This window comes from Ovis aries, chromosome 22 (assembly GCF_016772045.2).
Source record: "Ovis aries strain OAR_USU_Benz2616 breed Rambouillet chromosome 22, ARS-UI_Ramb_v3.0, whole genome shotgun sequence".
In the NCBI taxonomy this organism is placed as follows: Eukaryota; Metazoa; Chordata; class Mammalia; order Artiodactyla; family Bovidae; genus Ovis; species Ovis aries.
The window spans coordinates 12,815,247-12,959,425 of NC_056075.1; the positions used below are offsets into that span (position 1 = coordinate 12,815,247).

General features: G+C 42.0%; 1 protein-coding gene across 2 annotated transcripts; it reads left to right on the forward strand.

The window, feature by feature from the left end:
• Nucleotides 1-13,858: 13,858 nt before the first annotated feature.
• HECTD2 (HECT domain E3 ubiquitin protein ligase 2) lies at nucleotides 13,859-86,746 on the forward strand. 2 transcript variants are annotated; one of them, XM_027960547.2, is made up of 21 exons: nucleotides 13,859-14,091; nucleotides 32,554-32,683; nucleotides 53,562-53,700; nucleotides 55,933-56,035; nucleotides 56,583-56,672; nucleotides 57,319-57,383; nucleotides 59,350-59,395; nucleotides 61,112-61,221; nucleotides 62,762-62,910; nucleotides 63,451-63,574; nucleotides 66,253-66,349; nucleotides 69,388-69,495; nucleotides 70,321-70,453; nucleotides 71,326-71,414; nucleotides 75,522-75,680; nucleotides 78,898-78,972; nucleotides 79,867-79,954; nucleotides 80,042-80,148; nucleotides 81,902-82,017; nucleotides 82,583-82,726; nucleotides 84,243-86,746. In XM_027960547.2, exons 1-21 carry the CDS (start codon nucleotides 13,954-13,956, stop codon nucleotides 84,361-84,363), a joined length of 2,331 nt encoding a protein of 776 aa, XP_027816348.1. In that variant the 5' UTR covers nucleotides 13,859-13,953; the 3' UTR covers nucleotides 84,364-86,746. The 2 variants fall into 2 exon arrangements, with proteins under 2 accessions (XP_027816348.1, XP_060260595.1); XM_060404612.1 differs by lacking the exon at nucleotides 13,859-14,091 and adding an exon at nucleotides 42,321-42,456 and having other exon boundaries at nucleotides 15,722-32,683.
• The last annotated feature ends 57,433 nt before the right edge of the window (nucleotides 86,747-144,179 follow it).

Consider the following 144,179-nt stretch of genomic DNA (forward strand, 5'->3'; position numbering starts at 1 on the left):
TGGGATCCTCTGTAACTGTCCTCAAAAACAACTAGAGGCAAGAGAAATTGTTAGCCAACGATGCTGAACCTGGATTGCCATCTTAATAAAGGATGATTAACTCAGTATCTGCAGTAGGAAATGGCCTGTTAGGATGTCAAGCAAGAGGGAGGTGGTAGGTAAGCCCTCGGTAGCCATCCTTTATCATGGCTAAACCTATGCATTTACAAAATCCTAGTGTGTGTGTGCGGAGAAGGCAATGGCACCCCACTCCAGTACTCTTGCCTGGAAAATCCCATGGACGGAGGAGCCTGGTAGGCTGCAGTCCATGGGGTCGCTGAGGGTTGGACACAACTAAGCGACTTCACTTTCACTTTTCACTTTCATGCATTGGAGAAGGAAATGGCAACCCACTCCAGTGTTCTTGCCTGGAAAATCCCAGGGACGGGGGAGCCTGGTGGGCTGCTGTCTATGGGGTCGCACAGAGTCGGACACGACTGAAGTGACTTAGCAGCTGCAGCAGTGTGTGTGTGTGTGTTAGTCGCTGAATCATGTCTGACTTCTTTGCAACCCCATGGACTGTAGCCTGCCAGGCTTCTCTGTCCATAAGTGGTACATAGTAACAGGACATCAAAGGGAATAAAATGCACCTCTGTCCCTGCCAGAAATATTTTTTGAGCAACTATTCTTTGTGCTTTGTGGAGAATAAAGAGATGAATCTGCACAGTTTACTGGGTGACTCCTTCATTTCCCCAGGTATAAAGTGGGGACAAGCTGCTATTCTGTGGCAATATTAAAAGTGGGTTCCTAAGAAGAATATATGAACCAGTCCTTGGAAAGTGTTTAGCAGATTCTTTGGTATCCAGTGAGAGCTCATTAATTGGATTTGTTAAAATGCTTCATAATTCAAAAGGCACTTTTGTACGTTTCCTCATTTTGCTTCACAACACCAAGGCAAGGACCAGGAAACAAATTAAAGGACAGAGAGATTTTGCCATGACCACAGAATAGGTAAAAATAGGAAAAACCAGAACTAAGCGCCAACTTTCACAAGTCCTAACTCTTTCCAGTATTTTGAGATGAAATATAGAGGCATCTTTTCTAATTCCAAACAATAAAGTCCATGCATTTGTAAGGGTTACTACAATTTCCAAAAATCTAAGAATTAAGACAAGATATTTTACTTGATTAGGATTGTGTCTTCATAACTGAAACAGCATGTTTAACCAGCAGGGATTCAACCAATTAACTAGTTTGAGGATCAACTAAGAAAAAAATTGTGGGTTCATATCTGTGCAAGCTGAATATACAAGAAATGTGTTTAGCTAAAATGAGAGAAAAACCACATATAGATAATTCAAGCTGGTGTATCAGCTCCTCAGTTTCAGAAACATTCCAGATTCCTTCTGTCTGTCCGTTACACTCCCCAGAGTCCTTTAACATTCATCCTCATGATTGCAGACTCATGGTCATAAGATTATAGCACCACATCCTCACATCGTACCCTCATTTCAAGCAGGACGAAGGTAGCAAAAACTTCCCCTAAACCATCCAGCTGACACCTCATTGGTCAGAATTATGTCAGTTGCCCACCTTTAGTTGCAAGGAGGTCCAAAAAAGAAACCCCTCTTAACTGTGCAGATTCCCAACCACGTTAAACCCAGGTTCTGCCAGCAAGATAAAAGGAAAGAAGGAACAGCAGTGTCTGCCATTCTGACTTGTTTTCATGCCTTCAACAACCAAAGGACATACAGAGTTTCTGTTAACTTAGATCCATGAAAATTTCAAATAGGTGAATCACCCATGGAATGCTTTTACTGTGCCATTGATTGTTTTATTGGGATTTGTTTTTTTGTCTCCTGTGGGTGGAAAACAAATATAAAATTGGGATTAAGATTTAAAAGGGGTATAAATACAGGTACCTAGGTGTCGTTATGTCTTTGGAAACATCTAAGGAGGGCATCCAAAACCAATTTGAAAACATACATGGATTTCAGCTTTTACTCCATTAACATTTTTTCCTCCACAGCAACAGACTAAGGCCATTTCCACACAGCACTGGGCTAAAAAGATGCAGTCAAATGTAGTTTGTCTCATCTACTTCTGCGAAAATGCAAATTTCTGTGAAAATAGTAAAGAAAAGAACCCAACAACCACCTCCGAAAGAAGCTATGTAGTCTTTTAGGTTTAGCCTTTCAGAGCTCATTTAAATCTGCCCATTAGTTTGGAGATGTTTGCTTGCATATATTCTGAAGAAGGAAATGAATGGTGGTGGGGGTTTAGTCGTTAATTCATGTCTGACACTTGCAACCCCATGGACTGTAGCCCGCCAGGCTCCTCTGTCCATGGGATTTCCCAGGCAAAAATACTGGAGTGCGTTGCCATTTCCTCCTTCAGGGGATCTTCCTAACCCAGGGATGGAACCCAGGTCTTATGCATTGCAGATTCTTCACCCCTGAGCCACCAGGAAAACCCTAAGATATAATACAGTTAATTAATAAAGGTGCCACGAATTTGAGAGCTGGCTATTCTTTTAAAGTTCATATATGACTCTAGAGCTGTGCTGTCCAATATGGTGGCCACTAGTCCCATTTGGTTACTCAAATATAAGTTAACTAAATGACCACAATTTAAAATTCAGTTCCTCGGTCACAATAATCCCATTTCAAGTACTCAGTAGCCACATGCGGCCAATGGCTACATACAGAACAGTACAGACAGAGAACATTTCCACCACAGCAGGAAGTTCTATTGGACTGTGCTAGAAAATCTAGACATTTAAGAAGCAATACCAGACAAAACCATTTAAATGAGTTCAGCTCAATAAAGAAGATGTGAATGTTCTTTTCAGTTCAGTTCAGTTCAGTCGCTCAGTCGTGTCTGATTCTTTGCGACCCCATGAACTGCAGCACGCCAGGCCTCCCTGTCCATCACCAACTCCTGGAGTCCACCCAAACCCATGTCCATCGAGTCGATGATGCCATCCAGCCATCTCATCCTCTGTCATCCCCTTCTCCTCCTGCCCTCAATCTTTCCCAGCATCAGAGTCTTTTCCAAGAATGGAATTTTACTCAACCATACAAAAAGAATGAAATAAACCTGGAGAAGGAAATGGCAACCCACTCCAGTATTCTTGCCTGGAAAAGTCCATGGACAGAGTAGCGTGGCAGACAGTAGTCCATGGGGTTACATGACTGATCACACGTGCATGAGGGCAGAGGGAGATGGACTGGTAGCAATAAACTGGTAGGACTAAAAAAAAAAAAAGAAATAAGGCCATCTGCAGCAACAATGATCAACCTAGAGATTATCATATTAAGTGAAGTAAGTCAGAAAGACAAATATATGATACCACTTATATGTGGAATATTAAAAAGTTATTCAAATAAACTTATTTACAAAACAAAAATAGACCCATAGACATAGGAAACAAACTTTGTTGTTCATTCGCTCAGTTACATCCAACTCTTTGCGACCCCATGGACTGCAGCACGCCAGGCCTCCGGGTCCATCACCAACTCCCAGAGCTTGCTCAAACTTGTGTCCATGAAGTAGGTGATGCCATCCAACCATCTCATCCTCTGCTGTCCCCTTCTCCTCCCACCTTCAATCTTTCCCAGCATCAGGGTCTTTTCTAATGAGTCATCTCTTCGCATTTTCTGAGGTTGTTGATATTTCTCCTTGCAATCTTGATTCCAGCTTGTGTTTCATCCAGCCCAGCATTTCTCATGAGGTACTCGGAATATAAGTTAAATAAGCAGATGGACAATATACAGCCTTGATGTACTCCTTTCTCAATTTGGAACCATCTGTTGTTCCATGTCTGGTTCTAACTGCTGCTTCTTGACCTGCATACAGATTCCTCAGGAGGCAGGTAAGGTGGTCTGGTATTCCCATCTCTTAAAAAATTCTCCACAGTTTGTTGTGATCCACACAGTCAAAGTCTTTGATGTAGTCAATAAAGCAGATGTTTTTCTGAAATTCTCTTCCTTTTTCTATGAGCCAAGGGATGTTGGCAATTCAATCTTTGGTTCCTCTGCCTTTTCTAAATCCACCTTGAACATCTAGGAAGTTCTCAATTCACGTACTGTTGAAGCCTCACTTGGAGAATTTTGAGCATTACTTTGCTAGCATGTGAAATAAGTGCAACTGTGAAGTAGTTTGAACATTCTTTGGCATTGCCTTCCTTTGGGATTGGAATGAAAACTGTCCTTTTCCAGTCCTGTGGCCACTGCTGAGTTTTCCATATTTGCTGGCATAATGAGTGCAGCACTTTCACAGCATCATCTTTTAGGATTTGAAATAGCTCAGCTGGAATTCCATCAGCTCTGCTAGCTTTGTTCTCAGTGATGTTTCCTAAGGTCCACTTGATTTTGCACTCCAAGATGTCTGGCTATAGGTGAGGGATCACACCATCGTGGTTATCTAGGTCATCATGTTCTTTTTTTGTGTAGTTCTTCTGTGTATTCTTGCCACCTCTTCTTAATATCTTCTGCTTCTGTTAGGTCCATACTGTTTCTGTCCTTTATTGTGCCCATCTTTGTATGAAATATTCCCTTTGTATCTCTAATTTTCTTGAAGAGGTCTCTGGTCTTTTCCATTCTATTGTTTTCTCTATTTCTTTGCACTGTTCACTCAGGAAGGCTTTCTTGTCTCTCCCTATTTATCTTTGGAACTCTGCGTTCCAATAGGTACATCTTTCCTTTTCTCATTTGCTTTTCACTTCTCTTCTTTTTTCAGCTATTTGTTAGGCCTCCTCAGACAACCATTTTGCCTTTTTGCATTTCTTTTTTTTCCGGAATGATTATATTTGATTATAGCCTCCTGTACAGTGTCATGAACCTCTGTTGATAATTCTTCAGGAACTCTATTAGATCTAATCCCTTGAATCTATTTGTCACTTCCACTGTATAATTGTAGGGGATTTGATTTAGATCATACTTCAGTGGACTAGTGGTTTCCCCTAGTTTCTTCAATTTAAGTCTGAATTTGGCAATAAGAAGTTCATGATCTGAGCGACAGTCAGCTCCTGGTCTTGTTTTTGCTGACTCTATAGAGATTCTCCATCTTCGACTGCAAAGAATATAATCAATCTGACTTCAGTATTGAGCATCTGATGACGTTCGTGTGTAGTCTCTTGTGTTGTTGGAAGACGGTGTTTGCTAGGAACAGTGCGTTCTCTTAGCAAAACTGTTAGCCTTTGCCCTGTTTCATTTTGTACTTCAAGGCCAAACCTCCCTGTTACTCCAGGTATCTCTTGACCTCCTACTTTTGCATTCCAGTCCCCATGATGAAAACGACATCTTTTTTTGGTGTTAGTTCCAGAAGGTCTTTTAGGTCTTCCTAGAACCATTCAACTTCAGCTTCTTCGGCATTAGTAGTTTGGGCATAGACTTGGATTACCTTGATACTGAATGGTTTGCCTTCGAAATGAACAGAGATCATTCTCTCCTTTTTGACCAAGCACTGCATTTCAGGCCCTTTTGTTTACGAGGGCTACTCTATTTCTTTTAAGGGATTCTTGCCCACAGAACTAGCTGTAATGGTCATCTGAATTAAATTCACCAAAAGGGAAAGAGGATGGGAAGGATAAATTAGGAATTCGTGATTAACGGATACAAACTACTATGTATAAAATATATAGTCAAGTGCTACTGTATAGTACAAAGAACTATATTCACTATTTGTAATAACTTAAAATAGAAAATAATCTGAAAACATCATTTTGCTGTACACCTGAAATATTGTAAATCAACTATCAGCTCAGTACAGTCACTCAGTCATGTCCGACTCTTGGTGACACCATGAATTGCAACACACCAGGCCACTCTGTCCATCACAAACTCCTGGAGTTCACCCAAACTCATGTGCATCGAGTTGGTGATGCCATCCAGCCATCTCATCCTCTGTCATCCCCTTCACCTCCTGCCCCCAATCCCTCCCAGCATCAGAGTCTTTTCCAATGAGTCAACTCTTCACATGAGATGGCCAAAGTATTGGAGTTTCAGCTTTAGCATCAGTCCTTCCAATGAACACCCAGGACTGGTCTCCTTTAGGATGGACTAGTTGGATTTCCTTGCAGTCCAAGGGACTCTCAAGAGTCTTCTCCAACACCACAGTTCAAAAGCATCAGTTCTTCAGTGCTCAGCTTTCTTCATAGTCCAACTCTCACATCCATACATGACCACTGGAAAAACAACAGCCTTGACTATATGGATCTTTGTTGGCAAAGTAATGTCTCTGCTTTTCAATATGCTCTCTAGCTTGGTCATAACTTTCCTCCCAAGGAGTAAGAGTCTTTTAATTTCATGGCTGCAATCACCATCTGCAGTGATTTTGGAGCCCCCAAAAATAAAGTCTGATGCTGTTTCTCCATATATTTGCCATGAAGTAATGGGACCAGATGCCATGATCTTAGTTTTTCGAATGTTGAGCTTTAAGCCAACTTTTTCACTCTCCACTTTCACTTTCATCAAGAGGCTTTTTAGTTCCTCTTCACTTTCTGCCATAAGGGTAGTGTCATCTGCATATCTGAGGTTATTGATATTTCTCCCAGCAATCTTGATTCCAGCTTGTGCTTCCTCCAGCCCAGCGTTTCTCATGATGTACTCTGCATAGAAGTTAAATAAGCAGGGAGACAATATACAGCCTTGACGTACTCCTTTTCCCATTTGGAACCAGTCTGTTGTTCCATGTCCAGTTCTAACTGTTGCTTCATGACCCACATATAGGTTTCTCAAGAGGCAGGTCAGGTGGTCTGGTATGCCCATCTCTTTCAGAATTTTCCACAGTTTATTGTGATCCACACAGTCAAAGTCTTTGACATAGTCAATAAAGAAGAAATAGATGTTTTTCTGGAACTCTCTTGCTTTTTCAATGATCCAGCAGATGTTGGCAATTTGATTTCTGGTTTTTCTGCCTTTTCTAAAACCAGCTTGAACATCTGGAAGTTCACAGTTCACGTACTGCTAAAGCCTGGCTTGGAGAATTTTGAGCATTACTTTACTAGTGTGTGAGATGAGTGCAACTGTGCAGTAGTTTGAGCATTCTTAGGCATTGCCTTTCTTTGGGATTGGAATGAAAACTGACCTTTTCCAGTCCTGTGGCCACTGCTGAGTTTTCCAAATTTGCTGGCATATTGAGTGCAGCACTTTCACCATCATCTTTCAGGATTTGAAATACCTCAACTGGAATGCCATCACCTCCACTAGCTTTGTTCGTAGTGATGCTTTCTAAGGCCCCCTTGACTTCACATTCCAGGATGCCTGGCTCTAGGTGAGTGATCACACCATTGTGATTATCTGGGTCGTGTAGCTCTTTTTTGTGTAGTTCTGTGTATTCTTGCCACCTCTTCTTAATATCTTCTGCTTCTGTTAGGTCCATACCATTTCTGTCCTTTATTGAGCCCATCTTTGCATGAAATGTTCCCTTGGATTCTCTAATTTTCTTGAAGAGATCTCTAGTCTTTCCCATTCTGTTGTTTTCCTCTATTTCTTTGCATTGATCACTAAGGAAGGCTTTCTTATGTCTCCTTGCTATCCTTTGGAACTGCATTCAAATGGGAATATCTGTCCTTTTCTGCTTTGCTTTTCACCTCTCTTCTTTTCACAGCTATCTGTAAGGCCTCCCTAGACAGCCATTTGGCTTTGTTGCATTTCTTTTCCATGGGGATGGGCTTGATCCCTGTCTCCTGTACAATGTCATGAACCTCTGTCCATAGTTCTTCAGACACTCTGTCTATCAGAGCTAGTCCCTTAAATCTATTTCTCACTTCCACTGTATAATCATAAGGGATTTGATTGAGGTGATACCTGAATGGTCTAGTGGTTTTCCCTACTTTCTTCAATTTAAGTCTGAATTTGGCAATAAGGAGTTCATGATCTGAGCCACAGTCAGCTCCTGGTTTTGTTTTTGCTGACTGTATGGAGCTTCTCTGTCTTTGGCTCCAAAAAATGTAATCAGTCTGATTTTGTTGTTGACCATCTGGTGATGTCCATATGTAGAGTCTTCTCTTGTGTTGTTGGTAGAGGGTGTTTGCTATGACCAGCACATTCTCTTGGCAAAACTCTATTAGCCTTTGCCCTGCTTCATTCCATACTCCAAGGCCAAATTTGCCTGTTACTCCAGGTGTTTCTTGACTTCCTACTTTTGCATTCCAGTCCCCTATTATGAAAAGGACATCTTTTTTGGGTGTTAGTTCTAAAAGGTCTTGTAGGTCTTCATAGAACTATTCAACTTCGGCTTCTTCAGTGTTACTGGTTGGGGCATATGCTTGGATCACTGTGATATTGAATGGTTTGCCTTGGAAACGAACAGAGATCATTCTGTCGTTTTTGAGATTGCATCCAAGTACTGCATTTCGGACTCTTTTGTTGACCATGATGGCTACTCCATTTCTTCTGAGGGATTCCTGCCCGCAGTAGTAGATACAATGGTCATCTGAGTTAAATTCACCCATTCCAGTCCATTTTAGTTCGCTGATTCCTAGAATGTAGACATTCACTCTTGCCATCTCTTGTTTGACCACTTCCAATTTGCCTTGATTCATGGACCTAACCTTCCAGGTTCCTATGCAATATTGCTCTTTACAGCATCAGACCTTGCTTCTATCACCAGTCACATGCACAACTGGGTATTGTTTTTGCTTTGGTTCCATCCCTTCATTCTTTCTGGAGTTATTTCTCCACTGATCTCCAGTAGCATATTGGGCACCTACTGACCTGGGGAGTTCCCCTTTCAGTATCCTATCATTCTTCCTTTTCATACTGTTCATGGGGTTCTCAAGGCAAGAATACTGAAGTGGCTTGCCATTCCCTTCTCCAGTGGACCACATTCTGTCAGACCTCTCCACCATGACCCGCCCTTGCGTGGCCCCACATGGCATGGCTTAGTTTCATTGAATTAGACAAGGCTGTGGTCTGTGTGATCAGACTGGCTAGTTTTCTGTGAGTATGGTTTCAGTGTGTCTGCCCTCTGATGCCCTCTCGCAACACTTACCGTCTTACTTGGGTTTCTTTTACCTTGGACGTGGGGTCCAAATCAACTCTACCTCAATTTAAAAAAGAAAAAGAAAAAATGAGTGTGTCTCTTCACTTGAAGCATTTTTGTTATTCCCCTTTGGAAACTGTTTTTATAACACCTTACAAGCCACATTAAGAAAAGCATCTTATTTCCCTTTATTCTGAGCTTATTGAATGCCTCAACAGCACATGCCACTTAGTGTGCTACATGTGGAGACTCAGGTTGCAATTAAACATGACCCTTCTCCTCTCTGGACTGGAACAACAGACTGGTTCCAAATCGAAAAAGGAGTACATCAAGGCCGTATATTATCACTGTGCTTATTTAACTTATTTGCAGAGTACATCATGAGAAACACTGGGCTGGATGAAGCACAAGCCAGAATCAAGATTGCTGGGAGAAATATCAATAACCTCAGATATGCAGATGACACCACCCTTATGGCAGAAAGTGAAGAAGAACTAAAGAGCCTCTTGATGAAAGTGAAAGAGGAGAGTGAAAAAGCTGGCTTAAAGCTCAACATTCAGAAAACGAAGATCATGGCATCCGCTCCCTTCACTTCATGGCAAATAGATGGAGAAACAGTGAGAACAGTGGCAGACTTTATTTTGGGGGGCTCCAAAATTACTGCAGATGGTGATTGCAGCCATGAAATTAAAAGACGCTTACTCCTTTGAAGGAAAGTTATGACCGACCTAGACAGCATATTAAAAAGCAGAGACATTACTTTGTCAACAAAGGTCCATCTAGTCAAGGTTGTGGTTTTTCCAGTGGTTATGTATGGATGTGAGAGTTGGACTATAAAGAAAGCTGAGTGCCGAAGAATTGATGCTTTTGAACTGTGGTGTTGGAGAAGACTCTTGAGAGTCCCTTGGGCTGCAAAGAGATCAAACCAGTCAATCCTAAAGGTAATCAACCCTGAATATTCATTGAAAGGACTGATGTTGAAGCTGAAACATCATTTGTTGTTGAAGCTGAAACATATTTTGGCCACCTGATGCAAAGAACTGACTCACTGGAAAAAACCCTGATTCTAGGAAAGACTGAATGCAGGAGGAGGGGGCGATAGACAATGAGATGGTTGGATTGCATCACTGAATCAATGGACATGAGTTTGAGCAAGCTCCGGGAGTGAGTGATGAACAGGGAACCCTGGTGTGCTGCAGTCCATGGGGTCGCAAAGAGTCGGACACGACTGTGTGACTGAACTGGACCAAACTTTCAGAACTTACTTTGCTACTGTTCACTCGATTAGTACCAGTGTATACAGTCACAGTAGAATGTTACCTATAATTTAGACCTTTTAATTACCTTGTAGTTTTGTCTTTGCTTTCACGGAAATAACCCGTTCTCTAAGTTCCCCACCCCACCCCCAAACTCTTATACCCCACAGGTATGATGAATCAGCTCACGTTTTCCATCTGGACTTAGGAAGGTGAAATGTTTCTCCTGCTTCACTCCCAAGTTTTCCTGGGCTAACGAGTTTGAACTTGGATGCCACCACTGTTGCACTTTTTGTTAACATTTGGCAGAGTTGAAAAGCATCTTTTCCACACTTCTGTACAGAGTAACTGGAACGCTGTGTCCTGTACCACAAATTCTCAGCCCTACCCGGGCCTTCAGAAGTGTCTTGGTGGCGGTTAGGGCTCTGTTCCCCCAGCCCACTGGAGTCATCACTCTGCAGCATTCCAGAAGCCCCTCTCCCACTCTCCATTCTGGAGCACATGTAGATGATGAAAGGATGGGGTGGTGTATTGAAAGCAATGTATTTAACAGGAAGTAAAAGAGAACATCAATGAATTATCTCTTTTTTTGCAGGGGCTGGGGGGACTGGGAGAATGTAACTTCCAGGTGAATTAATCAGCATACGTGTTTAGAAGTGGATAATCTATTCTGGCACAGTAGCAGAAATTAAAATTTCTGATTTGCCTTGTTTTGCCAATATTGAAGCATTTGTTCTATTGAATGTGAGTACATGTACAGACAAACTTCTATTTAGTCTCACACATGAAAAGAGAAAGCATAAGGCCTGTAATTCAACTGGTTTCTCTTCCAAGCATTTTAATCACAAATTACTAAATCTAGTTTTAAAGGATAGCAAAAGATACAGTTGTTCATTCTATCCAAGAGGGATTGTTTCCAGGTCCCCATGGATACCAAAGTCCAAGGATCCTCAAGTCCCTTGTAAAATGGCATAGTATTTGCATTTAACCTACACATATGGTCCTATGTACTTTAAATTGTCTCTAGATTACTTATAATACCTAATACAATGTAAATGCTATATAAACATTTGGTGGCAAATTCAAGTTTTGCTTTATGGAACGTCCTAAAAAATTTCTTTTGAGTATTTTTGATACACAGAGGCTGAGCTTGTAGATATGGAGGGAAGATTTTGTTATTTTCCCCTAGTATTTTTTCTATTAGCAGCCATGAAATTAAAAGACACTTGCTCCTTGGAAGGAAAGCTATGACAAACCTAGACAGTGTATTTAAAAGCAGAAACATCACTTTGCCAACTAAGGCCCATATAGTTAAAGCTATGGTTTTTCCAGTAGTCGTGTATAGATGTGAGAGTTGGATCATAAAGAAAGCTGAGTGCCCAAGAAGAACTGATGCTTTTGAATTGTGCTGGAGAAGACTCTTGAGAGTCCCTTGGACTGCAAGGAGATCAAACCAGTCGTGTCCTAAAGGAAATCAATCCCGAATATTCACTGGAAGGACTGATGCTGAAGCTGAAACGCCAATACTTTGGCCACCAGATGCGAAGAGCAGACTCACTGGCTAACCATCAAAAGATCCTGATGCTGGGAAAGATTGAGGGCAGAAGGGGACAACAGAGGATGAAATGGTTAGGTAGCATCACTGACTCAATGTACATGAATTAGAGCAAACTCTGGGAGATAGTGAAGGACAAGGAGTCTGGCCTGCCTCAGTCCATGAGGTTGCAAAGAGTCAGACTTAGCAACTGAACAACAATAATTTGTTCTATCAATATAGCTTGGCAGCATAGACTATCTTGAACTGCAGTTAAAGCCTTCCATTTATAATATTTCAGTTGCTGCTGTATCAAAAGATCAGAACAATGACCTGCTAAAACTAGGAAATAATTATATATTCCTCCTATAGGGTGAATATTTCATAGGTGTGAGAAGAAATGAAAATCCTAAAAAAAGAATTCAAGAAAAATAGGAGAATGTGGCAAAGTAATGTGTGTCCCAGTCATTTTCTAATTAGCACTGAAATACTTTTTGCCAACTATAGGGCACTCCAGAGCTTTTTGCTAATTAACATTTAAATAGGTGATGACAGCAACTATATTAAAACTAGAAAGCCCTTCTATAAACGAAAGTTGGAATTTATAATATAGAAGGCAATCCTGAATACTAATTATTATAGTCATTACATGATTTACTTCAGATCTGTTTGTTACAAATTCTGGGTTTGAAGGAAAAAACATGCAACCTCGTTTCATGGTGCACTATAACTAGTACTCAGTTATGCTAATAATTCTGAATTATGTAAAATAACAGATAACCCAAACATCCTCCCAAACAAGTTTCAGAGATATTTTTAGTTATTTGGATCTGGGTACCCATGATTTGAAAATTCACTCATCCTCAAGTGAAATAACAAAGCCGCTACCGAGAGCCGTGTATATGACCGTCAAGAATCCCCTGTTTTTAATAGGCGATGCAGCACATCCTTACTCTCTCCTTTCCCTTAGATCAGCAGGTGTCTCCGCAGCTCCAGTAGACTGAGAGAAGGAAAAGGAGGGGGCGGAAAGGAAAGGAAATGTCTGTGTGGCTTGGTCGTGGGGGTGGGGATGGGGGATGTTTTAATATCATGATTAAAAGCTTTCCTCCTCACTTTTAAAGTTCGCACCCATATTAACGATCTGACATTAAGGATTATGCGGCGGAGTTTGGGTCTGTCCATCTGCAACTTATAAAAGGAAACGAACAAGGAAGGGATAGGAGGCAGCAAAGAGATGCGGGGAGAGAGCGAGATGTAGGCGCGTGGGGACGGGAAGGGAGAGGCGGATTTGGCAGTCCAAGTAGGGACGGGAAGAACAGGAATGGAAAGTGTGGCCTGGCCGTCCCGCCCTGCGGTGGGGAAGGTGGAGCCCACGGCGTCTCATTTCCCCTCTCCCCACCTCAGCCTTTTCTTTTGTAGATGGGGGCTCTTGGGGCATCTACAAAGGGTCGGTCGACTATAAAAGCAAGGTTGCCTGCAGAGGACGCCCAGGCTCGAGACCTCGCTCTTGGGGCAAGCGGGCGGGCGGGCGGGGTGGCAGGGACGAGCAGCGGCCCGAAGGCGACGGTTTTGCAGGCGCTGGAGAGGAAAAATCCCCCGCGGGTCTAGGCGCCCCAAGTCAGGGCCGTCCGTGCAGAGGAGGCTGCCGCGCGCCCCGCCCCACGGCAGCCCTTCGGGAACGCTCTATCCCCGCGCGACCTTTGCTGGCTTCGCCGTGTCCCCCAGAGTACCGGCTCGCTAGTCCCGACCCCCTCCTCGCCGGTTCGGGCGACGGTCGGCAAACAACATGGCGGCCCGGCTGCGGCGCCTCCTCTCCGGGCCCCCGGGGCAGCGAGGGTGGCAGCGGCCAGCGTCCGGGCCCCGCTCCCCGCGAGCCGAGCCGGGGGCGAGGAGGGGGCGACAGAGGCGAGGAGCGGGCGACAGAGGCGAGGAGCGGGCGGGAGCCGCGGGCGGGCTGGCCCCGCGAGCGGGGGCGGGGGCGGGGGCGGGGGCGCGGCGGGCATCCGGGCGCGCGCGCGGCGCGAGCGCGGGGCCGCGGCGCGGGCGCGGGCGCGGGCGCGGGCGGGGGCGGAGCGGCGGCGGAGGCTGGACGCGGTGGCCCAGAGCCCTCTCGCGGCCGCGGCGGCAGCAGCGCCAACCCCAGCCGCAGCCTGGCCGCCGCTGCCGCCGCCTCGCGCTCCAGCCGCCCGGCCCGACATGAGTGAAGCGGATCGGGTGCCCTCGCCCGCCGCGCCGCCGGCGGTGGCGGCGACTGCGCCCGAGGAGAAGAAAGGGAAGGAACCCGAGCGTGAGAAGCTGCCGCCCATCGTGTCGGCGGGCGCCAGTGCCCCTGCGGTAGGTGCCGGGCGGGGGCCGCGGGGCGCCCCGACGGCCGGTCGCGAGGGGGGCGAGGGGAGCCCGGGGACCCCGCTTCTCCTCCAGGGAGCCCCGGACCCGCCCGGGGAGAAGCGCTCAGGCTGCCCTTCCTCGGGCTGAAATCGAGGAGTTGTGTCTCGGGGACAGCCGTGATCATTTCTCGAGCTGCACCTTCCACCCTCGGGGAATGCCGGGGTGGCCGAGTCAGCTGGCTGTTTTCGGTCATTTTCTGGTTTGGGGGCTTCCCTCTTTCTCTAAGGAAATAACCAGCTTTTTGGAGTCCATCGTCTCTTGGATGAGGATAAGGTGTCAGGCAGGCGGGAGTGGGTTTTCCGCTGAGCCGTCTGCCTGCCGTGGGAGAGCGAAGATTTCTCCCCTTTTCTTCGCTTTTTCTTTCCGTTCCTCCTTCAGATTGAACAGGCTCTGAGGCGAGTTTCCACTTAATTGTGACCTTTCGTTTGCTGTCAGGATAGTGGGAGGTAGATGTCTCGGTGATGGGTTTTCTTTTTCATATGGTACAGACATGTGACGTAAGGTGGGGAAGCTTTTTTAACCTTATATTTAAACTCAAGGGATGTAAGCTTCTCGGGGATGATTTCCCAGCTGGATTTTCTTAAGGATTATTTGCAGAGCGCTTTCAGGCTTCAAACTACAGATTGCCAGATGATGTAATGGGACAGCCCCTCTTCCCTACTTTTACTGGTGGTTATGACTGTTTACTTTGGAGCGCACACACACACAAAATTAACCTCTAATTTTTTAGATTTTTTCATTTGACCCCATATTTATATACTTCTTGAAACTTCAGTACATTTAAAGAGCATGACTTATTCAGCCTGTGTGACAAAATAGTAAAAGTTTTAGAGAACATGATACATTTTCCTTATTCCTGGTTGCAATTCATTTCCTAAAACCTCCCTCTTAAATGACTAAGAACTTACTAAAATAGCTAACTCTAATTTAAAATGTTATAGAAATAACGTTTGATTCAGTAGGTTTTTTGGAAAATGTCTAAGGATTGTGATAACTGAAAATTGCTAGAACGCGCACCATACCTTAAATCACAGCGAAGTGTAGACAGACACTTAAAAAAATTACTACAGTTGATTGGTAAATTGGAGTTGCAGGTAGAAATTACTTTGGGAAATGCTTTGAAGAAATTTGTCACTCAGCTGCTTATAGGCCCAGTTCTTGCTGTTGATTTCCTGGGCTTTTGGAGCTTATCTGGGATGTTCTTAACTGGCAAATAGTATTTCAGCAGTTTATTTCTAAGTCAGTTTAAAACAATGAATGCATGAGTGCTTATACGAACAGTTGTGTTAATCGGTTTAGGTCCTCAAGTAAGGACGCTCCCCAAAACTTACTTATTTCTGTGTAATTGAAAAATCGAAGGCTTGGAATAAAAACTTGGAGAAATTGATACAGTGTGGACATAGGTCTACAGACTGTTATCTTCAGGGGCTTTGAAATTGAGAGGTCTTTGGATTTTAGAAAGTTAATTTATATACATCATGTATACTATCCACAGTGGGGTCCTGGCCAGTTCCTCATAATTAAGCATACTAATAACTCTGCAGTGAAAAGTGTGGGTTGTTCACACTAAATGAGATAAGGTCTATCAGTAGCTTCCTATCAGTTCAGCTCAGGTTGGATTGTCAAAAAGTTCAGTTCAGGTACACGTTTAGTTACCAAATAAGCTCTTTCAGTATTAAGAGCTTAGAGGATTTCATAAGTGTGAACAAAGGAATATGGGCTTGTACTGCTGGACAGACAGAAGAACAGAGTTCAGAAAGTTTCTTAAGGTCTTGAATAAAACCTTGGAAAAACAGGTTAAATTAGAAGAGGATAAGAATGAAGACTTGAGATTTTTGAAGGCAATTTCTGGCGCCTTACAAGCAGAGTGGGTAACATTGTTTTTTTTTGTGTGTGCGTTTTAATGACAGGTTTTTGTTTTTTTAATGACATTCAGAATTTCAGACTCTCTGAAATGATAGAGTTTATCATTAGCACTGAGGTTTTGAGTCACGTCAGGCGAGAAAAGGAGTTCTCAGGTTTTGCAGCGAGAGTTAGGAGAGCAAGGGGGAGGATGAGAAACTTAGCCAGTAATGAAGATACTTGGTGTGTATTTGTTAAAGAGAGATTTCTAGAGCTGGAATTCTGAGTGATAGCAGTGAAAAGCCTTAGTCAAGAAAATGTGCACTTGAGCCTCCTGAGGGCGAGAAAGCCAGGCAGCCTGGATGACGTCCAAGCTCACCAGTATAGATGGGAAAGCCTTGGTGTGGGGGACAGGGAAAGACAGCTTGTGGCCTGCTTGGTTCTTTTTCAGCCTCCATGTGGATCAAATAGAGCTTCTGGAGGTTTGCTTAGGAAGCTGAGTACTATCAATAACTTATCTTTTTGAGCTATTTTAGTGATGCTTACTTTTTGCCCCAGGTTAACAGCTCTGTCTCTGTTACTTGAGTTTATGACTCAATTACTGTAACCTTACAGTACTGACATTTTCCAGAAATCACCATATTACATTTTTATGAGAGTTTGGAAATAATTTGGAGTGACAGCTCCCTAAAATAAGTAGAAGGCCAGGTTATGATGGCCCTGATTACACTTGAAGAGTTGAGACTGTATCCCAGAAATTTTTTTTAAAAGGTGCAGGAGTGGGATTGAGGGTGCTGGAAAAACAACCCTACCGTGATTGAGCCTACAACTTCCTAAGCATGCAGGAAGTCCATTCCAGCCAGGAGGTGCCTAACACACAAACCCGACTGACCACCAGGATCCCTTGGTAGCTTGGTGAAGTCCAGGTTCCTAGATCTCACTTTTGCTCACCAGTTCTCAACTTCTGCTGCATGGGGGAATGGGAGCTTTTGAAGCCATCATTGCTCAGGCCCAGATGCAGGCCAATTAGATCAATTCTGGGAGTAGGGCTCAGGCACCTATTTTTTTTTTTTTTTTTTTAATTCTCAGGGGTAGCTAAGATTGAAAATTGATGCTCTGTGTACTGAATAAAAAGTTCCTTGGACTCTGTGTTTTAACTACATTGCCCCAAGTCTGCTTAGTTTATGGAGCAGCATTTGAAATGGCATAGTCAAAGGTACAGGTTAAGTGAATGAGGCCCGACAGAAATCAGGTGTAGTGGGGAATTGAGAGGAATGGCAGTTAAGGTGGTTCCTAGTTAGAGTGGCTCAAGGGCCCAAGATAGAGCCCTCAGAAGCCTGTCAGTGTCTGGGGTTTGGCCTTGCTGCTGTGGAGAGGTGCTGCAGGCCCAGAGAGCTAGCGGCAGCAGGAAATGTGAAGGACTGATGCTGTGAGGACTTACTGAAGTTGACAGATTGGACTGGAGAAGAGTATTAGAAGTTAGTTGCTGGTGTAATATGGAAGTTAGAAAAAATTGGTGAATAGGGACGGAGAAAAGGGTCAAAAGAGGAGCAGATAATAGTGATAAGTGAAGATGAGTCTGTCTACTTCATCATTTAAATCACGTGAGAAGAGAAGGGGAGATTCTTCATGGCATAGGTTTATGGAAAATGAAGTGGGTTCAAGAAAGAGCTGCTGCTGCTTCTGCTGCTGCTGCTGCTGCTGCTGCTGCTGCTGCTGCTGCTGCTGCTGCTAAGTCACTTCAGTCATATCTGACTCTGTGCGACCCCATAGACAGCGGCCCACCAGGCTCCCCCGTCCCTGGGATTCTCCAGGCAAGAACACTGGAGTGGGGTGCCATTTCCTTCTCCAATGCGTGAAAGTGAAAGGGAAGTCGCTCAGTCATGTCTGACTCTTAGCAACCCCATGGACTGCAGCCTACCAGGCTCCTCCGCCCGTGGGATTTTCCAGGCAAGAGTACTGGAGTGGGGTGCCATTGCCTTCTCTGAAAGAAAGAACTAGACTTTACTTAGGTCAGGGCAGTGAAGGGGAATGGAGGAAATCAATTTAGGATGGAAAGGGAAAGTTTGCCCACAGTAAAGGTCAGGAGATTTGTCAAGTAGGGGGAAGGTGAGAGCAAGTCTTGAGGTATGTGGAGAGGATTTGGTAGGAAGTCCAGTAATAAAAATGAGAAGTTTGTACAGGTTCTATCAGGGGTGTGTCACCCGGCTTGATGGATCCGCTGGGCCACAATGTAACTACCAGTTATTGAACCTCTATTATGTTTAGCTTTGGGCTAGATGCTACAGAAAACGCAAAGTTTAAAAAAGAAAAATAGATTCCTGCCTCAGGGTAGGCAGAGCTAACACAGGAAAACCCAACAAAGCAAAGCAATGTGTAAAAGCCACCATGTGCCATAAAAACAATTTGCGCTCTAGGAGGTCAGAGAAAGGAAATCAGTGCGTGCAGAACTGTGAAGAAAGGCCTTCAAGCAGCGGTAATTATTTAAGCTGGCTGGCCATTGAAGGGTGATAGGGTTTGGATGGGCAAAAGCAAGTGGGAAACGAACGTGAACAAGGCTTAAAGGGAAGAATTAGGGAGTAATAAAGTCAGCCCAGTGGAAGCATGCTGGCAACTTGTGGGAGGTAAATGAGATTGCATGGGGGCTGGGCCAGATCAGCAGGCAGGGACGTTGGGACTTTTTTTTTTTTTTTTTTTTCTGTGCTTCACAGGAAACCATTGGAGTTTCTTAAATAAAGGAACAACAGAATGAAATTAGTGGAAGTGATTAGAGGTAGTTAGACTGGAGGAGGGAGGAGAAATAGGGCAAAGAAGGAGCTCTGCAGTTCATACAAGAGATGATGGAGCATCCACTAGGGTCATGGCCATGTGATAAGGTGTAAGGGATGGAAGAATCCCTACAAAGTGGAATCTGGTGGAATGAAAGAGAAGACTAATAAAGGAAAAGAATTCTAAAGTTTGCAGATGAATTCTCTCAGAGGAAAAGGCATAAAAAGGCAGCCCAGCCAACAGCATTCCAAATAAACATATGTATGTGTGAACTTTGGTAAAACTTGCCCATCTAGGTGTTTGGAAGAGTCTTATTTTTGGAAAATCTTGTACCTTTCTCAAGAGTTGAGATAGGGAAGAGTAGAGGTTGTTGTAGTGAAGATGTCTTAAGCAATTTAATAAACCACAGGTATATCATGTATCCATATGTGAAATACATATAAATAATACAAACGATTGCTGCTGCTGCTGCTGCTAAGTCGCTTCAGTCGTGTCCGACTCTCTGCGACCCTATAGACAGCAGCCCACCAGGCTCCCCCGTCCCTGGGATTCTCCAGGCAAAAACACTGGAGTGGGTTGCCATTTCCTTCTCCAATGCATGAAAGTGAAAAGTGAAAGGGAAGACGCTCAGTCCTATCCGACTCTTAGCAACCCCATGGACTGCAACCTACCAGGCTCCTCCGTCCATGGGATTTTCCAGGCAAGTGTACTGGGGTGGGTCACCATTGCCTTCTCCGATTGCTACTGTTTATTTAGTACCTTCTCTGTGCTAAGCATTGTCCACACGTCTCTCATCTAGTCAGTTAGTTCAACCAAAATTCATCACCAACCACCTGATCATTCTAATCATGAGGAAGATTCTGTTCCCAGTTCACACGGACAGGAATCTCAGAGTCAGGCTACATATAGTGTACCTTGCCAGAGGGTGAAATGGCTGGGAAGGGGGCAGAACTTGGTTTCAGCTGAGACTTTATGACTCAAAACAAACAAACAGAAACACCCATGCTCTTTCCCTTACTCCGTGTACTGTCTGTGGTCAGGGTCCGTGTGGTTCATAGAACCCCCACCTGTAGCAGTATGTCTTAGATTAGAAAAGAGGATGTGGTCCAGTGACAAATTTGTTCAAAGCCTTGTTACTAGAGATAGAACTATTTAGGAGAGAAATATGTATCTGGTAATATCCGTCTTCATTATGGTATTAATGCATCATTAAATTCCTTGTAAAATCAAGCAGTCTCATTAAAGAAGTGATCAGAGAGTCTTAAGACACAGAAAGGGAGGGCTGTAGCTATATAAATACTTAGCCAGAGTGTGTTTAATTTTGAGTGACTTTTAAAAAAAGTCGTTTGTCCACTTTTTTTTTTTTTTTAACTTTGAAGCCATATTATAGTTGCCTGCTTATCCCTTGCATAATTAGTTCAGGGTGTTAGGACACAAATAATTTGACTGTATTTAACAACTGAAGAAAAATGGTCGTTGTAAGTTATGAACCAGAGAACTTCCAAAGTGTCCAGTATGTTGTTATTTAGTTAGGGTGTGTCCAGCCCTTCTGCAAGGCTATGGGCTGTAGCCCTCCAGGCTCCCCTGTCCATGGGATTTCCCAGGTGAGAATATTGGAGTGGGTTGCCATTGCCTTCTCCAGGGGATCTTCCTGACCCAGGGATTGAACCTGAGTCTTTTGCATTGGCAGGCAAATTCTTTACCACTGAGCCCCAAGGGGAGCCGGTCCAATATGATACTGCCTTGCTATTTGTAGCTCCCTTTCTAATCTATCCGGTGGCTATGGTACTTCCCTTTACAACCTTTTCTGTAGATATCACCTGTATTACTCCGTAGATATTACTGATGCACCTCCCTCCTCTTCCTGCACTCCACACACATGCTCACATACATGCCCTCTGAATTAAAAGGTATCCTGCACTCTCTGAAGTCTTCAGGGCTAGGGAATTCCTGGGTTCAGAAGAATTTTTTTGAAAGGGAAAAGTAATGGCTTTAAGGGTACTGCTGGTGTCCCAGGGTAGCAGCTTATTTTGGCATATTGTTTGGAAATTAATTTGCTTATATTTACTTGAATTGAGGAAGAGAGAGTAGAAAAAGATCAACAGAAGATGAATAAGAAAGTGGGTGGAGCTGAGAAACCTCTGGAAATTTGGTGTTTTCTACATTTGTTATGAGGATACCTTCTTGCACTTTAAAAATGTTAGACTGCTGAACCTTATATGAATAACTAGTTGTTGCTAAGTTGATATTTATAACTTGCCAACAGTTTATTTAGTAAGCAGTCAAGAAACGTTTTGAGGGGAATAATTATAATAGATGAATGTGCCTTTTAAAAATAGAAATTATTGAAATTTTACTAATTCAGCTTAATTGAAAAATCAGTCTGAAGTTTGAACCTAGTCATTAAAGAAAACTTTGTTTCAAATTAACTTGGTTTCGATCCTTTCTTTTTTTAAAAGAACAGTAAATTGAGAATTGTGAGTTCATCAAATCACACAGTTTAAAAGTAGCATTTTGCTGTATAAGGGTAATCTGTTGGTATTGCTTTTTTCCCCTATGTTGTAAAATAATAAAACCTCCCAAGACACATTGCCATCCTGATAAGCAAACACTGAAATTTCTGAGCTTCAGGACTAACATTTCTTTATATCAAGTAGGGTTAATTTTCAGTTATCTATAAGATCAAATACATTGTAATTTTTTTGGTGTTAAACTTTTGTTTCAGAAACCCCGTCCTTCTTAGTCTCCCTTGAAAGTTGTGGTTTATATCACTTAAAGAAAACAGTTCAACTTGGGTTGGTGCCTTTTAGTTGGGGGAGGAAGGTTCACACCTTGAAAGGAGCCAACTTTTCACTTCTTAATGAAAGGAGGCAGAGCACTGATTTTCTAACCCAGCATCCTAATAGGGAACTGTGAAAAAAGACACAAAAAAGAAAAGCAACATCTTTTTACCCGGGAACAGGGCCTGAAATAGTCTCCTTTGTTAGACCCTAAATACAGCTGAAGCCTCTCATCTGGTATGGCCCTAACAGGTAGTTTAGGTCAGTTTATTTTAAAAGTTAGTAAAGCAAAGTATAGTCAATCTAAGGGCTTCCCTGCTGACGCTGTTTTAACTTAAAACATATAAATGTACTTTGTTCACCAGTCTTCTGATGCAGAAACCTTTGCTCAGTATCTCAGGAAGCCGTTCAGTCTTTTGTAGGTTTTTTCTGTGTATCATAGATATTCCGTGTACTCACAAGACTGAAGGATCCCTGCTTTATATTAGGAGCACTGAATGTATTGCCAGGCGTACCAGGTGGCGCTAATGGTAAAGAACCCCCCTGCCAGTGCAGGAGACATAAGAGACGAGGGTTCAATCCCTGGGTCAGAAAAGATCCCCTGGAGGAGGGTGTGGCAACCCACTCGAGTATTCTTGGCTAGAGAATCCCATGGAAAGAGGAGCTGGGCAGGCTATAGGCCATAGGGTCTCAGAGTCAGACACTACTGAACCGACTTGGCACACACAATATGTTGCCAAACTATTTACTTTGGGGTTTGAAAGATAAATTTCATTGAGGTGTGGCCAAAAGTGTACAAATTGCCATTGTCTCTGTATACATATCTGAAATGACCAAAGCAAGAAACTCAGATTTTATTCCTTCAGGTATCTTTGATTCTTCATCTACAGATTAGACCATGTTTACTTTTGCTACCTCAGATCTTTTTCTCCAGAATGATGCAGAGAAATGACGAATCAAAATAATAATTCTGTCCCGTTTCCTGAGATTGTATGTTGGATTGGATCTAGTTTAGGAAAATATGTTTTCATTTATATCAGCTCTGTCCAGTAGAAATAAAATGTGAACCACATATGTAATTTTAATTTTTCTAATAGCTCATTAAAGATAATAAGAGGTAAAATAAAATTTAATAGCATATTTTTTAATCCAGTATATCCAGAAACTTAACCATTTCAACATTTAATCAGTACGGACACTTAATGAGATATTTTACCTCTTTTTCATACTAAGTCTTTGAAAACTGTGTATTTTACACTTACTGGCACATTTCAAGTCCTCAACAGCCACATGGGGCAAATGCTTGTATTAGAGCAGATGTAAATGTTGCCTTCTTGTTCTGCCAAGATTTCTTAGATTCATTCTGCGTGCTGATTACTGTTTACTTCCACCATAGCAGTCCTCAACATGTGGTCCTCAGCGTCCCTGAAGATGTCCATGAGGTCAGCACTGCCTTTGTAATGATGGTGGGATGTTGTTTGTGTGGTCTTGTTCTCACTCCTCCTCTCTAGTGTACAGTGTAGTTTTCTGTGTGACAGATGATACTGCAACAAATTGAATGCAGAAACAAATAGAAAAATCATTTTGCAAAAGGTAAACCATGTCACTCTTCTCACTGATTTTTGTTTGTTGGGAAAATAGTTGTTGTCCGTAAGTGGATTTATTGGTGCTTGAACAGGAATGAGTACATACATATAATAATTTTTAAGAATGGAAAGAGGTCCTGAAACCAGAAAGTTTGAAAACCACTATGCTAAGGTATCTAGAATTTCCTTTGTGTTACTACCATTCATGCTTTTTGTTCTGTATTACCGATGACAGGTATTCCACGTAAGTGAATTTCCCAGCTAGCCAGGTGTTCTTGGACATTTTAGAATACCCGTTTATTTACTGCATGAAGCATTTTCTGAAAGATGTACATCCCTTCTCAAATAAAAGCTCCTGAACATGATTTACCATATGCTGGTGACTGGATCCTGCATGACAGCTTTGTATCACGAGCCTAACGAGATGGCTCTATGTAGAATCTATCTACCTGTGCATTTGTGTGTTATCTCTATAGTAAATAAAACTTCTGCCAATCTGACCTATATAATAGCTAGAATGCAGCATTAATTTTCACTTGATATGGTATAAAATGCTAACATTTCCAGCTGTTTGCGAAGCTGGTAGTTTAAAATATGTTTGCCTTTCAGTCGCTAAGTCATGTCCAACTCTTTGTGACCACATAGACTACGGCATGCCAGGCTCCTCTGTGCTCCACCATCTCCAAGAGTTTGCTCAAGTTCATGTCCATTGAGTCAGTGATACTATCTAACCGTCTCATCTTCTGTCCCCCTCTTCTCCTCCTGCCATCAATCTTTCCCAGCTTTGGGGTCTTTTCCAGTGAGTCAGCTCTTTACCTCAGGTGGCTGAAGAATTGGAGCTTCAGCATCAGCCCTTCCAATGAATATTCAGGGTTGATTTCCTTTAGGATTGACTGGTTTGATCTCCTTTCTGTCCAAGTGACTCTCAAGAGTTTCCTCCAGCACCACAATTCAAAAGGATCACTTCTTTAGCACTCAGCCTTCTTTATGGTCCAGCTCTCACATCCTTATATGACTACTGGAAAAACCTTAGCTTTGACTATATGGACCTTTGTCGGTAAAGGGATGTCCCTTTGAATATGCTGTCTAGGTTCATCATAGCTTTTCTTCCAAGGAGCAAGCATCTTTTAATTTCATAGCTGCAATCACTGTCTGCAGTGATTTTGGAACCCAAGAAAATAAAATCTGTAGCTACTTCTGCTTTTTCTCCATCTATTTGCTGTGAAGTGATGGCACTGGATGCCATGATCTTAGCTTTTTAATGTTGAGTTTCAAATCAGGTTTTTCACTGTCCTCTTTCACCCTCATCAAGAGGCTCTTTAGTTCCTCTTCACTTTCTGCCATTAGAGTGGTATCATCTGCATATGTGATGTTGCTGATATTTCTCCCGGCAATCTTGATTCCAGTTTGTGATTCATCCAACCTCACATTTCTCACGATGTACTCTGCATAGAAGTTAAATAAGCAGGGAGACAATATGCAGCCTTGGCGTACTCCTTTCCCAGTTTTGAGCCAGTTAGTTGTTCCATGTCTGGTTCTAACTGTTGCGTCTTGGCATGCATATATGTTTCTCAGGAGAAAGGTACGGTGGTCTCGTATTCCCATCTCTAAGAATTTTCCACCGTTGTGATCCACACAGTCAAAGGCTTTAGCATAAATGGTCAATGGATGTTAGGAATAATGAATTTTGTAAACAGTACAAAATAATTGTGTATACAATTTAAAATATTTCACCTCAAAGATATATAGTGAGAGATCTATATAGTGAGAAATATAGTGAGATATTTTGGTTTTAAAAAGTATTTCATGATGGAACAGCTGCTGCTGCTAAGTCGCTTCAGTCGTGTCCGACTCCCTGCAACCCCATAGACGGCAGCCCACCAGGCTCCGCCGTCCCTGGGATTCTCCAGGCAAGAACACTGGAGTGGGGCAGTGTTATTCTTTTAACTGCTGTTATTCCAGCAGTTATTCTTTTACCAAAGATTGGTTTAGGAAATGCCCTGTGGTTAGGGCTCAGCCACTCCCACTACAGGAGGCACTGGTTCAGTCCATCGTCAGGAAACTATGACCCCACACGCTGTGCAGTGTGACCAAAAAAAAAAGATTGGTTTAGAACGTGAATGAAAATGTTTTCTATTCTAAGGCAGCTTTTGGTGGAATAGTAGATGACCAAAGTAAATTTTATCAGAATTTTGAATATAAAAAGAACTTGGTATTCAGTGTAAAATATAAAAGCTATGATGGAAAACCATGAGTATCCTTCTTATTGACCTCTAATAGAAAAATACGATAAATCAGAAATTTAACTCAGATGTAGTCTGCTGCTGCTAAGTTGCGTCAGTCGTGTCCGACTCTGTGCAACCCCATAGACGGCAGCCCAACAGGCTCCCCTATCCCTGGGATTCTCCAGGCAAGAACACTGGAGTGGGTTGCCATTTCCTTCTCCAGTGCATGAAAGGGAAAAGTGAAAGTGAAGTGGCTCAGTCGTGTCCGACTCTTCGCGACCCCATGGACTGCAGCCCACCAGGCTCCTCCGTCCACGGGATTCTCCAGGCAAGAGTACTGGAGCGGGGTGCCATTGCCTTCTCCAAGCAGATGTAGTCTGTTCCTCAGTAAATGTTGGAAGTAGGAGCTCATGTATTAAAATTTAAAATAAGGTCAACAGGATTTAATTATAGATTAACAGGGAAAAACAGGTATTCCATTTAATTTCATTCTGTTTAATTTTTTGAAATTATGTTTAATTTCTTGAAACTATTATAATCTTACATATAATCTGTGTGATTTTATAGTCAAAAAGACCATTGAGGTCTATGTTAGCTGCTTGAAAGAAGTATGTTCTTTGATTAGTTTTGCAATTGCCACATAAAATTCAGCTGTTCGTTAAACTCATGGTCAGCCTCTACCTAGAGAGTCAAGTCTTATTTATTACACTGGGTGCATTTTGAGTTTTTCTCCTCAATGAATTCTCAGCGTCTCTTTCCCCCGTGTTCCCTATTTGTACTTCTTCTTCCTCTGTAACAGCTGGTTGGGTATCCTCCTCCTATCTATTCTTCAACACATGCAGCCCACTGTTTGTAGGCTGGCCACATTCCAGGATGTCATCTCTAGTGTGGTACTTACTTAGGACTCATAGACAACAGTTGCTCATAGACAAAACTCCTCGGGGAACCAGATGTAATAACGGTGGTAGGTCCAATTCTTAGAAGACTTGTAATGTTCCCTAACCTTAAATTTACTCATATCCTATTAGCACTCAATAGCATCTTGATTCTCTAGTTTTTAATCAGTTTACCATCAAACAACATGCGACCCTGCATTCTCATGGAAGTATTAGGCTATGGGAATGTTTCTCTTGTGCAAGCTAGTGTGGGGGCAACTGCTATTTTGAGAATTTGTTCTTATTTATCTGTAGTACACTGTCAACCTGTGAAATTGTCCATGATTTATTTCTTGTCATCTCAAGTGTGAAGTATCAAGGGTACAGTCATCTTAGAAGCAAGAGACTTATTAGACCAGGGATTTTTTTTTTTTTCTCATGTTAAGCTTTTTTGATCACAAGGAACAGAAAATCAGGCCATATATGCCTCCTTTTGGAAAAGGGGGATTTATGGAAATAACATACATAGATAGAACCAGAAAGCAGGCAGGAACAGAGACCAGCTGCTCTCTGTGCGCCTGCTATTCTCTCATTCTTGGCTGCTTGCTCTTTTCCATATTCCTCCATCTGAAATCTGGAAAGACCTTCTCTGATTGACATATTAGGAAGCATCAGTGTCCTGTATGCCAGGCCACCTAATGTGTGGCCACCCGATCGACAGATGGCTGCCTTTTGGTTGAGTGCCTGTCCCTGCTCCAATCTGTGGCCTTTGCTGCACAAAGAATAGCAGTAATGCTCTGGGGTCAATAGACGCGACCCCTGGATTTGGCAGCCTTGATAACACGCTCAGTGTATCTTCCCTCACATCTTTGTACCCTTCCATAAAGCTTCTGGACAGAGCAAATCCTACTCAGTGCTTTCACCTCCTGACTTCCCATGCGTTTGCCAAACTATTTCATACGGTTTCTGCCACGAGCAGTGGCAGTTTCTCCCGAAAACCTGTTGTCTCCTTTGTCCCCAAGATTTCACAGCTGCACATGCTCGTAGGCACACTTTAGACCTAGCCACTGTTCGTTATTCAGCACTGCTGACCACTTTTTTCTTGATGATCCTTCCTTCATTTTTAACATATGATCTTCTCTTAGATTTCTTATCTTTTTTGGTCATTCATTCTTCATGTTCTTTGTAAGCTCATGTCATATTTGCCAGTGTTTCCATGGTTTTGCCCTTATTCTAGTTTTGCAGAGCAGTTGCTACATGACAGTAGCATGATCATAACCCTGTCAGCTAGAAAAATTACATTATTTTGGCACGAGACACATATTTTTGCCTAGTGACCATTGGTTCCTTTTCTAGTCATTCCACAAATACATTTATATAACCTAGTCTAGAATTTTCTTCAGTTCTTCAGTTCAGTTGCTCAGTCGTGTCCGACTCTTTGCAACCCCATGGACTGCAGCACACCAGGCCTCCCTGTCCATCAACAACTCCCAGAGTTTACTCAAACTCATGTCCCTTGAGTCAGTGATGCCATCTAACCATCTCATCCTCTGTCATCCTCTTCTCCTCCCGCTTTCAATCTTTCCCAGCATCAGGGTCTTTGCCAGTGAGTCAGTTCTTCCCATCAGGTGGCCTAAGTATTGAAGTTTCAGCTTTAGCATCAGTCCTTCCAATGAATATTCAGGACTGATTTCCTTTAGGATGGACTGGTTGGATCTTGCAGTCCAAGGGACTCTCAAGAGTCTTCTCCAGCACCACAGTTCAAAAGCATCAATTCTTTGGTGCTCAGCTTTCTTTCTGGTCCAACTCTCACATCTATACATGACTACTGGAAAAACCATAGCTTTTACTAGATGGACCTTTGTGGTGAAGTAATGTCTCTGCTTTTTAATATGCTGTCTAGGTTGGTCATAACTTTTTTTCCAAGGAGTAAGCGTCTTTTAATTTCATGGCTGCAATCACCATCTGCAGTGATTTTGGAGCCCCCAAAATAAAGTCTGCCGCTGTTTCCATTGTTTCCACATCTACTTGCCATGAAGTGATGGGACCAGATGCCATGATCTTAGTTTTCTGAATGTTGAGTTTTAAGCCAAATTTTTCACTCTCCTCTTTAACTATCATCAAGAGGCTCTTTAGTTCTTCGCTTTCTGCCATAGGTGTGGTGTCATCTGCATAACTGAGGTTATTGATATTTCTCCCGGCAATCTTGATTCCAGTGTATGCTTCATCCAGCCTAGCGTTTCTCATGATGTACTCTGCATATAAGTTAAATAAGCAGGGTGACAATATATGGCCTTGACATACTCCATTCCCGATTTGGAGCCAGTCTGTTGTTCCATGTCCCATTCTAACAGTTGCTTCTTGACCTGCATACAGATTTCTCAGAGGCAGGTAAGGTGGTCTGGTATTGCCATCTCTTGAAGAATTTTCCACAGTTGTTGTGATCCACACAGTCAAAGGCTTTAGTATAGTCAGTAGTCTTTAATCATATGCCCTCTTCTTGATGGTGAGGTGGCAAAGTATTTTTCCTGAAATTTGAAATAAAGCAGTTTACATTGTTCATTTCATTTATTTTATGATTTATCGAAGGGTTCTCTGATTCTCATTATGACCTGAAATAACTCTTGCTATTTTGCCATACCTTTGGCTGTCATTCTTCATTTCCTTAACTCCTTTCTCAGTTTAGACTTATTTCTCCCAGTAAGTAGACGTGATGTATCTTTCTGGTATTGCTCCCCTACGGTCTATTCCCTACCTACTGACAGTGATTTTCCTAAGATACAGATATAATTATGTCACGCCCTTTTTACAAGTCCTCCACGACTGTTCCCTATCCCCTTCCAGGATTGGAAGGATTCATAGTATTGTCCCTGCCTATCTTTCCAATCTCACCTCACTGGACCATTCTCCCTTTCTGATTCTGTACTGCAACTAAACTGCTCTTTAAATCCTCTAAGATGCTCAATCTTAGGTAACATCAGTGACAGTTATCAATGAAAAAACCTTTGGTATATTAATTTATTGTAAACATTTACAGCTAAGTTAACAAAGTTCTGGGCTTCCCTCGTTGGTAAAGAACCCACCTGCCAATTCAGGAGATGTAAGTTCGATCCCTGAGTCGGGAAGATCCTCTGGAGAAGAAAATGGCAACATGCTCAGTATTCTTGCCTGAAAAATCCCATGGACAGAGGAGCCTGGTGGGCTGCAGTCCATGGGGTTGTGAAGAGTTGGACATGACTTAGTGACTAAACAACAACAACTTGGCAAAGTTCCAAGGGGCCATCATTGACCTCATTTTATAGGCTGGCTACTTTTATCAACTCTCATGCATAAATGAAATATATGTATATCAAATTTGACATTCATTCCCATTATTATTTAAGATGTTTGATAGGACAAAACATACAAATAAACAACCTTAGCCCCAGAAGTTAATACAGGTCTTACATAAGTATCATAATATTTATAGCAAGGAATGATGATACTTTTTCAAATGTATGGGTTATTTTATTTTTCTAATCAGTTCTGTGAACTTGAGCATAATGTTTTAATTTATCAAAGTTATGCAAAGTATGTAATTTACTAAGACTTTTATAGAAAATGATTGCATATGACTCTTTTATTAATCTTTTTCTCCAATTTTGTCTCTCCTCCTTGGGAATCTCTATTATAAATCTGTTAGAGGTTAGAACTGATAGTTGTTAAATGCTTTTGTTGATTCAGTCAGTTACTTGTGGGTTTTTAAATTATTATTTGAAGATTCCACAAGTGAGTCAAACAATGTTCTCTGGAATCTCTTATTATTAAGAAGCGGTAGAGGAAAGAGGAGGAAAATAAAATAAAATATTGAGCCTTTCCCAGATTGCTAGGATATCAGAGGGTTCCTTAAAGTACAGTTAGCTTTTCCACTTACGTTGATTTCCTCTGGTTAGGTGAGTTGCTCCCAAAGCTGTTAAATTTCATTCGGCACATATCTATAAAAGCAGAGAAGAGAATGTCAGCTGCAAGGGTTGTGAAGACAGGCTGATATATGGAACACACTTACTGTCTCATGCTCAGCTCTTAATAAGTGATAGCTACTGTAGTAAGCAAGGTCATTCAGACTAGTTTGAATTCCCACTTTCCAGCTCTGTGAACTTTGGTATGGTACTTCAGTTTCCTCCTTTGTAAAATGGGGTGTAAATATATACCTCATAGAAATGTTGTATTAAAGCACCTATTATAATTAGTAGTATGCATCTGCTGCTGCTGCTGAGTCGCATCCAACTCTGTGCGACCCCGCAGACGGCAGCCCACCAGGCTCCTCTGTCCCGGGGATTCTCCAGGCAAGAACACTGGAGTGGGTTGCCATTTCCTTCTACCAAGCAGTCAATACATGACTTGTTTTAAGTGTTGTTGTCACAAGAGTAATCATTTATGGAAAATCCAGTGTGGCATAGGCTCTGTACAAGACCCTTGTTGATACTGTCTGTGATTCTGAAACTTCAGGCATCTGTTAGAAGACGACTTTATTTCAGTTGTTTAACTTTTGTAGGCTGGATCATGTAGGCTAATCCTAACAGAAATACTGATTCAGACTTCATTGAGCCTAAATCTAGCCAAAAAGCAAACAAGCTAACAAACAACAACCAAAAAAAAAGAAAAAAACACGTATTCTGTGAGCAGCCAAAGATGGTGCATACACAGAGTTGCATACATGTCCTTTCCTTAGGGAAGCATTCTTCAAGTTCTCAGTTAGTGCCCATCACTAGTTGGCTTGTTAGTTGTTGCTTGTTAGCTGAATGACTTTAGGTGAATCTCAATGCTGTTTTCCTCATCTGTGAAATAAAGGGGTTAGATAGCTAATTTTTAAAAAGTCTCAAGTCTAGAAACTTTTAAATTCTGTGTATCTGATTTTTTTCTGGGTTATTTTCTATACTAATCTCTTTAAAAGAAAAATAAATTTACTCTGAAGTATAAGCTCTGTGCACAGGAGTCACTGGATGTCAAGCTCTGTGATGAATAAGAAATTTCAAGTCCAACATGAAGGACCAGTATATATTTTAAAAAAAATTATAATTTCAGTGGAATAAGTAAATCTCAAGCATAAATAAGAGGGATGGGTTTTTGTGGAAATAGTGGCCACCAGAAAATGCTTTGCAGAGAGGTTATGACAGAATGGGTCAGACTGCACTTACAAAGTTGTCCCAAATTTCAGTGTTTGGCAATTCTAAAGGTGCATTTACTGTTAGTTGTATAAGCCGCTGTTGGCTATCAGTGCCTCTGCTCCACATAGCGATTGGGGGACCTGAGCCCATGGATGCTCTCACATCTCGGCTCGGAGCCTCTGTGATTGTCACAGTGAAAGGAGAAAAAGGAGCTGGTGATTTACCACCAGCCTTAAATGCCTTAGTACTTTCTGGTCCACCAATGGCCAACACCACCTCCACGTGCAGCCTGTTAGAATTAGATAGTTTCATTTAGCTGTAAGAGAGTGGGTGATGTGGGAGAGTAAATATTTGGTGAGTGTATATTTTTGCTACATGGTACCTGAGCTAATTCTGAAAAGGTAAGTGAAAATCAGTCTGGTAAATGTAGAAGAAAATGAAAAAGAAACTCTCCTCTGAAGGCAAACAAATTAACGTATCTTCAGTGTAAAAAGGTGAATGTTAGGGAAGAATTTAACTACTGTGTTTGATTAAGCATCTGGAAACTGGAATATAGTGTAAGTTGTAAAGAGCTGAGAACTGAGAATAAGCCCTGAGCTAGCTTTATAACTGAGTATTGACCTGGTAATGTGATTTTATTTATAATTAAAGTGCACATTGATTATATATTATGAATTTTATAGGTATTATTTTGTGGAAAGTATGTTAATGGATAGATTTTATGCTATAGGCAGATTGCTCTGTTATTTGCACTTAAGTTGCTTAGCCCTGTTTTTTTTAATCCCCTTATACTGAAAGTCTAATCACATATTTAGAGCGAAATGAACTCTAAAGGGTTTATCTTTCTACTTGAGCTTTTAAAGTTGCATCAGAAGACAAGAAAGCGCATTGCTTTCCACACATTATCTCAGGTAAACCTCACAATAACCCTGTGAGAAAGGTGTTGTTATTATCCCTACTTCCAAACTCTGTCAACTTACAAGCCATTAGATGGCATGACTATTTTCATTTTATACTTAAAATAATTGGTCCTAGAAAAGGTAAGTCAATATTATATATATGTTTTATCTATCATGCATCTGTCATCAAACTAAAATCTCTATTATAAATGTTTATGATTTTTGCAGTAAAATTAAATACACCTAGTAGGAATTATGCTGCAGTGTTAACTTTTCTGTTTTTAGGGTTTGGACAGAGGATTCAAAGGCCAGATTTCTGCTTTCAGCAGTGTTATTTCAACTGTTAACCAAAAGAAAGAAGCGACTGAAAACAGAAGTTCACCTACACATCTTGTTTTCCCTAACATCAAGAATGGTAAAGATTTAAAAATTTTAAAATAAATGTAATCACAATTATTAAAAGTGTACACAGTCTATATATCTTGGCTGAAAGCATATTAATGAAATATTAAATAAGTAGATTTTAACTTCTGGTTGCCGGGGGGAAGAATGGAGGAGAGAGATAGGTGGTTTGGAATGAACATGTACACACTGCTCCTTGGTAACCAATATGGACCTACTTATAGCACAGAGAACTCTGCTCAGTGTTATGTGGCAGCCTGGATAGGAGGGGATTTGAGGGGAGAATGGATACATGTGTCTGTATGGCTGAGTCCCTTTCATGTATACCTGAAACTGTCACAATATTGTTAACTGGCTATGCTCCAACATAAAATTAAAAAAAATTTTTTAAGTAGATTTTAATTATTCAGCATTGTTCTGCTAGGTCTGGTTAGTCAATACAATTTTTAAAAAAGCTCTATAAATATTTATAGAAAGGAGCAAAATCATTATATTTACGGAGAAGGCAATGGCAACCCACTCCAGTACTCTTGCCTGGAAAATCCCATGGATGGAGGAGCCGGGTAGGCTGCAGTCCATGGGGTCGCTAAGACACGACGCTAAGGCATGACTGAGCGACTTCACTTTCACTTACCTAGAGTAAGAGAATGATACATAAAATTCATGAATAAGAAAGTTTGGTTAGGGAGCCTGACACAATAAAAATATATAAAAATTAAGTAGATTTCCTTTATTTGAGCACTAACCAATTAGAAGACTTGATGGAAAATATATGAAATATTTAGAAATAAACCAAAGGGAAAGTGCGTAAAACCTATACAAAGTAAACCTGTAAAGTTTGATCAAAAGACTAAAAGAGGATTTTGATGGGAAATCTGAAATATCGTAGAGATATCAGCTACACCAATTTGTTCTCTAACATTTGATGAATTTTTCAACAGTGTTTTTGGGAGAAAACTTAAGAAAATGATGCATGCTCTATTTGATCTATATGAATAAAGAAGAGGATATAAGAAAAAGTAGCGAAGGAGCCCATTCCTTTGTCGTAACATATATTATAAAGCTGCACCAGCGATACTACCGAGATAGTCAAATAGGTGGAAATGGATCAGTAAAACATATTGTATATACAGGATGCTAAATTACTTTAAAAAATAGATTTATGGAAACTTTCCAACTTTTGGAAAATAGTAACTTTAGATTTTTTAAAACTACAAACGTACTAGAAGAAAGCACAGGAAGTTGTTTTTATAGTAAATTTTTGGCACGATGACAACGCCAACAGCCATAAAACAAACAAACAAAATCAATGTTTGCAGGATAAGAAAATTTAAAACTTCTGTAGAAATTTTGTAAGATCATAAACTAAGATGTCATAGTCAGTGAAAAATAAATTCTTGTGTCATAGAGATCATTAATAGATCAGAAAAATGAACATTCCAGGAGGGGGGGAAAAAAAAGGTAAAGGGTATGAACAGACCAATCCAAAAAGGAAATATGAACAATTAATACACATGTGAAAGGAGGCTCAGTCTCACTAGTATTAAAGAAGTACAGATTAAAACAAGAAGTTAACATCTCCCTACCTAGTGGCAGAGAAAAAAGGCATATGTATCTGTGGTCTTGTCTGTGGAGTGTGAAAATTGGCACTTTTATTGCGTAGAAGGCTTAGAAATTGATACAGCTTTTTTGGAGAGCAAATTATTTGACATATATTCAAATTTTAACATATTCATATACTTACTGACCCAGTATTCCATTTCTAGGAATTTATTCTAAGGAAATAATATGTGTTGAAAGATACATGGAAAGAATGTTTACAGTAGATATATTTGAAAGCTATCTGAATAAACTGGTTGACTAAATTGTGATAATCCATATTATAAATACCATGCATCCATTAAGAGAAATATGACGTGTATAAATTTTCTAGGAGAAATACAATACATTGTCAAATGAAAAATGCAAGTTACACATTAGTTGGTAGAGTATGACTCCAGTTTTTTTAAGTGTGGGTAATCCTTTTAGGCTTCTTTGAGCAGATACAGAGGTATGGAAGGATGACCACCAACCTGTCTGTGGTTTCCTCAGAAAAGTAGGGTTGGCTGGATATTACTAATATGTTCTGTTTCTTTATATAACTCTATATATTTTTTAATCACAGGAATCATACATTACTTGCACAATTTTAAGCGCCCCTTACCCTGTAACGAAACAAATCGGCAAAGGTTTAAATGTCCCTCACACCTGAACAAAACAAAACAAACCTCAAAATGTTTAAGGACCTTGTTCCTGCTAAATTGCCTGTGCCCATAAGCTACAGTCCATGGGGTCACAAAGAGTCAGACACAACTGAGCGACTGAGCTAAACTGAACTGATAAGCTGCACATGGCAGAAATTATTCTTGGACATATTTTCTGTTGACACTCCAAGGGATTGCTAGACCTATTCTGCACTCTTACCAGTTAGTATTTATATTATCTCATTTATCAACCTTTGTCCCTGATAACTGCGTTCTTCTTTCATTTATATATATACACACAAACATTTCACCACCTCAGTCTTACTCTAAGGAGGCACCAGTGCTCATATGTCACAGTCCCACAACAAAACAAATTTATAATTGTGATTCCATTATAGATAAAATTATAGAAATAAAGAAAGTGAGCCTATTCGATGGGGGAGAGAAATTGAGAGAGATGATTTCTATTTTAGACCTTAGCTAGATAGTAACTGTAACTTATTTGAGTAATATTTATGATTTAAGGGAAACTTTCATATGATTTTTTTTTTGAGCATCATAGCAATCACATAAAATATATACTAAATTTGCTACGATGTAGTTTTCTGTTGATGCTTAACAAATTATCACAAACCAAAAGACTCAAAAGGGTACTTCCTTCATGACTCAACGGTAAAGAGTCTGCCTGCCAGTGCAGGAGACCCAGCTTCAATCCCTGGGTCAGAAAGATGCCTTGGAGAAGAAAGTGGCAACCCACTCCAGGATTCTTGCCTGGGAAATCCCATGGACAGAGGAGCCTGGAGGGCTACAGTCCAGTCCATGGGGTTGCAAAAGAGTTGGACATGACTTAGCGACTAAACAACAATAACAATGACTTAAAAATACCACCACGTATTAGCTCACAGCTCTTTTAAGTCAGATCTTGGTGAGTGTGGCTGAGTTTTCTACTCACGGTCTCAGCGTGGAGGCTGGGCTGGATTCTGGGCAAGAATCTTCAGGTTGCTGGCAGAACTTATTTGCAGTTATAACACTGAGGTCCCATCTCCTCACTGACTGTCACCCAGGGCTGCTCACGGGCTCCCAGAGGCTGCTCACGGGCTCCCTGGCTGTCTCCCAGCCTTCTTTTTCAGGGCTGGCAGGAGGATCCCTTGTGTCAAATCCCGTTCATGCTTTCAGTGTCTCTGACTTTGTCTTCTGCAACCAATGGGAGAAAACCCTCTGCTTGTAAAGGTCTCATGTTATAAGGTTTTGCCTTCCTGGATGAATCTCCCTGGATTAGGAAAAGACAGAGGAACCAGAGATCAAATTGCCAGCATCTGTTGGATCATAGGAAAAAGCAAGGGAATTCAAACAAATCATCTAGTCCTGCTTCATTGATTACACTAAAGCCTTTGACTGTGTGGATCACAACAAACTGGAAAAGTCTCAAAGAGATAGGAATACCAAACCACCTTACCTGTTTCCTGAGAAGCCTGTATGCAGGACAAGATGCAACAGTTAGAACCAGACATGAAGCAATGGACTGGCTCTAAATGGGGAAAGGAGTACATCAAGGCCATATATTGTCACCCTGATAATATGACTTATATGCAGAGTGCATCGTGTGACATGCTGGGCTGGATTAATCACAAGCTGGAATCAAGATTGTCGGGAGAAATATCAACAACATCACATATGTAGATGATACCATTTTAATGGGAGAGAGTGAAGAAAAACTAAAGAGCCTCTTGATGAAAGCGAATGAGGAGAGTGAAAAATCTGGTTTAAAACTCAACATTCAAAACGCTAAGATCACGGCATCTGGTCCCATCACCTCATGGCAAATAGGAGGGGAAAAAGTGGAAATAATGACAGATTTTATATTCTTGGGCTCCCAAAATCACTGGAGTTGGTGGTTGCAGCCATGAAATTAAAAGACACTTGCTCTGTGGAAGAAATGCTATGACAAACCTAGACAGTGTATTAAAAAGCAGAGACGTCACTTTGCCAACAAAGGTCTGTATTGTCAAAGCTGTGGTTTTTCCAGTAGTCATCTATGGATGTGAGAGTTGGACCCTAAAGAAGGCTGAGCACTGAAGAATTGATGCTTTTGAACTGTGGTGCTGGAAAAGACTCTTGAGCATCTCTTGGACAGCAGGGAGATCAAACCAGTCCATCCTACAGGAAATCAACTTTGAATATTCACTGAAGGACTTCTGCTGAACCTGAAGCTCCAAGTCTTTGGCCACCTGAGGGGCAACAGAGCATCAGATGGTTGGATGACATCACTGACTCAATGGACGTTAAGTTTGAGCAAACTCCAGGAGATAGTGAAGGACAGGAAAGCCTGGTGTGCTGTACTTCTTGGGGTCGCAGAGTCAAACATGACTTAGTGACTGAACAACAACACAGTTAGTAATCTTAATTAGGTCTGCACACTCCCTTTGGTCATGAAATGTGATCCACCAGGTGGCTGAGAATCCTGAGGCCCTCTTAAATCTCTGCTTATAACATACATTTAATAAGTAAAAACAGGAGCTCAGACAGGGTAAGTGACTTGGCCATGGTCAGGCTGCTAAGTGACAGACCTGCAGTTCGATCCCACATTTTCTGACAACAAAACTCTTGTTCTGACAGATAGAGGAAACTCCTGATTGACTTGTTTCTCTTGTCTGATTAATCATATGACATTAATCACACAACTCTAATTACATCATCTCTAATACTCCCTAAAGCTTCCAAAATTAAATACAAATTTTTTACCTTGACACGCAAGGATGTTCATAATATGACAGCTTTTCAACGTGATCGCCCTCCTTTCTCCTCCATACAACTTACATTTCATCTGCTCTCCTGGATGCCTCATACCTGCTCACTGCAGAGTTTTTGCAGTTTGTTCCCGCTGCCTCGGAATGCACTCTTCCCTCCTCTCCAGCTGGCAGATCCTGTCTGTTCTTCAGTGCTGCCTTTTTACTGAACCCTTGCTGATTCTCCCTAACCGTTGTCATTCTTCCCTTCTTACAATATAGGTGTTTCTTTTTTCTTACCTATTTTAGTCTCAATCTTGCGTAGTATCATTTGTGTACTTTAATCTCCTAGACTGTATGTTTCATGAGGGAATAAATACCTTTGTAACCCCTGCAGAGCCTAAGGGCAGTTCCCTTGTCCATCAGGGGGTCTTAGCAAGTATTTATTGCATGGAGTGAAACAAGAGACAGCTTGGGATGGGAAAGTGGGTGCACTCAAGCAGTAACAACAGGAGCCACGCCAGCAGCTTTACTGCGTGCCTCTTGCATGTTGGACGCAGGTCTCAGCACTGAACATACACAGACACATGTAGGTCCTGCAGCAGCCTCTTATGTATCAGTCAGTCAGTCACGTCTGACTGTTTGCGACCCCATGGACTGTAGCCCACCAGGCTCTTCTGTTCTTGAAATTCTCTAGGCAAGAATACTGGAGTGGGTAGACATTCCCTTCTCCAGGGGATCTTCCTGACCCAGGGATCGAACCCAGGTCTCCTGCACTGTCAGCAGGTTTTTTACCATCCGAGCCTCCAGCCTAAGATTGGAATTATTTTCCCAGGCCAAGGGTAGGGAAACTTAAGCCACAGGGAGTTGTAAGTGCCTTGCCCTGTGTGAATTTTTATAACTAATGAAAGAGACAGAAAAGGAAAAGTGAGTTTAAAAGGAGAGCTGGTAAAAGGAAATAAGCCCTGAAGGAAGTCAAAGAACCAGGTTGTGCCCTGACTTGAAAATTCAAGGGAAAAGAGAATTTGAAGGAGAGGATTTAGTCAGTGGTGCCACTGTTGAGAGAGCACAAGATGAGTGAGTGCTGAGGCAGAGCTAAGGATTTGTTGGTCAGTGTGCTTTTTGGTGACTCTGAGAACCATTTCAGTAGGATAGTTAGCAGGAGAATTCAGGTTGTAAAAAATTAAGGTATAGGTTAACAGTAAGGTATAGGTTAACAGTAAGGAGGCTTCCCTGGTGGCTCAGACGGTAAAGCATCTGCCTACAATGTGGGAGACCCAGGTTCGATCCCTGGGTTGGGAAGATCCTCTAGAGAAGGAAATGGCAACCCACTCCAGTACTCTTGCCTGGAAAATCCCATGGATGGAGGAGCCTGGTAGGCTACAATCTGTGGGGTCGCAAAGAGTCGGACGTGACTGAGCAACTTCACTTCACCTCTAACAGTAAGGATCTAGGGGCAGTGTAGACAGCCTTTAGAGTAGCTTGAACTGAAACGAAGAAAGAACAGTGGAATCTTGCAGGATAGTGTGATCAAACAAAAAGATGTGAGGCAGGGAGAGGGTGAAGTTTCAGTAGAAACGCAAGCTAATAAAATGCACAGAGAACAGAGCAGTGGTGAAAGGATAGGCTCGAGGAAGAGGCAGAAGGTTTCAGGGGTTGGCTCCAGCAAGGAGAGAAGGGCACTTCTTGCTCAGACTGTGGACTTGAAGGAAGGGAGGAGGTAGGAGAAGCAAGCAGGAAACTCGCTCGCTCTTGCCCTGAATTCAGTCATCTTCTTGGAAAACGTGTTAGTCTTCTAAGGCTGCTGTAACAAAGCACCACATACATGGTGGCTTACAGCAACAGAAATTCATTCTCTCCTGGTTCTGGGGGCTAGGGGTCTAAAACCCAAGTGTTGGCTGCACTGGTTCATTTAGAAGGTTCTGAGGAAGAAACTGTCCCGCTCCTCTCTCGTACCTTCTGCCGCTTGTCAGCAATTCTTGATACGCCTTGACTTGCACGTGTCTTCGTGCTGACCTCTGCCTCTGTCTTCACGTGGCCTTCTCCCCTGTGTATCTTTCTGTGCCCGGGTTTCTCTCTTCTTGCAAAGGCATCAGTCACTGGATTAGGGCCCACCCCAATCCAATACGACCTCATCTTAATTGGATTATATCTGCAAAGACCTTATTTCCAAACAAAGTCACATTAACAGCTCCCGGGGGGTTAGGACCTCACCATATCTATTTGGCAGACACAGTTCAGCCCACAACAGAGGGTTAGGAACCTTATAAACACTGAATTACCTGCTAAGGAGAATGACAGGGAGTCAAAAAGAAGCAACGCATAGCCATGACTTTCTTTGGACTGTTTGTTCAAATTCCTTTGCTTTTGATTCCCACTGATTCCTCTATTCCATTCTTTCTATACCACTACTATCTTGACCTCTGAACCCCGCTTGCCAGCTTGGTGCCCACACCTGCCTGCCTCCTCCCTGGGTGCATGTATTGATTCGGAATATGGTCCACATATCTGGGCTCCCACCACTTGGCCCTCTCGTCTGTTCCATTCTCATGGAATCTGCACTCAGCCCCACCATGATCTTGGAGTGTATATATATCTTTATATCACCCTGCGGGAATAGACCTCTTAGCGGACTTCCTTTTCTGTGTTGGAACTGCTGGCGCTGACTTCTCGTAACCGTTCTGTCTGGGTGCCGCTTGAATTCAGGCGTGACATGAAGTTCATATGTCAGGGCTGCTGCAAAAGAACTCTTTTATTGAGTGGGAAGTTAGACCAAGTCTTCCAAATGTAAGCATGTTTATAATTCCTTGATCTTTTGCAAAGCCTCTCTTGCCAATAAGATTGTTTCCTCAAAGATGCCTCATTCTTGGCAGTTATTCCAGTTTCCTCTCTCTCGTGGGACCCATGCTGGGTATTCTCTTAACAGCTTGTCTCCCCGTCTGATCTTCAAGTGGTATTAGAGAAGCTGCAAAAGCCCAGCGTGGGTTTACCTAACAGCCCAGGGATGCCTCGCTTCCCTGCGGATCACGTGACTAGGTATGCCTTTCGAGTTGGCTGTCCTTTTAAAGATCAGAGCAGTGTGGGAGTTTTACCTACTATAACAGCTGCCGGGGATGATACATCTTCAGAGAAACAATATAAGTGGCAAGTAACGGGGGACAGGGTGAGCGCTACGTCCTCTCTTACTCTTTTGTACCTTCTTTTCTACCGTGATTATGCTCCTGTCAGATTATTTTAAGACATCTTTAAACAGCACAGGCCATCTCTGAAAGAAGGGAAGTAATTCCTCTCCATGCCTTTTCAAATGCCTTTGCACTCTCGGTTATTTCAGGAAAAGCTGATATGAACCCTGACGGCGCCCAGGGGCGCTGGGCCTCTCCCCGCTCAGTCCGCTTTCTGAGTTGGCTCTAGATGAACCATGAGGTGCCACAGTGAACTGTGTGGTCTTTACCTGGAGAAGTGTGTCCCATGTTCCGTGCTGCTCCAGGAGCCCAGGGAAGGACAGAGTGGTCTCAGCTCAGAGGGTGCTGGGTCTGTGAGTGGTGGGGTGCTGTGAGCTGTGTGCAGGTGGGTGCCACAGAGTTTTCACAGCCTCTCCCAGAGCAGTTTTAGAGGCAGACAGGGAAATGCACTGTGAGAAGAAACCCAGCACAGGACTTGGCATCTGGGGAGAGAAAAGGGCTCACAATAGCTGCTGTAAGATTTCTGCCTTAAAAAAAGTATCTCCAAGTACTTCCCTGGTGGCTCAGACGGCAAAGCGTCTGCCTCCAATGCAGGAAACCCAGGTTCAATTCCTGGGTCGGGAGGATCCCCTGGAGAAGGAAATGGCAACCCACTCCAGTACTCTTGCCTGGAAAATCCCTTGAATGGAGGATCCTGGTGGACAGAGGATCCTGGTAGGGTACAGTCCATGGGGTCGCAAAGAGTTGGACATGACTGAGCGACTTCGCTTTCACTTTCAGGGGCTCAGGTGACCGCATCTCCAGGATTCCTGGGAGAATGAATTGATTTGGGGCTAAATCTCCAAGATCCTTTTCTAGGTCAGAGTGACTCCCCTTGGACCTACTTTTTCTTAACCACGCCTGTGGGAGCGATTTATCTGTCAAGAACTTAAGAGTACCTTGCTGCACTGAATTATTGATTCATCTGTCTCTTGACCAGTCTGTAAACTCTTTAAGCTTTTTTTGTGGGGAGAGGGAAAGGGCTCATCTAATTTTTAAAATTATAGTTAATTTTTTGAATGGCCAGCACACTTATGTGTTTCAAAAATCAAAATTATAAAGATAGGTGTGTTTTAGATGTCTCACTTTCACTTTTGTATTCTTGCCTGTGTTTTTATGCAAATGAAAGCAAATATAAATATACATGCCGATTTTCCACTTTATCTCAAAAAGTAACTGCCTACATATTACCTAGCACTTGTTATTTCTGTTGTTGTTAATGTATCCTGGATATCTTTCTGTATCAGTGCATAAAGAGCTTCCTTACTCTTTTTTTATGTTCCTTTATATTGGACTTACCAAGATGCTATTAAAATCAATAAATTGTTTATTTTGTCTCTTGCGTGAATGGCTCTGAACATGTACCGCTTGTTCCCCTGCGGCTTATCTGTAGGATATTCTTAGAAGTGAAATTGTTGGGTTCAGGAGTAAACTCATTTACAGTTTCTGTATATCCCCAGGATCCAGTGTCCATGGTACTCAGAGTCTTTACTCAACAAATAATTTGAGGAAATATGTGCGAAGAACTTTTTCTGGGTTTCTGGCCAGTTCATCCTGAAATCTGTCTCAGCTACAGTTCTCTAATGTATGTCCAGGGTAAGACATTTATGCTATTAGAGGTAACCTTGTATAAAAAGAGCTTTTGAGTATTTTACAAGCAGCCTGGGTGGCTCAAATGGTAAAGCGTCTGCCCACAATGAAGGAGACCCGGGTTCGATCCCTGGGTTGGGAAGATCCTCTGGAGAAGGAAATGGCAACCCACTCCAATACTCTTGCCTGGAAAATCCCATGGATGGAGGAGCGTGGTAGGCTACAGTCGATGGGGTCGCAAAGAGTCGGACATGACTGAGCAACTTCACTTTTGAATATTTTTATGACTAGACCCAAAAAAAGAACGTTTTATGTATGCTTCTGCTGAAGCTTTACAAACACACACACTGTTGAACTTAGTAAGAAAGTACATCTCCGAACACCAATGAATATGTCACTTTTATTTGGCTCTGATGACTCTCTGAGTCAGAGTGGGTTCTTTTCCCCGTCTTTCTTCTTTTCTCTCTCCTGCCTTCAATTTTATTTTCTGCCAAATGTTCAGAAAAGTCATCCTATAGACAAAGATGTAAACACCACCTGTTATGACTAACTCACTCTGGTCTCTCCCTGTTTCCACGGCTTGCCACTACTGAAGTAGTCAGAAGCAGTGCAGAGTACTGAACCAGTAGAGGGAGCCTTCAAGTTGTAACTCACTTATTACCTGCCCAGCACTCGCACGTGGTCAATTAGGATATTAAGTATGAACTGTGTCTTTGAGTTTGCTATTGCTGTGCTTGGCTGTTCAGTTGTGTCCAACTTTTTGCGACACCGTGGACCGTAGCCTGCCAGACTCCTCTGTGCATGAGGATTCTCCAAGCAAGAATACTGGAGTGGATTGCCATGTTCTTCTCCAGGGGATCTTCCTGACCCAGGAATCAAACCAGGGTTTCGTGCATTGCAGGCGGATGCTTTACCAGATGAGCTACCAGGCAATGACTTGTCATTTGGGACCTTAGACATTAAACCTAGACCTGATGGCCCTTCATTAGCTCGTCTATAGACTGAGGAAATGGGGCATTATGAGTGGCAGAATATCTGCTACACCTGAGGTTTTTTATTTAAAGGGTTAGTTTTCCAAGATACTGATCTTGTTTGATCCTTGTTGAGTTTTGTTTTTGACATTTCATGGTTTACTACCTCCTGCTGCTGCTGCTGCTGCTAAGTCGCTTCAGTCATGTCTGACTCTGTGCGACCCCATAGACGGCAACCCATCAGGCTCCCCCGTCCCTGGGATTCTCCAGGCAAGAACACTGGAGTGGGTTGCCATTTCCTTCTCCAATGCATGAAAGTGAAAAGTGAAAGTGAAGTCGCTCAGTCGTGTCCGACCCTCAGCGACCCCATGGACTGCAGCTTTCCAGGCTCCTCCGTCCATGGGATTTTCCAGGCAAGAGTACTGGAGTGGGGTGCCATTGCCTTCTCCATACTTCCATGTAAATTTAGGCTTCATTTTTGCCACTTGTCTTTATACATGATAGAAAGATTGGCTTTATTCTGTAATGTCATACAGCGTCACTTCTGCCACATTTTTCATCAGCAGGGAGCCCCTAAGTCTGGGCTATATTCAAAGGGAGAATTAGACTCCATCCTTTGATGGGAGGAATATCAAAGAATTTATGGACCTATTTTAGAACTACCACATCATGTGAACATAAGGTGTATATCCGGGGGGCGGGGGGGACAGGTCTTTCGAGGCTTATTTCAGAACTTTCTCCTTTACCCTGTTGTAAGACAGAAACTTATAACTAAAATCAGGTGTTTAGATGACATATGAATGTTAAATTTCCAAGCTCCTTCAATTTTTTCTTTTATAGGTCATTACATTATGTTCTATAATAGAGAATTTTTACCTTTTCAGTTGGTTTATAAGTCCTATCCATTTTGTTCTTAAAAGTTTTAGAGATGGGAATTAGAAATTATTGAACCAGTGCTTTTCAAACCTTTTTTTTTTTTTTAAATTTTCAGAGTAAACACCTTTTGAAAAACAATCTTTCTTAGAGCATCAGTGTATTAAGCTGAGAAAAGCTTAGTTTCCCTGAGTGGACACAGCACCATTCCCCTGAGGTGGCCCTTGGAGTTCTTCTTAGGATCCTTGGGAATGATCAGCTTAGGCCATCTCTTTCATTTTATAAGATCACACCCAAGACCCAAGGAGTTTGAATGATTTGTCTAAGGTTATGAAAGTTAGTAACCCAGCCAGCAACAGGACCTCGGCTTTTGTTTCCAAGACTGGTGCTTTTTCCATTACTTATTACTTACTTACTTGCAAATTATTTGGGATAATTTAGGGTATAGCGTTTTGCATCAGTGTGTCACCAGCAGCACGCCGGTACATCATTGTTTGCTTTCCTGCAACAGGGGGATAAGGATCGGAGACCCGGTTCTCTTATTGAATGCCTAACCTGCATAGAGACTCCTGTTGCTTTCGATGCTGTTCTTGTTACCTGTGCTGACTGACTAGAAGCTGCCTTCAGTCTCCTAACCATGTGGCCAGTTTACAGTGTCAGTCATCACCTCGGTGATGGGGCCGTGGAAAGCTACATATTACTGGTCTCCAGCCAGAGTCAGCCCATGATAGCTTCTTCAAAACAGTGAGCTGGTAAATTTTGGCTAATAATCTCATGCCCTTATATGTGGTTATATTATGATCCTCACATTTTTAAAAATACACTACCAACCCCCACCATAACCCTTACTCTTCTCACATGGCATCAAGTATTTTACTTAATGTTTCTAAGCAACCAACTAAAATTGGCAACGGTATATTAAAAGAAAGGGAAAATGATTACTGCTTATCAGTTTAGCACAGAGTGTTCCCATGTATTGGCTGAATGAAACCTAAAGGACAGGTTCACTGATAAGTGTATATTGTGACTTTTTCCTGTGTATTATGATATCCTGTATTGCAGAGAAAGCTGTAGATGATAGAACAAGATTTGCTGTTCTATTTATAATATCAGTTTGAGATTTAATTAATCCTTCTTCACCACCGTTATTGATTTTCTCTTTTGAGTTAGGTTTTAATAACCATCTGCGAGAGCAGGCTGGAAGCCTGTCTCTGGAAACAATGCCTTGATATTCAGGGACATGAGAGCAGCTGTGAGCTGTTATCCTTCCTTTCCTAATAGCTGAATGTCACATCCTGTAGTTTGGCTTTCATTCACTAATGTGAGCAAAGGACTCTGCCTTTCTTTGTGACTCAAGTCCCATTAACATAGTACGTTAGCATTCTGCACTACTCTTCAGCCCAAGTTACCTTCCAAACTAAAAATAAATTCCATCTGGGCCTCTGGTTCTAACCTCATCCTCTAATCCTCTCGGCTTTGGCATTACGATTTCTCTTATGTAAGAATCTCCCCACTCTCAATCTTTGCCAAAATCCAGTTCTCTTACTAACTAAAATTTCTCTCTTCCACCTCAGCGTGATATTAATAAAAATGAGTGGGTATAAAAATGTGTATATATGCTCTGTGAGTGAATAAGTTAATTTATATGTGAATGAGCCTGTTTGTATCTAATAGTGGGTGTTTATAGCCAGGTTGAGAAAGGTATGTGGGAAGGGATAGGAAAGGGTAAGCCTGGTGAAGAGGAAGAGAAACTGTAGAGGAGCCTCAAAAAGTAATAATAAAACGAGACTGGTATTGGAGAGAGGTTCTTTTCTGCAGCTTTCTTTCCCTTTAATAATGATTGCCAAACATAACACCTAACAAATCATTTACAGAGCTATCTAATTTTACTAACTGATGAACTTCTGTCTGATTTGTGCTTAAAGTACAAATTGTTAGAAATTAGATATTTCCATATTTAATAAAGGGTATAAAACTAAATTGTAGAATTGAATTAAAGAAGGTTAATCATCTGTTTTATTCACTATATTATCACTGTCTTTGTTCTCTCTAAATCACTGAACTGTGTTCCTCAATGTGATCCTCAGACTTGCGTGTTAGAAATGCAGATTCTTGGGCCCTACCCCAGACCTACTGAATCACAAACTGTGAGGGGGCCCAGTAATTTTTGTTTTAGTTCAATGGGGTCTTCAGGTGATTCTGATGTACAGTAAAGTTCAAAAATTATTCCTCTTGAGTATAAGAAATAGCAGTTCTGTGCTGTCTTCTAATGTGAAAAGTTTATTTTAAAAGATATTCTAAATTTGAAGTCAGTGAGATATCCAAAGATAATGCTTGATTGGGAGAGTGAATAAGGAAGGAAGGAAGGAAGAACCTTACAGCTATGTTACTGCTGTGATGATTGTGTTCTCTTAGTTGAAATATATTCTGACTACATTACAGTAATGGAATTACATTTCGTTATTGTAGAATTTAGAATCTACAGAATATTAATCTATTGGTTTGTAAGTATTAATGCTTAACAAAATATAGTAACCAAAGTAAAATGCTTAGTAGGTGGATTCAGCAGCAGAATGGAAGGGACAGGAATTAATGAGCTGGAATATAATGAAGTCGCTCAGTCGTGTCCAACTCTTTGCGACCCCATGAACTGTAGCCCACCAGGCTCCTCCATCCATGGGATTTTCCAGGCAAGAGTGCTGGAGTGGATTGCCATTTCCTTCTCCAGAGGATCTTCCCAACCCAGGAATCGAACCCGGGTCTCCGGCATTGCAGGCAGACGCTTTACCGTCTGAGCCACCAGGGAAGCCCAATATAGAACAGCGGAAATCACCCAGTCTGAACAATAAAGAGAAAATAGATTGGATAGAAAAAAATGAATCGTCTCAGAGACCTGTGGGACTGTAACAAAAGATAGTACATTCTTGTCATTGGAGTCTTAGGAGAGAAAGAAGAGGGTAGGCTGGAAAAGTACTCAAAAAATAGTTGAGAACTTCCCACACTTGGCAAGAGACATGAACCTCTAGGTTCAGGAAGCTGAGCAAATCTCATACAGGGTAAGCCCAAAGAGCTCCTCATCAAGTCATAGCATAATTAGACTTCTAAAAACTAAAGACAACAGCAACAAAATATTAGAAAGTGGCCATAGAAACATGATACCTATAACTGATAGGGGGAAATCTTTCAAATAACAACTTCTTATCAGTAACCATAGAGGCCAGAAGGAAGTGGCTGAGAGAACTGCCAACCCAGAATCATGCATCCTATACCCAGAATCCTGTGGTCAGGAATGGAGAGGATATTAGGACATTCCCAGATGAAGGGAAAAAAAAAACAGAATTTGTTGCCAGTAGATGGTCTAAAAGAATGTATTACAAGGTTCCCTGAACAGAAGGGAAACAATGAAAGAAGCAATGTTGAACTCAAGAAGGAACATGATAAGCAAAAAATACAACAGGCTTTCTGTTTGGATTATTTTTCTTTTTCTCAATGATTTTTGGGAAATATCTCTAGGTGCTCATCTTTTGTTTTTGTATGTATTTCAGATTTTCTCTCCAACTTGTAACTTACATTTTTTAAATTCACGGTATCTTTGGTGATCAGAAGTTTTTAATTTTAATTTTAAGTCAAAAGTATCAATTTGCTTACAGTGGTACTTTTTGGTTCCACCTATAAAAAAAACTTCTTTGTCCCAAAAGCAGAAGGATTCTCCTATTCCTAATTTATACAGTATGTGATAGGAATTCAACTTCCTATTTTCCCCATGTGGTTAATCATATTTTCAAATTCTTTGTTTCTTCCAATGATCTACCATATATTTCATATATTGAACTTTTATGTATGGATGGATATGATTCTGGGTTCTCTATTCCATTGGTTAACTTATCTAATCCTATGTTAGTAAAACTCTGTTTTGGTTACTATAACTTCAAAAAATGTTTGCGGGTGGAGCAAGGTCCCTTCTTCTTACTCCTGTTTCTTTGGAAATGCTGTAGCTATTCTTGTGCATTTGGTCTCCCATATGACTTTTAGAATAAATAAAGTCCAAAATATTGCTGGGATTAAAAAAAAATAATTTTATTTATTCATTTATGGCTGTGCCGGGTCTTCGTTGCTGTGCAGGCTTTCTCTAGTTACAGCGAGGGGGGGCTGCTCTCTAGCTCTGGTTCATGAGCTGCTTCTCATTGTGGTGGCCTCCCTTGTTTCGGAGCATGGGCTCTAGAGCTCGAGGCCATCGGTAGTTGTGGTTCCCTGGCTCTAAAGCACAGACTCAGCAGTTGTGGGGCCCAGTCTGTTGCTCCGTGGCAAATGGGATCTTCCCGGACCCAGGACTGAACCTGCATCTTCCTCCCTGGCAGGTGGATCCTTTGCGTCTGAATCACCAGGGAAGCCTGGGATTTTATTGAACTGTTTTGAATCTGATGACCAGTTAGGGAAAATTGTCTTCTTTAGGATCATCAACCACAAATATGGTATTGCTTTCTATTTATTTAGATCTTTTTTTCAATCTGTAAACAAACTTTTAGTATTTTCTCTACGGAGATTTTACGATTTATTTATTATTATTTTTTAATAGTTTTACAAATTTTAAAAACTGTATTTTATAGTTTGTTGCTAGTTGACTGCTATATATTGGTTTTTTAAAAATCCATGGACCTTACTAAACTCTTAGTTTTTCTATTTTGGATTATTGGCGATATTTGGATTTGTCTGTGTTTATAATTAAATCATTTGAAAATGAAAGTACTGCATCATAAATTATAAGAGAAGACTAGAGCTACATTCAAAATAAAAGTCCTTCAGTATTTTCACTGTGAAATAAAAGAGAGACAATTAATTGGCTTCCAGTGTTGGACTGCTCCAGGACACAGTCCCCAGAGCTCAATTCTCAGGCTTCTTCTCTGTTTACCCTCTCCTTAGGGATCTCGTTAATCGAGCATTTTTACTATGAGCTATAAACCTTCACAGCTCCCCTGCACTGAAGAGTCATATCTACTCAACATCTGCATTTGGATGTCTCATAAACATCTTACCTTAAAATGGCCCAAAGAAAACTTTCTGACTCCCACCCACCCCAACCCCTGAAAAAAAACAAAACTTCCTCTAGTGGTCTGGCATCCGGTCCCATCACTTTGTGGCAAATAGATGGGGAAACAGTGGAAATAGTGGCTGACTTTATTTTTCTGGGCTCCAAAATCACTGCAGATGGTGATTGCAGCCATGAAATTAAAAGATGCTTACTCTTTGGAAGGGAAGTTATGACCAACCTAGACTGCATATTAAAAAGCAGAGACATTACTTTGCCAACAAAGGTCTGTCTAGTCAAGGCTATGGTTTTTCCAGTGGTCATGTATGGATGTGAGAGTTGGACTAGAAAGAAAGCTGAGTGCCGAAGAATTGATGCTTTTGAACTGTGGTGTTGGAGAAGACTCTTGAGAGTCCCTTGGACTGCAAGGAGATCCAACCAGTCCATCCTAAAGGAGATCAGTCCTGGGTGTTTATTGGAAGCTGAAACTCCAATCCTTTGGCCACCTGATACGGAGAGGTGACTCATTGGAAAAGACCCTGATGCTGGGAAAGACTGAGGGCAGGAGGAGAAGGGGACAACAGAGGATGAGATGGTTCGATGGCATCACTGACTCAATGGGCATGGGTTTGGGTGAACTCCAGGAGTTGGTGATGGACAGGGAGGCCTGGCTTGCTGCGGTTCATGGGGTTGCAAAGAGTCGGACACGACTGAGTGACTGAACTGAACTGAGTGGTCTAGTGTTCTCCGTTTCAGTAAATGGTCCCAGTTAATGGTCAAGCTAAATTATCAAAGTCATCTTTGGCTCATCTTTCTTGTAACAAATCCTGGCATTTCTACCTGTCTGCCGACACATCTTCCTATCATTCTATATTGAGAATATGTCACAAATCCTACCATCTCTCATCAGTTTACTACTACCACTCAGGCCCAAGCCACCAGCTATCTCTCACCAAGCCTATTGCCTTACCAGGTATTGATAGATATTAAGCTATAGTAACTGAAATTACTTCGTACAAAAATTAACAGATCAATAGAGTCATATGCATTAGCCCAATAATAGGCTCCAGAATATAGAAGAACTTTATAGATGATAAAAGTATCAAAAAACAGTGTGCAGTGACATACTTTTATACATGGTATTCTGAAATGGGCCATTTAGGGAAAAAAATACATTTTATATTGCATTGCCTCATAAGTTCTAGAAATGATAAAATTGATTGAGCATTTACTATTTGCTAGGCAATGTGGTAAGTATATCCTTCACAGGTACTGCAGTGGAAAAGAAGCACAGATTAGAAGAGATACGTGGTCATCTGCTCTCTAGGTCTCTCGGGAGGGAAGGCTTGGCTCATTAAAAATTACTAAAGGAGTATGTTGATAAAGTAAGTAATGGAAGTATTATTTAAATACTTTCCTGTTTCCAAGACTTGTGGACACAGTTGGGGAAGGAGAAGGTGTGATGAATTGAGAGAGTAGCTTTGAAAAACAGACTCTGCCATATGTAAAACAGATAGCCAGTGGGAATTTGCAATATGATGCAGGGAGCTCAAACCTGGTGCTCTGTGACAACCTAGAGGGCTGGGATGAGGTGGGAGGCGGGAGGGAGGTTTAAGAGTGAGGGGACATATGTATACCTGTGACTGTTTCATGTTGATGTATGGCAGAAACCAGCACAATATTGTAAAGCAATTATCCTCCAATTAAAAATGAATAAAATGAGAAAAATTACTCTTCTGTTTTCAGAAATAAAAGGCAAACAGATTTTAAAGAAGGTAACAGCAGAAGCAGCATTGTTTTTTAATCTGAGTCCCTAGTAAAACACACACACCACCTCTATAGCAAAATTAAACACCTTGGACATCATTTACTACAGAATTAGCTCATAAAATGTCCCTGTAAACCCCAAAAGATAGCAGGACAAACCACCAGAATCAGATGTAAGCAGAAGGAAGCATCTGGGCTGTTTGACAGACTCGAGACCAAGAGAGCTTCCAAATAAGCAGCAGGTATTCACTGGATAAGGGCTTTCCTGGTGGCTGAGATGGTAGAGGATCTGTCTGCAATGCGGGAGACAGGGGTTTGATCCCTGAGTGGGGAAGATCCTCTGAAGAAGGGAATGGCTATTCATTGGAAAGCTCAGGAGGCCAATTGGAGAACAGAAACTGAAATCGGGAGGGGTTTTGCCAAGAGCAGGTGCATGCAGGTGGCCCACGTGAGGTCTGCAGGGAGCAGGTAACCCCTGTGGATTCTCCCAACTAGTGCTTCCTTCCAGGCTGGGGGTGGGTGTGGAGGGCATCCTGAGATTAGAATCAGATTTGAGCAGCTCTGGGACAATAGCGATTAAACACAGAGAAAACCAGAATAAAAGTGGAGCAGGGAAGCAGGGCCTGGAATCCCAGAAAGCAAGCTACCATATATTTGAGTTCTACATAAAAATGAAAAAAGGAGAGCTACACCTCCTTCTAAAAATTTGGGTAATTTCAAATCAAATTGGCTACAAAATTCTATAATTTTTTATTACAAAATTTTATTGTAAAAAAAAATATAATAGCCACTTGAGCAATGAGAGCACATCAGAAACACATGCCCACAAAAAAAAGATAAAATTCTATTTCAAAATGAGCTAAAATTCATTAAGAAAATGACACGACACCTGAAAGAATGCCATAAATTAGAATCGCAAAAAATGAAAGCTGAAGTGACAGTGAAGGAAATAATTAGAATTTAATCTTAGAAATAAACTGGAAGGAGCATAAAAGCAAACAAATGTAAAAGCACCTTATGAGACCTAAAAAATGAGAAAATACTTAACATTTAAAAAGAAATGAGGAAAGAGTTATAAAGAAATTGAGAGAAATTAACTAACATTGGAATAGACAGAGCAGGGAGGGGCTGGTAACACTCTATTTCTTGACTGGTTAGCGGTTCACAGGTGTTTGCCTTGCAGTAATTCTTTAAGCCATACATTTGTTTTATGAGCTATTTCTGTACTTGTTTTATTTTACCATGATATGGTTATGAAATGCAACAAAAAGGCCAGTCATTGAACCAGTAGGTATTTGGGGGAAAAGAAAAGTACATAAACTGTTCATGCAAATTGATGACAAAGTGTTGAAACTCCAACAGAAATTGCAGAGAATATAAATAAGGGACCTACCTATACGATCGACCCTTGAACAACATGGTTTTGAACTGTGTGAGTCCACTTTCAGGCTGATTTTTTTTTTTTCAATAAATTTCTTTTTTTGTTGTTGTTGTTACTGTTCTTAGATCTATTGAGATTTATTTATTTATTTTTTTGTCTCTGCTTTTTTTTTTTTTTTTAGTTTTTATTTTTTAAATTTTAAAATCTTTCATTCTTATATGCGCTCCCAAACATGAACCCCCCTCCCACCTCCCTCCCCATAACATCTCTCTGGGTCATCCCCATGCACCAGCCCCAAGCATGCTGCATCCTGCGTCAGACATAGACTGGCGATTCAATTCTTACATGATAGTATACATGTTAGAATGTCATTCTCCCAAATCATCAGTATAGAAGTACTGTACTACTACAGAATCTGTGTTTGGTTGAATCTGCAGATGCTGAACCGAGGGTGCAGAAGGCCAACTGTAAAATTATGTGAGGGGTTGGTGCCCAAGTTCTGCACCATTCAAGGAGCAACTATATTCAGAAAGCTAATAATCGCTAAAAATATCCACTGAAATAATCTCTAAAAGACAGTTTATAGGAAGGGAGGCGGTGAAAGAAAAATTCTATATTATATCTGTTTTTGTTGTTCATTCCCTACGTTGTGTCTGACTCTTTGTGACCCCATGGACTGTAGCCCACCAGGCTTCTCTGTCCATGGGATTTTCCAGACAAGAATGCTGGAGTGGGTTGTCATTTCCTTCTCCAAGGTATCTTCCCAGCCCTCTGGAGGTGCAGGGATTGAACCTGCATCTCCTGCTTAGCAGGCAGATTCTTTACCACTGAGCCACCTGGGAAGCCCCATATTATATCTGTAGATAACTTTTAATGTCATATAATTTTTCTATCATGGGTGAAATTGGGTAGGGTGACAACAGACTCTCCCAGTAAGTGCCCTTCAGTGTGGTAGGTTTTTCTATTATATTGTCCCAAAGTGAATGCAATAGAAAATAATCCATTCGTTTTCTGTTCATGTTGACTTAGCATGGCATTTTTATAATTTGGAAAAGTTTATGATTAATTGCATTGACTACTTTATCCTTCACAGTGAGAGACCTACCACCAATTTCCCTTGATGTTAGACAAAAACAGCGCATCTCCACAGATCCATTATCATCTGAAATAAAAGCCCCAGTTCTTCCAGAACCCATCCTTCCAGTTCAGCCCAAAACTATGAAAGACTTTCTGTAAGTTTTGGCTCATTGTTACATGTAGACATATAATCAACTGCATGTCAGCATTTCACATAATTTAATATTTTTGTGTGGGAAATTAATTGAACTTATGGCTCATAAGGTATTATAAGAGTGAAGGCACCAATGACTGGATGTCTTAAGTTGAAGGTGAGAACAAATATATAATGTTGCAACAAAAGAAACACTAAATAAGAGAAAATGAGTCAAAACAAGCAAGCAGAGATGAAGGAATGTGTCCTTTTTAAAAAATAAGATTTCATTTACTAAGTGACACACAGACCATGGAGGCTACCTTGCTGCTATTAAGTTGGTACAAAAGTAATATTGGTTTTCGGTCATGAATTTTAAATCATATAACTAGGCTCAAACACATCGTTATTAATCAAAATAGGAACTATTACAGTTGATACATTTTTCCCAACAAGAAATAACTTCTTTCATTCCTGTAGCATAAAAGTCCGTGCTTCAGAACTCAGTGAACTCTTGGAAAGCATTTTCTCCCTCCGGGTGGTTGTGGAGGTGTTTTCCCTCCAAAAAGTTGTCAAGATGCTTGAACAAGTAGCAGTCAGTTGGTAAGAGGTCAGGTGAATATGGCAGACGAGGCAAAACTTCATGGCCTAATTGGTTCAAGTTCTGAAACATTTGCTGTGTGCTGTGTGGTCGGGAGTTGTCATGGAGAATTGGATCCCTTCTGTTGACCAGCACCAGCTGCAAATGTGGCAGTTTTCAGTGCATCTCATCGATTTGCTCAGCAGACTTCTCAGATGTCATGATTTCGCTGGGATTCCAAAAGCTGTAGTGGATCAGACAGGCAGGAGGCCACCAAACAGTGACTATGGTCCTTTTCTGGTGCACGTTTGACTTTGGGAAGTGCTTTGGAGCATCTTCTCTGTCCAGCCATTGAGCTGGTCACTGCCAGTTGTCGTATAACGTCCACCTTTCGTCACAGGTCACAATCCAATCAAGAGATGGTTGGTTGCGTAGAATAAGAGATGACACTTCAAAACGATGGCTTTTTTGATTTGCAGTCAACTCATGAGGCATCCATTTATCGAGCTTTTTCACCTTTCCAGTTTGCTTCAAATGCCGAATGACCTTAGAATGGTCAACGTTGAGCTTTTTGGCAACTTCTCATGTAGTTATGAGAAGAACAGCTTCAATAAAGGCTCTCAGTTGGTCATAGTTAACTTCCAATGGCCAGCCACTATGCTCCTCATCATCAAGGCTCTCATTTCCTTTGCAAAACTTCTTGAAGCACCACTGCACTGTACATTGGTTAGCAGTTCCTGGGCCAAATGTGTTGTTGATATTGTTAATTGTCTCCACTGCTTTATGACCCATTTTGAGCTCGAATACAAAAATTGCTCAAATTAGCTTTTTGTCTAACATTATTTCTGTAGTCTAAAATATAAAATAAACAGCTAGTAATAAGTCATTAGCAAAAAAACATAAAGCAAGAAATGTGCATTAAAATGATGTATCATAACATAACCACATTTATTTAAGAGTGTATTCCCATGTCAGAGGGCAAAGTTCAACAATGCAAAACCACATTTACTTTTTGCACCAACCTAATAATAAAAACCAAATGGATACTCAAAGGACTAAGTGAGAAAGAGAAAGTAGGGATAGAATGTAAACAAAATCTGTCAAGAAATTTGGCTGGAAAGGAAAGAAAGAGCATGTCAAAATGAACTTTTAAAAACAATTTGTGTCTTTATTTTGCCTGCGCTGGGTCTTTGCTGTTGTGCATGGACTTTCTCTAGTGTGGCAAGTGGGGGCTGCTTCCTGGTTGTGGTACATGGGCTCCTTATTGCAGTGGCGCCCCTTGTTGCAGAGCCCAGGCTCTAGGCACACGGGCTCAGTGGTTGTGATGCTTGGGCTTAGTTGTTCCGTGGCACGTGGGATCCTCCCAGGCCAGGAGTCTAACTGGCGTCCCCTGCATTGCAAGGTGGATTCACAACCCATGGACCACCAGGGAAGCCCAAAAGTGAACTTTTAAAAAAGCAAATAAATGGGAAAGTTGAAGCTGGATTAATATCTTAATCTAATTAAAAATTATAAATTCAGAAACCACGTATTTACATTAACTGGAACACATTCCTATATTCAGCTTCATTATTTCAAGTTGCATGTTGGGTAACGTTTATCTGTAAAGAATCAGTGCTGTATTATCTGAATAATGTTTTTATCTGTTGTGGCTAATAAATGCTTTTATTTTAGGGAAGATGTAGAAAAAGCTAAGTCATCAGGAGATTGGAAAACAGTATATGATTTTTATCTTACAACATTTGATTCTTTTCCAGAACTAAGTGCTGCATTTAAGGTAATAACACGTAAAGCACATTTTTCACTTTTTAAATTTTCCCCCAAAAAAGACACTGAATTTACCTCTTTTTCTACCCAGTATTGGCTTAAGCAGCTACTTAAGCAAATATAAATATGTATTAATTCTGAAATTATAGGTATCACAATAATTACTTAAGTGATATCTTAAAAATTGTTTTTATTTGTACTAATGTAATACTTGAGATAGTTAGATAACCTCACTGACGCTATGGACATGAATTTGAGCAAACCCCAGGAGATAGCAGAGAACAGGGAAGCCTGGCGTGCTGCAGTCCATGGGATCACAAAGAGTCAAACATGACTTAGCAAATAACAACAACGTTTGACTCCATTCTTTAAGTTTTGGAAAAGGAAAGTATTAAAATAATCCTGTGTATTTATTTTCCTTTTTAGCAATTTGTAACATTTCTTTTATATCATCATACTAAGTATTACAAATTATGAAGGAATAGTTATGATTCAGATATTACTTAGACTAGTTCCTAAAATGTTATATACACTTAGTTCTTTAATTGAATTTTCAGAAAGATGCCTCTGCCTCATTCAATACTATTGAAGACTCTGGGATTAATGCTAAATTTGTGAATGCTGTATATGATGCCTTACTTAATACTGTAAGTATCATTTATGAACACAGGCAAATCATACAATTGTTTGAGTCTATACTGTACTTTGAAATCAGCCACACAAATGTTGTAAAACTCACCTTGTAACATAATTACATAAGAAACTTTGAAATTCTCAGAAAGTTAGGTTATTTTTTAATTCTTATATTTTTTTAATTGAAAAGTTTTTTCAAATTCTGTAAGAAAAATTTTTTATGTTTTTTTTAACATAATTTGGTTGTACTTTATAATGAACTGTGGACTTCACTGCTAATTATAACATATAAATATGTATAAAATGTATGCCATCATTTTATATTGTTAAACATGCTATTCTTCAGTTTGTGTTAATGATTTAATATTGTTTGCTCCAGAGACAGTGAAATTATTTTTCTTTTTCTGTTTTTCACTGTTACATAAAACTGACGGTAATCATCAAACAGCCAGCACGTATGTTTGTGCAGGTTGTACAGTGCACATCCCAGGGAACATTTTCATTGTAATCTTTCAGAAGTGAAATTGAGACCACCATAAATGGCAGTAATCGGTCATCAAGCCCAATTTTAACCACTGAAACATCTGTAAATATAAGTAACATATAAAAGTCACCTAAATATCTAATTGTAATTATTTCATGATTTTCTTTTGCCTACAGCCTCAAGACATTCAGAAGACAGTATTAAAGGGAATCATTAACAGCCTGTTACAAGAATGGAAAGGGTAATTGTGACCAATATTGTAGTTGTAGCTCCTCAGTATAGATGGTTAATCTGTTCACCTCATCCAACTTTAATATATATGTGTGTGTTTTACTCAGAAAAGATTTTAGTTGATGCAGTAAAAACATAGAATGAAATTGTAAACCATTTATAACAAAGCTTTTTAACTCGAGACTTATGACTTATTGGGAGGATCCACATGTAAGCCTCAGAGGATCTGTGAATTCTTTAAAACTATATAAAATCTGTTGTGTAGAGATATATGTGCTTTACAAAAATAGGATGAGTGGTTAAATCAGTAACCTAGAATGAAATAATATGAACATTAAATATATGCTTGGGCTTCTAGGTAGCAGAGTAGACATTTCCTTATTTCTAATATAAGCAAACATAAATTTAGCCACTAAAATATTTTTTTCTGGAACTAAATATTGAATTGTTATATAAAGAATGGACAGTGTAATTGATAGTGTTTGGAATATGCAGAACACAAAAATACAGTTTTAAAAGTACATATTTAAATTGATATTACTTAAATAACAATTTAAATAATAGCTGCTGTTAAAGCCGAGCAATGCCGTTAGCTTATAATTTAAATGTTTATATTAAGCCTGGTTTGAAAATACCAAACCACAGTTCTTAAATATGTTAAATATTTTAACATTGTTCCAATTTTCAAGGAAATTTATGGTTCTTATAGAACATTGAGAAAAGGCAGAATAGTATTAAAGAAGTAAAAATGTAACTGTGCAGCTTTTTTCTAGTTGTCTTTTTAAAACAATTGAAATCACATCATATTTTCATGTGATTTTTATCTTAATATTTTCCCAGTTTATCGTTCTTGTAATACTTTTGCATTTTCCTTGAATTTTATGTTTCTGGTTGAATATATAATGCCTCATTGGAGATGAAGAGGAAAAATTAGAATGTCCAAAGAATGCTTAGGAGAGTGAGGAGCTCCAGTGGTTTGAAACTGCAGGACCTTAGTCCCCTCTGAGCACGCTCCCACAGCTTTCTAACCCCTGCTCCTCAAATGTGTACCTGAGACAGATTAAAATAATTTGATGCAACTTACGTATGAAAGGATCATGTGGTCTCTACCCCCAAAATTGTGCTTTATTTTGGGCTTATAGTAACAACAACAAGATCTATAGCTTATTGACTGTTTACTATGGGCTAATCACCTTTCAAATGATTTTGCATGTATTTCTCATATTGAATCTTCACTGCAATCCTGTGAAATAGGTAATAGGATTATTTTCACTTCACACTTGAGGAAATTAATTTACAGAGAAGTAAACTGCCTAGGTTAACACAATAAGTGCCTTAGTCATAATTAGAACCCAGGCTGTCTGGCAAAAGAGCCTATGATCTTAACCACCATTTCTGTGCCCAAAGCTGTACACTGTACTAAAATACTGGTGCATAGGACAGGAAGATGGACATTTTAATGGTACAGCTATAAAATGGAAAAAAAAAACCAGGACTCTTATCACCAGGAATTTTAATGTTTATGAATTGCTTTGATCTTATTAAAATATTTTCAAATATAATTTATAAAATAAAACAATAGTCCCATTGAGAAAATAATCTGAAAATTATATAGACTACTATAGAAAGAAATAGTTGAGATTTTATTTAAACCCAAATAATTTAAATCATTATTCAGTCAGATAATTCTTCCACAGAGGAATATTACTACTAATTTTAAAATTATATATATATAATATACATACATACATATAAATTTCAAAATTTAATACACATTTATTTATATGTCAGATGATGTGGCTTTACATTTATAAAGGGCATCTAGTACACTTTAGGCAATGATTTACTTTTATGTTTTCAGATTTAAGTCTAGGTTTTAGCTTTTATCAAGTTAATTCCCACAGAAACATTGGTAATTTTTATTAGATGGTGTAAGATTAAGCATCTCTCATCAGTTACACTCCTTTCTTTTTCAGTCCACGAACAAAAGATGATCTTAGAGCATATTTTATACTTTTACAGGTAAGAAAGCAAGAACTTAGTTGAAATTGTATAATTCATATTTCAGTCTGTACACGTGTAAGTAAAAAGACATCCACTACTAAGTATTATTTTGAGCAGCGTTTCTGATACTTTTTAGATTATAATTACTTTTAATCAGAGAATTGAAGCTATAACAAACAGTGGGAAGCTAAGTGATCTCCAGAATTAATATTTTAATTTAGCTCTTGCCTTCCTGCTGTTGAATTCTGGAACAAAGAGAATAGAAGCACTTCTTCCCCCTCGAGTCAACTTCCTTTCTTGTAACTAGTTTTTTAAGGGGGCTTCAAAACCCTTTTTTGTTTCCCAATTAGTAGGTTTCTAACTTTCCAATAAATATTTAAGCTAGAATTCTAATGGAAAAATCAAAGTGGTTGTTTATGTTTGCTAAAGCAAAGATGATGAACTTTTTCCTCTCAAGAGATACAGATTCATTGATATAAATAAATAAATAAGGTCCAAACAAATGAAAAGTAATTTTAACTTTTATAATTTTTTGAGAAGTGTGGTATTCCCATAGCTAGCATACTATATTTGTATTATTCTTCACAGTTTACCGAAGATGGTTGTATAGATTATTATCTCATTTAAAGATAAGAAAAATTATGTTAAATAAGATATAATGTTTAATTTAATATTATGTCCAATAAAAAAATATGGAAGATATGGGTAGAAGGAGGAGAAGAGAGGAAAAAAGAAAAAGAAGAAAAAGTAGGGGGAAATAGGGGGAAACAGATAAAAGGCAGTTGAGAGATGTAAGGAGAGGAAGGGGAGGTAAAAAGGTAAGAAGAGAAAGACAAAACTGGCCAAAAAACAATAAAGGAAATATATGTGAAGATAATAAAAGCTAGAAAGTGACAACATGAAGCTCAGATTTTTAGGAGAGAGTATTTGATCCTCAGTAAACTCTACGCATAAGAGCTATCACTTAAATGAGATTATCAGCAGGGGTCACTCCCTCATTTTGAACCATCCTGACCATAAGTCAGGATGGTTTTGAAAAACGTGGTGCTCTTTTCTTTTTTACAATTTCAGTTTATTGTTCAGTAATACTCATTTTTACCATCAAGTTCTGAAATGTACGTTGAGTTTTAGATTTTGGAAATGTAACTAGAGTTTGTGCTTGGTTTATAAGCTCTCCTTTAACATTTAAAAGTTCTCAGGAGCTGTTAGGTGATTCCTTTCACATTGCAAAAGTTTCATTACCAGCTTTTATTTTTCTAGCATTCTCTGTTCCTCCCCTTTTTTTTAAATCAAGAGAGAACCAGGTTTTTGCTTAATTGGAAAGGCGTGATTCCCTCCATTTATACTAGGCAGTGAGCTAGGTGCTTTGTGTTATAGTTTTTTTTAATACTCAAAACAGTCTCCAAGATAGATATTATCATTCCCATTTTCTAGATGAAGAAGTTGAGCATCAAAGTTTAAGGAACATTCTTAAGGGCATATAGTAGTAAGTGGTAGAATTAGCCCTCAGACCTAAATCTTTCTTAATTCAAAGCCACTGGACCGTTGTGGAAATCCAAGTCTCTGTTAATTAAATAGTGAAACAAATAGATTCTTATTTTAAAGGATTTCACCTAGTATTTCATAATCTCAAATTTAGTTTTCTGAATTTGCCACTTAGCTCATTAAGCTTAGTGTCTTTCCTTTTACATGTTAACACAATTTTAACACAATTATCTTCAATATCTTTTTCAGAATCCTCAATTTAATAACACATCTACGTATGTCATCTATGCCCACTTGCTACGACAGACAGCCAGCTTAGTGGAAGCTGACCATCATTTCCTAGCTCACTGGTTTAAAAAGTAAATTACTCTATGATATTAAGAACTTTTAATTTTATAATGATGTTAAATGTTTTCAGGTCTTTAGAAATGACAGTGCTTCAGAAGCCAATTACAAGTGTTTTATATAGTACTACATAGAGGATACATTAAAGATCTGTTTTGTGTGTAAGTAACCATTTTGCTTGTACCAGACGTTGAGATTTCTGTCCACCGCTTTTGTATTTTGTACAGCACAGTCCTATCGTTGAACATATTAGCCATCAATTTATAAAAGTACAGTATTTTTTTCACAGTACTGTACTTACATTAACAATTACTTTTCCCTATGACTAATACAAGCTAAAGAAGCTAAATCGTCCCAAAATTAATTTTAAATACAGTCATTTCTCATTATTAGCAATAGTTACGTTCTATAAAGCTACTGTGAGTACTGAATTGGTCAATAGTGAACTATTATTCCCACTCAGAAGGGTTAGATTCCTACAAGCCTTTGCTCACAACATTTCCATCAGCATATCAGTACATAGCCTTACTTTATCTGTGTTTCATTTTAAAGACACCTTATTTGATAAAATCATTATTTTATTAACATTCAACTCACAGCCAACAAAAGGTGGAGAATCTGCCTGCAATGCAAGAGACCCGGATTCAATCCCTGGGTTGGGAAGATCCCCTCTAGAAGAGAATGGCAACCCACTCCAGTATTCTTGCCTGGAAAATTCCGTGGACCAAGGAGCCTGGCAGGCTACAGTCCATGGGGTCACAAAGAGTCAGACACAAGTGAGCAGCTGACACACCGCCAACAGCATCATAACTCATGTCTGAGCAAAGTTTATTGGACACAAGTACCTTCTCCGTAAGGCACATCACATCCTTCTTAGGAACACTAGTCAGAACTTTATTTATTTATTTTTTTTAGTTCTTTATTTTTTTAATTTTAAAATCTTTAATTCTTACATGCGTTCCCAAACATGAACCCCCTCCCACCTCCCTCCCCATAGTCAGAACTTTAGAACTAGCACTAGAGTTAGGGGCAAAATCACAAATGAAAAGCATAAGAATTTGAAAACCATGACCCGAGTAGATTGCATAAAGAATACTTATTTGCAGTATGAGAGCTAAAACAAGGAGGCAGAGCGTCACCTTATTCATCCTCAGCATAAGCAACTCCCGTTTTTGGTCACTCTTTGCACTCCTATGAAATGACCACAAAAGCGCCACAATCATTTATTTGGGGTTTAGAATTAAATAGTAGGAAATGGGTGAATTTGCAAATACAGAGTCTATGAATGAGGAGTGACTGAATACTAAAAGCCTTAAAAGTGAAATGCTTAATGCTAACTTTATAGTAATCTTGGTGTTTATTTCTTATTTAATTAAGAAATGATATTTGAGGTAAAATTTTGCATCTTTTCAAATTTGGGGCAATTAAAGAAATAGAATTTGGGGAAATAGTCTGAAGTTTTATGCATAAAGGATAAACTTTGATCTGTAACAAATATATTGCCAAAATAGAAAATGTGAATTTTGATTGGAATTATTTCAAAATCTTTACCAGATTATCCCAGAAGAGGTTCAAACCATTGGTAGAGAGATTGCTGCAGTTTATTTCTTTACGCCTGTTTCCTGCAAAACCTGAAGAATTTCCACCTATATCAAAGTGTTCGTGGTGGATCCCATCAGCATCTAAAGTATTGGCTTTACTTAGTAGGTTTTATTATTCAATCATCTTTACTTTGCTTTTATTAAATATAAGGATATTTCCATAAGGATCTCAAAATACTATAGAAGCATGATGTACATCTTCAATCATTCCTTTGAGGAGGAGAGTTGTAGTAAAGTATTTTCTGTTTTGCTAATGGATTTCACAATTAATGTGTAAGCATGAGAAAGCTTTATGCATTTTATGGAGCAGAATCCTGTTTTATGGCTGCCAACCGCATATGGCCTCCTAAGTAGTGGTTCCTAAGAATACACGAACTTATATCCACTCCTGAGTGTGCCATTTGCTTACTCCCTTTACTATGCTGTTATAATCCTCACCATTCAGGTTCTCTTTTAAAGCAAGTAATTATCAGCTGCATTTTGACCTTAATTTTAAAACTACCTTCTTCATTCAGCACTACAATTGCTGAAAAGAGGAATTTCTAGATAAAGGCTTTCCGGTGGGCATTAAAATATTCTTCCTACTAGAGTGAATCATGTACGTATTGGGAAAGATCATTATGTTAGAATTTATCTTTACAGATACTGCGAACAATTTGGTTCACCCTCCCCTTATTCCTTATACTGATTTCTATAATTCTACATTGGATCACATTGACCTCATGGAAGAATACCACACCTGGCAGAGCTTTGGAAACTCTCACAGGTATGATCAAAAGTTCATTTGCGTATTCACCTGAATAAAATACTATTCAAAATAATGACTGGCTTTTAAATGTGTGTAAGTAAATTTACATGTACTCATACCTTAACATATAAACTTTTAAGTGTATTTTAGATATCCAGCCTTGAAATCATTATATCATTATATTTCCTAAAGCATCATCTTTTTCTATTTCATCTGAATTTATGTTTTATGTTAATATATTGATTTTTGTTTGGTTAGTAACATCTTTTTAAGGGAAAAGTTCTTAGTATGCAGTTTCTTATAAATTTTCTTATTCTGTGTGCCATCACCCAACACGGAGGTCAACAAACGTTTTCTGGGAAGTACAGGATTATAAATGTATCTGGCTCTTTGGGCTGTGCAGGCTCTGGTCTACCATTATAGCACAAAACAGCCTTAGAAAATATGTAACTGAAAGGGTGTGTCTGTGTTCCAGAGCTTTACTCACGAGCCTGGGTTGTAGGCCATGTTGGTCCCATGGACCATGGTATGCTGGTGCCGGACCTCACACAGTGATCACACGTGTGTGCACATACACACGTGAATTCACTCCTTTTCTCCCTCTTCCTGTAGATGAAGTGTTTGTTCTTTATACACAGCATTAAAAGAATGGGTGGGACAGAGAGAGGGCGTCACCAGAAACGGTTTGTTACATTAGTGTAATTGATTTTCAAAACACTTCACCAAATGCTTCATTACCCTGCACCTTATAGTCACACTTACAGTTTGGATTAAACCAGCAAGACTATCCCAGACATAATTTATTCCTAGACTCTGAGATGTCCTACAGAATGCATTATTCTAAGAGAGACTGAGAGATATGATATGGATATGAGTAACCCAAAACCCCAGAATGGGTTCAAGCTTCCAGGGACCCTTTCCACCAGAATTGACCTAAAACATACACTAGAATTGGAGAAGGCAATGGCACCCCACTCCAGTACTCTTGCCTGGAAAATCCCATGGACGGAGGAGCCTAGAAGGCTGCAGTCCATGGGGTCGCTGAGGGTCGGATACGACTGAGCAACTTCACTTTCACTTTTCACTTTCATGCATTGGAGAAGGAAATGGCAACCCACTCCAGTGTTCTTGCCTGGAGAATCCCAGGGACGGGGGAGCCTAGTGGGCTGCTGTCTCTGGGGTCGCACAGAGTTGGACATGACTGAAGTGACTTAGTAGTAGTAGTAGTATAGACTAGAATCCTGGATATATTTCATTCCACGCCTGAACTGAGTAAGAATTCCATTTCTGGGGGACCGTGGCCAGTCTGATGGAGTTTTTTCTTTACAGAGTTTATTCTACAAAGATATTTTTTGTCCCACTGTAATGTATTTGTAATGTTTTAGACAAATCTACTATACAATGCCAAGAGTTACTGTGCATATTTCAGTGACATCTTTTAATGCAAAGCTCCTCTAAACACTGTAGGGTAACATTGTATACCAAGAATGAGTTATAGAGGTTTGATCCTATGATCCCTTCAGCCCTTGGGACCTAGAAGGGGATCAGAGCCCCAGGGCAAGTCACTGTCTGGCCAAGGCTAGCCTCTTGTGTTTATCTCAGTGTGTCATACACAGAGTATCATTTGTCTATGTGCTGTGACTAGAGAAGGGCTAAGAACACTATTTTAAAGTACGCAGTTAGACCAGCATTATCCTACTAAGTTCATTGCACTTCTTTTTGTTTCCAAATTTTTAGTTAGCACTTTGTGATTCAAAATTATTACACATTAATACTGAGCAATTTTCTTACTGCTCTCTAACAGTTTCGTTTCAAGAGGAAAACCCTTTCATCTTCAGGTCATTCCAGGGCTATCTCCTTTTTCCTCCTAATGCCTGCATCACAGTGTGACCAGTGGTCACACACGTGCTGATCAGCTGTCCTTGGATGTGTTCCAACTACGGCTGATGGATTCATTACAGCCACTTCTGTGGGCGTCTAGCTCCCGAAGGGTCGTTGCTGCCTTACTAGTTCCCTCTGAATGCATTTTATCTGTGTGCTTTATGGCTCTTTTATATAACAGAGCGAGCTCTGACCCAGGAAAGAAGTTGTTTTCATAACTTTTGATCATGTGTGTTTACAAATACATACCATTTCATATTACTGCATCATTAAATAACAGTGCTAAAGCAGCACTTTTTCTTTTCTTTTATTACTCTTAAATGTGTTACTTTTCCTACCATAGTTCTTGCTAGATTTCCTCATTTCTGATGTATAAGCATTTCTGATGCATATGCATACTCACAGAGTAATGCATTCTTGTATTAATTTCTGCACATGATTTTCTGTCCTAATCCTTCATCAGCACTCCTGCCTCCTGTTTCTGATGTTGGCCATATTTTGCCCAGGTAATGATGTACAAGTGGCTGCGTAAACTGAGATTATTTGTATAAACAGTGTAAGCTGTCAGCACATATTTCAGAACATTGGATGTAGCTTCCTCTAGGGAATAAAGCCACTGCACATCAGATAATGATGTATAGGTCACAAGGCTGTGGGATTCAAAGAAATGATGCACATAAAATCATTTTGTGAATGGTAAAACACAGTACGAAAGTAATGGTTTAATATTGTTGGAAGCGGTACCTTAGATTCCCTTAGTATAATTTTGCTAAAAATACACCATTTTGCTTTTTCTGTTTTCACTTGTTGAGCAGGTTTTCCTTCTGTCAGTACCCATTCGTTATTTCTATAGCCGCAAAAAAAATCATTATTCAAAGAGACTCAGAACAACAGATGATAAGCATCGCAAGGGTAAGCCAGCTATGAAAACATTTATGCTGACTATAATCAATATATAGTAAATAATTTAACAAATAAGTCAAATGTCATGTGAATTGTTCTAGCATAATCAGGAAATGTCAAAAGTAAAATTCATATCATACTCCCTCAAAAAATACTTAAACCTATTCATGATGCAGGGAAAAAAATGCTCCTCATCAACTTCTCATTGTTTTATAAATATAATAGGAAGGTTAAATGCCTCTCCCAGATCCAAAGTAGTGGGAACTTGGACATCATTTTGTAGACACCATCCTCCAGGGTCACTGGCAGGGCATTGGTGAGAAAGAACTACAGGGAGGACAAGAGAAGGGGTGTCCTTAAGAGCAAACCACTCAAACCACCGACACGTTTTCTAAATTTTATGGAAGTCAAATAGAAACAGCTGGAAAATTAGAAAATGTAACCAAAAGTGTAGTCTTAGAAAACTGGGAAATATGTCCATAGATGGTGAGAGGTGTTTTATTGATTCTTAGGGGACTAAAATGCCTGCAGGCCCATTGAAATGGGTAGCAGTCAGGCCAGCTTTAGGCAGGATGACGTTCATCTCTGGGCCTGTCCTGTCCACTGCCTACTATGATTTCTGCATAGCACAGTAAAGTTATAGATGAAGTACATAATTACTTTGATTGTGCTTTTTTAAAAAACAATTAGACCTCTAGACTATACATTTTTATACTCAAAAGTTTTTGAGTTTCTGCTTTTGCGACACGATTACTTCCAACTTTAAAACTTAGAGAGGTTGGCTATAGTCTTAAAATAGACCCCAAGAGAGACCTGTAGAGTAAAAGGAATGATTTCTGTATCTTGTTCAAGGATATAAAAAGAATTCTAAGGCATAAATTATAATACTTCAAATACCGTAAAAGTAAGAATTGTTGATTCTTCAGTAATTTACCAGAAGGTGAGTATTGCTTGCTATCACAGAGCAGGACAAAAGATTTGAGTGACTAGTGACATCCCAGAGTCAGTTTACACTGACTATTGGAGTATTAGAAGAAACGATATCGCTTCTGTGTACCAAAGAAGTGACATAGCCATGTCACCCTGCCGAAAAGTAGATTTCAGCAGGTATATTTAGCACCAGAATTATTAATCCTGGTTAGATATTGGCTCAAAGATTAGTCTATATGGCTAGTCATTTTGATGATTAGCATTTATGCCACTTCATGTGCCTTTTTAGTTTAGTTTTTTTTTTTTAAGCCTTGGGCTATGATTTTTTTCTATTTATAAGAAAAAAAATCTAAAGAGCTAGAAGTTTAAGTTCCTCTGAGCAGTTTTCTGCTGTGCTGCTCACACTTAAGATTTTAAATATCTTCTTTTAAATTTCCTTCCAATTAAAAGGAGAGTGGCAGCTGTAGAGTGTATCCTGGGCTGTCTTCCTCAGAGCATGGGCACAAATGAGTAGCGATTGAAGAGTCCAGTGGTGTTCTCAGTTATGGGTATTTCCCAGCATTTTAGCTTGTAAACTGCCATACCATTTGGAATTAATGACTGGTGACTCTTTTGACACAGGATAACATTATAGATGGTTAATATAAGCAAGAACTTAGATAGTATAAAGTTGTCAAAGTGATTTCCCAGATTAAAAATAACTTCCTCATCAGTCTGTCTAAAATTCTACCATTGTTGGGTTATTTCTTTCATCTGAAGCACTTTCGATGCAGTATGAATTTCTGATGGGAGGAGCAGCCACTAAGCTTTGTCTTCCGTTAGCATCCTAGTTTAAATTTGTGTGCTGGATACTTCTAGTGTGACGGCTTCCCAGGAGCTCGACTGGGAACAGAAGATAAGAAAGGGTTGGAAAAACAGGTCCGTGACACTGCATACTATGCTAGGAATATAGATCTGTTTGAGCACAAAAGACAGGACCCAGAGAAGAGGAAAGGAAAAAAAAAAAAAACTACTGCAAGTCTTTAGAATCGAATACTTGGAGAGATGAATAAGGGCTCTGAATTAGTGTATTATTATAGTAGCCTACAAAATCATGAGAGTAGCCTTACTATATAGATTTGGGGTATTAAAATTTTACCTACTAAAGCAAATTGCTGCATGTATTTAAAACGTTGGAATGTTTATCTTTAAGCTGTGCAATAATTCATTTTCTTTACTACCAAAGAGGATGAGGTAGTCTGAAAAAGAGTTTAGATAAATATATTATACATATAAAAGCATGTAGACTTTATATGATAAATGACATTCATATATTTCTTATATTTTTGTAAAACATCCCCTTATTTCCAACACTCAGGCATAAATATTGTTAACATTGTAGGGAATTTGCTTTTGATAGTCTTTACCTATATTATCTTTAAAAGGCATCAGAGTTGAAACAATATTGTGTATACAATTTTGTTTCCTCGCTTTTTTTAGTTGTACATTCCTTAAACATTTTCCATGTTATTTACATAATTTTATGACCATCATTTTTGATAACTGTGTTATAACTCCACTAGAGATCCATACTTAGTATATTTCTAAAGTTTTGCTCTTATCGATGGTGCTGTGGTGAATGTCACCGTATAAAATATTTCCTCTGTTTAGTATTGGGACAAAGGATATGAACATTGTTGATGGTTTCTGAAATATGTTGAAAATTACTTTCTAAAAGTAGATTTTAGAGTAAATCCAGTATCTTAAAAAGCATAAGCCAAGCTAATCATCAGAAGTATGTACCTTGTTCCCAATGTTCCCACCTTGTTTGTGTCTATTAAACAGAAAACTTTGCTATGTAAGACGTGAGACATATAGAAGCAGTAATGCAACATTCTTTTACTGTAGAAGTTGAATTATTTTGGGGTCCTCCATTTTGTATCCCCTTCTGTTATCAATGTCCCAAAATGAAATAATAAGGCATTTTCATAAAAAATTTGCATAATTGAGTTTATGAAATTGTTTATGTGAGAGATGGTAAAGAGAACAATATAAGTTATTTTTACCTGCGTTTAAATGTGTTAAATGAGATTATAGTTCAAGTAAAAATGAAAATCTTTGCTTTCTTTTTTAATCAGCAAAGTCTGGTGGATAAAGTATCTCGAAGACAGAGACCTGATATGAATATGTTATTTCTAAATATGAAAGTAAGGCGGACACATCTGGTGAGCGACTCTCTTGATGAGGTATAGATTATTTATTCCAGAATAGTATTAATTGATTAAAGCTTTAAATGATTTGATAATATGGCTTATTACTAAAGTCTTAGTAAGCCTTCTTTATTTCTGTATGCCAGTGGTGTGCTTCCTTATATTTTGATACAATGGTTAAAAACAGTTCTGTTTTCACAGTTAAGCCTTATGTTCATTTTTTTTTAATGTTTTTTAGTGGTTTGTTGTTAAATATTCAGGAAAGGATTTCATATAGAACACTTATATGAGTAATTCATATTTCTGAATATATAATGTAGATTCTAGACCACCTTTGTTGACTGGTTGGGTGCCTAACAAGTCATTTTAATTCCTCCAGGCCTCAGATTACTCATCTGTAAAATTGGAAGTCTTATCTACAAGGATATATTGGGTATATTTAGGGTCAGACATATTGATACTTTGATTGTATATACATGTATTATTAAGCTTCAAGCATGTACAGTTCTTCAGCCAGATTTTCATGTGACTATTACAATATTTGATTTAGTTATGTGATTTTTTAAAACTTTAGCGTTGAAGGCAAGTTTAAATGAATTACTTTGTATTGTATAAATTAAAATCTTGGAGTCAGTATGATGCCAGTAGGCAGTAACCTTGAGCAAGGTACCTGACTTTCCTAATTCTGTTTCTTGATCCATACAACAAACAGTACAGTAGGGTTGGGCAGATTTACTGGATGGATGGATGGATGAAGTTTCGTGACATTGTAAATATGATAATACATTTCCCAGAATTTAAAAGGCTAATTTCCTTTTTACTGCCTTTTGTTCTCCTCTATCTTATAATTGCCTCAAACAGTTAACTCGGAAAAGAGCAGATCTGAAAAAGAAGTTGAAAGTTACATTTGTAGGGGAAGCTGGTTTGGATATGGGTGGCTTGACTAAAGAATGGTTCCTCCTCCTCATTCGCCAGATTTTTCATCCAGATTATGGTGAGTAGTTAATTTCAGTGAAAATGTTTTCTTCCTGATCGTTAGATGTAAGTAGTCACTCAATTTTAATCGATGATTTTACAGATTTTTTGTCAATCATAAATGTTGAATAATTTTTTAAAGACTGTTAGTTGCATTTTTTAAATTGACCGAATTGATGATTATAATACTTATTATCTTACTGGGAATCCTACACAAAATGTATTAGCATAGAAGCATTCACATGTTTTCTGACTAAGCCAAATATGTAAACATTTGTCATTGAAATAAAAAGAACATTAAAATTTTTAAGATCAGAGCTATAGTTTGCTCTTCACTAATATTCAAAGTCTCTTTCATAAAATAATGAGCCATTTTAATAAATAGGAAGCATTAAATTAACCTTTGAACTTTAATTTGGTTTCATTTGATTTAGAGAAAACACCTATATAATCCTGAGTATTGTTAAGCATTTTCTTCAAAGGAGTTTTAAGTGTTTTTTTAATTCTTTATTTTTATTAACTTTGTATATATGTTTATATAATATTTCTCTGGTAATGGGAAATAGAGATGACAGTGATGAAGTCTCCAGATAATCCTCAGAATTAATTTTGATAACTTATAAAGTATAAAACTATAGTTTCTATAAATCAACTGATTAATTGAATTTCTGTCTTTTTACCATTTCAACCCTTGGTTCAGGATACCAGTGAAGAATAAAAGGCTCTTGCACACTCTGGACCCATATTTGATATATTTTAACATGAAAATTGTTCTGTAGCATAACTATTGCTGAACTGTTTTGCTTCTAATAGATAAGATATCATGTGCATGTTTACCATTCTGATTTTTTATATCAATCCTATTGTTGAAATTATGCTTCTATTTTCCAGGCATGTTTACGTATCATAAGGATTCATACTGCCATTGGTTTAGCAGCTTTAAATGTGATAACTATTCTGAATTCCGATTGGTTGGAATTGTATCCTTTGAACTTTCCACTAGGAGGTGCTAGTAGATTAGAGATTTTTAAGAATTTTCTCTGCATTTTGGAAAACTGTTCTCATTATTTTATTCAGATTAAAGATTCTTATTAAATTTACTAGTAGATTTTTCAGTAGTCTTTATTATTTTGTAATATCACAGCTATGTAGTTATCAGCAGATTTAGTTAACTGGAAGGAGTGACTGAACTGTTAACATATTTCTCTGAAAACCTTATCTCCAGTAGCATTTGCTATTTCATTTACAACCTAAATTATCTGAAATTGAAGACATTTTTTAAAGTCGCAGTGCCTTTCCTTTTCATGATGAGCTACTCTGGTAGTTCTTTCACTTTGTGCTTACTTCACTCAGTTTTCTAAATTGAAATTATGAAGATTAAATCTAACGTGGCCTCACATCCTGAGACGGTCATAAGAATTAAACATTGAATGGAATGGGAACATTTGAAGCATACGGCAATATTTTATAGTTTTTTTTTAAATGATATAAATTCCTACACCATCCTCTTGATTCTTTCAGGTTTGTCGGAGAGCGTGTTCCTGCTTTGGGTGGGAGACTGGACAGGATGCCTTCTGCACTCATTTTTAAATTCTGAAAAATATAAGTATCTGTGGAAGAAAGAGAAGAATAAATAAATGAGCAAACCCTAGGGATACATAGGTTAAAAAAAGAAAAAATATCTACTTTAAGAAGCTTATCGTCTAGATGGACAGATGACCGCCCGTGCAGGTAGTTTGTTCTCAGAGTCAAATGACCATTTGGCATTAAGTGCTGAGGAATTCTGAGAAGGAAACAATTCATTGTAGTCCTCCCAGAGAAGGTAGAGTTTTTAAATGGAACCGATATATTTTATTAAACCAGGACTGGAGAGAGTGGGACCCGGCCTAGGAGAATGGCTGGGAAAGAGTCCACACTGCTGGCTGTCACAGAGCTATGTGTAGGTCCACTTGATGGGAGCAAGGGGCTCTCTGAGAGCTATAGATGGTGCTGGCAAAAAAGATTCAGTTCAGTTCAGTCGCTCACTCATGTCCGACCCTTTGCGACCCCATGGACTGGAGCACGCCAGGCCTCCCTGTCCATCACCAACTCCCGGAGTTTACTCAAACTCATGTCCGTTGAGTCGGTGGTGCCATCCAGCCATCTCATCCTCTGTCGTCCCCTTCTCCTCCTGCCTTCAGTCTTTCCCAGTATCAGGGTCTTTTCCAACGAGTCAGTTCTTTGCATCAGCTAGCCAAAGTATTGGAGTTGCAGCTTCAGCATCAGTCCTTCCAATGAATATTCAGGCAAAAAAGATTGAGAGCCGTCTGATGGAGGGCTTTGAGTATCATCTGACTCTGTGGTATTTGTTGGAATACATCCCGAAGAATGTATATGGAAATCAAGAAACTGCATGGAAGACAAAGGAGTAGGGAAAACCACAGGCTGTGATAGTGAGCTTAATCTGAAATTTGATTGTGTGTTGTCGTATCTAACGGTCCAAAGTGCCAAGCCCACAGCAAGGAACATGTAACAACTCCTACACTCATATTTTCATTCTGTTACTTACAGTAGTCATTTGTTGCATGTTTTAACTTCATTGAAGGCCTGTGTTATTAACGCTTCTCCCTACACTAGGAGTCATTTGAATTTCCTGATAAGTATCTTTGTCATACTTTACGTCCTTATCATGGCTTAGGTTTGGCTTATTTTGACTTTCTAGTGTTTGTAATAAAGTATTAGCTCTTACACTGTATTTTTAGAGTAGTATGTGTGATATCGTGAACTTGCTTACCGGATTTTTTTTTTTTTGGCAATAGGCATTAGTTTCTATTCAGTCATTGCCCAAAAGAGCATATTAAATGTATTTAGATGTTGTATATTACAGGTTGAACAGTTATATCTAAAATTAACTTAAAACCACCACTATCTCATTATTATGTGTATTGATCTCACACACAAACTATAGAAAGGTTGCTGCCCTGAAAAGCAGGATATTGTATATGAAAAATGTGTGATGACGGTGGACTGTGGTCACATAAGTGGGTGAAAAATCTGCCGAAGGTGAAGAGAACAAAACATTTAGAAGTAATAGGTGTGGTGATTGCTGCTGATGCTAAGTCGCTTCAGTCATGTCCGACTCTGTGCGACCCCATAGACAGCAGCCCACCAGGCTCCCCTATCCCTGGGATTCTCCAGGCAAGAACACTGGAGTGGATTGCCATTTCCTTCTCCAGTGTGTGAAAGTGAAGTCGCTCAGTCATGTCCGACTCTTCAAGACCCCATGGACTGCAGCCCACCAGGCTCTTCTGTCCATGGGACTTTCCAGGCAAGAGTACTGGAGTGGGGTGCCATGTGTGGTGATTAAGAAAATATAATTGGCTCCATACATAATTCCAGTTTTAAAATTTCAGAGGGGCTTCTTAGGTGGCTCAGTGGTAAAAGAATCTGCCTGCCAATACAGGAGACATGGGTTTGATCCCTGGGTTGAGTCTATCCCCTGGAGAAGGAAATGGCAACCCACTCCAATATTCTTGCCTGGGAAATCCCATAGACAGAGGAAGCCTGGTGGGCTACAGTGCATGAGGTTGCAAAGAGGTGGACACGACTGAGCACACACACAAAAGCATTCACTAAAACATTTCAGAACCAAAGATTTATTGGGCTGTCAGTTCTCACAGTATTGTATTTCTAATACAGTTTTTTTTAATATTAAGGCCTTGGCGTTTACAAGAAATATTATAATGAAACCTATAGTACTAATTATAAAATGTTTTGAAGATCACACGAAGAGCCATAATCTAATAGTTTTTTAGAAGCAGAATTACCAGAAAGGCATTGGAACTAAGGATGGGGCAATATAATGTAGTGCGGGGGTTTTCAAACTCCACCCGGTTTGCACCACATGGCATCTCCAGCAGAATTCCCACACCCCTACCCCTGCTTCAATCAGAGCAGCTTTAGTGTGAGAGGCAGTGTGATTCTCCTGCAATGAAGGTGCCCTAGAGCAGATCCTGTGAACCTATGTTCTTATCTGTTAAAAACCTTCCTTCAGGATTATAATTTTTTTAATTGTAATGAGAAATGCTTAGGACTTACCACTACAGTAAATGGTCATAAATGGTAACTACAGTAGAATGGTGCTTGCTTCTGTTATTGCTATTATAGTTATAGGAGTATATTAGAGCTTATTTTCAATATCTTTCCTCTAGAACACACTGCTCGATCTCTGTTGGTATGGTTACCTATAAAATAACAGAACTGTTCCTTAGATGATTATTAGCCTTTTTCTGCCCTAGCAAATTAAAATATTGGCTATTTTCTAATCTTTTCAATTGTTTTTAATGATTTGTCCAGACCATATGTTTAGATTTCAAGTCAGTAAAAGTAATGACTTCCTTAAGAACTTGTTATTATAATCTTTGACAGTTGAAATGTCATAAAATTTGCTCTAAAACCCCTCATTTATCAAATGGATGAAGTTACATTCTACTGTATAACTGATAAAAAAAATATATAGTTGGGCAAAGTTTATAAATATAACATCTGTAGCTTTTAAACTCAACACTTTGAGGAAACTCCAAGTAATAAGTCTTTCAGGTATTACTGTGGGAGATTGTGTCTTATCAGTAGTGTGTGTGTGTGCAGACGTGTGTGTGTGTGTTTCCATATGCCTGTTCAATACAGCTCTCTCTGCGTAGCCTGTATTTAGCCAGAATGGTCACCAAAATCAACGGCATGTTCTGCAGCGAGTTCTGAATAAGTTGCTGCTAATAAAATCACCACCATCTTTGTTTAAATTTAAAAGTTTTCTTATATGTTACATACTTTATAGAAATGTGTGAACTTGCTATTGTGATCTTAGATAGGCAGTTTTCTAGGGAAATCATTAAATACTATTACCTGCACCTCTCCTTTTTACATGATTTTTGGTAATCAGGGAATTATATTATGTAAAATAAAGGGAAAATAAAAAAAGAGTTAGCATGTGGGATTAATTACAAAATCAGTGTTAGATCTGAAAGAAGTATGCAAGAAATAGATACATAATTCAAAACTCATTTGTTGTCATGGATTTTATGTTAATGCTTAACATTTAGTATGCATAGCTTATGGGACTAGCTGTTTATAACAGCATTACTCTGGATATTCGTTTCCCCCCCTGCTGCTATAAGAAATTATTGAGCCCTCCCATCGTTCCTAGTGATCAAAATACGCCAGTAGGCATCTGCAGTGTTACCACTGACGACTTGTGTCAAATTATGCCTGTAAGTATACAGTTGTTTAGTATCTTATCCCTTACTGCTGAATCATCTTTCTTCTACCACTGTCTCTCTCCTCCTGATAACTGTTTTTATGTTTAGATATGGTTTCCCTCTACATTTGTAACCCATCTCCTCTTCTGTCTAATTGTCTCCTTCCGGGTAGAGACACATAACCCACTTTGCGGCACTTAGTTCTCCCAGCATAGTGGAACAAGCTTTGAGTGAGAGGCAGAGATTTGAATCTGGCCTCTACAACTTACTAGCTCTGTGAATTTGAATAAGCTGTTTATGTTTCTGAACTCTAGTTTCCTTATGTGAACAATGGAATAGTAAAACCTACATATTGGGAAGATTACATGAGATGATAAAGTACTCAGTATTCAATACTTGATTGCTTCTGTGGATTCTTATCAGTGTGTCACTATGCAATATCGTTAACAATGTCTGCAACAACACCCTTAATAAAATTAATGAATTTCACAGACCTGTCTCTGATATTCTGCTATTCAGAGACCAGATTTCCAGTCATCAGATTTAATCCAGTGTTAAAATTTAGTAGAAGAATGGATAGTATGCTCATCATCCTGACAATCCCCTACAATAATAATACTTTTCCCAGCTGAATTTTGATAGCCATTGGTCAGCAGAGAATTCCCCTTATTACTAGTAAGTAGCCAAATGTGGACATCCTCTTTGTTCATTAAGGGCCTATTTAAATATTGTTGTGTTTTAGTTAATGGTCAGATCACTTTGGTGTAGGATTGGAACCTTCCTACCAAAGTTGAAAAACCTCTCCAGAACATGTGACCAATTAGAAAACCATTCTTCATGTGATATCAAACACATTTTTGAAAGTAAGTTTGGATTCTTTTGAAGAGCCTAAATCCATATTTTTACAAGACTCAGTAGTTGGAAAAGGTAATAGAGTAAATTCTACTTAAGAAAGATTTGCCCTTTATAGTCTTGTATTTTGGCCACATACTACCTATGACCCTGGACAATTTACTGAATTTGCCTATTTGTATAACAATGGGAGTTATTGTCACAACTATACACTCATATATACTGGTGTATAAAACACATTAATACTATATATACTAATGGCTGAACTAACTTCTCAATTTAGATTTCTGTGATTTTCTTTTTGTCTTATATATGCAGTTTTTGTCAAATTTTTACCAATAAATTTCCTAATGTTATTACTGATTTTTACCAATAAATTGTCTGATTTTAGGATTAAAGCTATTTGAACTTGAGTCATTTGGATCCAAGTTTTTAGTTAATAATAATGGATATTTTATGAATGACTATACCAATATGTTTTTTCATATAATGAGCTGAAGATGATACTGAGTTAATTTCGTATTCCTATATTGCCTCTTTAATGATGAATCAAGATTATGCATAAACTATGAGATCAGCTGAAAAAAACTGAGTGTCTGTGCAGGCATGAATGAAGATAGGAAGCAAGAAAACTACTGTGTTAGGATAGTAGAATGCAGGGAATTTTTTTTTAATTTTTAAAATGGAATATCAATTTTTAATGGCATCTATTAAAATTAGCACCTAATTCCCATTTCATATATGGCAAAATATATCTAGAAAAAAGTTTTAAGTGCTTTTTTTATTCAGTGCTTTGTTTCCCATTTGTATCTGTACAATATGTATTTCAAGAAGAGTAAGCAGGCAAGCAAAGAGAAACCTATAGTGATACATTTCTTTTTTTTTTATATACATTTCTTAATTTAAACACAGTATTTATGAATAAGGATTTAAAAAAGAAAAACTCAGCAAATAAGCAAAATATTGAATGATGGAGCCTTCAGTATAGCGTTAATAGGCCAGTGCATCTCCGTGACCATGTTAATGGAAACTCCATTGCTTTTGTAGAGAAGGGATCCATGACTCAAAGCATCAGAACTGTCCCATGGCAACAACAAATCTTCCCCACGCAGCCTTGTGAAAATTACCCTTAAGGGTTTCAGTTGAGAATGGAGAGGCTAAGTATAACCTTGAATCAGCAACTGTAGTAGCTTTTTTCTTTTCTGTTTGAGTCACTCTCCAATATGGTCTCTTAAATAATACCAGGGTATTCAAATAGTGTATAAAACCTATATCTTCATGCACTTTTAATTTTACATTTATAAAAATCATTAAAATGCTGAACTATGGGCTAACTAATAATATTTTTACATTTAAGAATCTTAACTATAGATAAAAAAATTAAAAATTGAGTTTTGAAAATACAAAGGCTGGGAATAAAAGTCCCTACAGTCGAATAACGCAGATCTGAGTATATACTTTATTACCTAATTGACTTTGTATTTTATCTCTAAAAATTTGATCTTTAAAAGAATATGGTAAATTCTTTCAATTGGATTCATCTACTAGTTCCTTGAATTCTTTTAAAAAATTCAGATCTCCTAATTATAATTTTCAGCAGCCATAACTTTATTAGTAATTGAAACAAATGATAAGAATCATACTAAAACCTATGTCACCCTAGATTTGTTTTTAAATTTATTTTAGTGAAATGGCAAACTTAATATGTAAAGTGTGTAACATCATTCTAAACATGCTGTTTTTTATCTTTCTGCTAATACTTAAAATAAAACATTTTTATTTTAAATGAAATTTAAAATAACCGGAAATTTTAAAAACTACTGGCTTAGTTTTTCTATTTATGAATCTCTGTTGAGGGGAAACATGAGTTACAATGTAGGGATACATTTCTTCCATGTTCTCAACTTTTTATTGGGAGGAGAGAGCCCTTAACTGAAATGTAAAAACCACTTAACACATATAAACTGTGTATTTTTATGTTTAAAAGAGGAATTGTAAAATATTAACGGATTTTTTAAGACTATAAACTGAGAATGAGAAATACTACAGATTCATAAACTGATATTGCAGATAGCAGTGAATTATGATAGAAACTATACTTTTAGCTTATTGCATAAGAATAGACCCCAGAGTTATGCCTTTGTGGGTATAACTGGATATTTTCCTTCATGTGACCTTTCCAATAAATTTTTCCAAACCTTTTACATGGGAGAAATCATTAACCAGTATTTTTTACCCTGGAAAATATGTCCCAATATTATCTTTATTTCAAAATCTGAGTTTATCTCACATGTAAGTGAGCTGTAGTAGATCTGGTTTACTGTTTTGGGTAGTACTATTTGATTTAAAAACACAAATAACAGGTTTCTCTTTACAGGAGTTGGCCCATGGATTAAGTGAACTCCTGTCATATGAAGGCAATGTTGAAGAAGATTTCTATTCCACATTTCAGGTACCATTAAGGGCAAATAGCTTTCTGTTAACCAGGTATTTTATACATGAAAAATACCATTTGTTACCATATACCCATCATTAGAAAAGAGGAGCAAGGATTGATCTGTACATACCACTCCCTGTCTTAAAGGATCTTAACCCGATAAAAACAGTGAAAAAGTAAGTGTTAGTTGCTCAGTTGCATCCAACTCTTTTTGACCCCCATGGGCTGTAGCCTGCCAGGCTCCTCTGTCCATGGGATTCTCCAGGCAAGAATACTGGAGTGGGTTGCCATGCCTACTCTAGGGGATCTTCCTGACCCAGGGATCAGACCCAAGTCACCTGTACTGCAGGCAGATTCCTTACCGTCTGAGCCACCAGGGAAGCCCAAAGACATTGAAGCAGACATGTATAAGTAAGCAATCAAAGAAAGCCAGCAAGGGTGAGGGTACTCTGCAAGGCACCTGGCCTATATCCTGGACGCAGTTACTTTCTCAGAGCTTTTCACCTTCTAAAAACAAGCCTCTTCTGCTGGTTCAGTACAAGAAGGAGCAGAAGTTAATCGATCAGACAAAAATTCTCTCATTTCCACTCGCCTAAAAATAATCGGAAGGTGGAAATGATAGTAATCCACATAGCTCCAGAGGCCTGAGTGCTACCCAAAAGGTCACACAAATGTTTTTAAACGTCAGTAAAGTGTTTAGCTGTATTCAAGAGGGTTAAGACCTCACTTTTTTATTCCAAAATGCTTTCATGACACCATTCTTAATACAAATATCACAAGAGCCTAACCTTTCTGTATTTTGTAATTTAGAAAAGGGGGGAAAACTTTTCTTTTTAGATGTTACAAACCTGTTCACTGAAGTTTGTTAACATATACCAATAAATGTGGTGTGTCGGTATCTCCCATCAGGTGTTTCAAGAAGAATTTGGAATAATTAAGTCCTATAATTTAAAGCCAGGTGGTGATAAAATTCCAGTTACCAATCAAAATAGGAAAGGTAAGTTAAAACACCATTTCTTAATTAAAGTGCATTAGTGTTTGCTGTTTACTTTTATTATTTAACAGATGTAAAATTGCTTTTCAGAATATGTACAGCTTTATATTGACTTTCTTCTCAACAAATCCATCTATAAGCAGTTTGCTGCATTTTATTACGGATTTCATAGTGTGTGTGCTTCAAATGCCCTAATGGTGAGTTTAAAGCTTCATGCTTTCAGTTAGGGTTTGCAATACTATGATATTGACAAGTAATTCTTTAAAACATTTTAAATTAAAAAAAAATTTTTTTTAACTTTTAAATTAAAAAAAAATGTTTTTAGCTTTTAAATTTAAAAAAAATTTGTTTTCTAGTTTTTAAAACAGAGCTGGAAATAAAAATAGTTCTCTCATTTCAGCTTTAATTTTCTAAAGGGAAAAAAGACCAGTCAACTCCATCCCCCCCCCCACCACCACCCATCATGCTATGTCTTAAACTATGTCTTCTAAGCTTTAAAAAATTTCCCCAAGCAGAGTGGATGAAGAGATCCCCAAGGGCTCCAGATCTTTAAAACTGAGGCGTAAAGCATGGGAAGTGGTTAACACATAAGCTCCAGGCAAAAGCTACAGCTTCTCACTGTTTAAGGAACAGGTTTTTATAGCTGCTTCATTCCTCTTCAGGGGTCACCCAGAAACTCTGAGTGGCCTTTTACCCACGGGAAGTAGTTTGTCTCTAGAGTCATGGTGGGCTCTGGTTGGTCTGACTTTTTCTTAGCCATGTGAGTATGGGTCAGCTGCTGTTGAGAACACCGTATCAGAAATGTCATAAAAGTGTCTCTTCATCCCTGCTCCTCTGGGCACACTCCATCAAGCCATCACCACTCAGTTTTATAAGGAGGGTTTGGAGTGAGGTGTCCATGTGAATTATTTTGCATAGGAGAGAACTTGCTTTAGAGTGACGGTCTTTCAGTTTAGTTCAGTTCAGTCACTCAGTCATGTCCAGCTCTTTGTGACCCCATGGACTGCAGCACACCAGGCCTCCCTGTCCATCACCAACTCCCAGAGTTTCCTCAAACTCATGTCCATTGAGTCAGTGATGCCATCCAAACATCTCATCCTCTGTTGTCCCCTTCTCCTCCCGGCTTCAGTCTTTTCCCAGCATGAGGGTATTTTCAAATGAGTCAGTTCTTCGCATCACGTAGCCAAAGTTTTGGAGTTTCAGCTTCCATATCAGTCCTTCCAATGCATATTCAGGACTGATCTCCTTTAGGATGGACTGGTTGGATCTCCTTGCAGTCCAAGAGACTCTCAAGAGTCTTCTCCAACACCACAGTTCAAAAGCATCAGTTCTTTGGCACTCAGCTTTGTTTATAGTCCAACTCTCAGTATGTGATGGTCTTTATCACATGTTTATTGAAAGTACCTTTGAATATGGAGCACTTGTTGATTTCTAATTAAGTTTTGTCTGTGATGCATTGCATTTATAGGGGTGGAAGGAGGGGAAATAAGTAGTGTAGCAAGTCTTCATTTTTAAATTCTAATCTCTTTGGGTGGGAGACAAGCTATGTAGGAGACTAAGCTGCTTCTCAGACGCCACATTGTGCACAGGAGGCTTCATGGATGTTGGATCCAGGCATGTCAGTAGATGCTAGAGTAGCTGAAAGAGTTTCAAGCTGGGTTTTGGGGAAGAGCTGTAATTTGGATTTATGCTAAGTCATCTGCTTGTTTTTCTAGCTAGTTGCTGTTATTTGCAAAAGGGGGATCTAAGAGTCAGACAAAACTTATAAACTTTCAGAAGCAAACATATCTCAGTAGGAAAAATATAAATGGAGAATATTTTTCCTTAAAAAATGGTTTGATTTACTCTAAGAAGGTCATGATTTTTGTTGCTTGATTCAGTGAAAACAGTTCCAGTTTCACTTTTTTTGATCATCACTTCTTATTATTTTTGATAAATAATTATTGGCAGCTGCTTCGCCCAGAAGAGGTTGAAATTCTGGTCTGTGGAAGTCCTGAACTGGATATGCATGCCCTCCAGAGAAGTACACAGTACGATGGTTACGCAAAAACTGACTTGACTATCCGGTGAGCTCTTTATGCTTCTGAGAGCGAGGCTGCTGAGGAGGGAATGAAGGAGAATGTGGTTGGTTTACTTGTGTAGCTTACAATCTTTGAATCAAGTTAAGTCACCAGAAATCTTGTACAGCCCACACTGCCTTCTTTTATCCTTTGAAAGTAATGTGAGAATATTCAATATGAAGTCACTTAGCAGTCCCCTTGGGAGAAAGTGATAAAGGTAAGTTTCTACAGAAGTCCAGAGAGTTGACTTCTTTTAAAAAAATAACTTTGGTCCTAGAATTGCAGGGATGCCATGCTTATAAAAAGCCTTTTAATAGCACTGTGTTGAAAAATACAGAAAATTATATAGAAGAAAAATGGCTTATGTACTCTCCGTTGTTGGACTATTTTTATAATGATGTTAGTCAAAAATCTAATTTATATATAGAAGCCTCCATTTCAGTTTGAGAGTAGTATGTACCTTTAAGGGAAGTTGTTTCCCTAGAGCTTACTTTATATTATTTTATTCTCATCTGCAGGACTTCTGTCATTTTATATACATTTTATATAAATTTCCTTTGGTGTTCTCTAGATACTTTTGGGATGTTGTGCTTGGATTTCCTCTTGATCTTCAAAAGAAGTTGTTACATTTTACTACAGGAAGTGACAGAGTTCCTGTAGGAGGAATGGCTGATTTAAACTTTAAAATCTCAAAGAATGAAACTTCTACTAACTGGTAAATTTCCAGATTGTCATTCATTTTTTTTTTAATCTATAGGTTTTGCTAATAATAGTATAGTTGGAATTAGAAGATTCTTTCAATATGAAGTTGTTTTCGTAGAAAAATCCTCGAAGTAAACATGGCTTTGAAGTAAGATAGACTATGGCTTAAGGTTATTTATTAATTTTGAGACATACCAATACTAACTGATAATAATTTCTTTCCATCAACTTTTTACTTTGCTAAGTCAATTACTTTATCATCACTTCCAGAATCTAGCTTGCTTTTCATGGTATTTAGATTGTCTGACCTTCATTTTTCCTTAAAAGTCTTTTTATTTAAGATGCCAGGTGAGTTTTTTTGGCTATTATTATAATTAGTTTCAGAAGTCCTGTTGTATTGGAACACCTCTGCTGCTGCTGCTAAGTCGCTTCAGTCGTGTCCGAGTCTGTGCGACCCCATAGATGGCAGCCCACCAGGCTCCCCTCGTCCCTGGGATTCTCCAGGCAAGAACACTGGAGTGGGTTGCCATTTCCTTCTCCAGTGCATGAAAGTGAAAAGCGAAAGTGAAGTCACTGAGTCGTGTCCAACCCTCAGCGACCCCATACCTCTAGTGCTGGTCTTTGTTTTTTTTTTCCCTTAATCTAGTGCTCTTTGCATATGAAATTGATGCTGAGGATGGCTTTAAATTATTTTCTAGAGTGTTGGTGGGGTAATGTTGATCTACTTATTTCTTTTCCCAATCTCACCGTAATTTCTAGAGCTAATTTGAGTAGATACTACTTTGATTATAAATATTTTTTTCTCCTGCCCTAAATATTCCCTGAGTTCTGTCAGTTCTTCCTTTCATCAATTAGAACTGAAGTCTGTCCTTTCCTTTATCACTGCTGCCACCAACAGCTGTTCTGATTCTGTGCAGTTCATATAAACTGAGGGAAAGGGTCTAAGAATTCTGCTGGAATCTTGGATCTAGATAACAGTGTCATCGGGTAGAGGGTTGGGAGATCTACTCAGAAAGATTCAGAGGATGAAGGTTGCATGTATCTTGAGGGCAGCTACAGGAGAAGTGTGGGTATCAAGTGTCTCAGAAATGTTCTTATGATTTTTTGACAGTCAAGGCTAAAATAATAAGTTATTCTACTGGGCCTTTTCCACCCATTCGGATAGTTTGCCTTATGTGATGAGGCAATTGAGATTTGGAGACATGAAGCCACTTGAACGAGATCTCACAGCCAGAAAGTAAGGGAGATGGTATTCAGATTGCTTTGTCTGACTCTAAAAATAATGCTTCTAGAATGTAAGGTTTGTGAGAGCAGGGCCATTGTCTTGTCAATAAACCCAGCCACAGGGTATGGAATGGTGCCTCATACACAGTGGGTACTCCAGAAGTATTTGTTCAGTAAAGGAATGGATGAGTCGTCTTAGTCTAGTAAAATAGATTTGAGTATGTGTGTGCAGGTACTTTGAAAGTTGCTTAGCAGTCATTCTGTGTTTTAAGACTTGGTATCTTTGAAGAAAATGTTTCCCCTAGGTTGCCTGTGGCCCACACCTGCTTCAATCAACTTTGCCTTCCCCCCTACAAGAGCAAAAAGGACCTGAAACAGAAATTGATCATTGGAATTTCAAATTCAGAAGGTTTTGGACTGGAGTAACCAAGAAGACTTGAAATACATTTATATGTAGCATTCACTTCCCTCTTATTGTGCCTTTAACCTTTTCATGTTTTCTGTCTCAAAATACCTTGAAAAAGCTCACCAACTTTAAAAGACTGACATTTTTTTTAAAAAATCAAATATGAAGCGTGTTCAGTAGAGGCATGGTTTTCTAAAAACACAGCACAGTTTGAGTGTGAAAAAGACCGGATGGCAGAGACAGGTGGGTCCAGTCCCTCTTTTTATAGCACTGTATCACCCTCCATAAGCAGTGTGTCACAGGTGTTCCACTGGGGAAGCATCATGCAGTACAGAACGCAGCGATGACCGAGTGGGTGGAGCCCAGTGGCAAAGCGTGTGCTGCTCACACACAGTAGCAACATGGATAGCTACATTATCATTAATGTGGGGCATGTAGCCATATTTTCATATAGCGGTTAAACAACAGTATAATTGCAAATGCAATTTACAGGGGGATTTTTTGATATACTGGCTTTGGTCCTCTAAAGATTCTTTTCAACCGTTCCTGAAAATCAGCATGTAAATAACTACATAATAGCCTGAGAATAATGGGATTTTGATAGTGCCATTTATTGCTAAAGATTTATTTTTACAAAGTAAATTCAGGGTTTTAGATGTGTGTACAGCTTTTACAAATCAATAAAGATGATTGTACAAGAGTGTAACTATTTTCAGACTAATTGGACTCAAGGTTATATTCTTTTAAGTATCGTCAGTCTGCATGCACGTGCGCAGTGAACTAGTTACTTTGAATACTCCGTAATGTCTGTATAATCCTTTCTTCTTAAGGGTCAGAATATTAGAAAGGAAATAGATCTGACTAGTCACTGATAAATTAAGTCAGTTACAAGCACAAAAAGAGAGAGCTGATTTATATACACTTTGATTGACTTACAAGACTTATTTATAGTATTTTTTGATCACCTGTTGTACTGAGACACTAATTTTTGAAAACAAGTAGGGTAAGATATTTGACAAAAGTGAGTACGGTAACATTTGTGTCAAAATGACATGAAGCAAAGCAAAAGACACTCAGTGACATAGCTTGATGTAAAGATAAGGTTTAACATTTTGGCCCAAATGTTTGTTTTTCACTGGATTCTGAATATAGCAAATTCAAAAGTACCCTTTTTGGAGTTTCTTAATAAAGTAGCATGTAAAAAGAAACTGCATTTTAAGTCAGACAGTAAATGGTTTTAATTTACAGCAAATGAAGCAGTTTTATTAGCACATTACAGTATTTCCAAATCGACTTCCGTATTATACTTTGATAGCTTTCCTTCAGAAAACTCTGAAGGTGTATTTGCAATAATAATGAAGCCAGCATTTAGTACCAGCACATGGTTCACATGCAAATAACACTTTCCCGATTTCCAAGTTACACTACTCTCTTATTGCTATGATTCCTACACCCCCACCAGCAGAAGTCTTCTAGGGTGGAGGAACTAATCAGCCTGTTCTGCATTTCCAGAGCCAACTTGTGAATCTTGGAGGAAAGGAGTTAGTTCATTTACTATTCTGTTTGAGACAGAAGTGGTTCCACTTTTCCACTTGGACATACTATTTAAAGGATTTTTCTTCTTAGAATTCTTGGAACGCCTATGAGATTTAAGGGCATGTTGGTTTTGTTTTGTTTGCTCTGTTTGTAATCCATGTGCAGATAAAACTGCTTCTCTCTCACACTGCTTGAACTAGAAAGTAAGGTGTCTAATGTAGGTCACTGCTAACTAATAAGCACAAAAGAATCATGTATAAGAAACCAGATTTAAGTGTTCTAAATAACATGTAAACAAAACTTCTGTTTGGTAGAGATGGGAAAACTGTGTTGGCTTGGTCTGCATGTCTGTGATGTGCTTGTATATCAATAGCTGTGTCATTTTTAGATAAGAAGTATACAAGCAAGCCAGATTTTTAAATGGCAGAGCCCATAAATAACTGGAAAATCTTTGTTGTCTGTTGTTGAAATTTATAATCATTTATCACTAAATTGCACATTGCCTTTATTTATTTATGCTCTGGTTTTGGTTTACAGTGTAATTAATACCTCATTTTTTAAAAGAACCACTACTGTTATATTTCGTTAATTTAAACAGCTAGAAAATTCATGTAGTTGCTTTCTTTTTATATAATCTGTTCATGAATTCTTGATTTTTGTATCTGCCACAGTAAATTAAAGCATTGCACAGTATTTATCAGTATTTACACAATGTTCTGTCCTTTTGTAATCTTTAATTAATCATATTTTTGTCTGTATGATCAGAAGTTTTTAACCGCCCCTCTTTTTTGTACAAATGTGTATTGTATTATATTGTTAATTTCTGGATAAATTTTTTCAAATATTAAAGTTATATAATCAATTACACTTCAGTTCATTTTTTTTGAACATTAGGCAGTGAATTAAAAGTTTAAAATACAAACGCAAACTACTCTGTTTGTTACACTGTCTTTTAAACTGGTGCTTTGGGAAATTAATGCATATTCCTTCAAGAGATGTGTGTTGTTGACACCAAATGCAGCTAACCTCTAGCAGCATTTTTCGGTATGAAACAACGTATAGGCAATAACTGGATGATCACACAAATATCCCACCAAATGAACATTATATCACCATGGAGGTCACCTGGAAATGAACTAAGTATGACATTTCATTGGCCATCAATCAACAACTTCAGATCTGTTATCCCCTACCAAAACCATTAGTTTGGCCGTGTTTTCCCTTACCACATTTTCCTTGATTAATGAACAAAGAGAGGAGATTCTAAGAATGTAGGAGGGAATGTCATGGGTGATAGATGGGAGAAAATAGGTAGCTGAGTGGAAGGCTGAGGTGAGTTTTCACAGGGGAGGGTACAAGATCGGTTCACCCAGAGGGCCTGGTGAGTGGTTAAGAACTGAGCTTTGAAACTGCCTGGGTTTGAGTTTACTGTTCAATACTTGTGTTTCCTTGGGCAGGTTAATCTGTTCATGCCTGAATTATCAAATGATAATATTTTGTGACATGAATATAACCTTATCTCAATGACAGAGTTCTGGGGAGAAATAAATGAATTAGTGTGTGGAAAGCACTTACACACTCCCTGGCATACAGTAAGCAATATAATGTGACACCAGAGGAACCGTGGTTCCTGTTGGATTACCTCTTATAACCACTGCTTCTGATAATACATAATTCATAGAGTTGTTAAATAAACCTATACACACACCTATATACTTCTATACGTGTGTGTATATCTTATTGTAAATACATGTATTAGATGTATATTGTTGTTGAGTCACTAAGGTGTGTCTGACTCTTTGTGACCCCATGGACTGCAGCCTGCTGGGCTTCTCTGTCCAGTGGGATTTCCCAGGCAGAAATACTGGAGTGGGTTGCAGTTTCCTTCTTCAGGGCACCTTCCTCATCCAGGGATCGAACCCATGTCTCCTGCATTGGCAGGCAGATTCTTTACTGCTGAGCCACTAGGGTTACTCATATGGATATATGCTTACACATTATATATATATATATATATGTATATATATATACACATGTGTATATGTATGTATATATGTATATATATGTATGTATATATGTGTGTATATATATACACACTCATATAAAATGTAGTTGGTATATATAAATAAATACTTATGTCATGCCTAACCTTTAATAAGCCTTATATGTTTGATATTATTACCATTACCTTATTGTTACAGCTCATGTATTGCAGAGATCTGTTTGTAGCCTGACTTCTTTTATAATATGACTTTAAAAATTTTAAATATAACCCATAACATATTATTTTATATAGTTTGTTTAGATTTAACCACATAGTTACAGTTTCTTTTAATGTTCTTCACACTCAGTTCTGGGTTTAAGATTAGTAAGTTCTTTTTCCATTTGTCTGAAAATGACTTTCTTTCACCTCTATTCGTGAAAGATAAATTCATCAAGCATGCATCTCTATTGTGATACTTGACTGTTCCCTTGGGACTTTTAATGTATAATCCACTATCTTTGCATTTCATTGTTTTTTTTAAGAGGGTGGTTGTTTGTTTTTAACTTTTTATACTGTGTGCCTGTGTGCCAAGTCACTTCAATCGTATCCAACTCTTTGTGACCCTGTGACCTGTAGCCTGCCAGGCTCCTCTGTCTATGGGATTCTCCAGGCAAGAATACTGGAGTGGGTTGTCAGGCCCTCCTCGAGGGGATCTTCCTGACCCAGGGATTGAACTCATATCTTTCATGTTTTCTGCATTGGCAGGCCAGTTCTTTACCAATAGCCCCACCTTTAATTAACAATGTTGTATTCGTTTTGGTTGTACAACAAAGTGATTTAGTTATACACGTGTCTATTGTTCTTCAAATTCTTTCCCCAATTCGGTTGATACATAATATTGGTCAGAGTTCTCTTTGCTATTCAGTAGGACATTCTTGGTTGTCCATTTTAAGTATTGGTAGTGTTGATGGGAAGTTAGTTGTCAGTATAATTGTCATTCCTTGGTAGATAATCTCTTTTACTCTGGCCACTTTTAAGATATTGTTTTTTCCTTGTGAAACTGCCAAACATCACAGACAATATGTATATTGTATTTTTTTTAATCTCTTTTAGGATTTGTTATCGTTCTTGAAACAAGGAATTTCTGTCTTTCAATTTTAGAAAATTCTTCAGCCATTTCCTCTTTGAACACTGCTCTTCCCTCTTCTCTCTAATCTCTCTTCAGTTCAGTTCAGTTCAGTCACTCAGTCGTGTCCGACTCTGCAGCCCCATGAATCGCAGCATGCCGGGCCTCCCTGTCCATCACCAACTCCCGGAGTTCACCCAAACTCGTGTCCATTGAGTTGGTGATGCCATCCAGCCATCGCATCCTCTGTCGTCCCCTTCTCCTCCTGCCCCCAATCCCTCCCAGCATCAGAATCTTTTCCAATGAGTCAACTCTTCGCATCAGGTGGCCAAAGTATTGGAGTTTCAGCTTTAGCATCAGTCCTTCCAATGACACCCAGGACTGATCTCCTTTAGAATGGACTGGTTGGATCTCCTTGCAGTCCAAGGGACTCTCAAGAGTCTTCTCCAGCACCATAGTTCAAAAGCATCAATTCTTCGGCGCTCAGCTTTCATCACAGTTCAACTTTCACATCCATAGATGACCACTGGAAAAACCATAGCCTTGACTAGATGGACCTTTGTTGGCAAAGTAATGTCTCTACTTTTGAATATACTATCTAGGTTGGTCATAACTTTCCTTCCAAGGAGTAAGGATCTTTTAATTTCATGGCTGCAATGACCATCTGCAGTGATTTTGGAGCCCCCCAAAATAGTCTGACACTGTTTCTCCATCTATTTCCCATGAAGTGATGGGACCAGATGCCATGATCTTCGTTTTCTGAATGTTCAGCTTTAAGCCAACTTTTTCACTCTCCTCTTTCATCAAGAGGCTTTTTAGTTCCTCTTCACTTTCTGCCATAAAGGTGGTATCATCTGCATATCTGAGGTTATTGATATTTCTCCCGGCAATCTTGATTCCAGCTTATGCTTCTTCCAGGCCAGCGTTTCTCATGATGTACTCTACTGCTGCTGCTAAGTCAATTCAGTCGTGTTCGACTGTGCAACCCCCTAGACAGCAGCCCACCAGGCTCCCCCCATTCCTGGGATTCTACAGGAAAGAACACTTGAGTGGGTTGCCATTTCCTTCTCCAGTGCACGAAAGTGAATAGTCAAAGTGAAGTCGCTCAGTCGTGTCCGACCTCAGCAACCCCATGGACTGCAGCCTACCAGGCTTCTCCATCCATGGGATTTTCCAGGCAAGAGTACTGGAGTGGGGTGCCATTGCTTTCTCCACATGATGTACTCTGCATAAAAGTTAAATTGGGTGACAATATACAGCCTTGACGTACTCCTTTTCCTATTTGCAACCAGTCTGTTGTTCCATGTCCAGTTGTAACTGTTGCTTCCTGACCTGCATATAGGTTTCTCAAGAGGCAGGTTAGGTGGTCTGGTATTCCCATCTCTTTCAAAGAATTTTCCACAGTTTATTGTGATGCACATAGTCAAAGGCTTTGGCATAGTCAGTAAAGCAGAAATAGATGTTTTCTGGAACTCTCTTGCTTTTTTGATGATCCAGCAGATGTTGGCAATTTGATCTCTGGTTCCTCTGCCTTTTCTAAAACCAGCTTGAACATCTGGAAGTTCGTGGTTCACATATTGCTGAAGCCTGGCTTGGAGAATTTGGAGCATTACTTTACTGGCGTGTGAGATGAGTGCAATTGTGTGGTAGTTTGAGCATTCTTTGGCATTGCCTTTCTTTGGGATTGGAATGAAAACTGACCTTTTCCAGTCCTGTGACCACTGCTGAGTTTTCCAAATTTGCTGGCATATTGAGTGCAGGACTTTCACAGCATCATCTTCCAGGGTTTGAAATAGCTGCACTGGAATTCCATCACCTCCACTAGCTTTGTTTGTAGTGATGCTTTCTAAGGCCCACTTGACTTCACATTCCAGGATGTCTGGCTCTTATTAAACATATGTAGGACCATCTCAATCATTAAATCCCTCTCAATGCCTAATATGCTGTTTAACCAAGGTGTGTTTCAATAGCTGTATTTTTCATTTCTAGAAATTCTTTCAGTTCTTTTTCAAATCCACCTGCTCTTATTTCATACTGTTGTTTCTTTCCTGTGGTTTTTTAAAAAATAATTTTCAGTGTACTTGATATTCTATTTTATATTGTGGTTTTACTCTCCCCAGTGCTTGAAATACTGATTCTTGTATTTGTTCATCTCCTGGCTCTCATAGTAATTTATTTCCTTGTGTCACTTATAATGTTGCTTTTAATTTTGGGCCCTAAGAAATGTAGGTGTCTTAGTAGAGTAATTTCATATTGTTGTCAACAAAGACCCTACAGGTTTCTATACCAGTTTGTATGTGACCTCCTCAGATTAGGGCTCCTTTCCCACTTGTGTATGTTTGGGCCCCTCCCCTATAGTGGCACAGGTTGGGGTTTATGAGTAAAGTTTTTCTATCCCATTTTCATAGATATAGCAGCGCTGTTAAATTCTGGGCTTTACGAGGTGGAATCAGTTTTGGCTGCTCACCTTGAATAGGGTTTAAGGAATGCCTGTTGAATTCATATGGGCATTAATATCCATTCGAGAGTTCATGACCCACATGAGTCACCTAATCTTGCTTTTTATTTATGCATTTCTTCCTCATTTCCCATTACTGATGATTTCCCTTCTCCCCTTCCTTTTAATCTTGGACATTTATATTTTAAGACTTTTGTAGCTATATTTTGCCCGAAAATTATAAGTTTATGGTCATAACTGGCCTCTTCCATTTCAGCTCAGCCTATACATGCCCTGCCCCTTGGTTTTTTTTTACCCCATTCAGTGCATAAAACTTTTAAATGCATTGTTTCCTATAGATGGTATACACAAATTTATTTATGTGTTAATTTACCATTTGTGTATTGCATGCCTGTTATATTTCAGTTTGAGGCTGATCTTCAGTTCCATACATCATTTGCTTATTCTTTACAAACATAAGCTTATGTGGTTCTGAGTACTTACTTTGCAAAGCATTAGTGTGTATCATAGCAAGAAAACTTCTCTAGGGCTTTCATGATAATTGTACAACTCAAAGTTTTCACACCATATAAATTTTACAACTCAGATATATGCACCATAGAAGCATTAGTCACCACTGAGTTAAATTGGTAGATTTTTTTCAGCATCAACTTTTTCTGTGTGTGCAAACACACACACAAATTTCAATAGAAAAAGCATGGAATTATTTCAGCAGGGTTTCTCAAGGAGCATAATCTTGTGCTGTTTCCACCTGCATGTAGGTCACCTCTGCTTACAAGACCTTCAGTATGCCTTCCTTACTGCTGTCGCTGGCAATCTTAATTCTCCTGATTAGCTTGGCTCATAAACATTGGTCTCATTTTGACTTTTCATTCGCTTTAACCTCATGTCTGCAAGCCTCATCTCTATGCTGTTTCTCAGATTTGACCCTTCTTTCTACTCCATTCCCACAGACCCCTCCTTGGTTTAGACCCTCAATAGCTGACTGGCTTCTCTGACTATAGACTTACTCTTCCCCCATTTATCATAAGGTCCCCACTATTAATCTTTATCAAATTCTGTTCTTACCATGCTTATCTGACCACCTCCTAACTCCAAAGCCTAGCCTGTGTTCCACTTTTATTTTGCATATTCCCCAGGACCATCTTCCAAAAAGATCGCTCCTTTCCTGTGTCCTGTGGACACCCTGTGCAGCGGCATCACTGCTCAGCCCAGTGCTTCTGAGGTCCTCTTCCTGCTTTCTAATCAGCTCCTCCCTCAGCCCCAGTCCAGCTCAGACCTCCTGCCCTCTAAACCTCCCCAGACTAGGATTTTCTCTCCTCCCCTGCCAAACCTTGTGCTGAACTACCACCATCACCACCCCTCCCCCCACACACACACACAAAGAATAAAGCTGGCTGGAAGGAGGCATCTCTCCCTCTTTTGCACACCCATCCCACCGTCTTCATTGCTCAGGTGGCTCTTAATATTTTCAGACTTGCTGTGATTCACTGGGTGCACATTAGCCACTTGAGAACAGAGGCGTCTCCTGTGTCCTCATCCAGCCCAGAGCAGGGTCAGTCAACTCAGATAAAATCCTCCTGACTTGTTGACTTGACTGGGCAGGTGAGACACTCATCAAATTAGTAGAATGAACCAAAAACCCTCATGGGTAAGTAGTCTCGCCTATAGTTTGTTACCTTTTGCCCTGACTCACAGACCCGCCATTAGCCTGGCTGTCACGACTTGGGAGAGGCAGCCTCAGGGAAGCGCCTCCTGAAACCCGGCCCCCCAAACGTACTGCCGCGTTCCCATCAGCCTAGGCAGCCTTTCACTCCTACACAGAGCCCTTTAGCCTGCCCACCGCCAGTGACCAAATGGCACAAAACCAGTGAGCAGTGGTGCCTTCGCCGGTTAACTATGAAAGGGGGGAAAAGATGGTTGTAGAGCAGCTCTCTGATATCACCCAGATTCTGAGGGTGTGTATGTGAGTGACTGTGAGTGTATATGAATGTGTGTGTATATGTGCGTTTATGTTCTGAAAAATTTTATCACAGTTAATGTAATCACCAGTGGGATTATGCATGATTTTACCTTTTTTTGCTTTGTCATGCTTCTTAAAAAGTTTCCTTGCAATGCACACTTTGTAATAAGAGAAAAAACCCTTTGTTTAACTTTTTAAGCCAGTTATCCAGTACCCCAGGTCTTCCCTGGTGGCTCAGTGGTAAAGAATCCACCTGCCAGTGCAGAAGACATGGGTCTGATCCCTGGGTCGGGAAGATCCCCTGGAGAAGGAAATGGCAACCCACTCCAGTATTCTTGCCTGGAATCCCATGGATAGAGGAACCTGGCAGACTACAGTCCATAGGTTCACAAGAGACTTGGACACGAATCGCTGACTAAACAAAACATCCAGTATCCTAAGTACCTATAGAATATAAATTGAAGGAGCAGAAATGGATGTTTATTGATCATCTAAGATGCATGAGGTGCACCATTTCACGTTTCATTTAATCTTTACAACAGCATAAAATTGATGTTATTGTCCCCATGCTAAAGATAAGAAATGGGAACTCAGGCCTGGAAGCTTGCCCAAGGTCACACAGGCAATTAAGAATTTGAATTCATGTCTCTCTGGCTCTAAATATCACTATATCCCATTTTATATGCTTCGTCTACTAGTTAGGCTTCCCAGAAACTCCCAAGCTTGAACTGTTCTGATAGAAATGGATGAAACTTGTTCTCCCTGTTTGGACAAGGAGTCAGAGTCAATCTGAGTTCTAGCCCTAAGTCTGACACTCAATTGCTGTATAACCTTAAGTGATTTTTTTGCTTCTCTTTTTGTCTTCCAAAAAAGTGACAGATATCCTTAGAAGTTTAAAATATAGTACAGATTACAGTTTGCTCTGGGTCAAGGAAGAAATCAAGTCTATAATAAGGACTGCTTGGAAATCCATGACAGTAACAACAGACTATATATTTGATCTCATGGGATATAGACAGTATTTGTGAGGAAATCTATAGCCCTAAATATTTTACTTACTAAAAGATAAAATTGTGCGTGCTTAGTTGCTCAATTGTATCTGACCCTTTGTGACCCTATGGACTGTAGCCCATCAAGCTCCTTGGTCTGTGGGATTCTCGAGGCAAGAAAACTGGAGTGGATTGCCATTCCTCCTCTGGGGAATCTTCCTGACCCAGGGATTGAACCCACGTCTCCTGAGTCTCCCGCACTGGCAGGCAAATGTTTTACCTGCTAAGCGATCAGGGAACCCTACAGGATAAAAGGAATGAATTCAATAAACAAAATTTCAGGGAAAGAGACAACAGGGAATAAAGAAAAAAGTATCAATAAATAGTTCAATTAGAAAATACAAAAGCAGCATAATTGAGGCATAAACTCAAAAGGAGATTTGAACTTTATAAAATCAATAAATATCTGGCAAGTTATAATCAGATAAAAAGGAAAACCACACTAGATTAGAAACAAGAAACAGTGGCAGATAAGCAGGGGTGAGCCCCAGGGCCGCTTGATCCTGCTCAGTAGGCATTCATCACACTCAGGGCCCCCTTCCAGGGCTGCTCCATCCCTCACCCCAACCTCTCCTCTGACCTCCGCTCTGCCCACAGCACCCTGGAGAGTGGGCACACACAGTCGCAGGCTGGGCTCACGGGATGTAGATGCTGACGTGAAATCGTGGGGTTCACAAAGGCTATTGGGAATCAATGCCTGTGAAAGGAAAAGAAGAGGAAGCCCCATCGGGCAAAGAGAGAGGTCCACTGAGGTAAAACCCAGTCCTGGCAGAGTCATGGAGCCAATGCTGCCACTCAGAGTTGTCCTCAGTCGGCCAAAATGGCCGTCTGTCAGGCGTTGGGCAGTCAGGCGGCCCCGGGAAGGGTGTGACGGCAGGCAGGCAGCTCTCTGCAGCTGAGGCTACCCGTGAAGCCGCTGACAGCCGGCAACTGTCCGCCCTGGGCAGCAAGCCATTCCCTGGAGGCTCTGGAGGCCTGCAGTCCCACTCGCAGCCACACCTAACCGCCAGGGAGTCAGAGAAATGTGGACCAGCTGCCTGAGGGGAGGGAGAGCCCAGTGTGGTGGCAGCTGACAGTCAGACAAGGCCTCAGCAGGCTCTCCAACTTTACAGAGGAGCCTGCACTCGGGAGGGAACTGACTCGGCAGCCAGTCTGAACTGCATTTGGCCCCGGGTTTACCACACCTGCCAGAACCCTGAGGGGAGCAGACACAGGGACCTAACCCTAGCAATAGCGTCTGTAAAGTGCCTGGACAGGAGGTGCCCAATCCGTGCAGCTTCTGTCTCAGCCCTCATGACTGGATCTGACCTCTTTGACAGCATGCCCAGCCCACTGGAGTCCCTCTCATCACGACTCAGAGTGAAGTATTAAGTAAAAGGGTGAGGCGAAAATGGGTTACACAACTGCCCTTGTTTATGTACTGGCCTGTCAGCTCTGACCTCCACGGTGCTGAGGGCCTTCAGTCACCTTCAGGTCCAAGAGAGAAATCAAGACCTAGAGTAAGTCCTCCACTTTGTACCAAGTGACCCACTTTTTCCTTTTGACTGTCAGGTCTGAGGTTCCCATGGTCAGAGGAAGAGTTGGACAGGTCTCTGTGTTGGTCACAACTGCCCAGCCCTCCTCTTTGGCCTCTTGCATGAAAGCATTGGGAAATTCCAACCAAACACAAGTTCTGACCAGCCAGGGAGGCTGCCCAGGTGAGCTCCTAATCACCTGGAACTAGGATTGGGTGATTCCCTTTGGGCTGCCAGCTGGGGTAAGTGAGGGGTGGGCCTGGCTGCACCGGCAACTGTAGGCCCACCCCTCCCCCTGCCACACCTCAGTGGTGCCCAAAGCTGGGGTTCCCTTTAAGGAGCTGGGGAACCATCACAGAACCCGGGGGAGGAGATCATCTCAGACCTGTTCAAGCCCTAGCCCACTCTGTGACCTTGGAAAGTAACCTCACAGAGCCTCATGATCCAGCCACTAAATGGAGCCAGAATATGAAGTCCCCGTCTCTCTGGTGGCCTTTAAACCAGGAGATCCTGCACATCCTCTTGGAGACCAGTGGGCTCTCCTCTGTCATACTTCTTTTCATTTTAATAACCTAAAATGCTTCCCACAGGCCAATTCTGGTTGATTTCTGGTCGTCTGGGATCACAGATGGGTCATGATTTTGGTGGTGGTGTTCAGTTGCTAAGTCGTGTCCAATTCTTTGTGACCACATGGACTGCAGCACGCCAGGCTTCCCTGTCCTTCACTGTCTCCTGAAGTTTGCTGAAATTCATGTCCATTGACTTGGTGATGCTATCTAACCATCTCATCCTCTGCTGCCTCCTTCTCCTCTTGCCCTAGATCTTTCCCAGCATCAGGGTCTTTTCCAATGAGTTGGCTCCTCACATCAGGTAGCCAAAGTATTGGGGCTTCAGTGTCATCATTTAGGACACAGGCTGTGTGGTTGGATCCAAGAGAGGACCAAATGTCATCTCAGCATGCAGACAAACTGATGAATGGAGGTGCACTCAGTTCCTATTGCTGCTCTAACAAACTACCACAGGCCCAGAGGCTTAAAACAACACGGATTTATCGTCTTAACAGTTCTGGGGCTCCAATGTGTGAAGCCAAACCGCTGAGCTTCACAGTTGGGAGGCTGTGGCTGGACGGCTCTGGCTTACCTGTAGTGTTTGTGTTGGGTTTAGGGGACTGTGAAGAGCCTAGGGGGAGGTGAGGTGTGTTTGGAGCCCATAGGCTCTGAAGAAGATTTGTAAGAAGGGCGAGTCGCCCTTAGGTTCCTCCATCAGCCAGCCGAGAGACAGAGGTCATCATAGAACCGACTTCCAGCCCCGGTACCACATCCGAGACAGGGGGCTCGGAAGAATACACAAAGCTGCCAGCGTAGGCAGTGTAGCCAAAGTCAACCACGTTCTGTTGCTTGGAGAGAATGAGCTGAACGACAGGGACAAAATGAACAACTTTTGCCAACTGATTTCTCAATATAGAGGAGAGATCTAAAACTTCTCCTGAAAATAGCAACACAGCTTGAACATCAGGAAGTTCACGGTCCACGTATTGCTGAAGCCTGGCTTGGAGAATTTTGAGCATTACTTTACAGGAGCTACCCCACGTCCCAGGTCAGAGGCAGCGGCCTAGAGCGCCAGGCTGCGACGGCACAGTAACGGCCAAGAGGAGCTGCCGCGCGTCCGAGGTCGGGGCTGCCGGGAGGAGACACGCCGCGTCCGAGGCCAGGGGCGGTGACCCTGAGGAGCCACCCCTCATCCGAGGTCAGGGGCGGCCGGGAGGAGCTACCCCACGTCTGAGGCCAGTGGCGCCAGGGAGGCGACACCTTGCGCCCTAGGCCAGGGGCGGCAGCTGGGAGGAGCCACCCACGCCCGAGGCCAGGGCCAACCGGGGAGCGGTGGCTGCGCAGGCGCAGGAAGGCATAGAGGAGCTCTCCCACGTTGAAGGTCAGGAAGGGCGGCGGTTAGGAGATAGCCCTCCTCCAAGGTAAGGAGCAGCGGCTGTGCTTTGCTGGAGCAGCTGTGAAGAGATACCCCACGCCCAAGATAAGAGAAACACAAGTAAGATGGTAGGTGTTGCAAGAGGGCATCAGAAGGCAGACACACTGAAACCATACTCACAGAAAACTAGCCAGTCTGATCACACTAGGACCACAGCCTCATCTAAATGAAACCAAGCCATGCCTGCGGGGCAACCCAAGACGGGCGGGTCATGGTGGAGAGGTCTGACAGAATGTGGTCCACTGGAGAAGGGCATGGCAAGATGCTTCAGTATTCTTGCCTTGAGAACTCCATCAACAGTATGAAAAGGCAAAATGATAGGATACTGAAAGAGGAACTCCCCAGGTCATTAGGTGCCCAATATGCTACTGGAGATCAGTGGAGAAGTAACTCCAGAAAGAATGAAGGGATGGAGCCAAAACAAAAACAATACCCAGTTGTGCATGTGACTGGTGATAGAAGCAAGGTCCAATGCTGTAAAGAGCAATATTGCATAGGAACCTGGAATGTCAGGTCCATGAATCAAGGCAAATTGGAAGTGGTCAAACAAGAGATGGCAAGGGTGAATGTCAACATTCTAGGAATCAGCAAACTAAAATGGACTGGAATGGGTGAATTTAACTCAGATGACCATTATATCTACTACTGTGGGCAGGAATCCCTCAGAAGAAATGGAGTAGCCATCATGGTCAACAAAAGAGTCCGAAATGCAGTACTTGGATGCAATCTCAAAATGACAGAATGATCTCTGTTCGTCTCCAAGGCAAACCATTCATTATCACAGTTATCCAAGTCTATGCCCCAACCAGTAATGCTGAAGAAGCTGAAGTTGAATGGTTTTATGAAGACCTACAAGATCTTTTAGAACTAACACCCAAAAAGATGTCCTTTTCATTATAGGAGACTGGAATGCAAAAGTAGAAAGTCAGGAAACACCTGGAGTAACAGGCAAATTTGGCCTTGGAATGCGGAATGAAGCAGGGCAAAGACTAATAGAGTTTTGCCAAGAAAACGCACTGGTCATAGCAAACACCCTCTTCCAACAACACAAGAGAAGACTCTACACATGGACATCACCAGATGGTCAACACCGAAATCAGATTGATTATATTCTTTGCAGCCAAAGATGGAGAAGTTGTATACAGTCAACAAAAACAAGACCAGGAGCTGACTGTGGCTCAGATCATGAACTTCTTATTATCAAATTCAGACTCAAATTGAAGAAAGTAGGAAAACCGCTAGACCATTCAGGTATGACCTAAATCAAATCCCTTATGATTATACAGTGGAAGTGAGAAATAGATTTAAGGGCCTAGATCTGATAGATAGAGTGCCTGATGAGCTATGGAATGAGGTTCGTGACATTGTACAGGAGACAGGGATCGAGACCATCCCCAAGGAAACGAAATGCAAAAAAGCAAAATGGCTGTCTGGGGAGGCCTTACAAATAGCTGTGAAAAGGAGAGAAGCGAAAAGCAAAGGAGAAGAGGAAAGATACAAGCATCTGAATGCAGAGTTCCAAAGAACAGCAAGAAGAGATAAGAAAGCCTTCTTCAGCCATCAATGCAAAGAAATAGAGGAAAACAACAGAATGGGAAAGACTAGAGATCTCTTCAAGAAAATTAGAGATACCAAGGGAACATTTCATGCAAAGATGGGCTCGATAAAGGACAGAAATGGTATGGACCTAACAGAAGATATTAAGAAGAGGTGGCAAGAATACGCGGAAGAACTATACAAAAAAGATCTTCATGACCCAGATAATCATGATGATGTGATCACTAATCTAGAGCCAGACATCTTGGAATGTGAAGTCAAGTGGGCCTGAGAAAGCATCACTACAAACAAAGCTAGTGGAGGTGATGGAATTCCAGTTGAGCTGTTTCAAATCCTGAAAGATGATGCTGTGAAAGTGCTGCACTCAATATGCCAGCAAATTTGGAAAACTCAGCAGTGGCCACAGGACTGGAAAAGGTCAGTTTTCATTCCAATCCCAAAGAAAGGCAATGCCAAAGAGTGCTCAAACTACCGCACAATTGCACTCATCTCACATACTAGTAAAGTAATGCTCCAAATTCTCCAAGCCAGGCTTCAGCAATACGTGAACCGTGAACTCCCTGATGTTCAAGCTGGTTTTAGAAAAGGCAGAGGGAACCAGAGATCAAATCGCCAACATCCGCTGGATCATGGAAAAAGCAAGAGAGTTCCAGAAAAATATCTATTTCTGCTTTATTGACTATGCCAAAGCCTTTGACTGTGTGGATCACAATAAACTGTGGAAAATTCTGAAAGAGATGGGACCACCTAACCTGCCTCTTGAGAAATCTGTATGCAGGTCAGGAAGCAACAGTTAGAACTGGACATGGAACAACAGACTGGTTCCGAATAGGAAAAGGAGTACATCAAGGCTGTATATTGTCACCCTGCTTATTTAACTTACATGCAGAGTACATCATGAGAAATGCTGGCCTGGAAGAAGCACAAGCTGGAATCAAGATTGCCGGGAGAAATATCAACAACCTCAGATATGCAGATGACACCACCTTTATGGCAGAAAGTGAAGAGGAGCTAAAAAGTCTCTTGATGAAAGTGAAAGAGGAGAGTGAAAAAGTTGGCTTAAAGCTCAACATTCAGAAAACGAAGATCATGGCATCTGGTCCCATCACTTCATGGGAAATAGATGGGAAACAGTGGAAACAGTGTCAGACTTTATTTTTTAGGGCTCCAAAATCACTGCAGATGGTGACTGCAGCCATGAAATTAAAAGATGCTTACTCCTTGGAAGAAAAGTTATGACCAACCTAGATAGCATATTCAAAAGCAGAGACATTACTTTGCCGACTAAGGTCCATCTAGTCAAGGCTGTGGTTTTTCCTGTGGTCATGTATGGATGTGAGAGTTGGACTGTGAAGAAGGCTGAGCGCTGAAGAATTGTTTTTGAACTGTGGTGTTAGAGAAGACTCTTGAGAGTCCCTTGGACTGCAAGGAGATCCAACCAGTCCATTCTGAAGATCAACCCTGGGATTTCTTTGGAAGGAATGATGCTGAAGCTGAAACTCCAGTACTTTGGCCACCTCATGTGAAGAGTTGACTCATTGGAAAAGACTCTGATGCTGGGAGGGATTGGGGGCAGGAGAAGAAAGGGACGACCGAGGATGAGATGGCTGGATGGCATCACGGACTCAATGGACGTGAGTCTGAGTGAACTCCGGGAGATGGTGATGAACAGGGAGGCCTGGAGTGCTGCGATTCATTGGGTTGCAAAGAGTCGGACTGAACTGAGCGACCGAACTGAACTGAACTGAACTGAGTGTGTGAAGTGGGTCTTACTCAGCTGAGACTGAGGTGTCAACAGGGCTGCCTTCCTTCCAGAGGCTCTGGAGGAGAATCCATTTGTTTGGCTTGTTAAGCACCTGGAGGTTGCCCATGTTCCTTTGGCTCAAGGTTCCTTCCTTCTCCATCGTCAGAGCCACCAGTGTAGCACTCTGACCCTCCTGCTTCCTCTTTCACTATGAGAGTGTCTGTGGTTACCTCAGGCCCACCTAGATAACCCAGGGTAATCTACCTCATCTCAACATCCCTATTTAATATGCAAAGTCCCACTGGCCAGGTGAGGTAACACAGGCACAGGTCCGTGGGTTCAGAGGTGGACATCTTTGGAAGCCACTATTCTGCATACCACAGACAGGTTTCCATTGTCCAACAGTCCAGTTGAAGGCAAAATGGACACAAACAAAATGATAAGGAATGGTCAGAATAGGGAAGCCCCTGGCAAGTGCATCTTCCATTTATTCACTGATTTCCTACACCAATCCAACTATCATTCCTGTGATGGTTTTTTCAACTATATCTAAAGCATTTAAAAACTAATTTCGGATAGTCTCCATTTCCTAAATACAGCAGAAACAATATTGAAACTGGAAAAATAAAACTTTATATAATTCAAAACCCCCCTTTTTTTAATTCCCCAGTGCTTTAGGAAGACCTCTTCCTGTTAAATGAAACAAATCGACACATGCTAACGTGGACAGACATCCAAATGGGTTAAGTATGAAAAACAACCTTCAGAGCAGCATGTTCAGCGTCATCCAATTTCCATAAAAGTCATAGAATTATTTTTGGTTTTATGTTGAAAATACACATGAGAATATAAACCAAACTGTTAACTTGGTTGGGAACAGCTAGGAAATAGCCATAGAATTCCAGGAGATTTTATCTTTCTAAATCAGCGTGTCTATAGTGTTTGATTTTAGTTATGTGTATTATCCTGCCTGCAATGCAGGCAACCTGGGTTCATTCCCTGGGTTGGAAAGATCCCCTGGAGAAGGGAATGACTACCCAGTCCAGTATTCTTGCCTGGAGAATCCAAGAGACAGAGGAGACTGGCAGTGGGTCACAAAGAGTTGGACACCACTGAGCAACTAACATACACACATGTGTATTATATGAATTATAGATAATAATTATGTTGTATACATTATATAACTTACTATGTATGTATATTAATATCATATAGCAACATATATATATTAGAATATATATAATATTGACAGAATAGTAACATAATATATCATAAATAACATAATTATATAATGTGATAAATATAATAAACTCATCTTAATTTTTATAACTATAAAAAATAGGACAGTTCTTATTTGTGTTTGAAGACTAAGGAGCTCTTCTAAAACAGCTTTTTCTGGAGAATGACATCAACCAGAATTTCAGGATTCTGTTCAATTGTTGTGAGCCTTCAGCCTCACCTCTGAGTACTATCTGTTCCCTTCTTTCCAACTTTCCCTTAGAAATCTTAGCTCTGCCCCCCACCATTGCAATCACAGGAAATGTAGGTCAGGTAATTAGTAACTAGGGCTTATTTTGTTTGGAAAACAGTACATTCAGGCAAAATAGGCCAGTTCCCATTCCTGAGGGCAGAATCCGAGAGCTTTCTCAAGGGGAGGGGTGCTGAGGTCACAGAACTCCAGGGCCCCCTTTGTACCCTGGGGCCCAGAGCTGGGTCACCAGCTAGTAAGCAGCAGTGCTGCACCCCTGAAGCCATGTTCTTGCCCCTTGACTGCCCCTGGTCAACCACAGAACATGGTCCTCCCTGGGGCTCCCCCCTGGGGCTCCATAGACGGGCAGAGCCCAGCTGTGCAGTCATGGTCCCCTCATGCCCCACTCACCCTAGGCTGGGACACTGGTGACCGTAGGGAGTGACACTGGGAGCATGTGCCACCCAAACAGTCAGAGATGCACACATCGCAAATGGCTGGGCTGCAAACCAGCGCCATCTGAGTTAACACTGCCATCTCGATGGTCTCTTTGGGAGCACTTGGCTCCTTAAGTGTGGAGTTTTACACCGAGTTTTACAACCACATTTGACTGCACTAAACGTGACATGACTCGCGGATCCCAGGCTGGCTCTGGCTAGTGACGCTATCGATGCAGACAAGAGGAAGCAGCTTCTAAGAGTCACTGGGGGATGTTTATATCACCTACCAAGCATCAAAAGAGCTGGAAGACTTCCCTGATGCAGAAAGGCCAGGACTGGAGGTCTCAGGACACAGCAGCACTTGTCCCAGGGCTTTCAAGTCGGCAGCAATCTAGACAGAAAGGCCCAGCTGGTAACCAGCTTAGAAAAGCTACCTAGCGTTTTCTTCCCAGACTCTTTTCTAGTATTGATGTGGCCACCATACCCTCATGCAACGAGGACTGGCCATGCCATGGCAGAAGCTGGGGACACATACCATTGGTGAGGAGGGTAGAGCAGCTTCTGTGTGACACCCCCATAGTGTCACCACCTATGAGCAAAGCCTGATCCTGGGAAGTCACCAAGCTTTGTCTCTAAGGAACTTGGATCCCACACCATCTGAGTCCAACCACTGCCCGGCTCCATCTTTTGGAAGCTGGAAACATGTGCTTTATTCTGTGGGAGTGAGATAGATAAGAGCTGAAGGGTCCACCCTGACTCAGCATCCTTTTACCACTGAGAATCTCCTCCAGAACCACCTATGGTTTTGTTCTCATTAATCCCAGTTTTTAAGGACTCACCAGTGGGGAAAGACAACAAGCTGTGCTCCATGCCTGTGAGGTGGTCCTTCTATCCCACCCAAGAGCCAGAGAGGGCCCTGGAAAAGGAGCCATTATCCCTCCCACCCTCACCCCCAGCACACGTACATACACTGCTTGTAAGCCTGTGTTGATAAGCAGAAAACACCCCACCCCTAAGTCTTGCACCTGGGATCCTACTCAGCACAGCAGGTATGGGCATGTAGAGTGGATGTTAGACAAGATCTCGGACAGCAGGGAGCTCTGACTCCCAGGGGAGGGTTTTGTTGCTTCGGAGTTCCTCTGTTCAAATGCCTGGGGCCCATGCTATAAGTCCTTTCTGCATCACTATGGGTTGATTTGTTGAAGGCCTGCTTCTTTCTTGCCTCCTTACTGTGGCCAGTATAGCAACCTGGTTGTAAGGGACGTCAGCGCCCACAGAACCAGAAACTTCACACACTGGGTCAGAACTCAGAGACCACCTAGGAGGGAACATAGTCACAGCATCCCAGGCTTTGTACCCAAGACCACAAAGGAGATGAATGGTGTAAACAGCAAGGCCCCAGAGCTCTGGGAATCATCTCATGAGTAAACTACCTTTTCACATCAGATTTTCAGCTTCACTCTCCAGGGTGTGTCAGAAAGCAAGAAAAGGCAGATGGGTCCCCTTACACCTTTACACCCTACCCCAGCCCCCAACCGCCTCGGCAATCTTCCCTCCCTCTTCCACTCCCAGGCAGAATGACTCATCTCAGGGCCCCCTTCCATATTCAAGGCTTGGAGACTTCCCCATCTAGGGGAGTGGACTGCGGAAGGAGCCAGGGTTCAGGGTAGGAGCAGAGAAGGGTGGTGGAGAAGTGATGAGGGAGCCGTGCTCTGCAGTTCCTTTGGGACACCTCCAAGGGCTGGAGAAAGGCCCCGCACAGATGGAGCAGCTAAGTTTAGGCCACCTCCTCACCCACTCCTGTAGTCTGAATTATGGCGGCATCATTGTGAACGTGCAATACGGAACTAAGTGGACTTTCATCGTAGCTTGTGGGCATGTATGTGCACATTGGCTCTTCAGCAGAGGCCAGGGAGCAGGGCAGAGCGCTGGCCAACACAGACAGGAGGAGAGACGCTTGTAAGCACGAACAGAAATCAGAGGAGCAGCTTTGTTTAACGAGGGGTGAGGGACTCAGGGTTCAGACCACCTGCCTTCCATCTGGTAGTTTCCCCCAGGCCTTTTTGCAGAACCTCAGGGCTCCCAAAACCCTAAATAGAAAACATCACCCATCCAATCCAGCTCCTCGGGGTGTAGCTACGGGAGGAGCCGGAGGTAGGGGGCGGGGAGGGGGAACCGTCCATCGTTTCACAGTGCTGGCAGAGCCCTGCCTGGGCTCTCCTGGTGACTCAGCCTTTATGGAGCCGCTCTTCCTCTTTTCAAGATTTCCTGGAGGTCTGATGGCCATGTCAGCTTGCAGCAGGGCCTGTGGTTGCATCAGTACTGGCCCCAGACGGTTTGCAAGAGTGTTTGGTACCCCTGGCTCCTCGATATGGCTGGCCCAGTGCTGAGGCACGTGACAGGGAGCCCTCACCAGCTCCCTGGCCCCTTCTGCCTCTGCTTGCTGTGCCTGATGCCTCTAAACAAGGGACTGCGGGGCACTGATGAAGCACTGTGTGGACCAAGGGCTGACAGTGGGGGCGATGCGATGCTCCCTGTGGCATTTTTTAAGGGCATTCCCAACAAGGACCTTGGGGCAATGTGTGCACATAAAGCCCTGGAAACTGGCCTGTTGGTTGGCATCAGCTCTCAGAGCCTCTTATCTCTCTTACCCCCTCGATGACCTCCCCACTCCACCCTAAATCCTTGTCCAGGCCTTTAATCCCCAAAGCACTGCTCTACCCCTCTGCCCTCCATTAATGGGAACTTTGTCCCAACTCACCATCCCCTGCTTTAAGATCTCAGGATGCTTCCTGCTAGTCTGAGCTCCCAAAGCTCTGCCCAAAGACTCTACCACCAAGCTTCTCTGCAGTCCCACTCAGGACCATGTTTTCCTTTGGCCTCAGGGCACAGATAGCAGAGATGAGAGCTCTCCACCTGGTAGAGATGGGATCTCTATACACTGGTGTCATGGAGCGTGCGGCAGGGTGTACTGTGAGAGAGAATCATCACAGAATCCCTGAAAGGGAGCAACCATTTCTGTGAGTGGATCTGGGACAGCTCAGGGAGGGTCAGGAGCAGAGAAGGATGAAGAGCCGGGCAGGGCAGGTGTAAATCTTCCACTTCTGCTGTGTCACTTTGTCCATGTTAAATCTCCACGCTCAGTCTTACCTGCAAAGTGGAAATAATAACACCCTCCTTGCAGGGCTACTGAAGACTTATTGAAGACTATGTACTTGGTGCTACCCTCTTTGTGGATGCTCAAAAGGCATTTTCCCCTCTTCAAAGAGCAAACAGTGGAAACTCTGATGCCAAGGGTCAAAGCAGTGTTTAGGACATGCCTGTGGAATTAGAAAACCTGGGTTTGAATCCTGCTAAAGGATGTGGCCTTCTGGAACTTCAGTTTCCTCATCCACAAAATGGGAATAGTAACAGGACCCAGCTCAGAAGGTTCTTGGGAAAACTAAATGCAATGAGTTTGTAAGAACATTAGCTCGGGGCCCGGCATTTATTTAGCACTTAATAAATGTTGGCTGCTGTTACAGCTGTTACAGCTCATGGATCATGCAGTCTAGGCTGACTGGTACATATCACTCCTCAACACAAATCCCTCAATGGCCTATAGTGGGGACATAGGGTAAGGGTCTCTCAGGGGTCACGGAGAGAGAAGCCACAACCGCAAGCTTCTGATTGGTTCTTCCACCTAGAGACCACTCCGCCCAATCTCGCAAAGGCTTTATGGAAACTTCTGTTTGCTCAACTGATTTCACCCCCCCGCCTGTTAGCCCTTCTACTAAACCGTGAATCCTAACCTAATCTAATCTAAAATTTTCCTCCTAACAAATGGTTTATAAATTCAAGTAGTCAGTGGTATGTATCATCTATGCATCTGTGCTAAGTTGCTTCAGTTGTGTCCAACTCTGTGCAACCCTATGGACTGTAGCCCACTAGGCTCCTCTGTCCATGGGATTTCCCAGGCAAGAATGCTGGAGTGGGTTGCCTGCCCTTCTCCAGGGGATCTTCCTGACCCAGGGATTGAACCTGTATCTCTTATGCCTCCTGCACTGGCAGGCGAGTTGTTTACCAGTAGGGACCCCTGGGAAGCCCTATGTATCATCTACCAGTCCTCACTTTGATCACTCTAAAGACCCAGTCAGGTTGGACTCTGATCTCACCTCTGAGCGGTTATGATGTTATTTACAATGATGAATTTCAATGATACTTATAATGATAAATGATAAATCTTATTTACAAAGATGAATTACATAGCATATGCAGCATCTTTGCTACACACTACCCCTCAAAGCTCACCACAACCCCATGAGGCTGAAGGGCCAGGCTGGCCCAGCAGGTTAAGAGCACAGTGGACCTTTGGCATCTGCCCTAGGTTTTCTCAGGGCTTCCCCAGGTGGCACTAGTGGTAAAGAACCCGCCTGCCAATGCAGGAGATGGAAGAGATGCGGGTTCTATCCATCGGTCGGGAAGATCCCCTGGAGGAGGGCATGGCAACCCACTCCAGTATTCTTGCCTGGAGAATCCCATGTACAAAGGAGCCTGGCGGGCTGCAGCCCATAGGGTTGCAAAGAGTTGGACGTGACTGAAGCGGCTTAGAACGCACACACGTGTGCTAGGTGTTCTGAATTGTCATTTCTTTGGGTCAGCGACCTGGACAGGGGATTATCTTGAAATTTGGTGTGCATGGAAACACACTGTTGTGAGTTGACTTGTAGGTGGTTTGGGGAACTGATATCTGCCCCTCAAGACCACCAGACCTTCCATATCGTCTAATTTAACTTCTTCATTTTATAAATGGAGTAAGTTGAGACTCAAAGAAGGGAATAAACTTCATGAGATAGTCAGTGAAGCACTAAGGACCAGACTCTGGTCCCCCCAAATTAACCATTTTGTTGACCACTGAAATGTAAAAGGTTTCCTTATGGCAAGGCTTCTCAGTATTTATATCATGTGCATTAATTTCTAAGAGCGAAATCATTTTTAACCTTTTTTCAAACTGTAAGTCCTTTCTTACACAACAAACACTTATTAATGCCTTGATAAATAACAGAGGTTGGTCTCATCTTGCCTATCTATTTGTATCTTAAAATAATCATTTCCTAAGCCCAAAATCAATCCTGATTAAGAAGATAAAGACAGATCCCTTCAAACAGACTCCTGTTTGCCAAGGAGGCAAAGGATGGGGAGGGAAGGACTGGGAGTTTGGGATTAGCAGATGTAAGTTATGATATATAGGACAGATAAACAACAAGGTCCTACTGTAAAGAACAAGGAACTATATTCAATATCCCGTGATAAATCATAGTGGAAAAGAATATTTTAAAATAGAATGTCTATATGTGAATAACTGAGTCACTTTGCTGTACAGCAGAGATTGGCACAGCATTGTAAATCAACTATCATTGAAAAAAATTGTTTTAAAAAGATATGGATTAAAAAAAGACATTTATCTCTTCTTGAAAAGAAAAAACAATCCCAAGAGAGATTCAGTATGAACATGAGATGACCTTGTCTCCAGGTCTTTCCTTCCAGTACCCTGGAACTTGGTTACCCATCCATCAGCAGGGAAAGCCTGGAGGAATGTGCCAGACTGAATCTTTCAAAGGTGACTGCAAAAATCTCTCCTGTCTCACCTTCCTTTCTACAATGCAGACTTAATATAAATAAATTAATTAATTAAAAGTGATGCAGATTGAACCTCACTCACTGGAAATTCACAGCCATGTAAGAAGTCCAGCTATCCTGAGGCTGCCACTCTGTGAAGCAGCTCAGGCCCCATGAAGAGGCCACAGGTAGGTGCTCCGGTCGTCAGTGCTGACCTTGAAGTCATATCAGCCCAGGCACCAGTTGTGAGTGAGGGATCTGCAGGTGATGACAGCAAGTGGATGAAGAATGTCTTTTCCAGTAAACAAACGATGCTGTGGTCATCAAGTCATCAGTCACTACACCCACCCCTGACTGTGTACCCTGGGGGGGAGTCAGGATGGAGATCAGCAGGGTACTGGCCCTGGATAGCTAAGGAATGATTTCAGTGACCTAGAAACCATTGCATCTCCCCATACATAGGAAAGCACTAAATTTTTTCAAAATTTACTTATTTTTAATTGGAGGATAATTGCTTTACGATGTTGTGTTGGTGTCTGCCATAGATCAACATGAATCAGTCATAGGTATGCATATGTTCCCTCCCTCTTGAACGTCCCTCCTATATCCCACTCTCTAGGTTGTTGCAGGATACCAGGTTGAGCTCCCCATGTTATACAGCAACTTCCCATTAGCTGTCTATTTTACATATGGTAATGTATATATTTCAATGTTACTCTTTCAATTCCCCTGCCCCCACTGTGTCCATAAGTCTGTTTTCTATGTCTGAGTCTCTATTCCTGCCCCGCAAATAGATTCATCAGTACCACTTTTCTAGATTCCAAATATATGCATTAATATACAATATTTGTTTTTCTCTTTCTAACTTACTTCACTCTGTATAGCAGGCTCTAGGTTCATCCACCTCACCAGAACTGACTCAAATTCACTCTTTTTATGACTGTGTATACCAGAATTTCTTTATCCATTCATCTGTCAACAGACATCTAGGTTGCTTCCATGTCCTGAATATTGTAAATAGTGGAAAAACACTAAATTTATTAACTTTGAGTGAGTGTCGCTCAGTCGTGTCCGACTCTTTGCAACCCCATGAACTGTAGCCCACCAGGCTCCTCAGTCCATGGGATTTTCCAGGCAAGAATACTGGAGTGGGTTACCATTTCCTTCTCCAGGAGATCTTCCCGACCCAGGAATTGAACTAAGGTCTCCCGCATTGTAGGCAGACACTTTACCGTCTGAGCCACCATTATTAACTTTAGATGTGTTTTTCTTTAATTAACAGTAATCTTACAATGTTTCAACTACACGTGGTTTTTTTTTGCAAAAACTCCTATATATCCTGGTTCCTCCCTTACCTCTTCAGAACAGTCCCTCAGAGCTATCTGAGAGGCTGTATCCTGGGCTTACATCCTCAGTATGTCCACTAAGTAAAACATAATTCTCAACTTTTAGGTTGTGCTTTTTTTTTTCCAATCAACCGTTCCCATCTGTTGAAGTGAAGTGAAGTCGCTCAGTCGTATCCGACTCTTTTCCACCCCATGGGGTGTAGCCTATCAGGCTCCTCCATCCATGGGATTTTCCAGGTAAGAGTGCTGGAGTGGATTTCCTTCTCCAGGGGACCTTCCCGACCCAGGAATCGAACCCAGGTCTCCTGCATTGCAGGCAGACGCTTTACCATCTGAGCCACCAGGGAAGCCCCCGGTGAGTCACCCCCAACTTTTGAGTCTTTCCAGCTGAGGTCCCAGAAATCACAGAGTAGTAACCAGCCATTCCCTTTGGCCCTGTCCAAATTCTTGACCCAAAGAGTCTGTGAGCAAAATAAAAATGGTAGTTGTTTTGAGCCAGTATGTTTTGGAGTAGTTTGTTAGGTAGCAATAGGAACTGAAGTGTGCATAAGGCATGAGTGAGTGCATTTAAGTTGAGGGTTTAGCTTGGTATCAATATTCTCTTTTATATCCATAAAGGATTCTCTTCAGGATGCTTTTTTGACTGGAAGGACTGATGCTGAAGCTGAAGCTCCAATACTTTGCCCACCAGGTGCAAAGAGCTGACTCTTTGCAGAAAAGAGCCTGATGCTGGGAAAGATTGAAGGCCGGAGGAGAAGGGGACAACTAAGAATGAGATGGTTGGATGGCATCACCAGTTCAATGGGCATGAGTTTGAGCAAGCTCTGGGAGAAAGTGAAGGACAGGGAAGCTGGGCATGCTGCAGTCCACGGGCTTGCAAAGAGTTAGACACGACTGAACTGAACAACAACGACATATTAAGATACAGCCATATGCAGGATCAAAAGGACAAGGCACAAAAGTGGTGCAGCCTCCGTGGAGTTTCTGTTCTATGTGAACACTTAGTCAAATGCTAATGTCAGACAACTGGACATTCTCAACAGGAAAGAGGGACCAGGGGAGGAAAAAGGCAGAGAAACCCCCTGGGTAACCAGGAGATAAATAAAAGCTCTGGGTGCTTCCAGCCACAGAGACAGTAAGTCAGTGACTTGAAGCCGGAAATGGTTTTCCAACCAGCTGTGAATTTGAAAATCCCATATGTGATACAACATTAAGCTGCTATTTTAGAAATTCTTTCATCTTTTTCAGAGACATCTCCGGGGCCCTTCCTTCCTCTTGGAAAGCAGTCAGTTTTCTGCAGAAATCACTTCATCAGCAGGAGCTGAGGCATTTCTCATGCAACTGTATAATTCTGGAAATGTGGTTTAAAAAGTACTCTTTCCTGGGTGAAGAAAGCAACATTGCAGAGCAGTGTTTCTGTAAGCACCAGCTGGGCAGCCTTGGATGCACTTTTTTTGTCATTTTCCCTTTTGAAATGGCAGAATCTTGGCACCTGTGTACGAGCCTAATGCAGTGTTGTTGATTTCCTTAAAAGAGTGATGAGTCTGCTTCGGAATTACTGGAGCTTTTTCATTATCACCAGAGGCCACCACCACTGGTATCCTTTTAGATGCTCAATTGAATGTACAATTATTCATTGAATATCTGTGCCTGATATTGTGTCAGGAGTTGGCAATGGGGTATGAATTAGACAGTCATGGCCCCTGTCTTTCATATCTCACACTGTAGAAGGGACAGCAGACATTAGACAAACAATCCTGTGACATTTGTCCTCTACAACAAAAGCAGAGGAAGGTGCAACCGAAGGCCAGGAAATTTCTCTATAAGCAAACACTCAAAGGAGGAGTGGGAGGTACCAGGTGAAAGGAGGAAGGAGAGCAGAACTGATGAAGAAAAAAGCATGACCACAGTCTGGCCACTAGAGATAACCACAGATATTTGAAGGGCAGAACTGAAGGAAAGCCAGTGGATGGAGAAAATGAGAGGTGAGGGTGGGGAGGGCATTGGACTCAGGCAGGGACTGAGCATGCGGGAGATTTGGAGTGTTGTCTGAAGCAAATGGAACACCAATGATTTATGTTTTAATCTTTTTATTTTATATTGGAGTAAAGTCAATTAACAATGTTGTGATAGCTTCAGGTAGACAGCAAAGGCACTCAGTCATACATATACGTGTATCCATTCTCCTCCAAACTCCTCCCCCATGCAGCTGCCACATAACATTGAACAGAGTTCCCTGTGCTATACAGTAGGTCCTTGTTGATTATCCATCTTAAATATGGCAACCACTGATGTACTTTAAACAGGACAACCATGTGAGCACATCAGTGTTTTTGGAAGATCACTCTAGCTTTAGTATAAAGCATGCATTGGAGAGAACCAAGGATGACATCACAGAGGCCAGATAAAAAGCTACTGTGATGGTCCTGGTGAACAACTGTGCTAGTCTGGATGAACACAGTGCCAGAGGCTGTAGAGGATTTAGGGATGGGAGTTGGGAAGCTGAAAACTCCAGCTTTTGTTTAACAAAGCACTCCGATGCTTCTCATTGTAGTAAGAGGTTTCAGGGTTTGCTCAGAGGCAATGCAAGAGACCTCAGTTCGATTCCTGGGTCGGGAAGATCCCCTGGAGAAAGAAATGGTAGCCCACTCCAGTATTCTTTGCCTGGAGAATCCCACAGACAGAGGAGCCTGGCAGGCTCCAGTCCATGGGTCGCAAGAGTCAGACATGACTTAGCGACTAAAGAGAGAGAGAGAGAGAGAGAGGAGTTAGACCAAGGGGACTCTGTGCCTGGCCCAATAATGTGAGAAGAAACTGAGGTCACTATTGGCAATCTCAGAGGAAGGGATGAGGAAGCTCAGAGATGGAGAGATGGTGCATTGACAGGAACTGAGAGAGGGCCCAGCAAGACGGCCAGAGGCCAGGATTCCGGAGAGAAGCAAAGACGAGAGAGAATTCTCAGGTGACGGAGAGAGCAGGGGTTCATTTAAGAAGCAGGACCTGAGTTTTGTGCTGTGTGTTGCTACCATTTTGCCAGTTCTCCTCTCATACCACCGCTGCTTCCAGTCCCCTCTGAGGCCCCTGACAGCTGCAATCCATGCAAGCAGTGTTTTGAGAAAAGGAAGGGAAATGGGCCACCATCCATGTCAGCATGGGTGCGGGGAGGAGAAGAGCAAGAAGCCTGGGACTGTGGATATAGACCCTTCACAAAGCGGGAGACGGAACAAGGGTGCCCATCCAGGGAAAGGCACAGGACATAGCGTGTGGGAAGGAGTTTGAGGCATTTCTACACACAAGTCACACCAGTCAGGTAAAATATCAGATGAATACTATTTGTGAACTGTGTCTGGATTCTGATTTGAAAACCATCTGTAAAAAGTATGAGCTTTCCTGCAGGAACAAGCTTCCTACATGACCATGTCTCTCAAAGGATCTCTGTCTCTTCATCACTCTCAAAAACAGGAGAGGAAACACAAGAATTGCTGGTTCAGAGCCTCAGACCCTACTTCGTGGATTCAAAATGCCCAAATGCTGTTGCACGGCCACAGCACGTGAGCAAGCACAAATGGCAGTTGTGTGTGTTGGCTGCTGCAGGAGACAGGGCAAGGCTGACTGAAGGGTGTTCCTTCAGATGGAAGCAGTGCTAAATGCCCCAGGATGAAGGGGAAACCAGTCTACTAAACACATTTTGGATAATATAAAAATTAAAAAAAAATTGAGACAGAGAAATTTTAATATGAACGGGATATTAGGAGTTAGTATTAATAATTATGTTTATGCAATAATGGCCTTGTAAATAAGTGAGTTGTCATTGTTATTTGCTTTTTGCTTTCATCGTCTTCTGTTACAGGCACATACGATCTTTATCGTGAAATAATATGTTGTCTGGGATTTGCTTTTTAAATGTCTGGTAAAACACATATAGACACACAGAAAGCTCCAGACCCAGACAGCTTCCCAAGAGAATTCTACCATCCTTTAGGAGCAGATCATTACAAGGCTGTCTAAACTGTTCAGACTACTGAAGATACATTTGCATTTAATCCTCACAACACCCCTTGAGGCAGATGGTATCCTAACTTTACATATGAAGTCGCTCAGTCAAAGAGATGTGAAGGGTCTAGTCAAGATCGCACAGCTGGAGGTGAGGTAAACAGATTTGAAACAAGGCGATGCAATCCCAACACAACTGCCTTCTAAGCTGGGGCTGCCATGTATGATCCTTGTGAACAGCGCCCCCTGGAGTTGTGCAGAACACAGCACAACCTGTAAGAAGGTTCATGTGAGCCTACCTTCAACACTATGTTATTCAGTTCAGTCTCTCAGTCGTGTCCGGTTCTTTGCAACTCCATGGACTGCAGCACGCCAGGCTTCCCTGTCCATCACCAACTCCTGGAGCTTGCTCAAACTCATGTCCATTGAGTTGGTGATGCCATCCAATCATCTCAACCTCTGTCATCCCCTTCTCTTTCTGCCTTCAATCTTTCCCAGCATCAGGGTCTTTTCAAATGAGTCAGTTCTTCACATCAGGTGGCCAAAGTATTGGAGTTTCAGCTTCAGCATCAGTCCTTCCAAAGAATGTTCAGGACTGATAGCCTGTAGGATGGACTGGTTGGGTCTTCTTGCAGTCCAAGGGACTCTCAAGAGTCTTCTTCAACACCAAAGTTCAAAAGCATCAATTCTGTGGCACTCAGCTTTCTGTATAGTCCAACTCTCACATCTTCTGGAGCAAGCATCTTTTAATTGCATGGCTGCAGTCACCATCTGCAGTGATTTTGGAGCCCCAAAAAATAAAGTCTGTCATTGTTTCCATTGTTTCTCCATCTATTTGCCATGAAGTGAGGGGACTGGATGCCATGATCTTAGTTTTCTGAATGTTGAGTTTTAAGCCAACTTTTTCACTCTCCTCTTTCACTTTCATCAAGAGGCCTTTTAGTTCCTCTTCACTTTCTGCCACAAGGATGGTATCATCTATGTATCTGAGTTTATTGATATTTTTCCTGGCAATCTTGATTCTAACTTGTGCTTCATTCAGCTCAGCATTTCTCTTAATTCACTCTGCATATAAGTTAAATAAGCAGGGTAACAATATACAACCTTGATGCACTCCTTTCTCAATTTGGAACCAGTTTGTTGTTCCATGTCCAGTTCTAACTGTTGCTTCTTGATCTGCATGCAGATTTCTCAGAAGGCAGGTCAGGTAGTCTGGTATTCTCATCTCTTGAAGAATTTTCCACAGTTTGTTGTGATATACACAATCAAAGGCTTTGGTGTAGTCAATAAAGCAGAAGCAGATGTTTTTCTGGAACTCTCTTGCTCTTTGATGATCCAACAGATGTTGGCAATTTGATCTCTTGTTCCTCTACCTCTTCTAAATCCAGCTTGAACACCTAGAAGTTCATGGTTCAGGTACTGCTGAAGCCTAATTTAGAGAATTTTGAGCATTACTTTGCTAGCACCTGAGATGAGTATGATTATGCAGTAGTTTGAGCATTCTTTGGCATTGCCCTTCTTTGGGATTGGAATGAAAACTGACCTTTTCCAGTCCTGTGGTCCCTGCTGAGTTTTCCAAATTTGCTGGCATATTGAGTGCAGCACTTTAACAACATCATCTTTTAGGATTTGAAATAGCTCAATTGGAATGCCATCACCTCTACTAGCTTTGTTCATAGTGATGCTTCCTAAGGCCCACTTGACTTCACATTCCAGGATGTCTGACTCTAGCTGAGTGATCATACCATTGTGGTTATCTGGGTCATGAAGATCTTTTTTTGTACAGTTCTTCTGTGTATTCTTGCCACCTCTTCTTAATATCTTCTGCTTCTGTTAGGTCCATGCAGTTCTGTCCTTTATTGTGCCCATCTTTGCATGAAGGTTTCCCTTGGCATCTCTAAATTTTTCATAAGTGAACAAATGAGTGAATACAGGATAAATGGATGAATGAATTCTCTTCATTTCTTCTCACTAGTTTCACTTTCAGCAGATGGGTCTCCTAAATTCTGCCTATTCTCAAGAAGGCTGACTGCAGAGACATCCATGCCAAGACTGCACTGATGGAGTTCCAGCAGTCTCTCTGCTAACTCGGCTTTCCTGCTTGGGAACAAATCAATTATCAAATCGCCTTTTGGGAAATGAAGTGATATTGGCCCTGTTCCTTTTGGCTACCCTGGCTTCCTCCAACTGCAAGGAACAGCAGTCGGCCCCCTGTCAGAAATCCTGGCCTGAGATGAAGGAAAAAACCACCCACACAGTGGGGTGCAAAGGAAGCCATAGGCCCACTGCCCCAAATTACTTCTCTCTCCTTGGACTACGTCTGTGCTCGAAACTCCTGCCATTGGCTTCTCTTGTCTGGGTTAAGTAAGGTCCAGTCAAAAATGTGAGTCTGTAAGCTGAGTGTAAGAGCACACACAGAATCCTTGTTAACACTTTTATATGAACACAGATTTCTTCATCATCAAACTAAGAAAAAGTAGGACCAAGAGGGCTGCAATCCGGAAGGATGTGATGAAAGGAGAGAGGAATCCCCAAAAGCCCCAAGTGTGGAACTGTTTGTTGAGAGGCATCTGCCTTGTCTGATGCCATTTTGGAGGGAGGTATGGTCTGGAAAGATGGAGCCATGTGGACATCAGGAAAGCAACAAAAGAGGGCCTGGGAGACCGGGAGCTGTGAGAAGAGAGAAGACAGAGAGGGTTGTGATGGATGGGATGTTCTTTACTTTGGATTCTTTGGGGGAATTCTTCCCATTTCAGAAGGTCCCTGGTGAGGCTGTCAATCACAATATCTGATTCCCATGAAATGAGTATACGATCCAGGCTCATCAATTAGACTCTTCCATGAGGTCAGTACATGTACACTGAGAGACAGAGGTCTGCCATTACAACATTTTTTGTCAATTTTTAAATCTAAATTTTCAATAAAATTCAAACTTACAGAAAATAGTAAGAATAGTATATACACTGAACTTAGTTTGTCCTTCACCCAGATTAGCATTTTGCCAAATTTGTTTTATCATTTTCTATCTCTCTGCCCCTTCCCTGCATATCCTATTCTAGTCTATTCTAATATTATAGTATATAGTTGTCATAATTATTACAGTATTTGAGAGTAAGTTTCAGACATCTTACTCTTTTATTCCTAAATGCTCTAAATTTATCTCTTAAGAACAAGACTATTCTTTTATATAACCACAATTTGTTGTTGTTTAGTCGCTAAGGCACATGTGACCGCATGGACTGTAGCCCGCCAGCCTCTTCTGTCCATGGGATTTCCCAGGCAAGAATACTGGACTGAGCTGCCATTTCCTTCTTCAGGGGATTTTCCTGACCCAGGGATCGAACCCACATCTCCTGCACTGGCAGGTGGATTCTTTACCACTGAGCCACCTGGAAAGCCCATATAACTACAGCACAAAAATCAAATTCAGAAAATTTAACATTGAAACAATACTACTGCCTAATATACAGAATGTTTCTTTATAACAATTTATTTTCAGGATCTAATTCAGGATCCAGGTTGGTACATTATATTTAATTCTCATAAATGAAAAATGAGACACTCTAGTCTTACATAGTTTGAATAGCTCTTTAGCAATTTTTTCTTTCATGATTTCTTTTTAAAATACAGCCTAGTTATTTTGTAGAATGTTTCTGAATTTAGGTCTGATTATCTCCTCATGACTGGGTTTACTTTTGGCAGGAGTGCAAGTGACTTCCTTGGCAGTCATGTAGAGACAGCCAGTTGGAGGAATGAAGCCTCACAGAAACAAGGTGGAGAAAGAAAACCAACCCTCAGGAGCCCCTTGATCCAACTGAAGCCACTTGCAGCTCTGGACCCCCCAGTTACATAGGCTAATAAAATCTTTTTTGCTTACATTAATCTGAGTTGGGTTTGTGGCTACTCTGACTGTGTCAAAACTGTGTGTGAAAATAGTATGGTTTATGTTGAACACCTGCTTTCCTTCTGGGAGTCTGGATTATTGACATGTGCTAGGCAGAGAGTGCCTGTATGACCTGTCTCCTATACAAACCCTGGGCACGGAGTCTCTCATGAGCTTCCCTGGTGGACAACATTTCACAGGTACTGTCAGAGTTCGAGAGAGGAATTAAGAACGTCCGATGTGACTTCACTGGGAGGAACTCTTGGAAGCTTGTGCCTGGGTTCCTCTGAACTATGATCCATGTACCTCTTCCCCTTTGTGACTTGTTTTTTTGTCTTTTCACTGTCATAAACCTTAGCTGTGAGTACAACTATGTGCTAAGTCCTTGAGTCCTCCTAGCAAATTACTGGAATTGGGGATGGTCTTGGGACCCCAAACGCAGGAAGCCCCAACATTCAGCCCCTGGGGCTGGTCACACTTGGGGCTTTGTCAGAGGGAAAGATGAGCAGAATGGCTGTGGGGAATGACAACAGTGTCCACCAGACATATCAATACTTTTTGGACAGTATCAATCATTGCAACAGTTAATGGATTCCACAGACACAGACGTGTCTGTGGAAAAGATCTGTAGGTTTTTTGAAACTTGCAACCAGAGTTTCCTGACTCATTATAAAGGTAATAAAGATATGTATCATAATTGGAGGTCAAAGGAGATCAAACCAGTCAATCCTAAAGGAAACCAATCCTGAATATTCAGTAGAAGGCCTGATGTTGAAGTTGAAATGACAATACTTTGGCCACTTGATGCGAAGACCTGACTCATTAGAAAAGATCCTGATGCTCGAGAAGATTGAAGGCAGGAGAAGAAGAAGATGACAGAGGATGAGATGGTTGGATGGCATCACCGACTCCATGGACATGAGTCTGAGCAAGCTCAGGGAGACAGTGAAGGACAGGGAAGCCTGACATGCTGCAGTCCATGGAGTCACAAAGAGTTGGACACAACTGAGCAACTGAACAGCAATGGCAAATCATAACTGGAACACAAATCTAAATTGCAAGGAACCTTAACTGATGACCTCATTCAAATCCACCCTCTTCCTTGACCTTTTATTCTATGGAAAGAGAGGCCATAACATCATGGAAAGGAAGTTAGGAGAAAATTACAAATACCAGCGACAGGACAACCAGGACGTTGCCCCATCACAGGCAGGTTTGCACTCTGAAGAAGGGTGGATGCCCCCACGCTTGGAAACATGGAGACTCAGTGGGTGGTCCTAAGATCCAGGGACTTCCCAAGTGGCAGGGTGGTAAGGAATTCACCTGCTAATGCAGGAGACGCAAGAGACACAGGTTCAGTCCCTGAGTGGGGAAGATCCCTTGGAGTAGGAAATGGCAACCCACTTAAGTATTCTTGCCTGGAAAATTCCATGGACAGAGAAGCCTGACGGGCTATAGTCCATGGGGTCACAAAGAGTCAGACACAACTGAACACACACACATGCACGCACCTAAGATCAGGGGAGTTCCTGACCACTGAAATTGGATGCAGTGGTTCAGTTGGAAACCTGGTGTAATGATTAGTCAAATCCATTTCACCTGCCCTCACTAATCAAGGTTGTTTTAAGACCTGAACGTTCCCCAAGCTGCACGTAGCTAAACAACAAGGTATTTGCCAGAGCAATTTTCTAGGAACTTTGAATCAACTGTGTCTAGTTGGAGCTGAGCTTGTTAGGACTGGATGAGACCACTGACCCTCCAACTGGGCGTGCGTGAGTGTCCTCTAGGTGACCTTTGGACTTGCAGATACCCACAGCCTAGTAATTCCTGTGCCGAACAACTACCGCACCTGTTTCTCATCAGCTTGCCCCAAGCTCCCAGCACTCCTCACTCCTCAGAGCACCCTCCAGGAGGCAGTCGGAGTTTTTTTTTTTTTTTTTTGTCTTGTCTTCTCCTCTAGCTACCTTTGTGAATATCCCATGGTTTTGCTGCAAATTTCTGTCTCAGGGTTTTGGCTTGGTGTGTGGGGGTCAGATAAACTGGTTTGGTAGCAAGATGGAGTGGTTGATTCTCTCATCACAGAATGAGCAAGGGAAATGACTCACAAGTCTGTTTTCATTCTTGTGTTCTCTGCTTCTGCGTAGCCACATGGGCTATGTCCGTATGAGGAGAGGAAACTAGAAAGGACAAGAAATAATAGGACATCCAAGTATTTGCTAGTGTTGGTGGCACCTACGATGGCCAAACATGTGAACACAGACACAGCTAAAGACGACCTTGCTGGAGGATTCTGGGCTATCTAAGCACTCTGCCTCCTCTAATCTCTTGCGATCATTTTCCCATTTTAATCTCTCAGTGATCCCAGTCTTGGGTTGGGAAAGAGAGAGAAGAAAGTAAAAGGCATGGTAAATGCCCTAAAGGAGCCTGCATGTAGCTGGGGACAAAAACTACCGCAGCAAACTCTTGACTTCTGAACCGTATATGCATTAGAAGTGGGGAAACAGGGGTGGTCAGTGTGGGTTGAAGAGACCAGGGAGGCTTCCTGAGGTTTCCAGTCTGTGAACAGGTCTTGGGAGAAGAGTGAACTTTAAATTGATGCAGGAGGGATAAGAACTGCAGCAAAATGAGGCACAGCGCTGAGATGAAGTCGGGAGACCAGAGGAGGGTTTGGGCGGGAGGAAAGTAGGCGACCTGGCCATTGGGTAAAATGGAGCAAAGAGCTGGAGGTGGTTGAGGGCTGCCAGCCTTCGGCAGCTGATGCAGGCTCTCGGGCAGTGGCGTGGCAGGGTCTAGCCAAGGTGCACAGGGGAACCTGGAGATCAGGAGACCAACGGAGAGACCCACCCCGCTCCCTCCCCAGCAACAGAGGTCCAGGGCTGAAGGCTCAGGGGAGGAAAGTTCTGTCAGGACTAAGAAGATGGACAGATTGGAGAAGGCTGAGTGAAGGCAGAAAGGGCAGAGCTCCGTGATTAAGCACAGAGAGTAGGCAGCAGCAACCAGGATTCCCCGCAGCAGGCTTGAGCGCACACCGCCACTCACCCTCGGCCTGCCCCTCGCACTGACGCCCCGAGGCAGTCGGGAGAGGGCTGGGCAAGGTTCCCCCCGGGTTCTTGGCAGTCGTTCTGAGGGAAGGTCCATCTCTCCTCCTCCTCCTCTCTCTTGCCCTCCTTTGTTCCCTTCTTCCTCTTCTCACTTTCTGGCTTCTGGGCAAAAAGCAGCCACAGAGCCCCAGGTTCTTGGAGGACAGATCCACCCAGTGACTGGGCCCAGAAATGTCAGAAAAATGCCAGAACACCTCTGCCTGCTACTGCCGCCAGCCTGGCTGCAGCTGCCTCACTCCCAGCATGCTAAGTCGTGCTGCACCGCTTCAGCCATGTTTGTCTCTTTGCGACCCTATGGACTATAGCCCGCCAGGCTCCTCTGTCCATGGGGTTCTCCAGGCAAGAATACGGGAGTGGGTTGCCATGCCCTCCTCCAGGGGACCTTACCAACCCAGGGACCATCTCCTGCACTGGCAGACGGATTCTTTACTGCTAGTAACACCTGCCCAAGGAAGGGGGTCCAATGACAAGGGTGTCCCCCTTTCTCTCAGACTCCCCAGGCTGCTACCAACAGCTCAAGGGGAGAAGGGACATGGTAGCATTTGCAGCAAGAAGGTCATCAGTTCACTAGAACGGCTGGCTTCTGTTTCACAGGGACCGCGCGTGCGCAGAGAAGCAGCCAGTACAACCCTCGGTCAGTCTCGGTGTGTCTCCTCAGGGGGACAGTGAGTGCGCATGCGCACACACGTACACACGTGCGCAGGAACACACCTAACATTAGAAAAAAGCCTTTCTAACCCCTAATAGGTAGGAATGGACGTTGGGAGCTCTTCACTGTAAACCGCTTCACTGACCCATAGTCAAACTCAATAAATAAATCCTGGCGCCTGAGAAATCCTGCTAAATGAGAGAGGGGAGGGGAGAGGAAGGAAGAGGGAAAGAAGGAAAGAAGGAAGGAGGGGAAAGGTGGGGGAGGGAGGGAAAGAAAGAGAGATGGGGAGAGATGATTCTGCCAATACCTCAGGTAACTAAGATCCCACAAGCTGCGACCAGCCAAAAAAATTTTAAAAATACATAGGCTGAGATTTCTAAACCCTCTTTTTCGTACAGCCATCCTCCACATCACCACCCCCACCCCCAACCAAAAGAAAACCTTCTCCTACTTCACACACTACTCTACACGCTGGAGATGCCCCACAAACCCTATACAAGGGGATGTGGATTTTCTCAGAGAAACCTCTAAACCGCCAGCGGTCTCAATCCCTTGATTAGATGTGTTAGCAGTTTGGTGTGTATCCCTCTGTATCTTTCTCTGAACTAATACAAACATATGTAAACATTGATCAAGAAGTTTAGATCTAAAAAGTGAGTTATTACTAAGCTTGTTTTTCAGTAAGTCTCATCTTTAACACTGCATTTTGGACATTCCTTCCAGCCAATAGGTGTGGATCTAACTCTTTTAAATGGCTACGCACACCCACACACTTAACCCACATCCATTTTGCTAACACAGAGGTATGTATTACTATGCACACACACTCATTCCCAAGGCTATTCATCCTGGCACTGCCCCAAGTCTACCAAACATGAGGTTACTGCTGTGTGGTTTCTCCCTCACAACCTCTTTCAAAACCTCACTGGCTGGACTCTCAGAGGTGGTGGAAACCATTCCACCTGTGAGTCTGAACAGGCTACTCTTGAATCTCCCTAGCCTTCACTTGCAGAAGTAAAAACTTTAGCCTGGGAACATAGAGCAATCTCAGGGCCAGGCAAACACATTTGAAGGCTGCTATGGTAATGGGGGGGCTTCCCTGGTGGCTCAGCAATAAAGAATCCACCTGCAATGCAGGAGATGCTAGTTCGATCCCTGGGTTGGGAGGATCCCCTGGAGAAAGAAATGGCAACCCGCTGCAGTACTCTTACGTGGGAAATCCCATGGACAGAGGAACCTGGCAGAGTACAGTGCATGGGATCGAAACATAACTTAGCAGCTAAACCACCACTACCCCACACGGTGGTGGGAGGGGGATGAGGAAATTGGCCGGCCCTGCGAAAAGCGAAGGGAGTCCTGGAGCAGCAGCAGACCCCCAAGCCTAGGGCTTAGCATCTGGGTTCTGGCCCCAGCCCTGAGATTAACTCACTGTGTGACAAGCCTTTCCCCTCCCTTGGCCTCTTCCATTAAATGAGCTATTAACACTGATGTTCCCAACGTCCTTCCAGCAGAAACCCTGGGCTTGGTCAGAGAATCTTGCTACTCACTCTGTATTGCGAGCTCCCTCTCATATTGGTCTCCTCTGGGACTCTGCTCCCTGCACCGTCGGGGGTGAGAGGCACTGGGAGGGAGGTGGTGATGCCGGAGCAGAGGCTGGGCCTGCCCAGAGAGGCTGCCCTGGAGGCCAGAACCAGAAAGGGTTTCCAGGCCTGGACAGAGCCTCATCACCTCCTCCTTAGGCCAAACGTGCCCTTGCGTGCTTTGGAACCACGCTGCACAGTGATTACACCTGGTGACACCAAGTACTTTTTCTCCTTAATTTTCAAAGCAAACCATGTCATTTTCAGCAAGCTCTGAGCACTGCCTACCTCTCTAAATGAGTACTGTTTCATCTTCTCCGTTGACCTGTGGGCCCCTTAAGAGCAACCTCTACTATTTACTCATCTCTATATCCCCAGGGTCTAGATGACTCCTGAGATACACTAAGTGTACCATAAAAAATTTCTGCCTTACTAATTGATTCTGACTGCAAATGTAATGCACTCATGTTGTTAAAAAGTCCCAACAACACATAAATAAACTTAGTGAGTGGAAAGGTTTCCCAAACTGTTCCATCCTCAGTAACCATTACTAACAGTTTGGCAACAAATATTCTTTCATACTAGGTTTTCTCAACCCTGCACTATTCGCATTTGGAGCTGAATAATTCTTTGCTGTCAGATGATCAGCAGTGTATCTAGCCTCTACCCAGATGATGCCAGTAGCAGTGACGACCAAAAACATCTCCAGACATTGCCAAATATGCAGGGGATGGGAAGCAAAATTACCCCTCCCTGAGATCTACTGTTCTATACACGTGCAGAGAGAAAACAAGCCAGAGCAATGGGGCAGGGAAAGGGACAGATAGACATAGGTAGGTTGTTGTTTAGTCTCTAAGTCTTATCCGACTCTTTTTAACCCCGTAGACTGTCGCCCACCAGGCTCCTCTGTCTGTGGAATTTCCCAAGCAAGAATACTGGCGTGGGTTGCTGTCTTGCTGATCACTGAACCCAGGTAGGATAGGCAAGGCGTGAGCTGGGAAGCTGGAAGAAAGTGCGAGGAGCCGTAGGAACTGCAGACATGCTTTATTTGCTATTGGCTGGCACTGCCGCCAGAGATTTTCCAGGCAGACTTATATAGGTATTCATGAACAAAGGTGGCAGTTTCCCAAGCTATTACATACTGATATGTGTGTGCATTGCTATAGATGAGCTCAGTTGTTATATAACCATGCAAAGTCATTGTTTACAGGAAGTGGGGAGAGAGAGCCTGACCATCACCGTCTTAGCCAATGACTAGTTCTCTAGATGCCACTCCTTCAGAGGCTTTCGCCCCACAGACTACGCAATTTCCGTCTTCTGTGGCATCGTTTTAGTGACTAAAGGAATCCCGTGAACCCACATTCCTCTTCAGCAGTAGAGGCTTCAGCAACAAAATACTAGGGTGCAAGCTACACCCCCAATACACAGCAAAACCCAGTACCAGGTACTGGACAGACTGGCCCACCATTCTTGTAATGGGTCTCCAGGAAGACACTGTATCTTATGAATTTCCTGTCATGTGCTCTAATGCTGTTGTCATATTTTTACGATTATCTGGATATATGCACAACATTCTGTACCTAGAAATACACACCTTCCACCCTGTAGCAGTTAATAAATCTAGGGCCATTCAGTTCTGTAAGACTGTGATCCTGATTTGGTAAACTTCTTCATCCAGCAGAGTTAAGGCCTGATGTGATGCGTAATTCAAAGCAAGGGCAGTATGCAAGGCAAGTGCAGTCGCTTGTATTTCAGTGACTATAGCTGCTCCCTGGGGCCAAAACAAGGCTAGTGGATAGTACCAGCAAAGGGTCCATTTCACTCAGTACCATGCACAGACTGTATTCCAGTTAGCGGGTTGTTGTGGGAGGGTCACACATACTGAGGCAGGCAGGTACCACTGGCCTTAAGTGTACTGTCCAGTCCAATTCCTGGGCAGGTACCCATACAGCCCACATACCCATAGGGTTCCATGAGGGACAGGGATTACAGTATTGGCCTCTTGATAAGTATAATTAAGGCTAACGTCAGCACAGAGGAATGGGGGGGTGTTCAATCTGCAGGCTCAGGACCATTCTTCTCTACACGAAGGGTACAGTTTCCTATAATTCAACACTTACTGCAGGCAACCAGGAAAACCCACCACACATGACATGTTCTCCCCAGGGGCAGGGCATGTTCCACCATTTCTTCACATCTTGTACAATCAGGCGCTTTGCCTCAATCTATTCAATCCTCTTCTTTTCTGACCAGAAGGTGTTTCATTTCCAGGTCCGGATAATCCATGTCATAGGCTGAATATGCCAGGGAAGCCCCGTGTTCAGTGCAGACCCAACATGCTGACACATTTTGCACCATCACATAAGTGTGTACCCTACACACCTACAATTATACTGATCATGACACACCTACGGGCAGAAAGACAAAGAGGTCGAAGGCACCAACACCGACAATCCCTTCCCATCTAACAAAATGCATGCATGCTTTGTGTCTTGGGAGAGAACTGTTCCTGTACCAGGGGTTTACTTGGCTTCGTATACCACACTTTGTTTGCCTGATTGCTCACATCCTATGATTCTATATGAAGCATAACAGGTGAACTCACAAGGAGCCACAGAGAGAGCATGAAGGCATCCTCAGCACTGAGGTGGCCCCCTGAGATCCTAGCCAGCTGACTTGCACCCATCACCCATGGTACTACCTGGAACTCATGTTGCAGTCCTTGTCCCCATGGGGCTGGAAAAGCCATCTTCCACATATGGGGTGCTTTTATCTTCCATGTCCAAGTCCAGTCCACCATCTGCCCTAGTGAAATAAATCCCTGTCGGAGCCGGCAGCAGGATATTACCTCAGGTTCTGTATCTAGGCTTTAACAAAATGTCTGTTGTCATTACTTGCAATTGTGTAGGTTCGGCGGCACGATGTAGGAGAGCCTCCAGAGGGGCAACTCCACCCCTGAAGGGTTTCTCATTAAGGACCCATAAAATATCCCTTAGGTGTCAGGCCCAACCCTTCAAAGAGGGGGAATCAACAGACGTCCATAGGCTCTGTTTTAGCAAGCCATTATATCACTCAATCATACCTACTGCCTGTGGGTGGCATGGAACATGAAATATCTATCGTATCCCCAGTCTACGAGCCCATTCCCAAACCTTCCCAATGAAATGGGTACCTTGATCACTTTCTATTATCAGAGGTTGGCCGTATAGGGCCATCAGGCAATCAAATGCCTTAAGCATATAGCGTTGATCCATGGCCCTACATGGCCAGGTAAAAATCAAAGCTGTACCTGTGTCTACAATTGTTAGTGCAAAGCTAGGGTTATCTGATGCTGGCAGAGGCCCTATGAAAGCCACTTGCCACCAAGCCAAGGGAACCTTTCCTTTTACCACTTGTCCATCAGCGGCTGCCAGTCTACGGGGATAGAGGTCCTCCCGGGCACATGTGGGGCAGTCATGGCAAGCATCTGCTATCTCTTTCCATGAGATGGGGAGATCCCATCTTTTAGCGACCACTCACGTGGTTTTCATCCCTGCATAATGCAGGCACAGAGCAGCCAGCCCACTGCCTCACCGGGCAGGACTGGTTCCACCCATGGGACACGCACAAGCCTGTCAGCTTCATCCTCCCCCAGGCTTGCCATAGGCAGACGCCCAGTCACATGTGCCACGGTTATGTCTTTCTCATGCCCTCCGTAGGTCCTGCCACGTGGCTTGTCCCACACGGGGTCGATGTCCTGCTAGCCACCGCTGTGCTTTCCACGTGTTGATCCATAAGTTTAGACCTCTATATACTGCTGTCTGTACAAATAGTAAAGGGTGTTACTTCGTTCTTTGCTACCACCTAGACAGTTCACAATTTTGCCCACTGGCTGTTTTGGCCCAAATCCTGAGTCAAACCACATTTGCATCTGTGGCAGACTAGATAGTAAAGGCCATCCAGGAGGAAGTCTGGCCTCTGCTGGACCCATCAGTGTACCAGGCTCGAACATCTATTGAGGTTTATCTCCTTTAAATGGCAAGGGTTCCAGTTCTGTTCATTGTTGTCAGGGTGTCTCCCAAGACCAGCAGCAGGTGTTTCTTCTGTAAACGTAACAGGCCCTAGAATATGCTGCAACTCTTGTGACAAAGGACGGGCAGACAAGGAGCTCCTTTGTTCTAGGTATGCTCCCCATTTAGCCAAAGCTGAGGTTTGTGCTACCCCCATCTTGGGAGATGATACCCAAGACCATAGCCAGCCCATTATAGGGTTCATTGCTCTGATATGTACCAGAGCCTTCCTTGTTTTTGCTTCTGTGGACAATAAAGTGGTATAGTTGCTTCTCCACTAAGGAATACCTCATTTCTACCCTCTTCCACAATCGAGACCAAAACCCCAAAGGGGTGCATAACCACTCTTGCCATTGCCACCAGCTCCATCCAAACCCTTCATGGGTGACGTGGTCTTCTAATTCAAAGGGCTTGGTTGGACCCACAACCGGCAAACCTGGGCCTGCTGCACTCCTCACTTAGTGGCCTGGAATTCTTACTCTATGGTATCCAACAATTCCCAGGCCACCCCCTTCTTCATAAATGAGTATAAGGGGCATGCCACTTGGGTCAGGTAAGGTATAAATGTTCTCCAGTATCCTAAGAGTCCAACATAGGTCTGCAATTGAGTCGTGGTGGTGGATTGCAGGAACATTTGTATTTTGTCAATTACTGCTTCCAGTATCACTTTGGTCTTAGCCAACCAGACGACTCCCAAGAACTTGACAGATGATCCTGGCCCTTGGATTTTTGCAGTGTTCACAGCCCACCCACATGATTTCAAATACTTAAAAAGCTCTGGTACACACTGTTCTAAATCTTCAAGAGAATCATGTTAGTAGCACATCAGCAATATAATTGGAACAATTTCTCTGACGTTGGGCGCTTCTATTTTGCCAGGTCTTCCACAACCAGCCCATGACATACAACTGGGCTGTGTAGGTAACCTTGGGGAAGGACCCTCCCATGTAAATGTAAATTGATATTGGCTCTGATCAGGTAGAGCTACAGGAAAAAATCATTAACTAAATCTGCCACATAGTGATAGGTGCCCAGTGCTGTGGTCAGTTGGTCCATCAAAGTCGCAGACTGACGGTATGGTAGCCTGCCAGAGCAGCGCCACTTTGCTGAGTTCTCTGTAGCCCACTATCATCCGCCAGGAGCCGTCAGCCTGCTGAACAAGCCACACTGGGGAGTTAGACTATGAACGGGCTGTACAAGGCCCACTTTTGCCAGCTTGGCAATGGTGGCAACTATCTCCTCTTGCCCCCTGGTAGATGGTACTCTCTCACAGCTGTCACCCTCCGAGGTGTCAGTAGTAACTGTGGGGAATGCTTCCAATATCCCCTCACAACAGCCTTCACCACAAGCACTTGGAGGCAAAATTCCCTCTAAGAGGTTTGCAACTTTAGACCTTGCAGAACATTTATCCCCAAAATATATTCCGGGATCCACAGTATACATCAGCACAGAGAGCCATTCGATTTCTTAAAGGCAGGTACACAGACTTTACCTTAACTGTTTGGCCACCGTAGCCATCAACGTGTGCACTGGGGCCTAGAAACTGTTCTGGCTTACTGTAAATACGGCTGCATTGGGCACCGGTGTCAACCAGAGCCATTATCTTCTGTACATTAGCCTGTGACCAGTAAGTTTTGAGCTCTGCACGGGGCCTCTGGTCCCCACTTAGGTTCTTTGGGCGGACACCTTGGCCTGAGCTCTATTCAAAGTGAAAGAGGGCATCCAAGGATACACCTTTGAGGCCACATAGTCCTCCAGGTAGATGGTCTGTTTCTCTTGCTGTGGGCGTTTCCCACATGTGGTAAACTGCTGCTCTGGCCTCAACTGCCTCCGTAGCTCTAGGATGTAGTTTGGGTTGTTTATCCATCTTGGTTTCATCGACTCCCACTGTCAGCAATTGGCCCACATCTGCATCTGCGTACCCAGTTGTGTCCTTTACAAGTTCGGCCCCCCTTTTTAATCCCCTTTGCCTGCCACACCCACCTCTACTTCTCCAAAGATGCCACCACTGAGGTCACTTCCTAGATGGGATGGCCCACACAGGGCACAAGAATAGCAGTTGACCTGAAGGAGGTGGATGGGACATTGTTCAAAATGGCATCTCGCATGCCACCTGTAAGATGCTTTACACCTGGGCCCCGAGTATTTAAGTTAAGCGTAGACTGTTTCGTTCCTATCTCACAACTTGAGTTAACTCAGCAAAGGTAGGGCATTTTCTTGCATTATCCAGGAGTTGTCCCTCATTTGTCCATACAGTGTGGATGGCAACATTAATCCACTCCATCAGGGAGTATGTTTGGCTAGGCACCCCCTGCATGTGTCACCTAGGGTTCTGTAATCTTTGTTTCAACCAGGGGTTAGTGGTGATAGATGCCAACGGTTCTATCTCATTTCTGGTGCAAATAACACCATCCACCCCTGTGGCAAGCTGCCAAGGGTTCCCCTTGCTGCTGTTGAAATTGCTTACCCAGGTCAACCAACCCCGCCTGGATACATGGCCAATAAGTTGTGAGCTCAGTCACACACACTGGGAGCCGCTTGGGGATGCCCCCCACCTGGGCCATAGGCTGCTGGTGTTTCATCTTCTGACGCATGACGGGTCTCGCTAACAAGCAGGGACCCACGGCATCATAATGTTCATCATCACCGTCCCGTGTCTCCTCGCTACGGGAAACATTGACTTCCTCGGGCCATGCATTTCTGGCTCTAATGTCCATATACGTTGCTCCAGTTCTTCCTCACGTTCCTGCAATTTGCAGACCTGTGCAGCATTGCATATGGCACCATCCGCATTAGCCTCCAGGGAAGTTAAGAAAATCCTTCTCACTGTAACGGTGGCAGTGTGTGCCACCTTGTCTGGCAAATTGGAACTTACCACCTGTAATGCCTTATCAAGACTATCCAGTGACCCGTCCACCACCTCCCACTGGTGTGTTCCACTGGGGCCCACGCTGAGAGGACTGAGGCCTCCGACTACCACACACTTTGCAGTGGCCACTGACTTCCTCCATTCATTGGAGCCTCAGGCTCCCCTACCTGCTGGGAATCCTGCCTACTCTGACAATTCTCTTGCTTATCACTGAACCCTGGGTAGGTAAGGCACAAGCTGGGAAGCTGGAAGAAAATGCTAGGAGCCATAGAAACTGCAGATATGCTTTATTCTCTAGTGCCTGGTGCGGCAGCCAGGGGTGTTCCAGGAGGACTTCCATAGGTGTACGTGAACAAAGGTGGCAGTTCCCCAAGCTGTTGCATACCGATGCATGTATGCATTGCTATAGAGGATCTCAGTTGTTATATAACCATGCAAAGCCATTGTTTACAGGAAGTGGGGCAAGAGAGCCTGACTATCGCCATCCTAGCTAAACACTAGCTCTCTACAGTTGCTATTTCCTTCTCCAGGGGATCTTCCCAACCCAGGAATCAAACGCATGGCTCCTGCTTGCAGGCGGATTCTTTACCACTAAGCTACCTGGGAAGCCCTAGACACAGGTACAGATACATATATGTAAATGTGCTGTGGTGGGTCACTCAGTTATGTTCAACTCTTTGCGACCCCATGGACTGTAGCCTGCCAGGTTCTTCTGTCCATGGGGATTCTCCAGGCAAGTATACTGGAGTGGGTTGCCATGCCCTTCTCCAGGGGATCTTTCCAACCCAGGGATGGAGCCCAGGTTTTCTGTATTGCAGGTGGATTCTTTACCATCTAAGCCACCGGGGAAGCCCAAGAATACTGGAGTGGGTCGCCATGCCCTTCTCCAGGGGATCTTCCTGACCCAGGAATTGAACTGGGGTCTCATGCATTGCAGGCAGATTCCTTACCAGCTGAGGTACTGGGAAAGCCCATGTATGTAAAATAGTCGAACATGAGCTACAATTCCTGTTCCTAATTCTTCTGTGGTCGTAGTCCATACATTCATTCTTCCCTTCAATTGCCAAGTATTTATTGAGTACTTCCTATGTTCTAGGAACTGTGCTCAGAGATAAAATTAAAATACTAAACTAAAGCTAAAATTTTCACCATCACCCACTTCTTTGGGGATATTTTCATCCCCAAAATGAAGAGGAGGGGTGGGAAAGAGTCATCCAGCCTGGGACAGTTACTCCTCGATTTCCCACCAGCTCTGATCAGCTCCTTCCCTGCCTTCTGCCCACAACCTCTATCTGACTGTCTGCCATATTGGGTTGGGAAACAAGAAAGGGATAGAAAAGAGGAGAGAAAAAGGGAAAGATGTTGCCCATATCCTTGGCCTTCCTTGGAAAGGAACAGTTGGAATTACTGCCTTCCCAAAAGTCTAGGGCTCAGGGTCCTCTCAAGCCCCCCACACCCAGCACCACAGATGCCAGTTCCCTGCAAGAAATCCCTAAGCACTTTGTGAGGACCCCACTCCCAAATGTACCTAATCCTAGTCTTGCTCAATTGGTCTCAGCCTTCGCTGTTTACTTGGGCTGGTCTCTGAGCAGAATCTGTGACTGCCCTCAAATTAGGTAAGTGGCACAGCCTCTGGCTATTGACTGATGCAAAGATTACCGTTCCGCAAACAGGAGCATGTTAATTTTTAATTTCACTGTGTTGACTGCTGATCAGGCTTCCTCCTTGTCCTATAACCAATAGTGACCTCGTCAGAAAAAAACACACAATCCTTGCCCCACAATAAAAGTCCACTCATCTGGTCTTCCTGGCACTAGCTGGGCTTTTTAAAGCAGATTCCATATTGATATTAACTTAGTCAACAGAGAAGTAAAGAATTTCTTGTGACGTGGGCAACCCTGGATCAACACAAGACCCAGATGAGCAGCATGGTTATCTCAGGGTTAAAGAGAAATTCCCAGGGCAGGCCTTTGAGGTTTGGGCTCTGGGGTAAGGAAAGGACAGGGCCCTTCCTCTCACGAGGAGAGTGTTTCTTCCTATGAGCACCAGCTCATGATAAATCATCACCTACAAGACACACTCATACCCTGGAGCACAGTTGTTCTCAGCAGTGACTTCACCACTGCCCTTGAGACCAGAAACCAGCAGGGAACGTGTCACCACCTCCTTACAGGGGCTCTGCTGTTTGCTCCGTCCCTCAGTTCACATCGACATCATGCTGTCTCTGGGAGGCATCCCGTGGCGTGGCAAAGGAAACTGAGGAGAGTTGTCCTGCGCAGGGTTCCACAGTTCATATCCTCATGGGGTCGCTCATTTAGTGCGGAGACCTGCCAGAGACCTTCCTCTTCCTCTTCTCCTTTTGCTTTTATGGAGCCAAAGTAGTTTCGGTCTGAAAACCATGATGAATTTAACATAGATCAAGAAGAGCCACAGAAGCAACTTCTCTCATCCGAGATGGGGTGGATGCTTCGATTTTACGCCATTTGTCTACGTTGTCGCTCACTGCAGAGAAAACGTTCTAACACTGTCCTCTGTGGCCTCAAGCCATTTCCCTGAGGCTGTTAGACTGAAAACACAGAAAACCAGAGAAATTAAAAATATGCTCAGAGCCTGAGTGAAATTGAACGGTAGTCAGAGGCAGGGATTCATTCAGTTGGTTACTTTAAATAATTCACTCCAGAAAAAGACTGGATGAGTACGTGTGTGTGTGTGTGTGTGTGTGTGTGTGTGTGTGTGTGTGTAGATATATATATATATATATATATATATATATATAAACTTCGACTTCAATGCTCAGAGATGAATGCACCAAATTATACAAGCCTCACAGAGTTTGAGGACTGGAAGGAGATAAGGAAATCAGTCATTAGAGCAAGTCAAGACTGGTAACTTGTTTCTGGGGAGCTACTTCTGAATCTCCTTAAATTTCATGGTCACCAGAGACATAATTCTTGGTGTGGTTGGAGAAGGAAAGGGTGGGGTTTACTGTGTTGTCATCTGCCTGCTTTCACGTCTCACAAGTCTCCCCACCACCTGTCCCAGCATTCCCATGAACACCAGCTTCAGGAGATTCTTCCCTGAAAAACTTTATCTGGTCTCGCCTGTTTGGGAAATGCTACGCCTGGGTAGTTGGCAACGTGCATCCACATACTAAATGCTGCTGCACTGAGGAGTCCTGGAATCAAGAAAACCTCACTGACTTTAAGTCTAATTCCCAGTCTTACTTTGCGATGGTGTCAGGTAGGACACAGCTGCAAGGGACAGAAAAGCTTACGCAAAGCTGGGATAAACAATCGGGACACTGATATTTCACAAAGCAGATGGTTAGAGATGCAGGGCAGGCTCTGGAGGCATCCTCATGTTTTTCTACCCCGGCATCCTCAGGGCCAGCTTTCTCCTCAGACAGTCATGGGATGGCCTGATACAGGGCAGAGGAAGAACAACCACCATTTCCTCATGAGAAGAAACTTTCCCACAAGGCCCCTGGCGTTCATCCTGGTCTCGTTGGCCACAGTCGGGTCACATGTCCTCAACTGTCAAAAGCAACAGCCTTTCCCTCCAATCAGTGCCCCTCAGGCTGGTGGAGGGTCAGCTTCCCTGTGAGCCAGAAGACATCTCTGAACAAAACTGGAGCTCAGTTGGAGGCAGAGGAGGAGGAGTGGGCTGCCCACAGCATTTACTCCAAAGGCATACTTCCTTTCACAGCCAGTATCTGTGATGCTTCATCTTCTGGGTCACTTGGAGTGCACAGACTTTTGACCAAACATGACCCTGGGTGTGGCTGAGAGGGTGTTTCTGGGTGAGCTAGTAGACTGTCAAGCATCCCCAGGGTAGATGAGCTCACCCATTCTCAGTTGAAGACCTGAGTAGAATGAAAAGGCGGAGTAAAAGTGAGTTCCTCCAGCCTGGCTGCCTGAGCTGAGCTATGGGTCTCCTTCCTCCGAACGCAGACTGAAATGCCATCTCTTCTTGAGTCTCCAGCCTGCTGGCTCTCAGACTGGAACTTATCCTGTCTCTTGGGTCTCCAGCTTGCTGACTGCAGATCTGGAGGCTTCTCAGCCCCCCATTCCTTATAATAAATCTGTTATACACACATACTTACTAGTGGTTCTTTCTCTCTGGAGAATCCTAATACATACCTCATTATGTCCCTTCGAACTGAGGCTTCTTTGTACACTTTGGAAAATGTGGGAAAGTTTTCCTGGATAGAGTTCAAATTCTCTCATATAACATTCAAACCCCATGACGGTGTGGGTCCTCTCTAGTCCCTGTACCAGTCTCCTCTCCAGCCAACAAAATGTTCTTTCAGACTCCTGCGCTTTTGCTGTTCTCTCTGCTGGTTGCCCCTTTCCATCTTTCAAATGGCTATGCAGCTTTCCAGCATGGTTCAAACATCACATCTCTATGAATCCTTCAATGAGTCTCCGCCTCCAACCCCACAATCAGACAGGGTCCTAGCTCTGCCGCTCACGAATAGTGGAAACCCGGGCAAGTTATTTAACCTCCGTGCTCCAGTTCCCCTTCCAGAAAATGAGGACCCTACAAGCAGCTCCCTCACAGGATTAAGTGAGCCAGTCCCTGCACTGCTTTGAACAGTACCTGTCATTCCTCCTTGAGACTTGGCACGAGTGATACGTGACTAGTGCTCAGCAGATGCTTGGTGAGTGAGTGGCTGTTCCTCAGACCTGAGAAACTGAAATTCCAATATGGTGAAAGAGTTTCACAACATCCCACTGAAAGGAAGTGCCAGAATTTGGAATCTGCGTCTCCTGACTTCAGAAGTCAGGAGCTCTGCCTAACATCGAGAGGTTGCGTCCCACCATGTGACATCCTTCCAGGATTCAACAAATCTTTAATGAATACCCCTTTGCCAGATGCTCTGCTGGGAGTCCATGATGCAGAAAACAGAACCCCTGCCTTCAAGGCATCAGAGACCTTCCCCTGGACCAAAGCTTTGCTGACCACCCAGCATCCCAGCTCCTGCTCCTCCCATCCATTCCTCTGGGCACCATTCAGAACGACTTCTTGGGCTTAAGTGCCCCAAAAGCCACGACCTGCTGGGAATAATGTATAGACTCCTGGTCCATCACTGTGGTAATCCATCCAGAATCTATCTTCATTTATCCACACAGACTTGTATCTGACCACTGGCCAGCTAAATCCCTCCTACTGTGGGTTAAGACTTCTCACCAACCCACAAACCACACAGCAGACTTGTTTCCATGTCCACCTCTTTGCTCATTGGGTGCCTCCCACCTGACAAACTTTCCAAGCTTCTCAACCTGTAACTGGTGTAATCTACTTCGTTGCGTGCATGCTAAGCCATGTCCAATTCTTTGTGACTCTATGGACTGTGGCCCCCCAGACTCCTCTGTCCGAGATTTCCCAGGCAAGAATACCAGAATGGGTTGTCATTTCCTTCTCCTCCAGGGGATCTTCCCAACCCAGGAAACAAACTCTTGTCTCTTGCATCTCCTGCACTGGTAGGCAGATTCTTCACCACTGCGCCACTTAGGAAGCCCATTAATCTACTTCATTTGCTGCAGTAAAACAAAGTCACTTTCTTTTTTTCGTGAAGCCCCTGGAGATCCTGCATGTTCCTATTAGAACTATATTTCCCTCTATGCTCTCCTAAATTTGCCTAAGAACCCCAAGAGCTTTCTAAGGATAAATGGAATAGTCAGTGTTTGTGTCTGCTTTTGCTCCTCATCCCCTGGTGCAGTTGAAGGATCACCCCTAAACCACCTTAGAACACCCTCTGTCCCAACTCAGGACACAGGTTATAGCTCCTATCATTACGTCTTTGCTGAGCTATGTCCCCAGATCTGGATTCTAGTGGCTTTCCACAGCCATCTGTGTTGAACCCACATCATGAACCAGACACACATTCTAGACCTTGGAATGATTTTCTGCCAGTCAGTCAAAGGTCCTGGCCACTCCCATCAAATTCCCCTCACTTCCAAACTCTGCAAAAGGAGGTTGTGCTCTGGTCCTTTCCCACCCAGAAGATTCCTGGGCCTTGGATGTGAATTGACCCAACCTTCTTCAGGGTGCTGCAAACCAAGGAGGGAAATGGCTGCTGGTAAGCCACAAAAGACAAGTCCTCATTTCACCTTGCTGTCAGGCCAGTAGGTGTCTGCTTATACTTACTAAACTGAGAGGCGCTATTTGAGGGACTCACCCTGAACCAAGGTGACCAGCTGTGTCCATCTTCTTGGAAGCATGCCAGCAGCTTCCCACTCCAAGCTGTTTTAGATTGTTCTTACCCAGTAACTTATTACATAACCATCTCATGGCTCATCCTTCAAGGACCTGGAAAAGTCTAAAATAATGCCTCTCTTCTAAAATTCCTATATAGTCTTATAGTCTATATATAGTCCGTATCTTATATATAGTCTTATATATAGTCCACATTTTGATTTATTTATTTATTGAACAAATATTTACTGATCGTCAACTATAAACCAGGCCCAGGCATTAGAGATGCAAAATTAAGAGGGGCCACAGCCTCTGCCTCCAGAACCTACCAAGCCATTGGATTTTATATTGGGCTGTGCTGGCCAGTGAGACAGTTGCCAAGGCCCTGTGCCCATAGTGATAATACCAGAAGGCCCACTCGCTCTATGACAGTTAATCTAGCTGATGACAGATAAGGCTGCAGCTTCGATCAAATTGCAGCCCAACTTCTGCCTTCCTGCAACATTACGGTTACATCTTTCACCCCCAGCTCCAGCCCATGAGCACCTGCTCCATTTGAAAGGACCATGAAAGAGGATCTCCTACCATCCTACAGAAGTATTTTTCAGTGGTAAGGCTGAAAGTATCTTAGCTGAGCATACCTACAGAGAACTGGGTTGGATTTCTGAAAAGGATATAACCTGGTGTACTCCTTAAAAAACTTAGCTCAGTTCTACAAATGTTTATATAGAAATTTCTATATGGCCCAATGAATACTCAGGTTCAGTTAACATTTTGGACCTTCCTTGTTTCTGTTAAGACCAACGATAATTCTAATCTACAAAGAGCTGTCATGTAAATGTAAATTTATCTTTGCATGAAGAATAAGTAAAATAAAAAGGAAGTCCTTGGTGTTAAGTGGGTTCACTTCAGTTCAGTCGCTCAGTTGTGTCCCACTCTTTGCGACCCCATGAATTGCAGCACGCCAGGCTTCCCTGTCCGTCACCAACTCCCGGAGTTCACCCAAACTCATGTGCATCGAGTTCATGATGCCATCCAGCCATTGCATCTTCTGTCGTCCCCTTCTCCTCCTGCCCCCAATCCTTCCCAGCATCAGAGTCTTTTCCAAGGAGTCAACTCTTCTCATGAGGTGGCCAAAGTATTGGAGTTTCAGCTTTTAGCATCAGTTCTTCCAAAGAACACCCAGGACTGACCTCCTTTAAGATGGACTGGTTGGATCTCCTTGCACTCCAAGGGACTCTCAAGAGTCTTCTCCAACACCACAGTTCAAAAGCATCAATTCTTCAGCACTCAGCTTTCTTCACAGTCCAACTCTCACATCCATACATGACTACTGGAAAAACCATAACCTTGACTAGATGGATCTTTGTTGGCAAAGTAACATCTCTGCTTTTCAATATGCTATCTTGTTTGGTCATAACTTTCCTTCTAAGGAGTAAGCCTATTTTAATTTCATGGCTGCAATCACCATCTGCAGTGATTTTGGAGCCCTAAAAAATAAAGTCTGACACTGTTTCCACTGTTTCCCCATCTATTTCCCATGAAGTGATGGGACCAGATGCCATGATCTTCATTTTCTGAATGTTGAGCTTTAAGCCAACTTTTTCACACTCCCCTTTCACTTTCATCAAGAGGCTTTTTAGTTCCTCTTCACTTTCTGCCATAAGGGTGGTGTCATCTGCATATCTGAGGTTATTGAGATTTCTCCCGGAAATCTTAATTCCAACTTGTGCTTCTTCCAGGCCAGCATTTCTCATGATGTACTCTGCATAGAAGTTAAATAAGCAGGGTAACAATATACAGTCTTGATGTACTTCTTTTCCTATTTGGAACCAGTCTGTTGTTCCATGTCCAGTTCTAACTGTTGCTTCCTGACCTGCATACAGATTTCTCAAGAGGCAGGTCAGGTGGTCTGGTATTCCCATCTCTTTCAGAATTTTCCAGTTTATTGTGATCCACACAGTCAAAGGCTTTGGCATAGTCAATAAAGCAGAAATAGATGTTTTTCTAGAACTCTCTTGCTTTTTCCATGATCCAGCAGATGTTGGCAGTTTGACCTCTGGTTCCTCTGCCTTTTCTAAAACCAGCTTGAACATCTGGAAGTTCATGGTTCACATATTGCTGAAGCCTGGCTTGGAGAATTTGGAGCATTACTTTACTAGCATGTGAGATGAGCGCAATTGTGCGGTAGTTTGAGCATTCTTTGGCATTGCCTTTCTTTGGGATTGGAATGAAAACTGACCTTTTCCAGTCCTGTGGCCACTGCTGAGTTTTCCAAATTTGCTGGCATATTGAGTGCAGCACTTTCACAGCATCACCTTTCAGGATCTGAAATAGCTCTACTGGAATTCCATCACCTCCTCTAGCTTTGTTCATAGTGATGCTTTCTAAGGCCCACTTGACTTCACATTCCAGGATGTCTGGCTCTAGGTGAGTGATTATACCATCGTGATTATCTTGGCCATGAAGATCTTTTTTGTACAGTTCTTCTGTGTATTCTTGCCACCTCTTCTTAATATCTTCTGCTTCTGTTAGGTCCATACCATTTCTGTCCTTTATCGAGCCCATCTTTGCATGAAATGTTCCCTTGATAACTCTGATTTTCTTGACGAGATCCCTAGTCTTTCCCATTCTGTTGTTTCCCGCTATTTCTTTGCATTGATCACTGAGGAAGGCTTTCTTATCTCTCCTTGCTATTCTTTGGAACTCTGCATTCTTTTCACAGCTATTTGTAAGGCCTCCCCAGACAGCCATTTCACTTTTTTGCACTTCTTTTCCGCAGGGACCTGCCTACAAAAAAGAAAGCCATTTGATTGAAATTCTGCATGTGTGCTCAGTTGCGCAGTCGTGTCTGACTCTTTGTGATCCCATGGACTGTAGCCCGCCAGGCTCCTCCGTCCATGGAATTCTCTAGGCAACCATTCTGGAGTGGGTTGCCATTTCCTGCTCCAGGGGATCTTCCTACCCTAAGGATGGACCCTTGTCTCTTGTGTCTCTGCATTGGCAGGTAGATTCTTTACCACTGCCCCATCTGGGAAGCCCTGATTGAGGTTCTGAATGTTAATAAAACTTTTCCCCAGACTTGAGAGCTCAGGTGGAGGAACTATCACAGGTTTCTGAATAAGTATAGAATTCAGGACAGAGAACTATTAGCACTAAGTGGCTTCAGAAGAGTTGGACCAGAGGTCTAGCCAGAAAGGACTGGGCTTACCCAAGAGCTGGGCTGTCAGACAGGGCAATGAGTGGGATGCATGCAGCCAGCACAGCTGGACTCTTGGCTTTGGAGCATAGCTGTAAATTGCCTTCCTACCTAACACATGTGCCCTGAAATTCCTCACAGGGGAGTCGAATTCAGCTCTGAGAGGATCATGTGCTTCAGAGGATTTATCACTAGACAAGTTTAAGGAAGGGAGGAGAAACTTAGGAGTGGAGCCTTAAGTCTCAGATCATAGATCAGACCACAAAAAGGCCGCAGCTCTGTGAATGGCTGACCAAGACTGGAAAGGGGTAACCTGCCACTCGATGGCATCCTGAGCAATGTGACCACCCAGGGACTCACCATGAAGCTACAGTAAGGATCATTTGTTTACTGGAGAGAAAATGAGGTCTCATAAAGGGCCCGCTGCAAGAAGGCAATCACCTGTACATTTGGATAGGGTTCTGACTGCAGCCCAATTCTCTTCTGAGTGGGAGGTCCCACAGATGTCCTCACCAGCCCACCTGGCCAGCACTGGTGAGCTGAGAGTTGGGCCTCTGCCTAGGCAAGCTTTGAGGCAATGCACAGTCCTGAAATCTTAACTGATTATCAAGGTGATGCCCACAAAGGACATGTGAAGTGAGGATTGGCCAGGACTTGTTGTCCAGGGTGATGCCTCAAGCTTCCTCTGAGCCCAGACCACAAAAAGAGGCCATCTAGGGTATAGGATAGGCCAGCTTTCCAAGGCATTCAAGGAATTAAAGAAAACTTTCTTAGGTGGGAAGGTGGAGTGGTTATTGGTGTTCTAAGGGTAAGTGATTAGAGTATTAGAAGGGAAAGGTTATCAAAAATCTACTATGCTCCAGCTGTTTTATATGCAGCATCTGTTTTAATAAAAAAAAAAAATGCTGTAAAAGGAACATGACCTCTCTGCATTTGACAAGTGAAGGAACAGATTGAGAGAGAGTGAACTCCCCACGGATGCTACTAAGTGACTGGATTAGAATGTGAACCCGGCTCTCATTTTTGGCAAAACCTGTGCTCTTCCCAATTAGACTAAAAATCTAATTCAACAACAATGTTCAATGCATAATAAGGCATAGAGCTGGGCTTTGGGCACATATGAGTGTGAAAAAGACACACAGTCCCTGCCTCACAGGCTAGTGGGAGATGCAAGACCTATAATTATAATGGCTAGAAATATTCTACGAGCAGTCAAAACAGTCAATGGTAGCAGCTCCTCAGCCTCATGTTGTACCTCCTCCCTGGGTCACTAAATCTGACCAGACCAGTCTTGCTGGTCCCACAAACGCAACTCACTTCCTTCCTGGAGTCTGTGTTTGCCCTGCCCTCTCTCCATCCTGACCTTTCCCAGCTCAAGGTCACTTTCTCAGCATCCTTTCCTGATCTCCCTTGGATCATCTGCACACACAGCCTCAGTCCCCTTCCACATTTATTTTATTTTCCTAGCTTAATTTTCTTCCTAATACTTAAGTTCAAGTTTGAAGTCTTATTGTCTGGATTCCGGTCCTGGTTCCACCACCTTCTAGGCGTTTGATTTGGAACAAATTACTAACTTCCTGACTTTCAGCTTCCTGTCTGTCAGCAGATAATAATTACGTGTAGCACAGAAGGTTTCTGTGGGGACCAAAGGGAATAATCAATGAAAATATCAGAGCACAAAGAAACTGCTTAATACAAGATAGCTGTTATTGTTTTTTTGTTTGTTTCTTGTGTTTCTTCACCACTAAAATGTGAACTCCATGAAGACCAGGACTTGGTCTGTTCACCGTGGCATCCTCAGGGCCTCGCATGTGGCAGGCCTGCAAAAAATATTTAATGAATGAATAGCTAACTTTTCATGTGCTAGTCAGCACTGATCCCAGTTAAGCTTCACAGTCACTCCATGTGACAAGAATCATCCCCATCCTCATTTTATAGACCAGAGCCAGGAAGGTTAAGTACACTTCCTAAGGCCACACAGACAAGAAAGAGTGAGCCAGGATTCGAACCATAAGTGCAGTGAGAGAGGGACAAGCAGAGGGTGCTGGGCACTCAAAGAAGAGGATTGGTTGAGACCTTCAGTCTCGGTACCCACGGGAGGCGGTGTTTCTGAGCCGGCTTCTGAAGGATGGGTGAGATGGGTGGTTGGAAACTGAAAAAAGAGCATTTCTGGCAGCGAAAGAATGAAGGAAGTGTAGTGTACAGGCCTGAAAACAGGAAAGTCCTGAGGTGTTTAAGAAAACAGCAAATTGTCCGACTAGGACAGGAATGCTGCAGGGTGTGACCCATGAGTCACGCTGGCCCAGTCACTGCTGGACTGGACGTGGATTTGGGCGGGGGGTGGCCGATGTGGCCAGCCTCCTCTGCGTCCAGACGTGGGGACGGCACCTCACCTTGGAGCGGACTTCGTGTTTATAGGGAAAATCACTGGAGTGAGCCCTTGTCCACGGAAAGGGAGAACAGGGAGTTTGTCCAGTGCTCTAGCCGAGGCTGCTCCACCTCTCCGCCTCTTTGTCCTTGAAGCCTTGGGGCCCTGGGGCCAGGAAAGGATGAGAGGCAATTCCCAAAGGAGCCCTTCTGAGGGCGAGGAGCAGGGACCACAGCCACAGCTCTGTTCCCAGAGCAGAGGCCAGAAGTAAATAGCCCTGACCGTGGGCCAGAGAGTAGGGAAGAGCATTGGTGGCCACATAGGGACTTGCCACAAGGTAAAGAGGGCCCTGGGCAGAGGGTTCTGAGTTTAACACAGTTAAAGCAGTTGGTGTGGCACAGATGAGGACGCAGGACACAGGGTGCCTTGGGCCCCAGCCATCCTGACCACTATTATACTTTGGAAGCATCCACAGAGCACTTGAGAGAACCTGACCACTATTATGCTTTGGAAGCATCCACAGAGCACTTGAGAGAACCAAGGACCGTGGTCTTGGGTCTAGAGCACTGCCCTGCTGCCATCAGAGCTCTGGGCAGCATCGGACAGTGAGGATGGCACTCTGACGGCACGACAGAGCATCCCAGGCCTCTCTCTGCCCAGATTTAGGAACAGTATTGACAGTCACTTGTGATTTGGGGCTAATTTTGAAGGAAATAAGCTTCAGAGGAAGGTATCAGACTTTCTTCTACTAAGAGAGGGTGGGATGTCTGGAGAGAGTAACATGGAAACACACACTACCATATGTAAAATAGATATGTGTGTGTGTGAGTTGCTCAGTCATGTCTGACTGTGAGATTCTGTGGACGGTAGCCCATCAGACTCCTCTGTCCATGGGATTCTCCAGGCAAGAATACTGGAATGGGTTGCCATGCCCTCCTCCAGGGGACCTTCCCAACCCAGGGATTGAACTTAGGTCTCCTGCACTGCAGGCAGATTCTTTACCATCTGGGCCACCAGGGAAACCCAGCCAATGAGAATTTGCTGTATGACTCAGGGAACTCAAACCTGGGCTCTATAACAACCTAAAGGGGTGGGATGGGAAGGGAGAGGGGAGGGAGGTTTAAGAGGGAGGGGACATGGGTATACCTATGGCTGATTGATGTTGATGTTTGGCAGAAACCAACACAATACTGTAAAGCAATTATCCTCCAATTAAAAATAAAAAAAATTATTTTTTTAAAAAAGGAGCAGAGAAGCTAGAACAAGTAGCTAGAAAAAAAGGAAAAAAGAGGTTAAGATGTGACGCAGTTACAGTTTTCCAGGAATGAGTAGAGACATCCCCCGGTGACCTCCGCAGCAGTGAGGCAGGTGGCTGGTGAGACGCAATGTGGGGAAGACAGAGGGGCCTGAGAGAATGGTCACCCCACAGAGGCTGCATCAGGTGGGACCTGGCAGATGGGAGACTATGTCAGGATAACAGGAAGGCGTGTGAAAGCAGGCTGGGGGCCGCGAACAGACCTAAACTACTGCACAAGGAACTTAATTTTTATACAAAGCAGACTCTCCTGACACAGATTAGCTGAAAAGGTCGTAAGACCACATTCCACAAAGATATAATAATAATAATAACTGATTCTCATTGGTCATCAGGAAAGGTATTGGGTAGGACAGCTGTTGTCAAACATTTTCAGTCACAGAAATCCTTATTAGAATAAAAGCTTATGCAGAACCTCAATATTTAGACTAGAGATAGATGAGTAGTTTGGAGGGAACCAGCACCCAGATCCACTGAACCTTGAATACAAACCCTCCATTGAACACCCTCCCCCAACTATGGGGGTCCTGAGGGGTCTCCTGGGAATACCAAGGACTTTGTAACATACAGTTTAAAAACTGCTAGGGTAGGAGATATGGTCTGGTGAAAAAGATCTAAAGTCCCTCGTTTCCTATGAATCTTCTATCTCTAGTCTAAATATTGAGGTTCTGCATAATCTTTTATTCTAATAAAGATTTCTGTAACTGAAAATGCTTGACAACCATTATCCTACCCAACACCTTTCCTGATGACCAGTGAGAATCAGTTGTTGCTATTATTATTATTATCTTTGTTAGGTTTCTGAACCACACCATCCCTGGAATAGAAGAGAGGGTCCCCATCCTTGGCTGAGATCACTGGCC

Bases quoted from the DNA above. Each gene is read 5' to 3' on its own strand.
- HECTD2 (XM_027960547.2), top strand. From the start codon at position 13,954: ATGAGTGAAGCGGATCGGGTGCCCTCGCCCGCCGCGCCGCCGGCGGTG. The intron at 70,454-71,325 runs GTGAGTAGTTAA...TCTATTTTCCAG, and splicing joins GATTTTTCATCCAGATTATG to GCATGTTTACGTATCATAAG. The intron at 80,149-81,901 runs GTGAGTTTAAAG...AATTATTGGCAG, and splicing joins GTGCTTCAAATGCCCTAATG to CTGCTTCGCCCAGAAGAGGT.